At 32.6% G+C, this 144179-nt stretch overlaps 12 protein-coding genes, 1 long non-coding RNA gene and 1 pseudogene across 20 annotated transcripts in view; 7 read left to right on the forward strand and 7 right to left on the reverse strand.

The window, feature by feature from the left end:
* Nucleotides 1-8021: 8021 nt before the first annotated feature.
* LOC112793094 (uncharacterized) lies at nt 8022-11566 on the reverse strand. 2 transcript variants are annotated; one of them, XR_003197807.2, is made up of 6 exons: nt 11127-11535; nt 9823-9943; nt 9401-9477; nt 9211-9318; nt 8492-8563; nt 8022-8369 (listed from the first exon to the last, which is right to left on the reverse strand). It is a non-coding gene; the product is annotated as an uncharacterized lncRNA (long non-coding RNA). The 2 variants fall into 2 exon arrangements; XR_003197813.2 differs by lacking the exon at nt 8492-8563 and having other exon boundaries at nt 11127-11566.
* A 3520-nt stretch (nt 11567-15086) lies between these two features.
* LOC112793110 (acylamino-acid-releasing enzyme) lies at nt 15087-20520 on the reverse strand. Of its 2 annotated transcripts, none has more exons than XM_025836207.3 (17): nt 20261-20520; nt 20039-20173; nt 19631-19937; nt 19276-19506; nt 18966-19184; nt 18812-18880; nt 18513-18651; nt 18213-18364; nt 18039-18121; nt 17816-17937; nt 17666-17744; nt 17348-17516; nt 16816-16876; nt 16250-16570; nt 15914-15982; nt 15590-15666; nt 15087-15441 (listed from the first exon to the last, which is right to left on the reverse strand). In XM_025836207.3, the coding sequence occupies exons 2-17, from the start codon at nt 20169-20171 to the stop codon at nt 15357-15359; spliced, it is 2316 nt and encodes a 771-aa protein (XP_025691992.1). In that variant the 5' UTR covers nt 20172-20173; nt 20261-20520; the 3' UTR covers nt 15087-15356. The 2 variants fall into 2 exon arrangements, with proteins under 2 accessions (XP_025691992.1, XP_025691993.1); XM_025836208.3 differs by having other exon boundaries at nt 20039-20179; nt 20261-20519.
* Nucleotides 20521-21216: 696 nt separating this feature from the next.
* Nucleotides 21217-22566, forward strand: LOC112793152 (photosynthetic NDH subunit of subcomplex B 5, chloroplastic). Its single transcript, XM_025836210.3, has 4 exons — nt 21217-21753; nt 21826-21888; nt 22043-22101; nt 22171-22566. Exons 1-4 carry the CDS (start codon nt 21468-21470, stop codon nt 22396-22398), a joined length of 636 nt encoding a protein of 211 aa, XP_025691995.1. The 5' UTR covers nt 21217-21467; the 3' UTR covers nt 22399-22566.
* Nucleotides 22567-24631: 2065 nt separating this feature from the next.
* On the forward strand, nt 24632-28000 carry LOC112793136 (serine/threonine receptor-like kinase NFP). The gene is made up of 3 exons (XM_025836209.3): nt 24632-25698; nt 25954-26348; nt 27069-28000. The coding sequence occupies exons 1-3, from the start codon at nt 24939-24941 to the stop codon at nt 27816-27818; spliced, it is 1905 nt and encodes a 634-aa protein (XP_025691994.1). The 5' UTR covers nt 24632-24938; the 3' UTR covers nt 27819-28000.
* A 1855-nt stretch (nt 28001-29855) lies between these two features.
* Nucleotides 29856-32847, forward strand: LOC112793168 (cation/H(+) antiporter 24-like). The gene is made up of 2 exons (XM_072236490.1): nt 29856-30857; nt 31612-32847. The coding sequence occupies exons 1-2, from the start codon at nt 29910-29912 to the stop codon at nt 32752-32754; spliced, it is 2091 nt and encodes a 696-aa protein (XP_072092591.1). The 5' UTR covers nt 29856-29909; the 3' UTR covers nt 32755-32847.
* A 1914-nt stretch (nt 32848-34761) lies between these two features.
* On the forward strand, nt 34762-37783 carry LOC112793210 (SWR1 complex subunit 6). Of its 3 annotated transcripts, none has more exons than XM_029297211.2 (6): nt 34762-35324; nt 35907-36101; nt 36460-36651; nt 36782-36884; nt 37263-37369; nt 37485-37783. In XM_029297211.2, exons 3-6 carry the CDS (start codon nt 36556-36558, stop codon nt 37686-37688), a joined length of 510 nt encoding a protein of 169 aa, XP_029153044.1. In that variant the 5' UTR covers nt 34762-35324; nt 35907-36101; nt 36460-36555; the 3' UTR covers nt 37689-37783. The 3 variants fall into 3 exon arrangements, with proteins under 3 accessions (XP_029153044.1, XP_025691999.1, XP_072092603.1); XM_025836214.3 differs by having other exon boundaries at nt 34824-35324; nt 36465-36651; XM_072236502.1 differs by lacking the exon at nt 35907-36101 and having other exon boundaries at nt 34847-35324; nt 36465-36651.
* Nucleotides 37784-38376: 593 nt separating this feature from the next.
* Nucleotides 38377-40933, reverse strand: LOC112793184 (laccase-3). 2 transcript variants are annotated; one of them, XM_025836213.3, is made up of 6 exons: nt 40775-40933; nt 40520-40608; nt 40130-40374; nt 39886-40014; nt 38836-39780; nt 38377-38738 (listed from the first exon to the last, which is right to left on the reverse strand). In XM_025836213.3, the coding sequence occupies exons 1-6, from the start codon at nt 40886-40888 to the stop codon at nt 38608-38610; spliced, it is 1653 nt and encodes a 550-aa protein (XP_025691998.1). In that variant the 5' UTR covers nt 40889-40933; the 3' UTR covers nt 38377-38607. The 2 variants fall into 2 exon arrangements, with proteins under 2 accessions (XP_025691998.1, XP_025691997.1); XM_025836212.3 differs by having other exon boundaries at nt 40520-40671; nt 40775-40932.
* A 10748-nt stretch (nt 40934-51681) lies between these two features.
* LOC112795878 (exocyst complex component EXO70B1-like) lies at nt 51682-52911 on the reverse strand. Its single transcript, XM_025838101.1, has one exon. It carries the CDS (start codon nt 52909-52911, stop codon nt 51682-51684), a length of 1230 nt encoding a protein of 409 aa, XP_025693886.1.
* A 4447-nt stretch (nt 52912-57358) lies between these two features.
* LOC112795953 (probable ribose-5-phosphate isomerase 3, chloroplastic) lies at nt 57359-58457 on the reverse strand (annotated as a pseudogene).
* A 5189-nt stretch (nt 58458-63646) lies between these two features.
* LOC112793266 (exocyst complex component EXO70B1) lies at nt 63647-66605 on the forward strand. The gene has a single exon (XM_025836219.3). It carries the CDS (start codon nt 64570-64572, stop codon nt 66478-66480), a length of 1911 nt encoding a protein of 636 aa, XP_025692004.1. The 5' UTR covers nt 63647-64569; the 3' UTR covers nt 66481-66605.
* A 23650-nt stretch (nt 66606-90255) lies between these two features.
* LOC112796109 (uncharacterized) lies at nt 90256-90753 on the forward strand. Its single transcript, XM_025838445.1, has one exon. The coding sequence runs from the start codon at nt 90256-90258 to the stop codon at nt 90751-90753; it is 498 nt and encodes a 165-aa protein (XP_025694230.1).
* A 1761-nt stretch (nt 90754-92514) lies between these two features.
* On the reverse strand, nt 92515-92967 carry LOC140178419 (PRA1 family protein B5-like). The gene has a single exon (XM_072215491.1). It carries the CDS (start codon nt 92965-92967, stop codon nt 92515-92517), a length of 453 nt encoding a protein of 150 aa, XP_072071592.1.
* Nucleotides 92968-127000: 34033 nt separating this feature from the next.
* LOC112793282 (uncharacterized) lies at nt 127001-127904 on the forward strand. The gene has a single exon (XM_025836220.3). The coding sequence runs from the start codon at nt 127195-127197 to the stop codon at nt 127681-127683; it is 489 nt and encodes a 162-aa protein (XP_025692005.1). The 5' UTR covers nt 127001-127194; the 3' UTR covers nt 127684-127904.
* A 12222-nt stretch (nt 127905-140126) lies between these two features.
* Nucleotides 140127-144179, reverse strand: part of LOC112793299 (DNA replication complex GINS protein PSF2) — a 7781-nt gene continuing 3728 nt past the window's right edge. For all 3 annotated transcript variants that reach the window (XM_025836221.3, XM_025836223.3, XM_025836222.3), the window contains exons 5-9: nt 142614-142713; nt 142163-142193; nt 141984-142076; nt 140569-140721; nt 140127-140363 (exon numbers count right to left, since the gene is read on the reverse strand). In XM_025836221.3, coding sequence (XP_025692006.1) covers nt 140346-140363; nt 140569-140721; nt 141984-142076; nt 142163-142193; nt 142614-142713 — 395 coding nt within the window. In that variant the 3' untranslated portion in view covers nt 140127-140345. The remainder of the gene's footprint in view (nt 140364-140568; nt 140722-141983; nt 142077-142162; nt 142194-142613; nt 142714-144179) is intronic.

The raw sequence follows: 144179 nt of genomic DNA on the forward strand, positions 1-144179 counted from the left end.
GAAAAGAAGCCTGTGAAGGTGAAGAATGAGAGTATGAATGTTAGAATTATGCGAGATATGATAAAAATTTGGGAAGAACAGTGTCGTTTTCAAATAAAGGGATCAAGGATCATTTTGTCCGTTGTTAGAGTTGTCATGGACTATTTTGTCTATGTTAGAGTTGTCAGGGACTATTTTGTCCTCCGTTAGAGTTAACGGAGTAAAGGATCTAAGTGACTGACGAAATTAATTGTTAGGAACCAATCGAATAATTAATTTTAGTTGGGGACTAAAGTGTCCAGTATAAAATTCTTTAAGGACCAAAGTGGGTATATACTCAATAAAGAAATACAACAGCAATAGAAAAAAGAATAAAAAAATACAAAAAAAGAAGAGTACTAAATGCAAAAAAGAAAAAACAAAGAAAAAAGTGTGTGTAACTTACAAGTATATTGTTTGATTAGATTTTATTACTAAAAAAAGTTTGTTTGAGTAGCAAGACTCAACTGTTATTACTCTAGACAACCAAAAAAGGAAAACTATTATTACTCTTTATATCATCTCATCTTTTTTATTTTTTAGGTAGTAAGTAGTATCATCTCATCTTCTTTGTTAATGGTATAACGATATAAGTATATAATCTTTGAACATCAATATATATTGTTAATGCATACTTAAACTTTCAACTTCAGTATTTTTATAACCCATTTATCATCACTGATTTTATTAATTATAAATACTCTTTAATTATATTTTCAAAAGAACAGTGATGCATTGTCATTTTCAATGTTAAATACAATTAGTTACAAATTTATAATATATAATAGTAATACGGCATCGAGTTCAACGGTCCCACAACGTTTAGATTTTTAAATGATCTTATAATAAAATATATTTTTTATTTTTTTAATAACTGTTAAATAGTTTTTATTTAATTTTAATTACAAATTAAATTTTTATATATTATTTAATTATTAAATTTATTTTTTATTTTATAAATTATTATTTTATCATTCATCTATCAACTTTTATTAATAATTAAGAAAAAAATAACGAATTAGATCTTTTATTAATCGTAATAAATATTTTAACAATCCTAATCAACTTTATTAATAATCAAGAAAAAAATGTTAACGCTGAAGAATGTGAATAATAAATAAAAAAATAAAATTTAGATTATTAATTTATTATTTAATTTTAAATTTTAAAATTTAAAAAATTAGAATTAACATTTAAATCTATTCACAATACTTACGCTTATTCTTAATCTCACCATAATTTTCCATGCACTTATTCTTAATCTCATCTTCTCCGGTTTTCATCTTGCGCCATTGCACTCCCACCAGCCATACCGACGCCACCGCAACCTCCTACTAACACTGCTTACACCTCTGCTGGTCAGCCCGACATGCCTTGTCCTTCGGCGCTCAGTCCAACGCTGCTACGGCTGTTTTCGCGCCACTCTCCCGGCAGCCATCATCGCGGATCCGTCGCGTGTTCGTTGTGTCAGGCTCGTCTCTCTCTGGAAGCCAACTTCGGGATCGTTTTCAACGCCGCTGTCTCTCTCTTTCCATACGGTCGTACTCCTCGCTGCTGAACTCGTCGACCTCGGTGCTGCTACGCTATGCACCCCATCCGTCGTCGAGCTCTCACCAACCTCGCGGCCAGGCTTCTTCGTCCGTTGCTGGTTTGGCCATAACCCCCCTCCTGACGATGTCGCTGTTTTAGGATGATCATTTTAGCAGGTATGTGGATGGTTATTTCAATTGTTACGTGGATGATTATTTTGATTGGATTGAGTTTAGTTATATATAATTAAAATATGTTGGATGTTCAATTTATTAGGTACGTGGATGATTATTTTTATTCTTAAGTAGATGGTTATTTTCACTATGGGTGAGTGGCGCCGGTGATACCGTGTGTAGCAAGCCAAACAGCGACGGTGAAGTGGTATGATACGAAAGTCAGTTGAGAGAGAAGAAGGTATTAAAGTGAAATGTTTGATAAATTAGGGTTTGGGATAGTTATTTTTTTTAGAATAATTGAGTGTATTTTTTATTTAGATAATTTGTAGAATTTTTTTATTTTTTATATATGTATTTAAATTAAATTTATAGTCTATTTTCCCATTGTTTAGATTTCTGATCATCTTTTTAAAGGAGTTCTATTAAATAAGAGTGCTTCAAATTCAAACATCATAAATAATTTTTAAGAAAATCATAAATATTTTTACGGCGCCCCCTTTCTCATGCAATTTTACGCAAGCTATGAGATATATATGACAAATATTTTTGCTAGCTAAGAGACCTACTAACATCTCTCTTCCCTGAATCACAGTTCTCTCTATAGCTGTTTATTTGAGTTGTTTGTGAAGAGTGATTATTGTTACCTCAACCCGTTTATAAAGATGGTTTGTTACATATTTTTGGCTTATAAATACTAACAATACAATTATAAGTCAATAATTATAACTAATTTGGGTTGGTTTAGACGTCGAGCAGTCAGTTTACTTGTTCGCTCAAATAAATGTTGCGAATTTGAATACCATTTTGTATATATAGTAATTCATTAATCAACGACAAACTTTTAAATAAAAGTTTAAATTCAAAATAAATTAGTTATTAATCTGTCGTGCTAGACCATGGAGAACCAAAAACAATCAACAAATATCTTTATATAAGGTGAGTGTAAATTGAACTTCTCTCGTATTAATTGTTATTAGAATCAATAAATATTAAATAAATTAAATTTAGATGATTTTTTTTTGTCTATTTAATATTATCATTTTTATATAATATGTGGTGTAAATTGTTGAATTGGTTGTTGGTAATTGACTTGTAGTTGTATAATTAGCATTTTCGATTTCGGTTTTAATTACTGTAGTTGTTGACTTGTTTCCAACATAGTTATTTAGGTTGGTCATCAGTGTCCCCGCTTCCTTTATAAACTTTCTAATGCTATAACATTTTCATAATAAAATCCCCATCATTAAATTTCCATTACAAGTAAAGTTAGAGAACGCAATAGGTCATTACTACCCCATTTAAAATTGCCAATGATGGATGCTTAAATTGGCAAAACCAAATGTTAATTAATTCGATGTTTTAAGGAATTAGTTTAATTATTTCAGTCAATTAGCAACTAATAAAATAGTAGATGCGCAAAGATTAAGATGAAAAAAAAAACTTAAAAACAAAAAAAAGTACAGTTGGCTGAAAAAAATTAGTTCCTAATATTTTTTCTAACTCTTATTTTTTTTTTTTAAATAAGCACTACCCTTAGAATTCGAAGAGTTTAATATTTATGTTCGTGATAGGCAATATAATAAATATGAAATATTTATACAAACAAGAAGAGAAAGCTAAATTCACTTTCTAGTTAGTTAATATTATATATCCACTAATCCACAATGACCGATCATGAAAATTTTTTTTGGGTCAATATATAATTTTAACATAAAATTTATATAATTATATATTTAAGTTTTAATATAATTTTTGGTAGAATTTAAAAGATATAAATTGTGAATTTTCCATCAAATCTATACGAATCGAATGATACTAATGCTTGTAATATTTTATCTAAAAAAATTAAATTAACGAACCAATAAAACATAGATAGTACTAAATTAAATAAAATAAAAAAATCTTAATTCCAATCCCACTAATTGCAGCGTGAAAATTGTAAAATCTTATCGTTTTGTCCAACTATTTTTATTCTACCAGTGAGATTCTTACTTTTCTTTTTCATTGGAAGTAATACTTGTAAATTTTTTTTTACTACAAGTAATATATACCATGTGTAAAATACGAAGGCTTTTCTTTTTCTTTTCTCTAAGAAATTTAAAGGTTTTAACCAATTAGTAAATTAGCCAAAACCCAAAATACAAAGGTCAGTAGTCCAATTTGGACAACAAAAAAAGTTAAAAAAGAATGGAAAATGTAGGTGTTGAACCTGATATAGCTGATTTAGTTGTGTAAAATTTAATCCAATGGCTTTTTTTTTTACAAAATATTTAAGGGTCATGGCCCCATTGTCTCTTAAAAATTCCACCAGTGGTATATATTATTTTTTAAAAAATTGTGTTTCTATTTTTTTATGAATATATTATGAATTTTTAGTGTAAATTGAATTATGTTGAACTGGTTTACATTATGATTATTATTTTTATATTAATTTTTTTAAAATTTTGTTTTTTAAAAAAATTTAATTAATATTTATGGATACCGTGACAAAAATAAAGAGGGAACGGAAGGTATTTCTCTGTTGCCATTCTTATATATAGATGAGCTAATATTTTATTTTATTTTATTTTATTTTATTTTATTTTCTAGGTCTTGGATATTTTACTTAAATTTATCAATAACATGAAAATAGAAATATAGCCTTCTATTAATCTATCCTCTCTTTGGGTCACCAGAAATCTTCCCCAGTGCTTTCTTTTTATATATAGATGAGCTAATATTTTATTTTATTTTATTTTCTAGATCTTGGATATTTTACTTAAATTTATCAATAATATGAAAATAGAAAGATAGCCTTCTATTATATATATTAATTATCATTATTTCTATTATTATTTTCTTCTAAACATGCATTCATATATATTATTATTACATGCAAATAAATGAATTTAGTTGAGTGAGTGTTCCCACTTGTCATGACCATGATGCTGAGTTTGACCACCAAAATAGTATTAGGCAACATGCTAAAATCCCTGCTTTATTATTCCCCAATGCACTTCTTTTTCCACATACTTATCCGGTTCCTATTAACACATATGCATTGGAAATCATCTGGTTGGCCATTATATGCATTTGGGATAAAAGATTCAAATATTAAAATTCAGCCATTATTGTTTCAAAATTGAGAAAGTCTGAATCAACTTTAGGGTACATGATAGGTGTCTTGTAATATGGGGACAAAGCAACCAACTTCTAAAGTAATAGATCTCCAAGCTTATACTATTATTCTTGCATATCTTATGATCAACAACATTGAGATAGATATTATTTATATATTAGATCTTAATCTCTTGAATGATCTTGAATGTTTAATTATTAATGAGATTAATTGAAAGAGCACCACTCATATAAAGATGGAAAAAATAACTTTTTTTAATTTATTTAACTAATTAAAAAGTATACTCTAAAAGGCATAGATTAATAATAAAAGTATAAATTATGAATAAAATTGAATATTTAAGAAAAAAATAATTATATTAATAATTTTAACTAATATTAATTTAAAGGACATTAAATTTCTTAAATTTATATAAAATAAATTTTTTCAAAATCTCAATTACACAATAAATTTTATTTAAAGAATTCAAAAATAAATAAGAATCACTAGACTAAAAATAGAACAATTAATAATAAGAATTAGTAGATTAAAATATAGATTTTAAAAAATAAGAGAAAAAATATTTAAAAAATTATAAATATTACAAATAAAAATGTAATTCGTAAAAAATTATTAAGTTTGCAAAATAAAAAAATCAAAATAATAATAAGATGAAAGCAGAAAAATAATATTATAAAATTTATAAAAAATAATAAAAAAATAAAACAATCTTTTAGTAACTTTTTTTGTTAAAAAATTAAATTGTAAAAAAATTAAGAAATTGGTATTAGAATTAAAATAATGATTTCAAGAATATAACAATACTTTTTAATAAAAATGACACTTTTAATCTATGACACATGTTAAAAATCTAATACATGACAACCATTTAATGGACGAGATCATATATTTTTAGAAAAAGTATAGGGAACAATCTTTTTTTTGAACAAAAGGAACAATAGGTTAAAAAAGAAAAGTTAATTTTAATTTTAAAAATCAAATTTTAAAATAATTAAATATAATCCTTGTTAGTGGGTCCAAAATGCGATCCATTGTTCATATTGTTCGTATGTCTCATTATTCATATAATAGAATTGATATTTTTATTTAAAGACGCTATAAACGCCATTGTTGTCTGTCTAATTAAAAAGCAATATGAATATTATTGCTATTCGAACATTCATATTATTTGACATTCAAATTTAATACTAGACAAGGTTCGTAACTTATTTATCAACGAACTATAACTCAAATGATATAGTTTTTATTAATAAATTTAATACCAGATAAGGTTCGTAACTCACTGACACTAAAGATATTTACAAATTTGATTAATTAATATTAATAAACGGTTACTAACCATTTAGTACCATTTGACTAAAGGGACACAACCTTCTAAAAATTGTGTATATTCAAAACATTGTATCTATTGGTTAAAGAGACACAATTCTTTAAGAATTGTGTATGCTCAAAATATTGTATCTATTGACAATAGAAAAGACACAACTATTTGTGTACATAACAAATTATAATTTCTACGTGCAATATGTATAAATAAGTCTTTGTCCACTATTTCAAACATATAAGTACTAAGTGTACATTTTACTTAACAAATAAGAGATTTTCTTTGTTTAAGAGAGTTGAGAATTTCTTACTATTACTAATTAAGAAATTCTTAGATTTCATTGTATCTTGAGAAAGTATTGTCATCAATCATATAACAACTAAGTGTGGGACAAATATCTCTTTAAAAAAAGCGATCTAATTTGTGCCTTTGAAACCATCTTCATATACCCAACAATTTTAGAGAGATATTACTTGAAGATGGCACAAGATCAAAACACCATGTTTAAGGTCATGAATAAAGAGTTTGTCAAGTTAGATCGCTTTGATGGAATGAACTTCAACCGTTGGAAGGACAAGATGATGTTTCTTTTTTCAATTCTCACTCTTGCATATGTGATTGACCCAAAGACTACACCAATTGCCGATGCCGCTGAAAATTTCACACCGGAAGAGAAAGAAAAAAATTTTTCAATTGGAAAAGAAACATGATGAAGATACTTTTGCATGTCGAGGTTATATTCTCAATACTTTATCCGACCGACTCTATATATGATCTCTATGTGCCAATTCAATTACCATTGGAGATTTGAAAATCTTTGGAATAAAAGTACAATACTGAACGACAAGAAACAGATAAGTTTATTATGATGAAATATTTTAAATTTATTATGAATGATACTATGCCTGTTATGGATCAAATTCATGAATTACAAATCTTTGTAAGTAGACTTCGTGATCTACAAGTGGTGATCCCTAAATCATTACAAGTTGGAGCAATTATTTTAAAATTGCCTTCATCATGAAACGGTTATAGGAAGAAACTTTTACATCTTGGTGAGGACTTCACAATTGAGAAATTACTAAGACATATACGTATAGAGGAGGAAACTCGAAAACGTGATGTTGTGTATCTCTCTCAAAGTTCTAAAGTGAATCATATTGGTGAAGACAAAACCAATAAGAAGAAAAGAAAGTTCTCAAAAGATAAAAAACAAGGCAAGAAGAGACAAAGAGAGTGTTATCATTGTCACAAGAAATGATATTACATCAAAAAATATAAACTTCTGAAAAGAAAGTTTCACTACAAGAAAAACACCCATTCAGGTACACTTGAAAAGTGTAGCTAAAAGTGAAAAAAATGATGCCTTAGGCTACGGCTACGCTTTTTGGGCTATGGCTACGCTTTTTATGGTGATTCCTATTCGGCCGTTGCCTATTCTCAAAGGCTACACTTTTCAACACCAAGGACTACGCTTTTGGCGTTTGGGAATAGGCTACGCTTTTTAAGTGATGCTGTCCAGGACCAAAGGCTACGCTTTTCAGCTTCCATTTTTACTAGAATAGGCTACGCTTTTCAACGCTACTGCATCACTTGTAAAACGTAGCCGCATTGTATATTATAGCTACTCTATATAAGTGTAGCCCTAGGTCCTTTTTTTTAATTTTCTGTATAACCATAGCTACTTTATATAAGTGTAGCCTTAGGTCCTTCATTGTTTTTTTTAATTTTCTATATGTATATAATATTCTAATAATTTTTTATACAACATAATATTTAATAATATTATTACATATATAATTTTACATTTTTAATTAAATGAGTTAAATATTATAAAATAAAATTAAACACATAATTATACTAAATAATTTTTTTAAATAATAAAAATCATCTTTACACAATTCAAAGACATAATCTTAAGAAGAGATAATTTAAGTCACATGAAACTTGTATCACATATCAATTAAAATGCAAAGTTTGCCCTCTATATCCGAAAAGAACTTAACAAACAAAAAATTATTAATCTTCTAATCTCAGCATAATGACTAAAAGATATTCTAAAGCACCTTCAAATTCTTCTCAAACACATCTTTTTCATGCTGATCTTCATCACCATCAAGAAAACTCTTGGCCTTAACAATTGTATCAGTGTTCATTCCTTTGTTCATTCCCAGCAAGAACTAATTTCCAAGCAGTTACTGCCCTGCTTACAGCGGTAGATTATCATAATTCAAAAAGAGAACCATGTAAGGATTTTGCATACTGATTCACCACCATACGCAATCAATACAAGATTATATTGAAGAAAATGACCGGGCTACTTACAAATATTCTTTTGACCATTCTCGCGACACATGAAGAAAACAAAATCATAGAACCGAATAAATTCTGAAAAGTCTGCTTGGCAAGAGCAACAAATGAAGCACATGTTCCAATTGCAAGTATCAGATTAAAGATTAAAAATACAAGAAAACAAACTTGTTGCTTTTCTATTATTCTCATTAAAGCTGAATGCTAAATTCACAAAATCATGCCAATCATCTTAATTTCAAGTGCAAAAGGGAAAAACGGCGTTGTCTCAAAGAGTAAAGTGAGAATCATCAACCTAAATTATAAAATTAAAAATGAATTGAGACAGATATATCAATTTTGCACCAATATTCCAAATGCAAAAGGAAAAACCATAAAGTAAATAAAATTGTTCTCTTTCCACTGTTATTTAATCATGTCACTCAATCAAACACAACACAACAAAATAAAACAAAAATTATTTTTGGGGGTACCAATAATGGTAGGAAAAACCATGGAAGCTGGAAAACAACATAACTAAGGGTAAATTAAATAAACAAAGAAAGAAAAGAAAAGAACATTGCTCACAAAAGCTAAACAGAATTGAGGGTGTATTATTGAAAAGATATATGTATAGTTAACTAGTCTAGCCATTTAAAAAATAAATAAAAAACAATCTTTTTAAATGAAAGCTAAGAATCCCAATTCTAGAGTTCTAGATTGCATTGAAGCCATGTGAAAAATTGGTCAATTACCTTGATAAAGGACATCATCATCAAAATCATCATCTGCTTGAAAGTTATTAGTTTTGCACTTGATATTCAACCACTTATTGACCAATGTCTTGGGCCATGAAAGCTTCACTAAATAAAGGAGAGTAAGCAATTTATTAACCAAAGATGGAAGTTCAGAAGAAACAGAATAAAAGGGCTATAAAAAGCTCACCTTATCCAAATTATCAATGTGAATAGAACCAGGAGAACTTGTTTGATTACTTACTTTAACTGAGATAAAAGCTGAATCTGAATTATATATCAGCAGAAAAACCACAAGAGAAGGACAGGTCAAAAAAGTCTATACTTGTTAATAAGAATTTAGAAACAAGTTAATCAGATTTATATTTTGTAACTCATAAACATAGATATATCTAACTGATTTGGATATATATGTGCATTGTGTATTGTGTATTGTGTCTCTGCCAGTGCAAATATTTCCTTTACTTAGTAGCAAAATACTAGTTAGTTTTGAACTGACATACTACAAAAAGACCAGCTATTGCATAAACTAGTGCCCCAATGAATGAGGCTGCTACCATGACCTATAGGTCACAGGATAAGTTAGTTGCTTTTGATCTTTATTAATCTTACCGAATCCTTGATAATACTGTTTAGAATTTGATGCTTAATCTCTTCCTTTTACAAAAGAGGAACATGCAGAGACATCCTTAGATTTCGGCCCAGCATTCTAAAGTAGTAGGACACAGAGAACCTGAAACAATTCTAAATGTAAACTAATCTGATATATTTAGCAAATCAGTAGTAATACATCTAGATACCTGCACACTCGGGCAAATGAAGCAAGATGCAAAATCAAAAAGCAAATTCAAACGAAGCAAGCAACATAAACGCAAAAAATTAACTTTAATTCCTATCATGTACTATTCATACAGTAAAATAAAAATGTTCACTCAAACAGAATTCAGAGTAGATTCATAAGATAATAAGCCTGCTCATTAAATTAAATAAATAAGATACAATACCACAGTATCTATTTGATTGATCACTTACTTTTTCTCTTCTCAACTTGTTGGTTTTTTATTATTCTCATTAAAGCTGAATGTAAAATTCACAAAATCATGCCAATCAGCTTAATTTCAAGTGCAAAAGGGGAAAACGGCATTGCTTCAAACAGAAAAATAAGAATTATCAACCTAAATTGTAAATTAAAAATGAATTGAGACAGATATATCAATTTGCCACCAATATCACCAATGCAATTGATGGACCAAACATGAATCCCCTAGCTTAATATATTTTTGGCGAATCAGTACCCAAAAAAGAACCTATAACCCTAAAACCCCCAAATTAAATTTCTTTTCAAATAAATTTCTAGTCACTTCTAGAGTTAGCTATTTATGATTTTGGTCTATGTCAAATTTTTCTTATAGATTTGATCTAATTTCCTAAATACAAGTGAAATCAGTCCCTCTCATCATCTTAAATATAAATCAACTTCATACTTATGAGTTATGATTTGAAATATAAGTACTTATCTGTATGTGAAACTATAATAGTGACTAATTTTACTTAATTTTGATAACACTGAACTATCCTCCACACTCATCAAGCTAACCGATATTCTTAAACAAAGTTCAAAATCGAAAGAAATCTTAATTTCACAACCTCAACAATTAGATCAATCATAGCACACAAACTTCAAATCAACTAACACTAAATTTACCAGCTTGAAACAACTAGATCAACCATAAAATTTTAGCAACAACTCACAGTAAACCCTGGGGTGCAACACTAACAGAATGAAACCCCCAAATTCACTAGTTTTACTGCACCGCAACATTAGCATGCATGTTCATCAATTCACGAGTTCATAAGATTTTGTACCAAACCCCCAAATTGCAACCCTAAAATCAGAAATGAAGGTGAATACATACCTTCTTGACAATGGTGAGCGACTGATGAGAGGCTTTCAGTTGAGGCAGAGTCTTCCTGATGTGAGCGCGCAGCGAAGAGAAGCAACAATGAAGATGAGTGACGGCGTGGTGAGTGGTGAGTGATGAAGATGAGTGAGTGGTGGCGTCGGTGAGGGTTGTGCGCGACAGGGTTGGCGAAGGTGAGATGCGCAGAGATGACAATGGTGAGGGCGAATAGGAGTACGGGTTTCTTCGCGATGGTGCAGTGAGAGGGTTTCTGCACGATGGTGGGTGGTCAGTGGCGATGGTGAGTGTGGTGAGAGGGTTTCTTTACGGGTCAGTGCAAGGATGAAGGGGCTTTGGAGGGGAGTGATGACCTAGGAGGAGGGAATTGACAAAATGTTCGCTAAGTGTAGGTTTCCTTTCGCATAAAAGAGGAAAAAAGTTACCAAGTGATAAGTATTTTGCTCTGGATACATTAGGCATCACTTTTTAAGTGCACCCAAAACTTAAAAAATAGGCTACCCTTTAAAAGTATCTCCTTTGATACGAAAAGTGAACCTATAGATATCAACTAAGTGATTTCTATAATACCTAAGGCTACGCTTTTTAAATGATGCCGCATTTGTGTATTCTTTTCTCTTACAAAAAGGCAACACGGAGAAAAGCGTAGCCTATTCTATGAATAGGCTACGCTTTTCAAATGTAGCTTAAAAAAAGTGTGGCTGAATGGGTATTTTTCTTGTAGTGTTTCAAAGATCAACTTAGTGGAAGACAAGGATCTAATTGCTATGTTTATAGAAAAAGTACAAAATATGCATATTGGCATGGTTACAAAACTCAACATAGCAACACTGGAAAATCACTTGAGTGGTGGTTAGATTTTGGGGCTGCTGTTCAGGGTTGCAATGATCGTAATCAATTCAAAACATATGAAAAAGTGAACAATAGAGAAGTCTTGATGGGCAATGACAACTTAACCAATGTTTGTGGTCAAAGAATTGTGGAATTGAATTTTACATCCGGAAAGAAATTAAGTTTAATAAATGTACTTCATGTTCCAGATTTGAGAAAAAATTTAGTTTCTGCTAGTCTCTTGTGTAAGAATGGATTTAAAGTTGTAATGGAATCCGATAAAGTAATCTTGCTTAATAATAAGGGCAAATCACTGTATTAAACCAAGAGAAGAAAAAATTTACACAAATAAGCCAAATAAAAATCTACTACATGAATCTACCAATAGCCATTTTTATATATTTCGAATCTACTCAATTTGAACTCCATTTACATATAATTCGAATCATATTGATTCGAATTATACACGCACTAATTCGAATCAACCTGATTCGAATTATACACATAGAGTAATTCGAATCAGGTAAAAAAATTAATAATTTATTAAAAAAATTTATTAAAAAAATAATAATTTAAAAATTAAAAATCTATATTTTATTTCATGCATTAAAAAAAGCTAACAAAATATTTAATTATGAGACTTCTTTAAAATATTAATGAGTTATCAATTCGAATTCCATACAATATACTTTTGTCCATTTTTAATAGCTCATAAATATTTTTTAATAAATTTTTTAATAAATTTATTTAAACTATACTACAAAAAATATTTTATTCTATGCAAAACAATTTAAAAAAAAATGGCTTAAAAAATGTTAGGAGTACTATAAAAATTTGTAATATTCTAATGACTTAGGTAAATACATGCATGTACTCAAATTTTAAATAAAGTACTCTACATAGTCAATAATAATTTAGAAATTAAAAAAATATTTTATTTTATACAAAACAATTAAAAAATATATTTTATTTATTTTTCCACACATATTTTCTGTCATTATATTGCCATTGGAATCCTCATATATTTTTAATTTCTCAACCTAACCTTCACAAATTCTAACACAATCTTCATGTAATTTTACTTGAGATATGTGTCTCATTTTTTGTGATTTGTATAAGTGAGTCAATATATATAAATGGGTAATAGACGTATCAGTACAAGCTTTATTATTGACTAATGATAACTCTATTTATATTAATATAGAGAGTAAATCAAATAAATATTTAAATTATTGGTCTCTAAAATTTTAAAAAAATATTATTCTTCATTATAAATATGTTTATTATAATTTTTTTAATTTTTAAAAGCTGTTTTACCAAACACAATTATAGTACTTGTACTTATTAAAAGCTATTTTTAATGTGATTTTACCAAACGCAAGTGCTATAGCTTTTAAAAAGTCGTCTTTCATGAGTTACTCTTAAAAAGTAAAAGCTTTACCAAATCAAGCCTTATTCAAATTATACGGTGAGCAATTCGAGTTTTATACAATACTCTTCTGCCCATTCTTGATAGCTCATGAATATTTTTTAATAAATTTATTTAAATTATACCACAAAAAAATATTTTATTGTATGCAAAATAATTTAAAAAACATTTTTAAGTCATTTTTTAAAATTATTTTGCTTAGAATAAAATATTTTTTGTAGTATAATTTAAATAAATTCATTAAAAAAATTTATTAGAATTTGTTACGAAAAGGGAGTAATTCGAATCAATATGATTGGAACTTCCCTTTGTCACGTGATGCATGTAATTCGAATTGACTAAATTCGAATTATGGTTGTCTAATTCGACCCTACTTAGTTCGAACTACTTGTATGCTTGGGTTGGTCATAATTCGATCTAGATTGATTCGAATTATGAAAAAATATAATTCGAATTACATTATATTGTACTCTGGTTGATTGATGAATGAGATTCTTGTTTGGCTGATTTGCGTAATATCAATCTCCCCTTGGCATATATGTGTTTTTTACCCTAATAATAATGTATTTATAGGAAAAGAATATTGTATTGAAGACATGTTTAAACTTAGTATCAATAAAGTGAATGTTTCTTTGTATGTTATTGATTCTTGTGATTTATGACATAGTAGATTAGCACACTTAAATTACAAATCAATTGAATATATGCATAAAAATAACTATATTTATCTCAATAACACGGATTTTAATAGGAAATGTGATATTTACATACAATCTAAAATTACTAAATTTTTTTTCTAAAATTGAAAGAGATACACATTTATTAGAATTGATTCATAGTGATATTTGTAAATTAAATGGCAATATTACTAGAGAAGAAAAAAGATATTTTATAACTTTTATTGATGATTGTTCTAGATTTATTTATATGTATTTACTTAGAAATAAAGATGAAGCTTTTAAAAAGTTTAAGAAATATAACATGGAAGTAGAAAATATGCATAATAAGAAAATAAAAGTTCTTCGTAGTGATCGAGGTGGAGAATATTTTTCTAATGAATTTGATAACTTTTGTGAATTACATGGTATTGTGTATAAATCTTCCGCTCCATATACTCCGCAACAAAATGGTTTGGTAAAAAAAAAAATGGACCTTAGCAGATATAGTTAATTCAATGTTATTAAATACAAAATTGCTTTTGTTGTGCGATGAAACATTATTGACATCATGTTATATTCATAATAGGATATCATCAAGACATAGAAAGGTTTTTCCTTATGAAATTTGAAAAGGAAGAAAACCTAATTTGAACTATCTAAAAGTGTGGGATGTTTAGCCTTTTATCAAGATCCTGATCAAAAGAGAATCAAATTGAAGCCAAGAGCCATAAAAGATACTTTTATAGGATATGCTCAAAATTCTAAAGTATAATATTATACTTTCTGTCTAATATAGTTGTTGAATCAAGAGAGGTAGAATTTATTGAAAATAAATTTATCAATAATTCAACTTCTCGTTCAAAATATTCCCAAAATAATACTAACATTTACAAGAATAAATAATCAAAATAATAAACATCTAAATGACAAATAATTGATTGAACTAAGGAAGAGTTTGAAAATAAGAAAAGAAAAGGGTTTGAGTCCAAATTTTATTTTTTCTCATGCTATCACTTTTTTAGTAGAAAGAACTAGGAATTCTATGACAAATAAGATTCTTATTGTGATGAACATAGAGGGTGATCCTCAATCATTCAAAAAGCCTATGACTTCAAAAAACCTTTTAAAAAGAAGCAACAAATGATGAAATAGACTCAATATTATCAAATAATATTTGAGTCTTAGTTGATTTACTTGCAGGATCAAAACAGCCGTTCATCAAAACAGCATTACATGTGAATTGCCATCATCAAAACTAGCATTACATTTGAATTGCCATCATCAAAACAGCCGTTCTCTTCACAGTTGTCAAGTGTGATCCTTTACTTGCAATTTGCAATACTTGTTGAACCACACCGCAATGTTAAGGAAGCATTCGAACTCAGATTGTGGTCTGAAAAGAAACATAACATAAACAAGATAAGATGGTTAACCATGATAGTGATTTCATCGCATTCCAAATCAAAAGTTTATGTCATGAACCTTCTATTCCAAAATCTTAAGCTAATAAATAAACACACATGAATGATTTATCAGTGTACCTTTGGAGTCCATGGACATCGTTTGGGAACATAATGGTTTTGACGTCGACTCCTTTCTCCTTTAAAGCCCTAGCATACTATCAAAGACATTTATTTGAACATCATTATTATTAGTTAGATATTAATACCAATCATGCTAAGTGTATACCAAAATCAACTACCAGTAATATACATTTAAAAATGAGTTAAATTATATACAAATATATAATAACTAATTTGGTAACTGATTTTTTGGTATGCATATAGCATTTTTGTATTAACACATATAGTTCCAATTTGACTAAGCTCAATGATAAGGCACAACCAAATCACTTAATTAGTTACCTGCAATCCATCATAAATTGGAACACGTACATCTTTAGCACCTAATAAGAAAAGTGTTGGTGCTTTTACCTGCACTTACAATTTAATTTATCAAATTACAACCTAGAAAATATTATATCAGCTTCATGCTTCAACTTGCTTTCTTTACTAGGGGTCTACGAAAACATATACTAACACGAACACTGGACACGGTGTATATGTGCATATTCAAGATTGAGAAACATTATATAATAAATTTTGTTGGTTCGCATGTCGGACATGCGAACACCTTGGTGTGTCCATGCTCCTAGGTGGTAGTGCAATAAGAAATGTGTGTCCTGTTCAATGTGTACAAACCTTAGAGAGGTGTGAAATAGGAGACTTGTTGTAAAAGAGAGTCAAGTGTTGTGGAGAAGGTGCTTGTGTGAAGCTATGTTTGGAGTTGGTTCCAAAAGCCTCTACATAGCACCAATCAGGGATGTCAGTTGTGCCAACCATGAGTGCAAGGTTGCAAACAGGGTTGATAGCGGCTGCGGCCGCAAACTTGTCCGGTGCCTGGCCGATCAAGTGGGTTGTCAAGAAGCCACCATGTGAGATACCCATCACTGTTATCTTGGATGGACTAGCAACTCCCAACTTGATCACTTCATCTATTGCAGACAAAACATCATTCACATCCTACACTTGCACCATTCATAAAAATATATCAAGAAAAATATAACAAACTTGCCTTCCCCCATACAAGTTTAATTTTTTAAATATATAAAGGTGAATACTCACATACAATTGTCTTCATGTAAAGTTAATAAACAAGAATTGTAAGATAATTTAACAGGTTTGACTAAATTGTCATTTAACGGTTTTTAACTATCAACTTTAAACGAGGACACTGTACGTGAGTTTCTACAGTACATAACAAATACCTGACACCCAACTTTCCCTGGAAGAGATTGTAATGCTTCCTCGCCAAATCCTAATGAACCTCTGAAGAATGAAGCAACAACATATAAGAATCTTAAAATACACAAATTAGTATGCATTTCTTTGTTCCTATTTAATTTGATCAAAGACCCTTTAGTTGTGTTTCAGGAAATAGAGACATATATCTTCTGTTCTTAGTTTCAGGAATTACATGAAATTTGTGTTCCTAAGACAAAAATTGTGTCTCTATCTTTGTGAATTCTGTCTCAGAGATAGTATCCAAACCAATAGAACAGAAGCTAAATTATCACCAACTTCTAAACCATATTGCTAACGCAGAATCTTTTGACAGGTTTCCACATTCTGGCAAAGAGACTTGTATGTGTGTCTCTGTTACCAATGACAGAATCTGTTTATGATTCTTGATCAAACAGTTAGTTTGATTGGAATACCAAAGAACTCAATCAAACTCGGCACAAGTTTAGCAATATTGGCAACAAATAATGCTTAGAAATTCAGTACTTTGTTGATTACCTGTAATTTACAATCAGCAAGCTGTATCCAACTGAAGATAGAAATGCCCAAGACTTTGAAAAGCAAGACAAAGAGACATCATGTGGCCCTCCATGAAGGATAACAATTAGTGGATCATTTTTCTTGGATTTAGATGACACAAATATGGCTTCAAAAGGATTACTAGCACCTGAAATTGAAATACTACTACTAATAATAAATGGACAGATACAATAAGGTCAAATCCAAACCTTTATAAGAGCTTGAATTTGACAACATAAATTAGGACATTGAAGTAAAAAATGTATCTATGTAAGAACCAAAGTAACTTAAAAATACCTTTTGCTATGCCTTGGCAAGCCTCCTTGATTGGGATCTTCAGTATACTGCACTTGAGAGAAAACAACGACGACCTAACCTGCAGCAAATATCCGGCGAGTCATTTGACTAATTTCTAAACAGATGGAATTTATATGTCTGTGATTCGACCTTGTCGGAGCATCTGAACATGGGACTGCTTATATCTGACCAACTCCATGGAATACTTTCCTTTGATTTCTCAGTGAACGTTCCGTACTTGATTTGAGGAACATCAACCGGGCTGCTGCAAACTGCAAAAAGATTGACAAAGGAAAAAAAAAGGATATATATTACTACTTGATTCTCTACTTTAAAAGGCCAAATTATTGATAACTTGAGCATTTGTTGTTACTGGCAATGATGTTGTTCCCATCCAGTGTAAGAAGGTTCCAAGAGAAACTAGGATCTGCTGGGCTGATATGTGCAACTTCCCCACTATAACATGATGAAAATTGAAAAGAATGAATATAAGAACTACAAGAACTTGGATCATTTGAACATTATTTTAGTTTTGTCATATGCTTGCCTCAACACATTCACTGAGAGTAGAACTTCACTGCTGTGCCAGATAGATGATATGATCATAGTAGAGTTGTCAAGAAGCCAAGGATTATTATGGATAGTTGTACAATAAAGCCCGGGGAAGCAACCTTCCTCGGCGCTTGTCACAACTGGAAGCTTCAAAATTTAGAGGAAATAGCAGAGTTATTAACTGATAGTGACAACAATACAAAGACTTGAGTTATGAAGTAGCATTTCAGAAGGCTATTATTGCATCTCACTTATGGCAAGAAATTAAACTGCACACAGAAGAAGAAGAGCTTACAATATCATACATTTTGGCAGATTGGTGCAGTTTTCCATCGGTTGGCCAATCAATTCTATGTAGTGAGTTTGTAGCATTGTGCACTCCTGAATCCACAGCACTTTTTGCAGATAAAAACACAAGGAATTTTCCATTTGGGCTGGTCGAAATTCCAAAATGATCGTCACAGTTTTAGGCACCTACCTTCTCCATAATTGATATAGTTTCATAAACTAGTAAAATTTGCTCCATTCACTTTGAATGTTGAGCCTTATTCAATTATCAAAAAGAAAAAAAGAAGAAAAAACATACATACATACCTGAATCTTGGAAAGAGGGCACTGCTTATGGTTCGAGTAAGGTTCAGTATATACCATTCTTGAGTTGAGCTACATGAAAAGAAATATGTACTATGTATCTAAAAGGATTTAAAAGAGGGAGAATTTAGAAGATTATATTACTAAACTGACTTACTTGATCTCTTGTTCATTAGATTTTGAGTCATGATGGGGTGCTCTAACTGCATATAATGCACAAGGCCTGTTAGAGCAGTACTTCATACCAACCTTTCTTTTCTCACCTGACCACCCAACAAAAACAAGATATTGTTCCGAGCCATCGTGGAATGGCGCCCACACAACTTGGCCAACACTCAAAGATCTGTCAATTCCTTTAACAGCTTGTACCTCTCCACTGTCACAGCACTAATTCAACTAAGAACTACACCTTAAGCTAAAAAATCATCCGAAATCGATGTGCAAAAAAGAAAAGAACAAAACAAAACCTGCTGATGTTTATAACAAAAAGTGCAGGCCTTCTCTTTCCAGCATATGTTTCTCCCCAATCTTCCTCCAAGTCCCCTTGGCCTTTCCATGTACCACAATTCTTGTCGGCCGGCACGCAACCACCACCTTTCTTGTAGCCTGCATCCCTAAATTCCGGCTTTGAAAGAGAGGGTTCTTCTGCTACATAAGCTACAAATGTCTCATCCAAGTTCCAAGAGACTCCCTCAAACCTAAATCATAACAGAAAGGAATGATTCCTATATGAAGCGAATTGCTATCTCTAGTAAAAGTGCCTCTACATTTCTATTCTACTGCTACAAAATTGCAAAAGAGGATGAAAAATCAAAGATTTACCATCTATCATTGTAGACTGAGCCATGCAGAGATTGGGGGATATGGAAATCCTTCTCCATTCGAGACTGACTCCAAATTTCAAAGCGGCAAGGCGATTCGTCATCCTTGGGATTCCAAATTAGCAATAGTTTAGAGCCAGAAGGTGATGGAATAATCAAGGAGACTCCAGAAATCTCTATTGGAAATGGAGCCCATAAAAAGTTAACAGAACTCTCAGATTCTTTAAAGATTTGGCATGATAGCATGAGTTTCTTGGTCTTATTTGCTACAAGATCAGGTTGATTAATAGAGAACATTCCCTGCAATGCTGTTAATATTGTTGCTAATGTTAGAGAAGTGGGAGAATATGATTGTGAATGTCACAAGTTACAACAAAGAATCATAAAAAAAAGATGGTTACTGCCTTACTGGTTGAATGAGAGTTAAAAAGCCAAGCCTTGTCAATATTGGGAATAGTTGTGAATTCTTGAAGTAAGTTAGAAAGGGAAGCGTAGTTGTCTTCTTCAGTGGCAGGGGTTGGAATTTGATTCTGCATATCCATGGCTGAAACTAACAGCAAACAGAATCATGAAAATGCTTCCTGTATCTGTATGCATGAGACACAAAAGGAGAAGGAAGAGAAAGACTTACATGATTGGAGATTGAAGAAAGATTCTTAGACTAGTTAGCTCTGCTGAGTTCAGTTCAGTTAGTATTACACTGTTGACTTTCACACTTCACTTCCCTGCCTGCCTTGTTCTTTCACATGCCACCGGCTGGGGACACCTCTAATTAATTAATTAATTGATTAATTATTCTTTCACAAGATCTCCCTGCTTAGTTAACTAGTAAGCATGTATAACCGGTGTTCTTTTTGTTTTTTTGATCTACATCACAACAGTTCAAGGATTGATTCCTCGTGAATCATAACTGTATTTAAATGTTTGTTATTGACCATAAATTATTACATACAGAAGTAGATTCAAACTTTTAATACTTAGATTAAGAGCGAATAAATTAACTACTCAATTAATCAAATTGATTTTTTATTAATGATGTTAACCACTAACAAATGTCTTAGACTTACATCTATGATTAAGTTTTTATTTGCATATCATTACGATTTATTTAAAAATTACTTTATATTTTATATGTATACGTTTCATATAAGATTTTAAAATTCACGTGCGTGTCTCGTATCGTGTCCATGTATCATAGGCATCCAATAACACTGGCATATAGGCCCACTTTGAGAAAATAACTTAATTAAACTACTTTTGAAAAAATAACTTAAGAAATAAATGACTACATTAAAAATAACTTATTTATAAGTTATTTTATGTTTGGATTTTTTGTTTTAAAAGTACTTATTTTATAAAAATGTGATAAAAACTAGTAGTACTAACTACTATGAGAGAAGTCATTTTTTTTAAATTCTCTATAAATTTCTAAATAGCTTATTAAAAAATTACAATTTAATTTTAAAAATTATACCAAACATTAATACTACTAATTTTTTATAGGTCAAAAGTTTAAAAAAATTACTTTTGAACCTTCTCAAACATGCCCTTAGTCTCTTTTGACTACTAACACTTCCCCTTATAAATAAATAATACATTTTCAATTTTCATACTTTCACTATAAATAAATAAATATAATTTACCAAGCAAAGATAAGGAATAATTTAAGTTGAATTCTCATGTTTTAGTTGAAAGAATTTGGGTTAGACATAGTAAATCCAAATAAGAGAAAAGGGTTGGAGGAGAAGAGGAGAGAAGAGAAGATAAGGGATAAAAAAGCAGCATGAATTAATGAGATAAGAAGCAAGGAAGCAAGGTGACCAACGAATCACAGTGACATGATGGCCCTTTGTTCCTCACTCACACTTTCATCTCTTCCTCCATTCTCCAATCTCACTTCTTCTAAGTCCTCATCTCCCAACTTGCAAGCCATCTTCACAAAGAGCTCTTCAAGAAGAAGAAGAAGAACATTCTTGTTGAATGCCGGTTTTGCTGAGATTGAACCTGACCTCAATGAAGACCCTATAGACCAATTCCGCACTAATGGCATCAGCCCTGAAGAGTTCCAATATGGAATCTATGATGACCACCACACTTTTTATGAAGGAGAAGCAGAACTCAAAGGTATATATTTTTCTCTTTCAACATCTCAATAATCACAAACATCATCATCCATTTACATCCATCCCTTTTCAGGAGTATTTTGGAGTGCCATTGCCGAAGAGATTGCAGCAGCAGAACCCCCCACAGGATTCCAAGGTACATCATACACTATTCAATTCATGTTTGTGTAGGTTCTTTTTCATTCCATATGCATTATGCTGAAATTTCACTTGGGGAAAATAAGGCAATGATGAAATTCAAAATAATTTTAAAAAATTGGCTGATTCTTATATATTGATATTGTATGCAGGGCTTATTTCATGGCTGTTCCCACCAGCTATTGCTGCCGGATTCTTCTTCAATGTTCCGGTAACAACGAAGAAGACTTCAACTATGAATGCTAAGTTTCATTCATTGATGAATGTTTGTTTGTTTCAGGGGGAGTACTTATACATAGGAGCAGGTATATTTACAATCATATTTTGCATAATCGAGATGGATAAGCCGGATAAGCCTCACCACTTTGAACCTCAGATATATAATATGGAGAGGGGAGCTAGAGATAAGTTGATCAATGACTATAACACCATGGACATTTGGGACTTCAATGAGAAATATGGAGATCTTTGGGATTTTACTATCAAAAAGGATGATATAGGAAGATAGAGATAACAGATAATCATTCTATAATATTGAGGGTTAGGCTTGCCAACCCTTTTAATTTTGTTCTTCTCTCTTCACTATTTTATTTAATCAATAGGTTTGATTATGTATATATATTCCTTATTGTTATCTTATAAAAAATTTCGTAAAGATCACTTTGGGTCTTGTAAATTGTAATTTGTAAATAATGCTTTCAATATGCTCATCATTTTTCTGTAAGAGAATGTTTGGTTTGGGTGTGCAAAAGTGGAGTAAAACTTTACTTAAATGACTCGTTTAGGCAAAATTTATTCCTCATCTTCACTCTCCAACCAAACATACCATAACCGTAGAAGAATGGGGGAGCTTAACTCAAGTTCATATCATGGGATGACTGCTAAGTTTGCTCACTTATTCATTATTCCAATTTCTAGTTCTTCCATCAAATGAATCTTGAGTTTTATAAATGTGATATTTGAGAATAAGTTACTAAAATGTGATGAATTTGATAGATTTAATTAACATATTATTTTTAAGATTTAAGTGTTAATTAGTTGTTTGAGAATTTTGATCTCAAACTAATTAATTCCTGAAGAAAAATAAAGTACTAATTAAATTCTGTATGATAACAAAAAATTTATGGTCAAAATTCTTAAGAGACCTAACGAAACACTACATGGTAAGTGTAGTATTCTTTGTCAATTTTATTTAATATTGAACTCTACACTTTTTTTAAAAATATAATGCGTCTTTAGATATATTGCATTTTTATACTATCCATCTACGAACTCTCTGAACATCACATTCTTATAACCTTTTCTAAAATCGTTTATTGCTATAATTAAGTTTTTTTTTTTAATCTTTATAGATGTCAATCATCCTAGCCACAAACCTATTTTAGATCACTAATTCACAGCATCCAACTTAGTCAATACTAATAATGTTATTCCCATTATCATGATTCTCAAGTCTCCCACTCCCACTTATCATATAGGAGCCTTCCACTTATTTTTCATGCTAAAAAATATCTTGTGCTTGGTGATGATGCCACAAACAATTAGACCTTAGAGGAGGGGAAAATTTCAACCTTTCGGAAATTCGTAACCTTCAAATACAGGAGAGGTGATTTAACTAATAAGAATGGGCATGGAGTATTATATACAAGAATTAGGGCTCTATCTATCAAATATTGTTTGTTATGTATGTATCCATGACTATATATTTTCGGTCAAATGAATTGTCTTAGTTCAAACTTAGAAAAAGTAGTATTAGAATAACGTGTATGATCAATATAAACCTAATGAAATAACAAAACATGAATTATTTGGAGGCTGGAGTGCTCCTTGGGTTTTTTACTTTTCTAGATTCTTTTATCGAAGAAATTTTCAGGTTTCAACTTTGAAGTGACTGGTCTATAAGTGAGCAGTGTTAACAGTGACACTATTTAGGCGATAGGCACAAATTAATAATCAACTTAAAGTGTGAATTACGGAAATTATTGCTATCCAGGACATAGAAATTTCTTGCAATCAATGTTCATAGTCCAATTTTTGCAATAACTTGTGACTTTGTTAAGATAGAAATAAATAATGACCTCTCCAATACGTTTAGTTTGCATTTAGTAGTCAACTCTCAAGTCTCTATTGGGAACCAAATCTGACACGACTTTCTTGTGTAGTATATGCGTTCCTCGTACTCTCATCTTTTGTGTTTCATTTTCACACCAAAGGGCAGGACCAATAATATTTTCATAAATTTTATTGCTTTATTCTAAACTAGACCCTATAGCCAATCACCAATCGTTTTAATTTTATTTGCCCAAACCAAACGTTACAATGATGGTTGAATAAAGTAATCAATCTATTAACCAACTCAGTTGGTCGCTAATTCACTCGTTTTGCTTTGGTAAATGATAAATGATAAATTTTTAAATAAAAATTAAATTCAAATAGATTAATTTTTAACATATTAGACTAAAAGATATCTTTAAAAGCCATAAAAAAATAATCAATCCATTTGATATGATTAATTACTTAATTGTCTACAAAAAATGCTCAACAGTCATTTAGCTGTGTATTATAATTATTAGTGATCCAATAACCTTCAAAGTTTCTATGTACTATTGATATTAAATATTAGGTAATTTTTATTGTATTTAAAAAATAGTTTTAATTTGCTAAAAAAATATAAAAAATTAAATTAAAAAATTTAAATACTATTTAATAAAAACCATGGAATTAGTCTAGAAGTATACCAGTGATTGGAGTAATTGAAAACAGAAAAAGAATGGGCCCCATCTTAAGTCACTCATAGAAAATTTAATCATGTTGACTAGTATTCATAGTTGGGGGATAAATATCAAGAACGGTGAGTGGGAAACTTAGACATAAGCAAGCAGGTTTGACTTGAATGAATGCTGTCGAGTTAGATCTGAAAGGAAACTAAGTCCATTGTTTCTTTTCTTCTTTTCCTTGCCTCTAACCGCAGCCACAGCACTTGAAATTCTACACTATATATAATAAACAAACATGTCAAAATAGAAACAAACAGAGAGAGAAGCCACAATGAGAGTTTGGCCTGTACTTCTCATCTTGCTGTTGCAGCTTGTTGAACCCTCACATGGCCAGACAAAGAGCCAACAGAACAACACAGGGTTCCAGTGCAGTGGCAGAAGCTATCCATGCCAGGCCTATGCTTTCTACAGAGCTCAGAGTCAGTTTCTTGACCTAGCTTCCATTGGAGACCTCTTCCAAGTCAGCCGTCTCATGATTGCAAACCCAAGCAACATATCCTCTGATTCAGTTTCCTCTCCTCTAATTCAAAACCAGCAACTCTTTATTCCCTTAACATGTTCCTGCAACTCCGTCAACACCACCTTTGGTTCCATGTCTTATGCTAACATCTCCTATACCATCAAACCCAACGATACCTTCTTCTTAGTCTCCACCATCAAGTTTGAGAACCTCACTACCTACCCTTCTGTTGAGGTTGTTAACCCAAACCTTGTAGCAACCAACCTCCAAATTGGGGACAATGCTATATTCCCTGTCTTCTGCAAGTGCCCAGACAAGAACACAACTGTGTCCAACACAAGAGCCAATTACATGATCTCCTATGTTGTCCAACCGTCCGACAACCTATCTTCGATTGCTTCCAGGTTTGGATCTCAGCAGAAGGCCATCACTGATGTCAACGGGAACAAATTCAACGTCTATGATACCATATTCGTCCCGGTGACGAAGCTGCCGGTTCTATCACAGCCGAATACAAGTACTGCTGCTGCTCCTTCTCCTACTCCGGCCGGCAGCTCCGATGATAGGACAGGTGACAACCTCGCTAAACAATTAACTAAATATTTTTTGTTTCACTATATTGAAAATAACCACTAGAGATTTAAAATTCACCTAAAATCATGCGAAGTTGATAGTTGAGAACTGTTTAACAATTTAGTCAATGTAATTGTTCTCGGCTATCAACTTCACATGAAGATAACTGTGCGTGAGTATTTTCTAAAAACTAGAATTGCTTAGTGAATGTCATGGTTTTTGAATAATCCACTAAGCATAGTCATAAGAACAGGCACCGTGAGAGGGCTGGCAATTGGATTGGGGATTGCTGGTTTGCTGCTGATGGTGGTGTGTGCGGTGTGGTTGTATAGGGAGAGTGTGTTGAAGGGCAGGATGTGGGCGGGCAGGGACGAGGAGGAGCAGAGGCAGAAGGAAGGCAGGGTGTTTTCGGGAGGGAGAGATGGGAAAGTGAGTAAACCGATGGATGTGAAGCTGATGGCCAATGTGTCTGACTGCTTGGACAAGTACAGAGTCTTTGGAATTGAGGAACTTGTAGAAGCCACTGATGCCTTCAGTGACAGTTGCCTCATTCAAGGTTCTGTTTACAAAGGTACTATTGATGGAGAAACCTATGCAATCAAGAAGATGAAGTGGAATGCCTATGAGGAGCTCAAGATCTTACAGAAGGTAATCAATTTCACTCGTCAAATTATCTTTATTGTTTCTAACTTTCTATCATGTATGTCGTGTGTTTCCAAATCCATTATTTTATTAAGCATACTCAAGCCAAGGGAATAAACCTGGAGATGCCTAGATCTATATGCACATCATTATTTTTTTAATGTTTCCTTAAGGTATTATTAGGGGCGGAGAAAAAAACAGTGGAATCGTTACATGTGTTCGCTTATTATTCCTTCAAATATAACATAAAATAAATAAACAGACATGTATTTCTGATCCAAAACGTTATCAGATTGGGTTTCTTTTGGTCATTATTTTTCATTTGTGCTAACTAATCTATTTTGGGGAACACTTAAATAAGAATAAAACATTAGCAGTTAATGGAATAGTTCCTTTTAGTTATTTGGTGAGTGACGTTTCCATCTTTGTCTCTCATGATTGATCATTGTAATCAGCTTATTATACAGAGTTTTTAAAATTAAAGAAGCACATTATTAGGTACGCACATAAAGTCATAATAACAGACAAATCATGCTGCTGCACTCTTTTAACTTTTTAAAGAGAATATAGTAAAAGCATAAACATTTTCATACGAAGATAATATTATAAATCGTTAAATGATTTGATATGTTTGACTGAACTATTTAATGGTTTACAATATCATCTTCACATATAAGATATCTTCACACACTTTCTCTAGTAAATGATGGTTTTGTGTGGATGAAGGTAAACCATGGGAATCTGGTGAAGTTAGAAGGATTTTGCATAGACTCTGAAGAAGGGAATTGCTATCTAGTTTATGAGTACGTGGAGAATGGATCTTTGAACTGGTGGCTGCACGAAGAGGAAGGGAAGAATAAGGAGAAGCTAAACTGGAAGACAAGGGTGAGAATAGGCATAGACATAGCAAATGGTCTTCAATACATCCACGAGCACACAAGGCCAAGAGTAGTGCACAAAGACATAAAGAGCAGCAACATTCTGTTGGACTCAAACATGAGAGCCAAGATTGCCAACTTCGGCCTTGCCAAGTCAGGAATGAACGCAATTACAATGCACATTGTGGGAACTCAGGGCTACATTGCTCCTGAGTATCTGGCCGATGGCGTCGTCTCCACCAAGATGGATGTCTTCTCTTTCGGGGTGGTGCTCCTGGAGCTCATCTCTGGAAGGGAAGCCATCGACGAGGAGGGGAATCTACTGTGGATGAGTGCTATGAAGACCTTTGAAGGGGTAAGTAGTGATGAAGAGAAGGGTAGGAGGGTGAGGGAGTGGATGGACAAGGCAATGTTGAGGGACACAATCTCTATGGATAGTTTGTTGGGAGTTTTGGGGATTGCTATTGCTTGTTTGCATAAGGAGCCTTCAAAGAGGCCTAGCATAGTGGATGTTGTCTATGCTCTCTGCAAGAGTGATGATGCAGGGTTTGAAACCTCTGAGGATGGGATTGGATCCCCAAAGGTCACTGCTAGGTGAATCAAATCAAACTCTCTCCCTTCAACTACAACTGTAGCTTAACTTCAGAGGGAGTTTATGTAAATTAAGTAGGGGTGCTGTTAGTTTTACAATTCTGTTATGCAATTTATGTATTAATTTCCAAATTTTGTATCATGAAATTAGCCCCTAAATCAAAATAAAATCACAAATTATTATAGTCAGTCCGACATGTTAAGGACTAATCTGCTATGAATTTGAACATTATTTAAAGATTTGTCGGTAACCAATGAGTTGCTACATACACAATGCATAATTCAAACTTCTAATACTTATTTAAGCGAAGGATTATTGACTTATTGTTAATCATCTCATCAACCTAAATTAGTTAATTGTGTAGCTTCATTTTCATGAAGATTTATGTCAGATCAGTTGAAAACTAAAGACATTAATTTCCATCAATCTCCCATAACAAATTGGGAATACACTTAAAAGAATTCAAATAAGCCATATGTAACCATCATCAACTAACATGCTAAAATATGACATTAATTAAACTTTAGTTCTTCCAAAAGTAGCTTCGTGTCATATAATTTTACTCCCTTATTAGCTATAAGAATTTTGCTCTAACCTAGGAAAATACTTAGGCGTTCCCTTGTATACCAAATAAATAAAATAAATGTAGCTACAAAATTCCACTACTTGAATGATGTATGAAATTAAAAAAAAAAAAAAAACTAAACATGTAAAATATTTACCTCACAATAAAATAATAAAAAATAGTGATTAGTGATTAGAATGAAAGAGAAACACTAATTCTCCCACTTTGACGTATATCCACAATTATTGTATCCTATCTCAGTCTCAGCCTCTTTCACATTTCCTTCACGTTTGAATGTGATTTGGATGTGTACGGTTTTATGAGACAGAAACTTTGACGTTGTTTCACATGACTAGGGTTTTCCCAATACATGATCATCACATTCGTCATTCGCGAACATTGATACAAAGCTTGAAACATATCGATGATGATTCTATTGCAACTTCCTTGGCCCTTTCTTGCCAATCAATGCAAGAGTTTCGCGCTGGGGGACTCTTCATCAATGGCGGTGGCAACAATCACACAGCCTCTATTTTCTCACTTCTATTGTTAGATCTCATTCTTATCATCGTCGTCACTCGCATTCTTCGCATTCTTTTTAAGCCCCTCAAACAACCTGAACTGGTTTGTCAGATGATGGTAATAAGCTTCTTAATTTTTAGTATTATTAACATTCATTTCATTGCTTCATGTTCAAGAGGAATCCTACATTAGTTTATTCTTTTAATGTATTTTCCATATGTTTATATCAAATTTCTAAATGTAGCTCAAGTCGTTGATAAAAAGTTAAAGAACTTAGCCAAACTAATAGATAAGCACCAACATATATAGATTTTGCTATCATAAGCACTTTAGGCCGCATTTGTTTATGAGAAGAGGATAGGACATGATATTTTTTATATTTTATTTGGTAATAAATTAGAATAAATTATGAAAATTTAATTTATTTTTATTTTTTTATTAAAAAATTTTGAGATGAAAGATATAATAATAAAAAAATATAATTATAAAAAATTAATAAAAATAATAAAAAAAATAAAAAATAAGTTGTTTCTTTTATTAGTGTCTCGTGTCCTTGGATGAACACAAAATATACTAATTCAATGTTTCTGAACACATTATTTCTGTGCATATTTTTGTCAAACACGATTTTGTGTCTCTGTCTCAGTAAACTAAACGCAGTCTTAGGGACAAATCGAAGTTTTGAAAATTTACGAGAACAAAATTAATTTATGCATAAAAAGTAAGGTGATGTTGACAAAAAAAGACAATTATAATGAATGCTAAAATAAGATAAATTTTCGCTGTTTTTTGCACATTTCTGTAAAAAGTATTTATGTGAGTATTTTGACTACACATGAAAAAGAAATATTATTTTTAATAAAATAATAATATAATGTTTTGGTGTGGAATTAACTTTTACTAATTGGATACTGATTAATATAAATAAATTTCCATCTTATCATTTCAAGGGTGGTATTATTCTTGGACCTTCTGTTTTGGGACGCCATGGATGGTTTAAACGTAATGTAATGCCTGAAGCAGCTGAATTCTTGGTGAACAATCTTGGAATAATGGGATTCATGTTCTTTGTTTTCATCTATGGTGTAAAGTGTGACCCAAGCCTGTTGAAAAAATCAGGGAAAATGCATTTGTACACGGCATTAGTTGGTATAAGCATTCCCTCAATGCTAACTTTTCTTGTGTCACTATACATGAGAAAAAACATGGACAAAGAACTTTCTAGAATAGCTTCACTAGGTGTAATTTCAGCGTACTTTGGGATCACAACATTCCCTGTTGTCCATAATATTTTGAAAGAGCTTAACCTTATAAACTCACATGTTGGGAGAATGGCTTTGTCTATGGCTTTAATTGGTGATGCAATTGGTACATGTTCAATTGTAGTATTTGAGGCTGGGAAACATGGAGAAACAGGAACAAAGCATGCAATTTGGTACACAATTTCTCTTGTACTGGTGCTAATGTTCATTATGTTTTGTGTAAGGCCCATGATGATGTGGATTCATAAGAACACCCCAGAAGGGCACCCAGTGGAACAATCTTATGTTGTTGTCATTCTTTTGGGTGTTTTTGTGTTGGGCTTTGTGACAGATATGCTTGGGATGGCAATTGCTAATGGGCCTTTGTGGTTGGGCCTTGTGATCCCTGATGGGCCTCCTTTAGGAGCAACAATAGTGGAAAAGAGTAAGACTATTATGACTGATTTTCTACTACCATTCTCATTCCTTATGGTGGGAACTCATACTGATGTGTTTGCTATGAGTGAGATTGATTGGTCTCATTTAGAACCATTGTTTTTCATGGTTTTAACTGGCTACTTGACCAAATTCTTTTCCACTTGGGTTGCTACATTCTATTGGCAGTTGCCATTTAGAGATGGACTTGCACTTAGCCTTATGATGAGCTTGAGAGGACAAGTTGAGCTCATAATGTTTGTCCATTTCATGGATAAGAAGGTAACTAAGCTCCATTATGTATATCTTATACAAGTTAAATCTTAAAATGGCCCTTTAAATTGATTGTGTGTACTTAAAAAATTCAAGAGATTTCAATTATACTAATTAGGTATTTGAAATTGGCAAAAGTGCATCATAATAATCCGGTCATTTTCTATCAAATGACTTGTCATTAAGAACGATGTGGTACAATTAGAATTTCAAAATATAATTGGTGCAATTGAAATCTCAAGTACCATTTTGAAAAATAATTTAAAAAAATACTAAAATTATATAAAGAAAAGGAAATTTACAAAATTGTCCTTGCTAGTGATTAGATGTGTATTTTTCTAATTTGTTAACTCTATTAAATGGTTTAAAAAAAAACCTCCGGCCAACTTTTCATACAAAATTATCATCACATGTGATGGATTTCATCACAATTTCTGCACTATTTAATAACTTTGAATGATTTAATTTCACGTCATAAAGGATTTGAAGTTTAGGGAAATAAATTGTAGATTTATTTTTTAATGAATACTCCTATAGTAACATCTTTATACGGAGATGAAATTGTAAATTGTTAGATAATTACTAAATATGTTTGACTGAACCATTTAACAATTTACAATACCATCTTCGTGTGAAAATATCATCACGTAAGTATTTTCTCATTTTTTTTCCTTGTTTCAATTATATATGGACATAGCTGTTTGCATTTCAACTAAATAGCTCCTTGTATCTATCTTTGTTCTTTGTGTGCATGCAAACACAGATCATAAAGATACCAGGCTTCACATTATTAGTGCTTATGACAGCAGTTCTAACTGCAACATTCACTCCATTGATCTCCATAGTGTATGATCCAACAAGGCCATATATTGTGAACCAAAGAAGGAACATTCAGCATCACCTTCCAAACACTAAGCTTTCAATGGTTCTATGCATTCAAGATGATGAAAGCATAAATGGTCTCATCAATGTTCTTGACATATCAAATCCAAATCCAAATCGTCCCTTCATAGTTCACACTGTTCGATTATTCGAGCTTGTTGGCCGTGCTAGCCCTCTATTTATAGACCATGACAACCAAGAAATGCCTTCCAATTATCAATGGATGCACATTGTAAATGTTCTAAGGCGCTATCAAGAACTTAAAGGGAAATTTGTGGAGCTAAAGTTTTTCACAGTTGTTTCGCTGAAGCAAATGATGTTCCAAGACATTTGCTTGATTGCTTTAGAAAATGAAGCTTCTCTCATCATCTTACCTTTCAAGAAAACACATGTTTCTAACAAGGGCATGATCCATACTATAAACTCTCAAGTGTTGAATCATGCACCTTGCTCTGTTGGTATTCTTGTTGATAAAGGAAGTAATAATCTTATTGAAATGATGGCTGCAGCAAGAAATATTGCTGCTGCTCCTTCTTCCCTTCGTAGATTCGGACGGCGATATGCTATGCTATTTCTCGGAGGAGCAGACGCAAGAGAGGCTCTTGTTTATGCAGATATGATAGCTGCAAACCAAGATGCTTCTCTTACTGTGATTCGATTCTTGTCCGCAAACTATGTAGGGGACAAAGAAAGGGAGAAGAAGCTAGATGATGGAATTGTGACATGGTTTTGGGTTAAGAATGAGACAAACAACAGAGTGAGGTACAGAGAAGTGGTGGTTAAGAATGGAGAAGAAACAATTGCAAGTATTCTAGCTATGAATAATAATGATAATGATGGTGATGAAGATTATGATCTTTGGATAGTTGGAAGAAAACAAGGGATAAACCCTGTTCTTCTTACTGGGTTATCAGAATGGAGTGAGAGTGAAGAATTAGGACTCATAGGAGATTATATTGCTTCTGAAGATTTTCCAAGTTCTGGTTCTGTTTTAGTTATACATCAACAAATTGTAAGAGGATAAACAAGTTGAGGTCAAATGGTTATGAATGCAGCACTTTGTTAACTTAACATTGACATGGCTAGTTTAGTAATTTTAGATGATAATATGTAACCTGTTTTGTTGGGTTTAGTTGAATTAGTAGAGCAGAATTAACTTTTATTAAAAGTAGTATAAATAGTAGTGTTAGAGTTGTACTAAATTATGTAAAAAGTTAATGAAAGTCTCCTTTTTGGAATGTATTAGACTATTAATATCTAGGCTTACAAGCTATATAAGTTGCTCCAAGTTTAAGAAAAAAACACGTGCCCCTTTAATAATACTTTCACTCTTCGTCTTCTTCCTCAATCAAAACGCAAACCATAAAAAAAAAACACGTACCTCTTTCACAACATGTTCACTCTTCCTCTTCTTCCTCAATGAAAACGCAAACCATCAAGATTAAAGGGACATTCAAAACAAACTACTACGATTCTGTAGAAACGTTCCAACTCCTCACGAAGAGTAGAAGAAATCAATAAAAAAAGATATAAATTTTCATAAAAAATCACCAGAAAAAAGGAAGAAACATTATTCAAGGTACTATTTTACTATTCTTCTAGGTTTTTCTTCTAGATTGTCTCTGTCATGTGCCTCATCTTTAACCAGCAAAATATTAAAAGATTTCAAGAAGAAATATACTGTCTCCTCTTGTTTTGGGTGTATTTCTTGGTGTATTTCTGTAATCTTTTGGGTGTAACCGTTTGGGTGTATTTCTATAACTGTTTGGGTGTATTTATGTAAACGTTTGGATGTATTTCTAAAGTTTCATTATCTTCAAAAAGATTTCAAAGCTTGATTTCAGAAACCATGAAAATCGAAAAAAAAAAACAAAGCAAAGAGAGAACGCACTAAGGAAATCTAGCAAATTTGGCAAGAAACTGGACAAAAAAACGAAATCTTTTGAAAAATGAAAGTTATATATTTGTGCGTTAATTAATTTGAATTGATTTAAAATTCTGTTAAAAAGGCACGTAACATAAGCAGCGCGTTTAATGGGTGGATTTTGTTCAGATTTGTAAAACTTGTAAATGCAAAACACTTGTATGTAGAGATTAATCCTAATATCTATAGCTAGAAATTAGTGATAATATAAAGATTAATTTATCGTAAATTTAAATTCTATTTAAGAAGTTGTAATAGATTGATGTAAATACAAGATGAGATTTGAATTCTTAACATTTGTTTTAAGTGTACGATTAAACTAATTATTCGACCAACTTAAGTTATTAGTAGATAATTTTTTACTCTTTTGCAGTAAGTGAAGACAATATGTAGACTTTCAGAAATTTTTCTTATGTCTATACCACTTTTTTTCCTTTAAAAAAACAACTCAGTTCACTATAAAATTACAAAAAAAAAAATCACAGAAACTAACTATCGGAAATTTATTATAATAAATGTTAATTTTTTAGAATCCATACTTCAGAGATAATGCTGCATAACAACTTTTGATACACTGGAATTTATAGTTGTCAGAATTAAATTGGTGATCGAACTAATCAAGCTACTTGTTTAACCTATAAATTATTAGTTAATTTATTTAAATTATAATTAATAAATAAATTTTAAAAATTTAATTTAATTTATATATATTATATATTTAAAAAAGGGACAAATTTATCCAAAAGTAATTTGGTCTAATTACAACTAAACTATTACACATATAAAAAGATTTAAGAAAGAGTTTTTTAGTGTTAATTATTGACTTGTCCAGTTTTAATTGATTTTTTTTCTTAAACAATTAAAATGTTACATCAAACTGATTTATAATTTGGTTTATTAGTCGGTTCAATCCGATTTTAATAATTATACTAGAACCAACCTTTAAATTTACAAACTTCACGCGAGTTTTTTTTCAACTCGAGTGGTCAGACCGACAAACTTTAGGTCAGTCCGGACTAGGCATTGGGATGAAAGAATCAAAACCGGTTAGATCCGGTTTAACTTGGCCATGCTTTGTAAAAATCGATACACTGACAGTCTGATGACAGGTTTGAGAAATTCGGACCGATTAGACTTTTTTTTTCTCTGAAAAACCCCCGTCCCCATACGACGTCGTTTGACATTTTTAATTAAAAAAAAAAAACAGTTCTGAAGGCTGAAGCTACCCAGCCCAACCCCATGTCTCTCGCTCTCACAAACGGCACACCACCATACTTCTGAAACTGCCCACCCCAACCCCATCTCTCTCTCTCAGCTCACCTCGGTTCACCGCCACCGCCGCCGCGCGTCTCGCCTCTCTTTTCCGTCTGTGCTCGGCTGCTCGCGTCTCGCCGCGCCTCCCTCGGCCAGTGAGTGCTCGAGCTGTGCGTGGTTTTTGCTGCCTGCACTGCAGCGTGCGTGTTTGTCTCTGCTCGATTCTGCCTCTGCAACAACAGGTGAGCATTTCAGGGTTTATGAATATGAATTGATTCTGCCTCTCAGTCACACTCACCGTTCGTCTCGTCTCGTCGCCGGCGTCTCAACATCTCGCGGCCTTCCCTGGGCTCCTCGTCGCTCGTTGTCTTCTGGTTTCGGGTCCTCTCCTATCGCCAAGTCGCCGTGGACCGTTGGTGAGTCCCTGCATCATCGCTTCCCCTTTTCTGACTTCTCCAGATTTCCCTTCTCCCTTAATTTTTCCATGTTGCTGAATTGCTAATCAATTAATTTGCCTTGTTGCTGATGTAAATGTTGCTGTAAATCATGACTGAACTAGGATTTGTTGAATTTGTTGCTGAAATTATCACTGAGCTAATATTTTTGTTGATGAAAATCATCACTGAGTTGAATTTGATGCTGATTATCATTACTGAACCTTGAATTTGTTGCTGTGTTGCTGAAATAATCACTTAGCCAATTTTTTGTTGTTGCCATAAATCATCTTTGGAGTTAAATTTTTTGTTGGTGAAAATGATCATAGTTGAATTTGTAATTGAAAATTATCAATCAGCTGAATTTGTTGCTGTAAGAATAGATTTGGTATAATTAATTGAATTTAGTTTTTAATTAGTTTGTTAATCATTAATTTATTGATTTATTTTTGCTAGAATTTTGATACTTGATTGTTATTAATGTGTTTGTAAAGACATGCTTTTGAATCTTTAATTTTAAACTTATTTTTTTTAATTTTATATTTATATTGAATTGTGACCCAGTGACTCAGTCTCGATTACCAGTTGGGTTTTGATAACTATGGTATCCACCAAAATATAGAACAGAAAAAGACAAAAAAGACCCTGACCTAACCTCTCATCTCTTTTCTCGTCTCTTCTCCATTCGCTGCCTCTGCCACTCGGCTCTGCTCTTCTGCACTGTGTTTTTCCTCTTGCTGCCGGTCTCTGTTCTGAAAGGTACTGATCCTTCTGCCCTTTTTTTTTGGCTATTTTTTTTTAATCTAATACCAATGTGGATGCTATAATTCTGTAACTGTTACTGTTACTGCTGCCATGTTGCTATGTTCAAATGTATTTTATTAGAGTGACCTTAGATGAAAATTCTTAATGAATTTGGGAGAAACTTGTAGATGAATGTTGCTAGGTTTGGAGATGAATTTAAGTGAAAATTCTCAATCTGTGTATTTGGAGATAAATTTAGTTGTAATAGTTTCTGTTTTGGTTGAGGTATGATGAGTTCTGTGATACTCTCCAGTTTTGTTGATTTGCAAATCACACTAATTTTGCCTCTGTTTGCTTGATTGATTATTGCTAGTAAAGGAAGAAACATAGAAAGGAATAGAGACCCTTTTGCTGTGCAAGTTTCCAACCTTTTTTTGTTATCTGGTTGGATTAAAGAATAGAAAAAGAAATGGAGGATGATGGAGTTCGGCGCATGTCCAGCAGAACACGAAAGGTTGCTTCGAAAATGGTTGCGGCTCTTGCCAGCACTGATAACCGAACCCAGGTATCATCTATAATCAAATGGGTTTCCAGCTATTAGTTCTTTTTTTTTATATATTTGGGGGAATCAATTTTCAGTGGTTTTGGTTATAGCTGAAAATTTGGACATTTGGGGTTTTTGTGACATTTTTTAGGCAGCTATTGCACGACTTGATGCTTTGGAGAATGACAATGCAGGATTTGAGGTGGCAGATGCTAATAATGATGATGATGAGGCCTCTCTAGACGATGAAGAAGGTTTGGTTTATTAATTTTAGTTTTGCTGAGGCTTGTGCATAAAACCTTTTTCTGAATATTCATGATATGGTTCAAACTTCAAAGATAGTTGTTTAATTGTTTTCTACAGATCTTTGATCCTTTGAATTGTTTTTTTCTTTTGAGCTATATGTATTTTCTTTTTCATTGAATATTTTATGATGCATGAAGCTTGTTCGTTGAATTATGTATTTCGTTACACATACCATGAAAAAAGAAGATTGCTTTTTGTTTTGTTGATATATGGTATTTGTTTTGATCCCCTTATTTATGGGACCTGTTTCATGGTTCTTTTGGGTGTATTGATTTGTGAATGGGATTTATGTTAAGTACTTCCTTGTTGGACCTGTGTTGTTTCAGGGTATATGCAAAAAAAGCAATCTAAGAGCACCAAAAGGAAAACTCGGCAAGCAAAAGCACTTGAGGCTAGGAAGGCTCCAAGAACATTCCTTGAGCTTATACACGAGGTGATTATGAAGAAATTCTCAATTTATTATTATTATTATTTTATTTTATTTTGTGACTTTTTCTTCTGCCACAATTTCTTCATTGGCCTCCAATTAACTCCCTCTATGAATGCAGGCAAACTTAGAATCATTGCCTCCACATGTTCCTTCTTATTTGAGAGCAGCAGTTGGACCTCCAAGTTCAACCTCCCGTCGCCACTTCTGTACTGTTTGTGGTTTCTCAGCTAGTTACACATGCGTGAGATGTGGTATGCGCTTCTGTTCTTATAGATGTCAAAATGTGCACAATGATACTCGTTGTTTGAAGTTTGTAGCTTGATAAATGTGACTTCTTGAGCAAGATGCTATTGTAGACTGTAATTGCAATATTGTAATATATCATTATTACTATGAAGAAGCATGTCTTTGTCTCTACTTACCACCTGTTTGACATGAAAAGAAGAGAGATCTTGAAATGTTTTGGGCTATTAATTAAGTAGTATTCAGTAATTCGGTTAACCATATATCTGACCCCTCGTGTTCTGTTGATTTACTCGGCCTGTTGCTTCAATATGCTATACTTATTATTTAAATCTTAAAATATTATCTTCCTTAGTGTGAGACAGGGATAGTTCTTCCTTACTTTGCATGTATATGTATGTTGTATACATACAAACCATATAATTGACAGTTGGTGCATTCTACTGATTTAGGCATTCCCATAAAATGAGGTCCATGACAAATTAGGATAACTTCACATGCTGTTTTACAATGGCCTTCTTAACAATTATTACCCTGTACACTTGCAACGGGGTCAGTTCTTCCACTTAAGGACCAAATAGTTCCATTGTCAAAGTTTGTTAATACCATATTTTGGGGAAATACACTTTTCCTGCTAAAAGTTTTCTTGGGAAGCTTTTGCTTTGAAATTTTTTCTGGAAATTTGAACGAATAAGCTGATGAAAACACACTTAATGCCTAGTTGTGAAGTATTTTTCTGTCAACTTGATAGATTGAAACAGCTACAATAATGATAAGAAATAATTTTATATTATAATTATTTTTAAGAGAATTACAATTCAGCTAATCAACAAACCTCTAATGTGCTGCTCAATTAACCATAGTTTAGTTTGGGAGCAGCATAAATGAGAAAGTCATAATTTATTTGGTGGATATTCTTGAACAACCTGGGAAACACAGCAGAAATGCTATAACAAAAACAACACACAAAATTTATAACAAACAATACTTTCTTGATCTTAACATGGGGGCAGATCTATCGGTGGAGGTATTACTGACTGTGATGGTCCAACTCCATTCTCCACTAGAAATGCTGTTGCCAAACCCCAATTTAGATGTGAATCTATGTGACAGTGGACAAACCAAATTCCTGATTTTCAGCAGCGTAAGAAAATCATGTAATATGTCAGAAGTATGTAGATACAACAAAAACTGAGAGACAATTTTGCAGTAGCATAGTGTGTTACCTGGATTATCAGCCAGAAATCGAATGGCTACCCATCCTCCAGGAGGTGTTCCAATGGTGTTTCTCACAGGTGGATCAACAAGGTTAAAATTGGCTGGATCCATGGCTGGATTGAAGTTGCCAAAACCTGAACCAACTACAAAGAAGTGGAATCCATGAATGTGCATGGGGTGTTCTTCGGTAGTTACTATACTTGTGTCCTGCAAAACAATTTGCACCCTAGAACCATACTTCAACTTGTAGAGCTTTGTTCCTGGGGAAGGTGTCCATAGTCCCCGCGGCACACTGCCAGTATAATTAAATTGTACAGGTGGAACCGGAGGGAAATCAGTGGTGAAGACACCAGGTATTCTTTGATAGTAAGCTTGCATTAGGGAGGTGGTCCTTGGGAGTATAAAAGAAACATTGTTCATGCTTGCTGTGAAGCGAGTGCCATTAGGTCCTTGACACCTAGGACTATTAGGGTTTGTGCAGTTGATCAACCCCAAACCCACTATGAAGTATAGACTCACATCAACCTTTGTAAAGACTTGAATCCTAGAAAGACCCCTGAGCCCAGTAGTGAATGCGGTGGCAGTGGCTGTATCATTGAAGGCTGGAAGAACCGGCAATATTGGTCTGTTCTTGTTACTGCGGCTAGCAGATCTGTATTCAAGTATTGCTGTGGTAGTGGTGTTGTCAAAGGCAGCATTTTGGGCTGTTTGATAGGCACGTGCTGCCATGTAATATCGACCTGGTGGTTGGTTGGTAGTGACTAGGACGTTGATCGTCTGACCAGGTCCTATAGTTAGGACTCTTGTGGGGAAAGGCTTGGTGTAAGCAGCATCTGTGCCAACAACTGTCATCATGTGGTTGGCAATCCCAAAGAAGAGTTCTTGATTGAGTGCACTGTTGATGATCCTCAAGAGAATTGTCTCCCCGGCATCTACCAGTATGCGTGCAGTTTCTGCATTATATGCTAGTCACATGTTATCTACCATTTCTATATTCTTTTCGATCATAACACTATTTAAACCCAAACGGAAGTTATGACTCTTGTAACATTTCAAACCTTGACTCGAGCATCTGTAGAGGTCACCAGGTTGCCCGTTAATGGTATATGCTACTGATACATTTGGTGCTGCTCCTGTAAATTGTGCCTGCCTTAAGAGAAGCATTGGATCCCTGTCAAACCATTCCCCTGTGACATCATCCCAACATAATCTGTTAAGCTTTTTAAGCATTGATTAGCTGTTTTAGTTTGATCACTGTTTCTTAGACATCGTTAGTAAGTTGAGTTGAGAGCAGGATAGTACCAAGAAGGATAGGAAATTCTCGCCGAGGCGTAGGGAAGGGATAAGGCGAGCCCATTTTGGGATGGATGATCAGAGCTCCATAGACAGTGGCTCTTAGGAAGCCAGTGTGTGCATGCCACCATAGTGTCCCTTCTTGGTTTACGATCGTAAACCGGTATGTGTAACTTCCCCCTGGCTTTATGGGACACTGAGTCACATAGCTAGGTCCATCTGCCCATGGATTTCGCAGCATCCTTAATCCATGCCTGATGCACAAGACACGTGATCAAATTGCAAGGAAGACAAATTTCAGTTATGTATCACTAGCATTGTGAACTAATAGCACAGAGAATATTTAAGTTAAATACTCTGAATGATATTCATGTGAAGATAAATGATCACGTTATTTACCAGTGGATAGAGATGTTGTACTTTGCTGCATTTACTACTTTGATGACAAGAGAATCTCCGTTTCTGGCCTCCACGGTTGGCCCTGGAAACTGACCATTGACAGTGAGTATGTTTTGAACTTTGCACAGCCTCTTCACTGGCTTAGGTTGAATCTGTTTCAATCAATTATTGTAGCAATGACAATTACTAACTTCTTTGAAACATAATAGAAAAACTTTACTGATCCTTTTTAATGATTATTAGAGTAGCACTTACAACAAAATTATGGTAATGAGTTTGTGCTGCCGAAGCTAGTGAGGCGATTAGAGCAAAAAGGACAAGTAAGAACAAGGAGCAACATATCTTACTAGGGAAGTGGAAAGTCTTCATTCTAGTCTAAATCTGTGTTTAAATGGGGTTGCATGGTTATTTGAGTTTTAGAGTGCTCCTTATATAGAGTAATAAAGCTTGAAAAGTGTAGAGTAAACCCTCTTGGAAAAAAAGATATGTTTTAGTCAAGGTACTTTGATATTGAAGGATAATTAGTCTAACAAGGTGGAGGATTTGGTGCACCCACCAGCGCAATCAACTGTGTAACAAAGCTAGATTCTGTGATTAAGATGTATAGATTAGAGTTACACTATTGATATAAAGTTAATGACCTAGTTTTTACCTTGTTTGAGAACTATATATTATAGGAATGAGAATTAATGTATAGCTTTGATTGGATATTATAAATTTTGCAAGACAAGTTGATCTTTAAGGTTTCTATATGAAGTAACTACATGGCTAGATTTATTGTTATGGATCTTTCTCATGCAAAGTGAGAGTTTGTAGATTCAATAGTTTGATAAACACACTTAACACCAATCAATGAACAATATTACATTTACGTCACATACTTTACAGTTTGAATTATTGGCTTGCCTTGTGTTTAATTTTCGTAGACCAAGTAGACCTACATTTTGATTTTGATACTCATGCAGAAGACAGACCTTAAAAGTGAATAGCTTTTTAAACACTTATGTGAATGGAACTTCTGACAAGTAATTAGGATTTAATCTTATTTTGTAGTTGGATACGTAGTAACAGATATTTTACCTTTTGAGTGTTACAATAGAAAATACTTCTTGAGAAGTTGGGTTTTCGAAGGGTCTGTTTGGTTTTTAATTATTTGTTTTCAGCTTTATTTATAGTGTTTTTTGTTTTTTATTTTTTATTTTTTGAAGAAAAAAGTGACAATAATCCAAATAATAAAATTATTTTATATTTTCATTTAAAATTGAAAGTACTAAAAATGAAAATAAAAAAAAACAAACAGGCAATGCTCAGGAAGTACCAAAGATGACTTTTTAGGAAGTACCAAGTGGTATAACGAATTAAGATAACAGTTAAAATTGTGATTCTTTGACATCTAAAATGTTAAAAAAAAAATATATAGGAAAAAGTCATAGGCAGTGTAAATAAATAGGATTTAGCTCTCTTTTATTTAAAGGCACATTTTAATTGTATAATAATAGAAAATTTTTAATTGTTGATGTATTTAATACATTAAAAATATAAAAAATATATATTTTCAATAATTTTTAGTAAAATATTTTTTATAGCTTTTCTAAAATGCATTTTTAGAATAGATCAAACTCTTTTTAAGTGAAAAAGTTAGTAAGAATAAGAAAATGAAAGTCTAATTATCTTTGAATTAAGATAGTAAGATTTACACATGATAAAAATTATAAATGTAATGATTATTCATATTTTATTTTATTACTTTCTAAATCTCCAAATTTTAGACAAATTTTTTCCCTCTTAGGGAACATGTTAGCATCGGCAGATCTTTCTTTTGAGTTTTGACAATGGGTGCCCAAATGTTTTGGAAAAAAAAATTAGTAATTTTGTTACACGAAGTATTAGTTATTCAGTTGATTGATATTTTTGGTTTTTTAAATCAAATATCTTAGTTCTTAGAGTATATGGATTCAAATCTATACTCAATTGTAATAATATAAAAATATTAGATTAATAGATGAGATTGACTTAGATAATTGAGCTTCTTAAATTTTGACTAACTAAAAACATTCAATTAAATAAACAAAAAATCATAAAACTTTTTTAAATTCTTAATTTTGTAAACTCTTACTTATCTAATTAACTCAATATTAATTTATTCTTTATGAGCTTTTTATTATTAGAATTTTTTCGCTAAATAAATATATTTAAATGTTCGATAATTATTTTAATTTTTAATGTTTATCATTCTTACTATAATTTTTTAAAATATTTTATAGTTTATATATTTTAAATTTTTTATTATGAATGCTTTTTTTAAGAGAAAGACTAATATTCTAATTAATATATATATATATATATATATATATAATTTTAATAATGTCAATTCTAATTGATAGTTTTATAACTCCAATTTATAAATAAAATGGAATACAAATTTTAAATTTTAAAGAGTCAAATTTAAAAATAAATTTGATTTTAATTATTTGCAACAAGATTTCGAAAAATAACTTTAAATTTTATAAAAATGCCCTAAATGAAGTTAGATGAATTTATTTTAAGTGAAATTTAAACCAAAATTATTTAGATAAATATTCTTTATCTGATATAAATTATTATCTCTCAAAAAATTATCTTCAATTGTATGTTAGTACACCCAAATAAATATAACCGATATCAAGTCTTAGCAGAAGAAAATAATAGGGCAGTTAAGGTCAGGTGGAATTATGTTTTGGTGATGAAAAGCATCGTTTCCACGTTACAAAGTCAACCATTTTGACAAATGTCAACCTTAGCAGTTAGCACATATAATCAGACACATGAGTTACTCCATTTGCATGCAATTATTGGCGCTGTTTTTACTTACGTAATGTATTACTAGCATAACACCTTTATTTGACTGCTAATAACTGAAGCTGTCTATAAAGACGTTTTGCATAATTGCATTGATTATGATAATTGAACTTTGGTTAGTTAAAGTTTTTCTTTAAAAGAAACTAGTTCCCTCTTTATCATCGATCTAGCGATTAATTGATTTAGATATCTATATATAACTAAAGCACATCGATCTCTTTCACATTAGGTGTTGAAATATATTTCAAAAGAAGCAGGTTTGATGATATGTTTACTCACTCCCTATATATTTTCCCTACTTATGATAATTGTAGTTTTATATATTATTAGAACCGTATTATATGTCTATATAATAATATATCCACGCAAGGTTTATTTTATGTTTTTTCTTTTTTCGTGATATTATTCTTATGTTATTAGAGTTATATTATGTATATATAGTGTAAGAAATTGTTGTGAATTATATTTTATCCACCATTAGATGAAATTTAAACCCAATTTAATTGTTCAATACCTATACTATTTTTCATCAATATATGATGAACTGATGATACATTAAATTTTTTGCTGACCTTGTTTCTAAAGTATTAGGTAGAAAACCAACCAACTTCAAGAGTTAAGGATAGACATAATCAGATTTGTTAATTGCTGGCATTGTGAATTAAATACTAAATAGGTGGCAATGTGTGTAGGACACTTGTAGTTGTTGGTAGCTATATAGTATATGAATTTTGAATGCTAAACAGATAATGTCTCTTTGCCGGTGTAGTTCTTACTTCTTAGTTGAATACAAGACATGAAAGCCAATGAGACAAGTTTGGATTGCTTGAAATCTACATGGGTTTCACTCCAAAAGGGTCAAAACTAATTAAAGCTCTCAAACCAAATGTTATGACAAAGTTGAAACTTGTTACCCAAAATGCATTTAGCGACAATTCCAAAACCAGTGTTTATTTTAGCACAATGTGTACTCTCTCTCATTCTCTCTCTCTCGTTCGTGTGTCTCGTATCCTGTTGTATTCTATATTTATGTCAGTGTCCGTGCATCATAAATCACTTGTATAGTTGTATTAAACGTCGTTATTTCTGTCTCTTTTTATTGAAAAAAATTGTATCTGTTGTGATATACATGAATGGATGCCTATTTAATACATTGGGCGACTAGCTTTTCTAATAGAAAAATTCAGCTCCTCAAGAAAGACAGAGGGTGGTCTGAGACATATGATGCACATCAATAATAATAAACATTCTTTCTCTTTATTATGAATACTTCTCTCTTTATATATATACATTACAATATATAATATTAGTAAATACATATATAAATTATTGTTATTGAGCTAATTATATTAATATTAGAGTCTTCTATTTACATATCTTTATTTATATTGTCTATATACAAAATTCTCTCTCTCTTTCTTTCTTCGTACGTTAATACATACATATATATATATATATATATATATATATATATATATATATATATATATGAATCATCTCTTTTATATTGAGATAGTAATTATGGTTAATATTATTATCTAATTATATTTCTTTACTTTATATTTGTTACATCTTCCTTATTTATTTATTTATTTATTTATTTCACAACACGTTATCAGCACGAAACTCTAACGAAATTTTAGAAAGACTTTATGTAACAAATTTTCATTATGTTGAAACTCTTTCATCTTAATTTAATGCTCTAAATATATTTCGAAATAATTATTAATCATGGATATAAATGTTGAAATCCAAATTGATTCAATGGATCTTGAAGATACCATTGAGGCTGAAAATAATACATCCCAGAAGAATAAAGGCAAAGCCATGATTTTTCTTCGTCGTCATCTTGACATATGATTAAAAAAATGAATATCCCACATTAAAAGATCTTGCAGATCTGTGGAAAGACCTTGAAGAAAGGTACAATCATCAAAAGACGGTGATACTTCCTCAAGCCCAATATGTTAGAGAAAATTTTCTCGACCTTCCATGTCTCGAATGTGCTCCTGCAGCAGCAGTATCGAGAAAAAGAATTTAAAAATATTCTGAGTTAATTTCTTGCTTTCTTGTTGCTGAACGCAACAATGAGTTACTTTTGAGAAATTATGGGGCGGCACCAGCTGGGCGCGCTCCATTTTCTGAAGTAAATGCGGTAAATCATTACCCCAAAAGAGGTCAATGACAAAGTTTTAGTAGCGAGAAAAACTATGGAAGAAAAAAAAATTATGTTCACAAGAAAAGATCTCACCAGAAGTGGGATAAAGAAAGAAACAATGGGTAAAATAAATCAATTGAGGATTAATGCTTCCGTTGTGGTGGAAAGGGCCATTGGTCACGTACCTGTCGTACCCCAAGGCATCTAGTTGATCTTTATCAAGCATCCTTGAAAAGGGATGACAAAAGAAAGGAAACAAATTTTGTTTCAAATGATAAAAATTCCGCCACTCATTATGATGTATCTAATTTCTTTAAGGATTCTGAAGGGAATATTGGCTATTTGATCAATGATGGAATAGTTTGATATATGTATGTGTTTGTTAAGTATTCATGTGAATAATTTTACTGTGCATGTACTTCTACTCATTTTATTATTATTATCATTTGTCTTTGAAGAAAAATGACAAGGACATATTCTGAAGATATTTGCCTTACGGGTAGTGCAAGTTCGCACACTATTCTTAAAAGTGATATATATTTTACCCATCTTGTGCCAAAAGAATAATGTGTTAATACTATTATTGGCTCAGGCAATGTAATAGAAGGCTCCATAAGAGCTATAAGTTTGTTTCCCGGAGGAACAAAATTCATAATAAATAATGCACTATTATCTACCAAGTCTCTGAGGAACTTGTTGAGTTTTAAAGATATTCACCGAAATGGATATCATATTGAGACTATGAATGAGGAAAATCATGAGTACTTATGTATCACAACTCATGATTTAAATAAAAAGGTTATATTAGAAAAGTTACCCTCACTTTCATTTGGGTTGTATTATACCAAGATTAGTGCAATTGAATGGCTGCCATTGTAAACCAGAAGTTTACCAGCCCAAATGAATTTATAATTTGGCATGATAGATTGGGTCATCTGGAAACAACCATGATGAGGAGAATTATTGAAAACTCTCATGGACATTCACTAAAGAACCAGAAGATTCTTAAAACTAGTGAATTTTGTTGTGCTGCATGTTCTCAGGGAAAGTTAATTTTAAGGCCATCACCAGTAAAGATTGGATTTAAGTTCTCTAAATTGCTAGAAAGGATTCAAGGTGATATATGTGGACCTATTCATCCACCATGTGGATCTTTTAGATATTTTATGGTCCTAATAGACGCATCTTCGAGATGGTCACATGTGTGCTTATTATCTTCTCGCAACCTGGTGTTTGCGAGATTACTGGCTCAAATTATTCGATTAAAAGCACAATTTTCAGAAAATCCAATCAAATTAATTCGTCTTGATAATGCTGGTGAATTTATTTCCCAAGCCTTTGATGCTTATTGTATGACTAATGTAATAAGTGTTGAACATCCAGTAGCTCATGTTCACACACAAAATGGGTTAGTAGAATCACTTACTAAACGCCTCCAATTAATTGCTAGACCCTTACTTATGAGAACAAATCTCTCAACCTCGGTTTGGAGGCATGCTATTTTACATGCCGCAGCACTTATTCGTTTGAGGCCAACGAGTTACCATAAGTTCTCTCATATGCAATTAGCTTTTGGCTAGCAGCCAAATGTTTCCCATTTAAGAATATTTGGGTGTGCAATATATGTTCTCATTGCACCATCTAATCGCACTAAAATGGGACCCCAAAGAAAATTGGGGATATATGTTGGATATGATTCTCCCTCTATAGTGAGGTATCTTGAAATACAAACTAAAGATGTATTTAAAACCCGATTTGCATATTGTCATTTTGATGAATCAAAATTTTTAACATTAGGGGGAGAGAATAAACTTTATGAAAAGAAACTTAATTGAAATGCATCATCCTTGATGCATTTAGATCCTCGATCAGGGCAATGTGAACTAGAAGTTCAAAAGATTATACATTTGCAAAGAATAGCAAATGAATTGCTTGATGCATTTTTTGATACAAAGAGGGTAACCAAATTTTATATACCAGCGAAAAATGTCCCAATTCAAATTGATGTCCCAGTAGGACAAGTAGCCACTGAAGCAAATTCACGCCAGAAGCATGGCAGGCCTATCGGTTTCAAAGACAAAAATTCTTGAAAGAGAAAAGAGGTTAATACTATTCCTGTTGAAAAAGACATAGTAAAGACACATGCAGCTGTCCAAAATTCTGATATGATTTTAACGCCAGAAGACATTCAGGTACCTGAAAATTGTGAAAATGACAAGATCTCGATAAATTATGTCTTTACAGAAAAGAAATGAGACCGAAATAAGACAATTGTCAATGGAATATTTGCATATAATGTGGCATTGAATATCATGCATGAAAGTAAGGATCTTGAGTCAAGATCAGTCGAAAAATATCGACAAAGAAATGATTGGCCAAAATGGAAAGAAGCCATGAAGGATGAATTAGACTCACTTGCAAAACGTGAAGTCTTTGGACATGTAGTCTGTACACTTGAAGATGTAAAACCTATTGGATACCGATGGGTATTTGTGAGAAAACAAAATGAGAAAAATAAAGTTGTGCGCTATAAAGACCGACTTGTGGCACAAGATTTTTCACAAAGGCCCGATATAGATTATGAAGAAACGTATTCCCTATAGTGGATACGATAACATTGCGTTATTTGGTCAGTTTATTTGCATATCATAAACTGCATATGCATTTAATGGATGTGGTAACAGCTTATTAGATCAGGATATCTATATGAAAGTTCCTGAAGGACTAAAGATATCTAAACCATCCAGTGAATATTCGCAGGGATTATACTCAGTCAAATTGCAAAGATCTTTATATGGTCTGAAGCAATCTGGATGAATGTGGTATAATCGTCTTACTGAGTATCTGGCCAAAAACGGATTCAAGAATGATGATATCTGTCCATGTGTTGAAATCTGCATCTGGGTTCATTATAATTACTGTGTATGTTGATGATTTAAATATCATTGGAACTCTTGAAGAGATTCCAACGATTATAAAAACTCTAAAAGAAGAGTTTGAGATGAAAGATATTGGAAAGACTAAATTTTGTCTCGGCCTGCAAATCGAGCATACAAAAGATGGGATCTTTATTCATCAAATAACATACACAGAAAAGATCTTAAAGAGATTTTATATGGATAAGTCACATCCATTAAGTACCCCAATGATTGTATGATCTTTAGATGTGGAAAAGGATCAATTTCGTCCTAAAGAAGAGAATGAAGATATCCTTGGTCTTGAAGTACCATATCTTAGTGCCATTGGAGCGCTAATGTATCTTGCTAATAATACGCGACTTGACATATCATTCGCAGTGAATTTACTAGTAAGATATAGTTCCTATCCAACCAGAAGACATTGGAGTGGAATCAAACAAATTTTTTGATATCTTCATGGAACAGTTGATATGGGATTGTTTTATCCATATGGATCCAAGTCACAACTAGTTGGCTATGCAGATGTCGGATACTTGTCTGATCCACATAAAGGGAGATCTTAAATAGGATACCTGTTCACATATGGTGGTACAGCTATATCATGGAGGTCCACGAAATAGACGATAGCAGCAACCTCCTCTAATCATGCTGAAATACTGGCGATTCATGAAGCTAGTCGCGAGTGTTTTTGACTGAGGAGTCTGATTTAATATGTTCTGTCATCATGTAGACTGATTGATCATAAGATAGCTCCAACTGTCCTGTTTGAAGATAATACAGCATGCATTGCTCAACTTAAGGGTGGATACATCAAAGGTGATAGAACAAAACATATTTCTCCCAAATTCTTCTTCACTCATGATCTTCAAAATCAAGAGACAATTGATGTCCAACAGATCCGTTCAAGTGACAATCTGGCAGATTTATTCACAAAGTCACTCCTAAAATCCTCCTTTGAAAGATTGGTATATGAGATTGGGATGCACCGATTTCGAGACATTAAATGATGTCGACAAAAGGGGAAGACTGTACTCTTTTTTTCTTGGTCAGCTTTTTTTCCATTGTGTTTTTCTTGACAAGGTTTTTAATGAGACAGTCCCCATAAAAAAAGATATTATACTCTCTTTCCTTCACTAAGGTTTTTTTCCACTGGGTTTTTCTTTAGTAAGGTTTTAACGAGGTAATAATTCTAAATGGCCATCAAAGAGGAAGTATTGTGATATACATGAATGGATGCCTATTTAATACATTGGGCGGCTAGCTTTTCCAATAGAGAAATTCAGTTCCTCAAAAAGGACTGAACTTTATGAGGTCTTGAAAAAGAATACTTTGTACGAGTATAAATAGAAGGGGGTCTCAGACATATGATGCACATCAGTAATAATAAACATTCTCTCTCTTTATTCTGAATACTTCTCTCTTTATATATATACATTACAATATCTAATATTAGTAAATACATATATGAATTATTGTTATTGAGCTAATTATATTAATATTAGAGTCTTCTATTTACATATCTTTATTTATATTGTCTATATACAAAATTTTCTCTCTCTTTCTTTCTTCGTATGTTAATACATATATATATATATATATGAATCATCTCTTTTATATTGAGATAGTAATTGTGGTTAATATTATTATCTAATTATATTTTTTTAGTTTATGTTTGTTACCTCTTATTTATTTATTTATTTATTTATTTATTTATTTATTTATTTCACAACAGGATCCTTGGATTTTGAATTCTAGTGTCCCCTTATCAAGTTTATAGGGAAAATTAAAAAGAAGTAAAGACCTACCCTATTTTAGTATAGAATTACATAATCCCAAAAATAAAAAATTACATGCAGTTATAGATAGAAAGTGTAGTTGCACTAAAGTTTTATATGCTAGGCATTTAACTTATTACAATTTTTTTTAAATAAAAGGGACCTAATTGAAAATGAATAATATATATTTGATCAGAAATGTTTAAACTATAGAAATTTGGTTGAACATGATTACAAAATTTAAAACTGAAACAAAGACACTTAATCGAAAATTGATCGAAATTGTAATAAAAATTTATCAAGGGTCGGATTTATTGTACTTCTAGATGAACGTGTGTAAGTTGCAGGTGTGAAGGCCAGTATACCTAGTCTCATACATTGATGGATTTTCTTGTATTTGTTGCACTTGAATGGTTGCATGGCATCCTTGATTAAACTTGTGGATACACCAGTAGTATTCTCTGTCAATCAAAACAAGAACAAATATATATAAGAATATAGTTTATTTCTACATAGGATTAAATTTTTCAGCTAGAAAATTTCAACCTTTTGAAACTAGTCTTTTCTTATCAAAAGTTATTAAGATTTCTTCATGTTATATTATATAATGATCGATGATATTGAGAGTTATGTTTTGTCAGTAATTTTTTGAAGAGAAATTAAAAAAAAAAGAGTTCAATAATGATTATTACATTGGATATGAAGAACCAAGGAATGTTTTCTGGCCATGCTTCTTCCAATGTTTATGAAAATCCTTGATATTGTGCTCATGCAAGGCTGTAGTCCATGTTGGATGAATCTCTCTGCAACAAATCATGAAATACATTTCCATGGTGACAAAACAATAAGGCTACATTTATTTCAGAGAAGAGGACATAACAAGACACTGAGAACAAAGATATAAATGATATAGGCACAGAATTTAGTATTTTTGTATTCTATTTAGTGATAAAGTAGAACAAATTATGAAAATTTAATTTATTCTCTTTTTTTTCATTCAAAAAATTTGAGAAGAAAAATATAATTATAAAAAATTAACAAGAATAATAAAATAAAAAATAAAAAATAAATTGTATCCTTTGTTAGTATCTCAGTGTCCTTCCTGTCAGGATAGGGTGATAGATACAAAATACACTAATTCGGTGTCATTGTACACAATCTCTCTATCCATGTCTCATTTGTCAAATATGATTTTGTGTCTCAATGTTCAACTGTCCATGTCTCAGTGTCTTGTTTCTATAAACAAACGCAACCTAAATACTTAAAAATATACTCAACTTATAGAGTGATATTATAGAAAAATAAAAATATAATTTGTATATCAAAATCAGCCACTAAAATGAATTAACGTATAAATACATGTGCTAATTTATTTTTAATATATTTTTTATATTTCAACATATATTTTATTTTGATATCTAATTTTGGTAGTTGATTTTGGTACATAGCTAACGTAGTTGTATAAAAAATAAGTTACCTGTGATTTTTGAGCTCATCTCTTCCCTTAAACATCTTGTCTATTCCAGCCACAATATCTCTGACCCCAAACCCAAAGTCACCACAAATATTAATGTCTTCTTGTGACCCTTCCATAACACTTTTGAACCTTGCCAACAATGTTTCTTTCAAGTTATTTCTAATTTTCCTTCTTAGGTGATCATCAAAGATAATCCAACTTGATTGCACATCACATATCTCCACAAACTTCAATACAAACTCACTAATAAGCTTCCCTTTGAATACTTGATCCCATGAATTTGCTTTGTAAATTTTAAAACATTGGCGAAATTTTGCTACAATGTGATTCTTGATCCAATTTTCACCTAACAACTCTCCTAGTTTACTATGTTTCACACAGTTAACCATGTAGGTGTAATTGTTCATCAAGAAAACTAACCCTAAAGTTGAATCCTTGTACATTTCTTTTGATTTGGCCTTCAAACTCTGCTCCAACAACAACAAAATCCTAGCCAAATAAAATTCCACTCCATGATTATTGTTATTGTTCTCAAAAACCTGCTCCAATGTCATCAAAGATTTACAGGCAGCACCAAGGTAGTTCATTACATAATAAGTGATTGGATGAATCCCTCCACCGTTAACAATCCCAATTGAATTTTCGTTCTTGCATATCAGAGTCTCCAAATCGGCGAAAACACTTCTGATTGCTTCCCTCAACCTTGCCAAGATTCCAATCGCTTCGTCCCTTATTGCCACGCCGCCGCATTCATCAGAGAACAATGTTTCAATCTCAGGTAACATTTCTTTCAATGCCTCAAATACCTTGAGCAGCCTAAACAATCGCAATGGCGAGCCTGCGCTGTTCGCCACTGCGTTAGCGAAATCTAGTAGCAGAATCATTGGTGTCCTGCATAGCTCCATAAAACAGAGATCCGCATAGTTTGAACTAGAAGAACACTCCACAAAAACAGAGTTACTTAGATTCCTTTCTTCAGAGAATAGAATCCTGATAGAATATTCAAAAGACATGATCCAGCGTTGAATCTTTTTCTGCAAGTAATCTAATGGAACACCTTTGATCTCCTTTATGCAAAGCTTTTGCATATCTATCTTCCTCATTTTTTCAGCAAGGATTTGTCTCCTCCAAGTTAGGTATACATTGTAGCATTCTTCATCATACCCTGCTTTTTCGAAAATCGCCTTCCGAATCTTTACTTCCATATCAATGGGAAAAATCACCATGTCTTCTCTTTTCTCTTCTATTCCAAGAATCACATATAAATGTTCTTTTTTATTTACTGTAGTTCTCCCATCTTCAATTTCCAATGCGATTTGCACCACTGAATGGGCAACATTACTCCCATTCAGTGGTTGCTTGGTATCCAAGTAAGAGCGAAGACACGAGAAAAAATATCATATTGAAGCACCCAAAATGATGTGAGCAATGTGAATTTTCATGAGTTGAACTAAAAAGTATCCAAGGAAGAAATTGAAGAGATCTACCTCGAATCCAAAGTCAACTTGCCTTGACAAACTCAAGGACATTATAGCAAATGCAACACTTGAGACCAAACCAAACATGTCTGGTTTTCCGCTGACTTTTTTATCATACAAAAATGAGGAACAAGAAATTAGCATAAAGCCCAAAAAGCTAACCTGTGCTTTCCATAAGTGACTCAAAGAAACATGGAACTTGTATGCAAATGACATCACGGTACAGATAATGGAGCTCACACTTGCATAGATGAAAATCTTCAATAAGTTCCATTCTCCAAATACTTGTTTGAAAGAGGAACTCAAAGCAAAACAAAGTAGAGCAATTGGGGTAGAGGAAAAACCCACAAATCTCCATAATTTTTTCTGGATTAAAAAATTCTTAACTTGGTTTGTGCCCATGGTCCTTGAGTGTGAAATGTTGCTGAAATTGTATTGAGGTTAAATAGATAAAATAAAATAAACTAAAAAACAAACTATATAGTTTTCTCCATTGGTAATAAGAATAATCAGTTCATAAATGTTACCGTTTGAGAGGCCGGTCAATTTGCCTTGGATTTGGAATGCTATACTTGTTGCATAAATGATGTATGTGAGGTAAATCCTAGGCAAGTTGAAAAATATACTAAAGCAATTGTCAAAAGTATTGAATATCGGTTCAATTTTATCATTCAAATTAAAAACTTGTTTCATTTAGTTTTATAAAATTTTATAAATACGAATTTAAAAGTCAATTAAATTACATTTTATAGATTAATTTACTTAAATGATGAAATTGTTAATGAACTGATGTTATTGTTGATAATGCGTCACTTTAAATCAACCATAAGATGCCATATTCCGATATTGCCATCTGCTATTGAATGTATATATGAAATATCATATATATGATGGTAACCAATTTGGTAACATGATTTAGATTGAACCTTTTTGGTTTTCTCCATCCCTTTTATTTGTTTAGTTTCGTTATAGAAGATATCATGGAGTCATTTCATTATGTGATGATTAATTGATATCTTTAATCTGATGAATTTACATGTTAATTTCACAAATTTTGATCTTTTAAATTTTAAATTTTATTTTTCTTATCATTTATTTTATAAATAAGATCAAAAGAAAATATAAAAAATATTATTTAAAAATAAAAAATTAAATTTTATTTTTTAAAATAAAAATTTAAAATTTAAAAGATTCAAATTCTAATTTCACATTCTCTGCTAAGTCTTAGTGTTGTTACCGTAGAGATTCATAGTATTTTTGTTAAGATTAATAGAGATTCACCGACAATGTACTCTTCTTTTATGGTCAAATCCTGCCTTTAATTTTTACGACATGAGTTGAGTTGTTCTAAGTATTTTCATGTCCTTTTGTTTCTCGGTTTTGATGAAGATCCAAGTCTCACTTTGACCTAATTCAAAAAAATAAATATACTTTCCCACAGAATATTACGTACTAGGTCAGGGTGAATCTTTTAACTCTTATAAACTTGATGTTATTCTCACAAGAATTAACCTTGTTATAGGTTAATCATTGTTACATCTATGCAAAATATTTGTCATTCATCGATATCTACATCTAATTAATAATGCTCCAGCTTATAAAGAAACAAATCTCATTAATTAAATTTGGTCAAAAAATTCTCATTATTATATATTCAGAAATCGTTACTACTTATTAATAACTACCAAAACAAACTTAACACAGTCAAAGGATAATATACTCGATTATTTTTTATTTTAACATAATCATTTGTTATGTTATTAATTTCATGAATAGAATTGAATAATAAAATAAAATTTTTTTACATTGACAATTTGTCAAACAAAAATATTATATACACACAGAAAGTTATCTATTAAATAAGTTATGATATATTTATAGGGGTGCACATGACTCGCCCCATCCTAAAGTATTGTTCGAACTCGAATATTTTGAAGTTAATTTGGTGTGATTTCACCGGATTTAGAACTATGTAAGAATTTCAAAAATAGACTCGATTATTGTTTAAAGTCGGGTCGGGTCAAAACGAACTCGACTTCACTTGGCTATGTGCACTATTTTAGGAGACTAAAAGAGATATATATATATTTTTTAAATTAATTCCAATATTATGTTATATTGATTATAAGTTTATTGTTTTGTTTTTAATCACATTTATTGAATTAAAAAATAAATCAAAGAAGTATGAAATTAGAATTTATGGACAAATTCAAATTTAAATATGGTTATCAACTTCTCTGTATAACAAGTATTTTTTTTCTTTATAAATTAGTGCATCATAATTTTTTGATATAAAATTTATTAAGACTCGAAATTCACCCGATCGAACCCGATTTTAGTATGGTCCAAAAGTAGTGTGATTTCACTAGATTTAAGGTTGGATAAGACATAAGAATCTCAAAAATAGACCATTCATTATTTAAGATCAGATTTAGTTAATGCAAACCTAAATTCACCCAACTCCATGTGCACTCCTATTCCTATGTATATGTGTTCAAATATATTCGGTGTATAACTCATTTAGTCATTTTTAATAAATATTTTTATATTTTAATATGTATTGGTTGATTTGCAGACTATTTATTAATAAACACGTAATATGATTGCTTAATCACCCTGGGCCATGAACATACATTGTTAAACCAAGAACATACATTGCTATTGCTAAACAATTGTTGGGCCTACTAGAGATTTCAGTTGAAGATATGGGCCTGATATCAACAAGAAGCCAAAAAGCCCATAACCTTGTTTCTTGCTGCTCAAGGAACATATCCTCATGAGCTCGAAGGGTTCCGGAAATACAAATTATCACCACCGCCATCGTCACTGCATAAATGATCTCTAACAACACACTTGTCATCAGCAATGCCATGACGGTGGCAAACGGCCAAGGATCACTAGCTGTTGTTCTTTGCATTGCCGAAGCTAGCATAAAATTAGAAAGGGATTAAAGTTTATTTTCTAATATAAAAGAATTATAATAAAAATAGTAAATGTTTTTGTATAGTCTAGATTTTATGGAGTACAGATACTCTGTAAAGTTCCTGGGTTCGTGTGTTAGAACAAATTTTGGATACGATACTCACTAACACTCGTCTGATATGTGTATCTGCTATGTTCAATAATATTTTAATAAAAAATAAAATCATTTTTATAGATACGTTTGAACACATCTAAATACTATTACATGTCAACATATTCACTCTTATTCCTAACATATATTTTTAAAATAAATTTAAATATAGCATATATTATTATTTATTAAAACAAAAAATATTTTAAATACTTGATATAATTAAAATAAATATTAAAAATAATTAAAAATTTTAATTTATATTTAAATATTAATAAAATATCAAAATATAGTTACACTTTATCTATAAAATACTTTATATTTTATATGTATGCGTGGCAAAGAGATGGTGCTCCGGTCAGTGAGCTCCCGCCTTGGTCAGCAGTGAGCGTGGTTGTAAACGCTTGTGAGGGAAGCTTGGAGTGTTTCCATGGCTATGGTGATTGAGAGCTTATCCGAAGAAGACATGTAACTACAAGCCTACAAATGCTTAATTGTTTTTTTTTTTCCCCATTGGATCCATTATTTCGCACGTATGTGAGTTTAATATATTTGATTTGATTTGATTATAGCGTTCATGTGAAATCCATTGCTTTCAGCTGAAGATTCTCAATTCTCAAATCTTAGTTTAAATATTATTCCTTTGTTTAGCGGTAACTAGCTAGCATCTGCATGGTGTGTCGTGGAATTAATTGTATTGCGAGGAATGTGATTAATTGAATGAGAATATTATTATTTATTTTATATGATAAATATTGAAAGGAAAAATAATATTTATGTCTCATTTTTATATAAATTTTTAATCTCGTTAGATAATTAATAAAAGTCTAGTCAGTTAATTTTTTAATAGGTTGAACTTCGAAATCGATCTTAATAAAAGTAAGTTGATATGCGTGAATATTTTTTTATTAAGTATAAGAAAATTTATTTTATACTAAATAAATTTATTTTATGTATTTTTTAAATTTTTTTGTGTTGCAAATGTAGATATCTCTATTTTTTTAAGAATTGTATATTTTTTGTTTTAAATTCTATAGATATTTGATTGTTTTTACCAAAATATAGCTGGACGTTTCTTCTGTTAAGCATTAAGATGTTTTTTTATATTAAATGAGTGTTTTTTTATATATTTCTACAATTATTCAAGAACAGCCCGTGCTCCACCACTTTTTTTTCTTTAAACAACTCCTGAAATTGAACCAGATTGTACTTTTAACAAAACTGCACCACCTCCATCGGCATCGCAAGATCGCTACCGTCAAGTCTTGACATGAGCTTTGTTTCGTCGACCACCACAATGAACTTGTCAGAGGCGGCCTCCACCATCTTCTCGCAAAGAAGAGCGCCACCGCAGCCTTTTACAAGGTTGAGATCGGGTCCAACTCAACGACGCTGTCGATGGCGAGATCGAGGCAGGGACAAAGAGCGGGATTCCAAGGGAATGTGCCTGCTCCTCAGTGCGCTTGGAAGTAGGGACGCCAATGATGTTGGAGAGTTGACCGGTGGAAAGGACATGACCGAGCTTGGCGACGACAAAGGTGGTGGTGAAGCAGCTGCCGAGGCCGAGAACCATGCCGGACTTGATATACTCGACGGCCTTGTCGACGACGAGTTTCTTAAAGTCGTCTTGGGTGAGGACAGGGGTGGAAAGGGCCTGATGGTGAAGGAGAGAAGTCTATATGTGTTGTTGTTGGAGGTGTGTAGGTTAATGTGGAAGAGAAGGAAAAGGTTTTTATAATTTTTAATTAGGTTTACTTAATCAGTTTTAGTTTTTTAAATTTTGAATTTAAAAAATTTGAAGTTAATTATTAATAATTATAATTAATTGAGTTGTTCAATTTTTGTCTGATTAGACACTTAATTTTTATATTTTTTCATAAATTTTACGTGTATTGCAACAAAAAAAGTCACAATAAAAAAAATATAAGATGTATCAAAGAATTGCTATATGGTTATTGTTTTAAGGTGTTACCTAAAATCAGGATAGTGTTTTTTAGTTTAGACGTGAGGTTTAAACTTTTTGGATTATTTTCGATATTTTCACTTGGATGCTAATAAAAGTATCTATAAAAAAGATTAGTACTCAAATTAATAAGAATTTTAATAAATTAAATATGAGTTGCATGAAAAAAATACAAAAACAATGGAGGAACTTTTAACTTACTTCCCAAATCAGATCGGATACTAGATCACGAGATTTTACATGGTCGATCCGACTCATTTTGATCTGATGAAAGAGGATAAGATCTATTGTAGTTAGGTCAAATTGTGAAAGAGAAGATAAGATTTATTTATAGTTGGGTCGAATTGTGAAAAAGCAGTAAAAGGCAGAACTACTCATACATAAAGAGAAGCAATAATTCCCTCTAAATTTTAACTTTTTTTATACGTTATGGCTAAACTTTGGTTTAACCCTCTTAAAATTTTAATTTAGTCTTTTTATATTAAAGGATTAGACTTTGATTTTTTTTTTTCTAAATTTTATCCTAATTCCGACTCTAAAAGCAGCACAATCCATTAAAAAGATGTTGTTAGGTTGATTGGTTGAATATGAGCTGTGTTCCGACTAGCCTAACTGGCCCATTGTCTGAACCTGACATACCGGCCGACCCGCCGGCCTCATACGACCCGAACCAGGAGGCGGCCCGAATGTCGCCACTTTTATCGCGAGGTATTTGATAGCTGGGGAGGAAGCTTTCTGGAAGATGGGTCTACTACTCCTGTGGGACCTGTCCTAGCACAGACTATATAAGGGGAGGGCCCTACCCTTCTCCAAAGGGACGTCACGTCACTTATCCTTTATCCTAACTATCGCCTTTGTATGGATACTGATTAGAGCGTTGGAGTCCCTTTACAGGAGACATCTCCCTCTTCCCTTCACATCATCAACTCGGAAGGACCTTGAGCTTCGACCTTTTCCTCTACACATTGGTTCTAAAGGTCCAGATACATAAAGATGGTCCGAATTCAGTTTCCAATCATTCCTAAACATTTAGCACACCCAATTCATTTGATACACGAGCAATCGAACAAGTTAAATTGTCTGAGACTCAAATATAAATGATCACATAACTTTAATTAAGCAACATTGCATGTGGCATGATTTTATTGTTAGTTAAATGTGATTTTTTTTAACCTGAAATAATTAAATCGAAAATAACTAAATGAACTGAATTTATTAATTTTTAAAAATAAAAAAAGTTAATGATAAAAACATACAATTAATCAATATCAACTGTTTTATTCATTATTTGAAAAACCAATTGGTTCAGTTATTTTAATATATTTGAAATTCCATTTTACCATTCTCAATTCATAAGGGAAAAAAAGTATAGCATATCAAATTCTCATTATTTAATCATAATACTTCATCGAAAGAATTTTTATTTCATTTTATTAGAACATCATTGTAAATTGCAATGGCCTTCGAAGTTTGAAGTTTGGTTGTCTAAGTTTATAGTCTCTACTCTCTATACATGATTGAATTTTTCTAACATTTTATTTCATTGAATTTTATTAGAGGGTGCAATACAAGAATTATTAATTGGAAGAAAATCGAATTCCTGCAAATTCAAGGATTAATGATTATATACAACAGTTAGATATCAATAATTTTGTATAGTTTGATAATTAATGAAGTTTGCACGCGTATGATTCTTCTATTTTGTTTCTTGAGCACCACAAAAATGCTTTAGTTTGTTAAACGATTTCCGTACGTCAAAAGCAATAACTTAAAACATTTTTGTAATATTAGATCAAATCGTCAACTCCTGGAAAATTAAACTTTTGAAGAGATAATGCATCTACACAGATTAAAAGGCATGCCATATCGTATAGGGAAAGACATTGATGAACCTATGATATATTGATAAAGAAAATATATTGGGTCTCATACAAAATCAATATATAATCAAAATCTCTTTTAGATTCAGTTAGGCTTAGGTTGGTATATTAACAACTCTACAGATATAACACCTACCTGAGCAAAACCTATATATAACCCTATATGTTTTTTGTTTAATTTTTAGTTTACATATTCATGTGCAATCTTTCAAACGGTGTTAGGCATTACTTCTGCCTCAAGCCGCCAATTTAGAACTTCTGAGTGACCTCTCAAGTCACATATGTTATATGGGTCATTTTAATATAATTATATTATAGTGACTAAGGAGATTATGATATGGTCGAATAGGTAATTTGATGGCAATTTTATCAAAGAAAGACTGGATAGAGTATTGGTGCCAATGCGTTGGAGGACAAAATTTTTAAATGGCTATGTTAAACACCTAGATGATATGGGTTCAGATCACAAGCCACTTTTTATTGATTCGGTTAGAGAATTGAGGAGAACAAAGAGGAGATTTCGATTTTAAGAGAGATAGTGTGAGAATAAAAAGGTGGTAAAATTAATTAAACATAATTAGGTGCTAGACATGAGAGATTCATCTATGTTTAAATTAGCTAGAAAACTCAAGACAATTAAGGGAGGCAATTAAGGGCGATCAAGCTAATGGAACAGCTATCAGAGTATGGAAGGCTGAATTAGAAGAACGATATTGGAAGAAAAAATCTCGAGTCCAGTGGCTGAAATGGGGAGACCGCAATACAAAATTTTTTCACTCCAAATTTCACACTAGAAGTAGAAGAAATAAGGTACAAGAGTTAGAAGATGCACAAGAGAAGCCACCAGCACTGAAGGCATTGCATCAACCGGTCAATGATACTTTGAAGAGCTCTTTACATCAAGTAATCTAAGAGACCTAGTAACTAAAATTAAGGATATCCAAAAAAAAATCAATGTTGCTACCAACCATGCACTAACTAGACCGATCACAGAAAAAAAAGTAAAAACTGCTGTTTTTTCTATAAATGTTTTTTCGGCCCCAAAAGAAAATGGATTCACTGCTAAATTTTTTCAATTTTTCTGGGAAATGATTAAAGAAGATGTTTTTTAGGCAATTAGAAATTTTTTCTTGGGAGGTAAAATCCTAAAATCCTTTAATCACATTTATATTTGTCTTATTCCGAAGGATCCAAATGCAAAATCTATGAAATAGAGCCGGCCTATAAGCTTGAGTAGTGTTTTTTATAAAGTCTTATTAAAGATTATGGTGCACAGGCTTCAATTTGTGATGAATAGACTCATAAGTGACATACATAGTACTTTTATTAAAGGGCAGTTAATTAATGATAACGTTTTAATTGCTCATAAATTTATGCATTTTTGAAAGAATAAGAGATACGATAATTATAAATTAACTCTGAAACTAGACATGAGTTAGACGTATGACAAGGTGGAGTGGAGCTTCGTTTGAGAGATTATGAGGAAGTTGGGTTTTTGCAGGAGATGGATGGAATGGATTCAGGAACTGGTGACGACAATTTTATATTCTGTTACTGTGAATTGCCAGTCTCATGATTTTTTTAAGCCATGTAGAGAGTTGCATCAAGACGATCCTCTTTTTTCCTATCCATTTTTATTTTGCACAGAGGGATTGTCTCATCTACTCCACAGAGGAGAACATAGACTGGAGATTACAGGTTTGAGACTTAATCAAAAGTGTCCTAAAGTCAGCCATATATTTTTCGCAGATGACTCAATTTTATTCAGCAAAACTACAGAGGAAGGGTGTCAAAATCTGATTCGGATCCTATAGGTTTATGAAGATATTAGCGGTCAAGCAGTGAATCTGGATAAATCCTCAGTATTTTTCAGCAAAAATACTCCTGTGGACATTCGTGATCATCTATCTCACATCTTACATATTTCTCACATTAGCAACCAGAACAAGCAACTTAGGCTACCAGTGGTTATTTAGAGATCTAAGAGAGCTACATTTTCGTATATCAAGGATAAAGTGACACATAAACTGTAACACTAGAAAAGGGCCTTGCTATCCTCAAGCGGCCGAAAAGTACTAATAAAGGCAGTGACAACAGTAGTTTCAATCTATAATCTGAGTTGTTTTAAACTGCCAGAGACGTTGGTTGATGAAATTCAAAAGCTCATGTTCTAATATTGGTGGGACAACGAGGCTCGGAAAGAAGGATGCACTAGATAGGATGGAGAATTTTTCGTAGACCTAAATCTCAAGGGGTCTTAACTTCAAAGATTTTAAAGTCTTTAAGTTTGCAATGTTAGCAAAGTAAAGAGTGGAGACTGATAACTAAGTCACACTCTCTAATTTATAAGGTGTACAAAAGTAAATATTTTAAATTCTCAAAATTTTTTAAATGCGGAGGCCGGGAACAACCCATCTTGAATTTGGCGAAGTGTTTTGGAGGTTGAAAAGTGCTAGAAAAAAAATCCTATAGCGAATTAGCAAAGGCAGTATGATTAGGATTCAACAGGACCTATAGTTAAGAAATTTTCAAACAATTACTCCTAATCCTAATAACCCAGAGGGTCGAAGACTAGAATGGGTCTCGGATTTGATGCTACCAGATAGAACATGGAACCAGACACTAATTCGTGAGGCATTCAATCCAGTAATTACAAATGCTATTTTAAATTCAACAATTCACCAAGAAGAGAATATAATAATTGGATGAAAGAAAAATCTGGGACATTTACAATAACTTCTGATTATGGTGTGGCTTTTCAATTTTTTTACCATCCAATAGATTTTCTTTTAGAGAATTGCAGAAAAAAAAAATTATGAACAGTCATTTGAAAACTCAGATGTTAACCGAAGATTAAAAATTGTCTATGAAAAATTATGCATGAGAATTTAACTGTAAAATAGAAATTGAGACAAAAATTTTAAACAATAGTACTTATTTGTCCAAGTGCCACGGAAAATCTTGAGACCTTTACTCTTCTTATTGTAAGTTCAATTGTTTTTTAGTAGAATATTTCTAATACTATTCTTCAATTGGTCCAAATATAGATCGTAAATTTATTTCTAGTGAATAAAATGACTTTACCTTTGATAAAAAAAAAGAGATTATAATATTTTAAAAATATTATTAAAATTAAAATAATATTTTTTATTGTTAAATAATATTTTTAAAAAATATTACTTTAAAAAACACTACTAAAATATAAAAAATATTAATTTTAATAATATTTATATAATTATCGCAATCACCGTATTATAGGCATACTATACTTCACAATCTTGGACATGCACTTGAGTATTATTAATAATTAAACCACTATATTGAGTGTCTCATTATATTAAATTTACTCGAGCAATCCATTTTAAGCTGCTGCGTGTGTGTTTACTCCACATATAATAGTATCACTATATCAGGACACATTTATAAATTCGTTAATATCAAAGAGATATATATGCCAAATGTCTGTAATATTCTATGTCAAGTACACATTAATTAGTACCATTTAACAATACTAACACCGCGATATTTACTCAACTATAATTTAGTACTACTTGACAGCATGTTTTTTTTATTGATTTTCTCTACTGATACAACCACGCGCACAAGATTATTTATCAACAAGATTACAAGACAAAATGATTTAATTTCTAACGTAATACTACTTCCACCTACGTAGGTCTTGTCATTCTAACAACTGGTGATTTTTTAGTGTATATATCATAAACCAAACCATGCTAATAAAATAACTAGCAGTATAACCCTCTCTAACTTGTAGCTAGTGCATGCTTATGCCACTTTTGTTTCTGTATGTGCTCGTGAAGAATTAGAATTAGATTGGGCCGAGTATAATTTTGTATTAAGAAAACTTAGAAACTAAAGCTGCATGAAATGAAATCAAATATTATTGTCGCCGCCAATTTGTTTGCAATATTCTAAGTGTACCAAACAAGTTGAGTGTCAAATGTCAATACTCAATACACGGAAAATCAATTAGATCCACATTCAAACAAAGACAGAACCACAATATGAAGTTTCCCACAATTCCATGACACCATAAAAAAATGACCTTGAAAAGGAAAGCTGCCAATCACCCATACAAAACGACATCTTGGAGATAAAAGAAAAAGCGCTTTTCACGTTCGCTTCTCGTCCCTTCTAACTACCATATACACACACACTTGACTCCATGCACTTCCCCTCACTCTACCCTCTTTTTCCACCAGAAACCGCGTTTTCTTGGGGGCATTTCCGTCATTTCAAACTCGCCCCCCGTTTCAAAGACGACGCCACCCTTATTCTACATTCTTATCTTCTCTTGCATGGTATTAATTATCCTTCTCCATTTTCTGATATTAGTTATTTGACTAGCATTTAATGTATTATTATTATTGTTATTACTATTTCTATTTTTATTATTATTTTTGTGTTAGCGTTGCAAAGCTATAACCAAGATAAATATCTACATAGCAAGCTTTATTCCAGACACTAAAATGGCTGACAGCGGGGAAGAGAAGTTACTTGCTGTGGCGCGCCACATAGCGAAGACGCTGGGGAACGACAATCGAACCGTTGCAGAAGACATACTCAAAATATTCTCAAACTTCGATGCTCGATTCTCCAAGGAGAAGCTTTCTGATCCACTGGGCTGCGCCGCACTGGAACAGACCCTCAACTCACTCGATGAACGCATCTCGCGCCACGTGTCCTCACGCAATAACAACGACAACAGCCAGGCAATCTTTTCCGTCAACACCGCCGCGTTCCTCGCTTCGGTCGACGAGCTCACCGCCACCGTCAACAGATGGAAGCCTCTCGCCGCGGATGAGACCGTAGGCGCGTGCCTCTCACGTGCTGACGAGATGCTCCGTCGGGCTATGGTCTTAGCAGAAGACGAGTTCCGCTCACTCATGGATGAGTCAATTCGGAACACGTCGTTTGACTCGGACGACGGAGGCGAATTTGAAAGAGACGATGAGAGTTGCGGCAACGGCGTTGAGGATCATCGAATTCCAGCGGCAGAACGGGTTTCTGAGGACGATGTGGTGATTGATGTGTTGCCAGCAGGTACGGTGATCGATCTCCGGGAGATAGCGACGCGCATGGTGGCGGCGGGGTTCGGCGACTCGTGCGCGCGCGTGTACGGTGGTTGCCGGAGGGAGTTCTTAGAAGAGAGCTTCTCGAGGTTAGGGTTTCGGAATCTTTGCGCTTCGGAGATTCAGGAGATGCCATGGCAGGTTCTTGAAGACGAGATCGAGCGTTGGATCAACGCCTCCAACGTCTCACTCAGGATCCTTTTCCCCAGCGAGCGCCGGCTGTGCGATCGCGTATTCTCCGGCGGTTCCGCCGCCGATATCGCGTTCGGTGAGGTCTGCCGCGAACCTGTGACACAACTGCTGAGGTTTGCCGACGCCGTCGCGAGTCACAGCCGCTCGCCGGATCAGTTGTTCCGAATCCTCCACGTGTTCGACACAATGCGTGAACTAATTCCTGAATTCGCATCGCTCTTCTCTGATTCACAATGTGAGACGGAAGCAATTGAAGTTTGGAAGCGATTGGGGGAAGCGATCAAGGAAATTTTTGTGGAATTGGAAAACCTGATTCGCCATGATCCGGCAAAGGCGGCAGTTCACGGCGGTGGGCTTCACCCTATCACTAAATATGTAGTGAATTACCTTGTGGCCGCGTCCCAGTCACGGCGAACCTTGGAACTAGTTTTCCAAGGCGATTTTCTTCCATTGAAGGATTTCATCACTATGGTTGATGATAATAAGCATAAATCTGATTCTCATTTTTGTGTTCAATTGTGTGGGATAATGGACTTGTTAGAGAGCAATTTGGAAGCCAAGTCCAAAATCTACAAGGACCTTGCATTGTGCTCTGTTTTCATGATGAATAATTTGAGGTACATTGTTCAGAAGGCGAAAACCAGCGAATTGGGTTCCGTTTTAGGTGATGATTGGATCCGAAAGCACACTGCGAAAATTCGGAGATTTCATGTGAGCTACCAGAGGAGTTCATGGAGCAAGGTGGTGGGGTTCTTGAAGGTTGAGACAAGTGAGGTGACAATGGCAGCAGGGTCTAGTGTCGTTGTTGAGGTAAAGGCTATGAAGGAGAAGCTGAAGATGTTCAACTTGCACTTTGAGGAGATTTGTAGGGTTCAATCTCATTGGGTTGTGTTTGATGAGCAGCTTAGGGAGGAAATCAGAATTGCACTGGAGAAGATCTTGTTGCCTGCCTATGGAAGCTTCATTGGAAGGTTCCATAATGTTCCGGAACTCGGCAAGTACGTTGACAAGTATGTAAAGTATGGGGTGGATGACATTGGAGATCGGCTTAACGATTTGTTTCAGGGAGAAAACAGCGTATTAGAAGTTTCACATCGCTTTAAGATATGGCTATGAGCAAGTCCAGTTTAAATAGAGGGAGTGACCTTTTTATGTATGTATGAATCTGGTAGTGTAATTAGATATACAAAGTTTTGGATGTCACAAATTGCAGTCCTAGACTCCTAGAGTACTTGTGACCTCATCATACATGTATACTAATATACCATTGTTGGCTTTTTTGCTCAGAAATTATTGTATATACATTATATTTCTCATAAAGATTATATTATGAAATATGAAGTTGCTACAATCTTGAGTTGAAAAAAACACAGCTGTTGTTAAATTTGTGTTCTTTTTATTTTTGAAAGGAAGAGTTCAATACAACAAGTGGAGCATGACAACAAACATAAAGTACTAACGTTAAAAAAGAAAACAACTAAAGCAATCACACTATAAGATATCCTGCTGTCATTTTTGCTATTGCCATCAACAACAGAAAAGATCTATACCTAGTCATTCCTTGTAGTTCATAAAGGATCAATAGATAACGTCCTCAACTCCTTTTCTTTTATTCTAAAAGATCTTTTTATTCCTTTCCAACCAAATGTTCCAGATAATTGCACAGAAACACACTATTTATCTCTTTCGCTCCTCCTTTCAAGTTGGTAACTCGGTCCAACTTTGAAAATGTTCCTTTAGCATCCCGGGCACGACCATTGTCTACCAACAAAAGACAACCATGCACGTCAAACCTGCCAAGAAAATTCACAACCAATAAACAAGTGGTGACCATCTTCAACTCCTTTACTGCATAACGCACATACAACATCTTTCTGGTTCACCACCCCTAACCGACTTAGTCTTTCTTTCGTATTGACTTTTCCAGTCAAAGCAAACTAGACAAACAGCTTAATTCTTGGTGGAACTAGACCTTTCCAAATTGTTCTAATAAAGCTATAACTCGCTATGTCCTCTGGAATTATTTCTGCCTGCAGCACCTGCATAAAGGAGTTAGGAGAAAATAAAACTTGTTTATCAAATTTTCATACAACTCTATCCTCTCTGTCATAAGCAAGATTTTATCACTCTCAAAGTATCATGCATCTGGTTCACTAGATCCAACTCCCATTGGAATAGTTCTCGCCTCCATTGGAAGTTTCATCTCCACTCTATCCCATCCCAAAACCCACAATCCCCTATAACGGATCCTATTTGGGTTGAAACCGAAAAGAGCCTAGGATATTGATTTTTCAGAGAGCCGCCACGCAGCCATACATCCTCCCAAAACCGAGTTTCTCTATCATCACCGATCTCCATAGACAACCCAATAATCATTTTGTGTTCTAATTTGTCATTTCCTTTAACTGATATACAAGTAGCCAAGTAGGAGCATGCTTGACCACAATTCAGTGTTTTAGTTTTCTTGGATCAATTTAAAATGTTCAGACATGACTGTGACTATAATCTTTTTTATTTTGGGTCAAAAGCTGAAAGGCATGAGAAATGTTCTATTCTTTTATGTTCTAGTTAAGAGGAGGAATATCCATAAACGAAGTTGGTTAACTATATAGGGATGAGTTAAAGGTAAAGGACAAGAAAGATCGTCACAAGGAGGAAGAATGGAAGCTTGATCAAGTTTGAGTATAATTTTTTTTCCCCCTTTTCTGAACGTGTTTGTGTAAACTACAATCGCAATACGACATTGATTTGGTTAATGATTGCTTTATGGATTGCATTCATGACTTTTTCTTTTATAAAATCATCATAATTTGAGCCTTTTCTGTTATCTTCTATTGGATGCTACTTTAATAGCAAGTTGGTTTCTGTCTTTATCGAGGTATATCCAAATTCTCTTTTAACCTAGTTAGGGTAATTAAATTTTTGTAGGGCTAGATAGGTTTTCCGTTTTACTTTATTTTCCGTTTATTTACTAATAACCTAATTGGGTAAATTATTGAAAATACCTTAATATTTTAGATTTGTTTCAATATTATCTGTTAAGCTTGATTGGATTCGATTATATCTTGGATATTGAATAATGTGATGTTTCATTGTGGTTTCAATTTTACTATGAGGATGACATTCATTAACTTCTTAACAGAATTATGAGAAGTCCAAAATATTCATGATCTGTGAAATGTCCAAAATGGTAAATTCCTCACTTTATTTGCTGATTCCATCTCAACTCCATTGAATCCTAGCCACTTTTACTCCCTTATCACTAATCTCTCCTCTGCTAAGCCCTCCGTAACCTCATCACACTCCTCATTGATAGCGATGGCTTAGAGTGAATCCGCCAGTTGAGGAGGGAGGAATATTTACATATCAGATATCACTCATTAAGGTGACTCTCATTCACAAAAGTAACGCTAGAAAATTAATATTATAAATTTATAACAAACTAGTTCAATATCAGCTCAGACATGAACAGAGGGTTTAGTGGCTTACCAAACCAGTCTTCGAAGAAGAAATAAAGTGGGCAGTTTTTTCCATTAATGCCGAGACAGCCTCAGGAGAGTATAGTTTCACGGTCAAGTTTTTCCAGTTTTATTGGGAGATTATCAAAATGGTTGTGTATAGAGTAGCAAAAAGTTCTTTTGGAGGTGGCAACATCTTAAAGAGTTTTAATTATACACAAATATGTTTGACTCCAAAAGTACCAAATGTTATTACAATGCAACGAATTCGGTCTATTAGTCTCTGCATTACCTTCTATAAGATCATATCAAAAATACTGGTGCACAGACTACAACCTCTTATGAACCTACTAATTAGCAATAATCAAAGCCCGTTTATTAGAAGAAGGTTGATTAGTGATAATATCCTGATAGCTCATGAATACATGCACTTTTTGAAAAATAAAGACATGGGGGAAGAAGATTTAGCATTAAAGATAGACATGAGCAAAACGTATGACAGAGTGAAATAGTCTTTTGTCCGATTTATGATGTAAAAGCTGGGTTTTTGTCTAAATAAATTGGATGGATGAAAGCATGTGTGTTAACTATTACCTATTCTGTTATCGTGAACGGCTCATCAACTGATTTCTTTAAATTAAGTAGGGTCTCCGACAAGGAAATCCCCCCTCACCATATCTTTTCCTTTTCTATGCAAAAGAATTATCCCACCTACTCCACAAAACATACAAAATGGATTTTGTTAGGGACTTAATTGAATATCAGATGCTCATCTATCAGCTATCTGCTATTTGCTTATGATTCCCTCTTTTTTTGCAAAGCAAACCAACAAAATTATCTCAACTTATTGTAGATACTCCATCAGTACGGGAACATGAGTAAACAAGTGATTAATTTCACAAAATCCGTTGTTTTCTTCAGCAAGAATATTGAGCAGCATATAAGAAAAGCATTGTGTACTGTTCTAGGTGTACTGAATGCTGGAGCTCAGGACAAGTACCTAGGCCTACCATCGATTATTAAAAGATCTTAGAAAGAGACCTTTGGTTTTATTAAAGCTAAGGTAGCAAAAAAAATAGCACACTGAAAATGCTTCTTTCTCTTTACCAGTGACAGAGAAGTGCTGATCAAGGCGGTAGACTCAATCATTTCAGTATATACTCTCAATTGCTTTAAATTACCAGATTCTCTCTTGGATGAATTACATTTCGATGATGCAATTTTGGTGGGTCAAAAAGAAAACAAAAAAAGGATGCAGTGGATCAGCTGGAGTATATTAAACATAAACTACGCGAAAGGGGAATTGGGATTTAAAGATCTCAAACTTTCAATCTGACCATGTTGGCAAAGTAGGGATGAAGACTACTTAGCAAGCCTTACTCTTTGTTTTACAAAGATTTTCAAGCATAAATACTTTCGATATACATCTTTTATGGAAATTAAGGCAGGATTCAGACTTTCATAAGCGTGACAGAGTTTACTAGAAGGACGGAAGATATTAGAGAAAGGTATAAAATGGAATATCACTATTCAAGGTGGAGTTAAAATCAGAGATAATTCATGAGTTGGAGATCATCTCCCTTTTCACAGTAATGAAAAAATTACACAGAAGACTACCCCAAATTAGCCCTAATCGCCCCCAGATGCTCGACAGTACCAGAATCCCCAATTCACGCTGTGGTATAATGCCCAGAAACAGTAGCAGCTTGGAACCTGTCACTGTTGGCTAGTGTCAAAATTCAGCTCTGGAAGTATGAAATTGGTAGAATCAAGTGATAGAAAAACTAAAAAAGAGGGAGAACTACCAGATTCGAAGTACCAAATGACATACCTCCTATGGCAGTCCTGGCTCGCCAGAAATGAAGCTATCTTCAACAAGGAAAAGTGAACCCCCAAGAAAATTCTGATTTGGGCTATGCAAGCGGAAGAAGAGTACCGCCGATACCTCCCCAGTCGTCGAGCAACTTCGTTGTAGCCTCTAATGTTTCTTGTTTCCGCCATAGCCAGAAGACCATGGTTCTCTTGATTCCCGCTTCTTTGAGTTTTAGACTTTAGTTCCGGTTAATTTTTTTTTAATTTTCCTTATCTAATGTTTTGTTATGGTTTTGTCTATTTTAGCCTTTTCAGAATACCCTTTTTATAATGTCCTGGGTTCATAGTTGATTTTAGTTATCCTTTTGAAATAAAATAATATAACTTAGAAAAACAAAGTTCAAAACATTTTCTCTCTAGGGGAGAGTACCACTACAGGGTTACTCCAACAGGGAGAAGCTTCAGCAGGGAATAACCATAAACGCAGTTATATTAAAAATCATATAAAACTTTAACCATTTTTCACCTCCACCTTACAATCCAACATCTTTGATCACACTTTCCTTTCTTCTTTCCAAACCAGTTTATCTCGCTGACCATAAGCCAATAACCACACACATCCACCAGTGCCAATGCATAAATTTCCACAAAATGTCACAAAGCATACCCAACTTTAGAAGAAACTTATGGAAGAAAAAACAATCACTATCAAACCAAATAGTCAAAAGGAATAGAAAGTAGATAACATCAATTTAGTTGGACAAATCATATCAAACAAAGAAATTCTTTTAGAAACAGACAAAAATGTCATTCTAAGAATTTGGAGGAACCTAGAAAAAGTTTTCATCTCTGAAGTGGGACGTGACAAAATACTAATAAGCTTTAAGAATATGTGGAGAGGTCGGCAAATTTTGAAAGGGAGACCGTAGAGCATAAAAAGCCAGCTTCTAAATCTCTAACTATGGTCACATAATGAATCAATATCGGAGGCCAGCCACTAATACATAGAATTTTGGGTCCAGATACATGGACTACCTTTGGAGAACATGAACAACGAAACTGGCAGGATCATTGGAGACATGATGGGGATTGTTATAGATGTGGAAGACCCGATGAGGAACCATGTGCTCATGAGAACTTTCCTAAGGGTAAGGATAGCCGTGGATATTCTCAAGCCATTACCCACAGGTTTCTATATGGTAAGGGAGAAGCTCCCCAATGTCTGGGTTCAGTTTAAATATGAGCGCCTTTAAGATAGTTACTGTATGAGGGATCATAGGACACAGCGAAAAAGAATGCAACAAAGAGATGGTCATGGCTTCGTGGAATCTAGAGGTACCCAGATATACTCCTGAGTTAGGTGTAGACCAAGCCAAATCACTGAATACAGAAAAGGGAAGAAGATGGAAGCAAAGCAAATCACAAGAAGAGGATGAAGAGATGGAGGCGCGTGACATCCAGAACAACCATGAGAGGGTGGAAGAGCTACATGAATCTGCGGCCAACGAAGTAGGTAGAAATCTAGAAGAGGGGAGGAAGGAAAAAGAAAAGAAAGTAGCAGCAGAAAATCAGGAGCAGTTATGGCAAAAAGAAATCAGGGCTATAGAGCAGGTGAAGGAAATCCCTCGTCAGCTGGGGATGGCAAAAAATCCAAAAAATTATAATAAAAAAACTGAGAAGATACTAGAGAAAATTATGACTGATTTAAATGAGATCAGGGCCAGAAGAAAAAGGAAAATTAATGGGCCAAGCTCAATAGAAGAGGGAATAGAAGCTGTGAACTGGATGAAAAAACAACAAGGAGAAGAGCAGGGACGAATTTACTCAGCAGCTAGTGAGGGCAACTGCCCCCAGTGAATTTGAAAAAAATTAATTAGTAGTTCTTAGTGAAATGTCTAATTTTCCCTCACCATCCAATTAATTTTGACCCCATTCCCCACCCTCCAAATCCCTAACCGGCTAACCTTTCTCCTTCTCCCCATTTTTAATTTTGTTCCTTTGCTCCAGCCTCCAACCTCCGCTTCCAAACTCCAGCCCTCCAGAGTTACTGCCGTCTGCCACCACTCGCACACTCCGCCAATTTTTTTGTCGCTGTCCCGTTCAGCCTTTCTCCCGCGTCGGCTCTGTACCTCCGTCGGTTTCTCCTTGCATCATTGCATGCCCGTGTCTGCTTCTGCCACTGTGTTCCTTCAGCGTCTGGTGAGGTCTTCTTCTTCTTCTTCTTCTTCTTCTTCTTCTTCTTCTTCACAGCTTCAATCCTCGTCTGGTTCTGTCTTTCCATTCCTTTGACGTCTGGATCTGGTTCTGTCTTCAATAGTTCAGGGAGCGGGGTATCACTGGTTCTGCCGGTGGGTGCCGCTGGTTCTGCCGCTAGGTGCCTCCGTGCCTGGGTCTTGGGTGCCGCTGGTTCTGCCGTTGGGTACTACTTATGATTTGTGTGGTTCAGCTGCTGCGTACCTGCGTTCCTCTTCTGGAGTTCAATCTTATACTCTTGCCTCTTGAAGTCTTGGTACATAATTAGGAACCCAAATAAACCTATCAAGAGTGGTAAATACCAAATAATTCTCAAGTCTACCATGTAACTAAATAATTATAGCACATGTATATTATGAATAAATAAGCTTTGGGGTGGGGAATTGCCGAATGGAGATTCAGAATAAAGGAATGGTTTGTGTAACATGGCATTGGTTAGGTCTTAGCCTCTTAGGTGGTATTGTGTTGGTTTTCTTGTTAAGTTGAAACAAAAAATTATGAGCAACTAAACTAAGCAAATCCATTATGTTCATTGAGATTCAAGTTCTATTGGAGTGTTATATTTTTATGTGATTGAATAATATTCAATAGTTAGCACGTAGTTCATAATTCATATAGTTAGTTCACTTAATTGCTTCATTCAGTTTTTATTCTCATTTGCTTCATTGTTATTAATTTGATATAGTTTATTAATTCATTCAATTTGATATAGTTCATTAATTTGTTCTGATGTGATTGAATTTATTCTGATGTAATTGTGTTCTGATGGAGTTCTAATGTAACTGTTTGTTACTTTGTTAATTAACAATTGTGTTCTGATGACTGATGTGATTGTGTTCTGATGAAATTCTAATGGAGTTCTGATGTAATTGTGTTTTGATGGAGTTCTAATATAGGTTTCATTAATTTTATTAATTGATCAATTTTGTATTTATAATTTTATACTGAATTTCTCAATTTGTATAGAATTGTGAATTAATTTAGGTTTATAATTTTATTCTATTAGTAATGGAGAAATATTTTAAAAGAACTTTATCATTGGAGATTAGATCCCAAAACAATTCATCGACCTCTTCTAACAAGAGGAGGTTTTTAGAATTCGAAGTAGAGAGTCTCATAGCAGATCCAGGACAACAACCAAAGATTTCAAGTTATCATCCGAATGATAGAGACAAAGTTAGATGTGCATATTTGTAAAAAGGTCCTTGTCAACCAAGGACTACTCATGATTTTCCGCAAACTGCTTGTGGTTCTTCTTTTCGAAGATTTAATCCTAATAGGTTTGATGATTATGGCAATTGGTTAGAGTATAGTATATCAAAAGATGATGTTTTTTGTCTTTGTTGTTATCTTATAAAACTTGAGACTGAAAGTGGCGATGCTTTTGTAACCAATGGCTTTTCAAATTGGAAAAAAAAGAAAAGATTACAAACTCATGTTGGGATTCATGATAGTGCTCATAATCAAGCTTGGAAAAAATATGAAGCACTTATGAAACCAAAACAACACATTAGTGCTGCTATTGAAAAATAATCTAAACAAGCTAAAAAGAATTATCAAATTCACTTGACAGCCACAATTGATTGTATTAGATTTCTTTTGCGACAAGGATTGGCCTTTTGTAGAAATGATGAGACAGATGATTCTGTTAATCAAGGAAATTTTTTGAAACTTCTAAACTTTCTTGCGCAACATAACGAAGAGATTGATTGTGCTTTAAAACATGCTCGTGAGAATCTTAAACTAAGAGCTCCCTTAATTCAAAAGATATTGTAAGAGCTGTTGCAAGTGAAACGACAAAAGTTATTGTTAATGATCTTGGGGATGAATTGTTTGCTGTTTTGGTTGATGAAGCCCGCGACATTTCTATTAAGGAGCAAACATCAGTTTGTTTAAGGTATGTGAATAAAGAAGGGCAAGTTAGGGAGCATTTTCTTGGTCTTGTTCATAATTCTAATACTAATGCTTTATCTCTAAAATTAGCATTGGAGTCATTATTAGAAACATATCATTTAAGTTTATCAAGAGTACGTGGCCAAGGATATGATGGTGCAAGTAATATGCAAGGAGAATTTAATGGTTTGAAAACTTTGATATTGAAAGAAAATTCTTATGCTTTCTATGTACATTGCTTTGCTCACCAACTTCAGTTAGCTCTTGTAACGGTTGCAAAAAAACAAGTTAAAATTGCTTTGCTTTTTAATTTGTTAACCAATTTGTGCAATATTGTTGGAGTTTCGTGTAAACGAAGAGATATGCTTCGTGATAGTCAGATGACTAAGACAATTGAAGCATTACAAAATGGAAAAATTGCTAGTGGATGTGGTTTGAATCAAGAAATAGCTTTGAAAAGAGATGGAGATACTAGATGGGGATCACACTATGAAACTATACTTAGATTAATTTCTTTGTTTCCTTCCGTGGTCAATGTTCTTGAATATGTTGAGGAAGATGGAACAAAGAGATGAAGCATGTCATTTATTGAATGCCATTCAATCCTTTGAATTCATTTTCAACTTGCACTTGATGAAAAATATCTTGGGAATACTAATGAATTATCTCAAGCATTACAAAGGAATGATCAAGACATTGTAAATGCTATGGCATTGGTTAAAGTGTCTAAGCAACGGTTGCAAACTATAAGAGATGATGGTTGGTCTCTTTTACTTACGAAGTCTCATTATTTTGTGACAAATATAATATTACTGTTCCAAAAATGGATGATATATTTGTGTCACAAGGAAGATCAAGACGCAAAGCTCAAAAGATCTCAAATTTACATCATTTTCAAGTTGACATATTCTATCAAGTAGTTGATAGACAACTTCAAGAACTCAACAATCATTTTACAGAAGTGAATACTGAATTACTTCTTTGTATAGCTTGTCTGAATCCAAGATACTCATTTCTTGCATTTGATAAGGAGAAGTTAATCCAATTAGCTCAATTCTATCCATTAGAATTTTCTTCTACTCAACTTTTGGCACTTGATAGTCAATTTGAGAATTTCATACTAGATGTGCGTTCTGATGATCAATTCTCAAACTTAAATAGGATTGGTGCTCTTTCTCAGAAATTGGTTGAGACTCGAAAAAATATTGTTTATGCATTAGTGTTTCTTCTTTTGAAGTTAGCTTTAGTTTTGCCTGTAGCAACTGCATCAGTTGAAAGAACTTTTTCTGCTATGAACATTATAAAGAGTCGGCTTCGCAACTGTATGGGAGATGAACTTTTAAATGATTGTTTAGTAACATACATAGAAAGAGAGACATTTGATTGTATTGAATATCAAAAGAAAAAGGGCTGAGCAAGACACTCTGATGATAAAAGCTGCCGGAGATGAAGAAGAAGAAGATTTACCTCAAAACAACACCGAGACTAAGAAGACCAAGAAGGAATAGGTAACAGAGAGAGACAGGGTTGTGAGGAAAATGCAAATTGTTTTTAGTAGCACAATGGATGAGGAGGCGGGCCCATACATGCCCCAACCCAGCCATGAGTATATTAAGTTGGAACTGTCGGGGTGTGGCGGCAACCACGACAGTTTCCAAATTAAAAGATCTTTGCAAAAAAATCAAGACGGCCATAGTTTTCCTCATAGAAACAAGAGCTAAGAAATGCAAAATCAGGAAGTTAAAGAGATATCTCCATTTTGAGAAATCCTTTTGTGTAGAACTCCAGACCTTGTTCGAAGGTTTAAGTTTTTTATGGAATAAAAATATGAATCTTGATATTTACTCTTGGTGTGATAATTTTATTAAGACTTATATTATAGATAGGAAAGGAAATAAGTGGGATTACTGTTTTGTGTAGGGAGACCTAAATTTAGGCAAAGAAGGAAGCAATGGAGGGATTTGATAGCTTAAAATCAGAATCAAAATAAACCACAGCTGTTCATTGGGGATTTTAATGATATTTTGAATCAAGAAGAAAATGTGGGCCTGCATCCAAAGCCAAGAGAGCAGGTGAAAGAATTTAGCAACTTTGTGAATGGCAATAGATTGATGGATATTGATCTCAAAGAAAAAAAATTCACGTGGTTTAGCAATCCTAGGAATGGTTTCGTTATAAGAGAGAGGATAGACAGGGCTCTTGTCAACTGGGAGTGGAGGAGATTATATCAAAACGCGACCTTCGCAACCCTCCCGGGAATAGGATCTGATCATTGCCCTTTGGTTTTAAGGCTAGAACCGAGAGAAAAATTTGAGCGACATTTCAAGTTTGAGGCATACTGGGAGGATCATGAAGATTGTGAGAAGATCATTAAACAGAGATGGGAGAAGCATGGGAAGACAGTAATTGTTCCGAGGGTCACTTGAAACTATAGGTCGATCTCGGAAGAGATCTTCTGTACTGGTCGGAGTTGCTGGGTCCGACTTGTTGGACTTGGTAGTGGTGCTGATCCTTCGTCCCCGGAGGGTGGGGATACCTGCAAGGGACTCCGATGCTTAAGTTAGCAAGGGTATTAAGCAGGTATTGAGTAGAATCAGAATATGAGTTATACCTGGGTGCTCCAGCGTATTTATAATGGTGTGGAGTGACCTTTTTAGATAAGATAAGTTAGTTATCTTATCTTATCTTTGACTGAGGTCCTCGTATCTTCAAGGGAACCGCCCTTATCTCTATAGGCTTGGGCTGCCTTTGGATTTGGGATGTGTTCCTCTGTTTGGGCCCTTTATTGGGCTTTCCTGTGTCTTGGCCGAGTTCTTTGAGAAGAGGTCAGATTGTCCTGACCTGTGTCGGTAGAACATCCCGGGCCGGACAGCCCGACCCAGGGTATGAACAGTGCCTCTGCTCGAGCTCGGTCTTCCTTTTGAGTCTTTAGTTTTAATACTTTGATCCTTCTCGGGTGAGGCCGAACTCGAGCATTTCGTCGATTTTATCTTTGTAGGGTTCCCTTTTTTGAATGCAGAACGTTTTGCTTCCTTTGAAAACGCGCGCTTTTGGATTAGCGTCCTGTCCTTCGGAACGTGCGAGGGTTTTTAATGCCCCATTAATTGGTTTTTGATGCTCCGTTTCTCTTGGATTTTATTTTGAAATTTACTCTCAAAAAACGTTTTTCTCTTCTCTTGCTTTTGCTATGACTTCCCTTTTTCTCCTCTCCTTTTGTTTTCTTCTGAAAACTTACGTTTCTTGGTGTTTCTTCTTGCGATGTTCCCTTTTTCTTGGAAAGGGTTTCTCTTTGTTCTTGCTACGGGTTTCTATTGGGACATTAGTCTTGTAGATTTTTCTGAATCTTTATTCCCTGATTGCCTCCAAAGGATGCCCCTAGACCTTCTTGGTGTGGATCCTAGGGTTTCCTTTTGCTGTTTGTGCCGTGTTTGGACTGTGCTAGCTGAGTTGCTTTGATTTCGTCCGAGATGTTTTTAGTAATCCACTCTCCTTTTCTTTGTTTGTAGGACTAGTTGGCTATGTCTTCTCGCAAAAATATTGTAGAGACGTCTTCTAAGGTTCCTGAGGGTATGTCCGATTGGTTGGACTCCCTTGTTTTGATGTGTGTTTCTGTGGTTAATGCTGAATTCTGTGTGGAGCTTAGGAAGCATCACCGTCTCTGTAAGAGTAGGGATCAAGAGAAGAATTATGAGTTGGTGGCATTTGACTCCGAGGAGAGGGTTTGCTTCCCTGTCCTGACCCAAGGGGAGCGCCTTTTCTTTTATGCCTATGAGTATTTCTTCAGCCAGTTGGATATCACTTTTCCTTTTACCTCGTTTGAGACTGTTTTGTTGTGATCGTGTAATATAGCTTCGTCCCAGCTTCATCCAAACTCTTGGGGCTTTATTAAGATTTTTCAACTTCTTTGTCAAGAATTGAATGTTACCCCTTCTCAAACTCTTTTCCTTTACTTGTTTGTTTCAACTAAGCCCGGAATCTCTTCAAAAAAGAAAGCCTCGTGGGTTTCTTTTAGTCTGCACAAGGAAATAAGGTTTTTACCATGTACGATGAGTCTTTTAGGGATTTCAAGAATTATTTTTTCAAGGTTCAAGCTGTTGAGGGAGCTCGTCCCTTTTTTCTGGAAGCGAATGGGGAGCCATCCTTCCCTTTACATTAGCAGCAGAATGTAGTAGTGTCCCATTATACGTGGAAGATGCTTGATGAGGTCGAACAGACCTTTGTGACGGTTTTGGAGGATCTTTGGGGGGAACCTCCTCATTTAGATACCAAAAAATGTTTAGGAGACCCCTCCCTTGTCCGAGATATATTGGGTATTACTCGATGTATACTATTTCTTGTTTTTTGTTTTTTCCCTTTCTTCCCAGTATGATGAATTGTTGTTTTCCATTTTTCAGAGATTGCCAAGAATAATGATGTAATGAAGGCCTTCAAGAAGGTGAGGAAAGCTACTGCAGCTCAAAACACCTCGGCCCGTGTAGATGGGGAAGGGTCCTCTCAGGTCCCATTGAAGCCGTCTGTGCCGAGTTCTCCTGGCCCGAGGAGAATGATCCCTACTCCTCGGGTTCGTTTAGTGGATCCCCCACAATCTTCTACTGCTGCCGTGGTTTCTTCTTCGGCCGTTCCTCCTCCTAAAAGACCTCACATCGTCGAACCTTTCAATCTGAATGCCCCGGATTTTGACCCTATTGGCTTTGTCGACCAGCAGATCGCCCCTTATGGTGCCCTCTCTATGGATGATGTTTCTCTGCTTCATCACTTGGATTTTATAACTCGAAGCAGTGTTAAGGTGGCTCATATGGGGGCTGCTCTGTATCAGACTGCTCAAAATCTTTCTTTGCATGCTACCAAAGCCTTTATGGAGGAAGCTAAGTGAGAGTTCAATCAGATGAAGGGTTTGAAGGAGGAGCTTGAAGCGGAGGTGACTAAATTGAAGAAGGAGCTAGAAGGAGAGAAGGCCAGCTCTGTTGCCCTGGCGGCCTCTGTGCGGTTGGCTGAGGATGTGGCATTAAAGCACAAAGACAGCTATGTCACGACTTACCAAGAAGTGATGCGTCTTAGAGGGGAGTTAGAGTCGGTCCAGATTGATTATTCGGAGCTCCAGGGTCACCTTGTGGGCCGTGTAACTGCTGCTTATGAGAACCTGAAGGAGCAGGTTCGGGTTATTGCCCCAGAGGCCGACCTTGCTTTATTTAGCTTGGATAATGTCGTGAAGGATGGCAAGATCGTTCCTGATGATCCTGATGATGATGATGTTGAGCTTCCCTTTGAGCCTGTTGCCAAAGCTTCTGTTGTGTTGGCTTCTTCAACTCTTGCTTGTTCCGTAGCAGATCCTGATTACCAGATATTGAATCGGGATTACGGAATAGTGGACGCAGTGCCTCTCCAACCTTGCCCTCCTTCACCCCGTGCTGATGATGTTGAGAAGCCTTCGGGTGTTTAATCGATTTCTGTAACTTTTTTGTGTAAATAACCCGACTTGTGGGCTTTTGAACTCTTTATTTTGTTGACTTTTGAGACCTTTTTAGTTGATGGTTTTAGCAACTTTATTTTGATAAACAAAATAGTTTCCCGGCTTTGTAGGCTGAATTTGTTGGCCTCTGAAGCTGACTATTATTATGACTTTCAGTTTTTATATCATATCTGTTTGCGCTTGTCTTGGTATCTTCGTAGTCTTTGAGAGTATTGGGATGATCAACTTGATTCCTTTGCCTGACGCTGCTTTCAACAATTTTAAACTTTTGTTCAGATCTTTGTTAGGAATTATAATACTGAGATTGCCAATTTCTTCAACTTGGCTTTTGCCCGAGTTGTTTGTTTGTAACCCTCCTTTTTGGACTTTTACTTAGGTCTCTTCCGGGGGTAGCTTTATCATGTCGGATCCTATCAAGTTACTTGGTAATCCTCTTTCTTGGACCTTGTTCAGGTCTCTTTCAGGGATTACCTTTTGTAACTTTATATCTTGGGCCGACTTCATCATGTCGGGTCTTGTCGAGTTACTTGGTAATCCTCTTTTTTGGACCTTGTTCAGGTCTCTTTCAAGGATTATCTTTTGTAACTTTATATCTTGAGCCGACTTCATCATGTCGGGCCCTGTCGAGTTACTTGGTAATCCTCTTTCTTGGACTTTGTTCAGGTCTCTTTCAGGGATTACCTTTTGTAACTTTATATCTTGGGCCGACTTCATCATGTCGGGCCTTGTCGAGTTACTTGGTAATCCTCTTTCTTGGACCTTGTTCAGGTCTCTTTCAGGGATTACCTTTTGTAACTTTATATCTTGGGCCGACTTAATCATGTCGGGCCCTGTCAAGTTACTTGGTAATCCTCTTTCTTGGACTTTGTTCAAGTCTCTTTCAGGGATTACCTTTTGTAACTTTATATCCTGGGCCGACTTCATCATTTCGGGCCTTGTCGAGTTACTTGGTAATCCTCTTTCTTGGACCTTGTTCAGTTCTATTTCAGGGATTACCTTTTGTAACTTTTTGTAGGAGTCCGACTTCGTCATGTCGGGCTCTTCTAAGTTATAGTAATCCTCTTTTATAGGGTTGGCCAGACCTCTTTCCAGGGCTTTACTTATAACTTGGGTTGTTGTGGCTGGTCCGACTTCTTTGTGCCGGCCAGTCTTCAAGTTATTTTATAGCAATCCATTTTATTAGGACCTCGTCAGGTCCTTTCTATGGATCACTTTCTATAACTTCTTGCATTATTCTATTTTCATCTTTGCCGATTTCATAGAGTTCGGGTTTTAACCCTCGTTTGGTCGACCTTTTAATGAATTTGGTTTTCATTTTTTGTCTTTATCGTGATCGCGCAGTGAATTTGGTTTTCACTTTCTATCGATCTGTAGCTTTATAATCGGGCGATGAATGTTTCAGAATAATACGGCTTCAGCGTTTGTAGAAAATCTGAACAGATTTTATTAAAAGAAAATGCAAATATATACATGCGGGGGTTAATTTCCTAAGTCGGGTGATTTTTAGGTCTTGGTCTTGGCGCCTCGTTAAAAAACCTTTTCAGGAAAAAGAGTATGCCTTGTCCCAAGGTCCTTTATCATCCCTAACTATAGTACCTTCTTAGGTTGCAGTCGTGCCATGACCTAGGAAGCTCTCTCCCGTCGAGTTCGGAAAGCCTGTAGTAGCCCTTTCCCATCACTTCTATGACTCGGTAGGGTCCTTTCCAGTTTGCTGTCAGCTTTCCTTCTCCAGGTCGAGTTGTTCCAATGTCGTTTCAGATTAGAATGAGGTCGTCCTCAGCAAAGGCTTGCTGTATTACCTTTTGATTGTATCTGGAAGCCATTCGTCATTTTAATGTCTCTTCCCTTATCCGAGCTCTTTCTCGGACTTCCAGAAGTAGGTCGAGCTCTTCCCTTTGAAGTTGGGAGTTGGCTTCTTCGCTATAGTGGATCACTCTAGGTGACCTTTCTTCAATCTCTACTGGGATCATTGCCTCTATTCCATATTATAATCGGAAGGGTGATTCCTTTGTGGTAGAATGTGGCGTTGTTTGATATGCCCATAAAACCTGTGAGAGCTCCTCGGCCCAGGCTCCCTTTGCATCCTGTAACCTCTGTTTCAGCCCAGCAAGTATGACTTTGTTGGCAGCTTCAGCTTGTCCATTGGCTTGGGGATGTTCAACAGAGGTGAATTGTTGTTTTATATTCTAGTCGGCCGCTAGTTTTCTGAAGCCTGCATCTGTGAACTGAGTACCATTATCTGTGGTGATGAAGTATGGAACCCCAAACCTTGTGACGATGTTTCTATATAGGAACTTTCGACTTCTTTGAGCAGTGGCGTTAGCTAGGGGTTTTGCCTCAATTCACTTTGTGAAGTAGTATATTCCCACTATGAGGAATTTGACTTGTCCCAATCCTTGAGGAAAGGGTCCGAGAAGATCGAGTCCCATTTTGTGAACGGCCAAGGTGAGGTCACGCTGATGAGTTTCTCTGGTGGGGCGATGTGGAAGTTAGCATGTTTCTGACATGATGAACATGTCTTTACAAATTCTACAGCTTCTTTTTGTAGAGTTGGCCAATAGAATCTTGCCCGAAGTACCTTTTTGGCGAGTGCCTGCGCTTCGAGGTGATTGCCACAAATGCCACTGTGTACTTCTTCTAGGACGTCTTTTGTGTTGGAAGTTGGCATGCATTTTAACAGTGGTATTGAAATACCTCTTTTGTATAGAGTATTATTTATGATAGTATAATATTGTGCCTCCCGCTTCAACCTCTTTGCCTCTTTTTCCTCTGCGGGGAGTGCTTCTATTTTGAGGTAGTTTATTATGGGGGTCATCCATCCTTGATCCTGACATGTTATAGTCATGACTTTTTCTTCTTATGAGATTGATGGATTCTGTAGAATTTCTTGGATGAGGCTTCTATTGTTGCCCCCTGGTTTGGTGCTGGCTAGTTTTAAGAGTGCATCGGCTTGGGTATTCTGTTCTCGGGGTATGTGACGAATCTCATGTTCTCCAAATTGTCCGAGTTGTTTGCTGGCTTTTTCCAAGTACTTTTTCATGATGGGGTCTTTGGATTGATAGGTTCCTCCTATTTGTGAAGTAACTACCTGCGAGTCGCTGAAGATGATAAGCTTTTGAGCTCTAATTTCCCTGGCCAGCTTCAAACCAGCTAGTAGTTCCTCATATTCTGCTTGATTGTTTGAGGTAGGAAACCCAAATTTGAGGGAGAGTTCAATTTGGGTTCCCTGGTTGCTTTCAATTATCACGCCTGCACCGCTTCCAGTTTTATTTGAGGAACCGTCCACGTAGAGATTCCATTTTGTGGGGATTTCCGGTGTGTCTGTAAATTCTGCAATAAAGTCGGCTAGGTGTTGTGAATTGATAGCCGTCCGAGCTTCGTATTGAAGATCGAATTCGGACAACTCGACTGCCCATTGCAAGATTCTACCCGCCAGGTCTATTTTCTGTAAGATCCCTTTTATGGGCTGGTTGGTCTGAACTCTAATGGTGTGGGCCTGGAAGTATGGGCGAAGTCGTCGTGATGTTAGTATGAGAGCGTAAGTAAATTTTTCTATTTTCTAGTACTTCTACTTAGATCCTTGTAATGCTTTGCTGATAAAGTATATGGGCTGTTGCCCGCTGTCGTCTTCCCGGACCAGTGCTGAGGCTACTGCCCGATTTCCTACCGGGAAGTATAATATAAGTGGTTCTCCTTCCCGTGGCTGTCCCAGGAATCTTTTGAAGTCTTGAAAGGCTTGCTCGCATTCTGCTGTCCATTCAAACTCCTTTCCCTTCCTTAGAGTGGCGTAGAAGGGGAGAGATCTTATTGCTGATCTGGCCAGGAATCTGGACAAGGCTACCAACCTCCCGTTGAGTTGTTGTACCTCTTTGACACAAGTCGGACTTTTCTTGTCGAGTATGGCCCGGCATTTATCCGGGTTTGCCTCGATTCCTCTCTGTGTGATCATAAAACCCAAGAATTTACCAGCTTCTATTGCGAAAGTGCATTTTGTGGGATTGAGTCGCATGCCATGTCGTCTTATAGTGTCGAATACTTGGGTCAAGTCGGATAATAACATCTCTTCGTTTTGTGTCTTTACTAGCATGTTGTCCACGTAAACTTCCATGATTTTTCCGATTTGATCCAAAAAAACCTTGTTCATTAATCTTTCATAAGTGGCTCCCGCATTTTTAAGACCGAAGGGCATGACAATGTAGCAGTAATTGGCTTTTGGGGTTAAAAATGAGATTTTTTCTTGGTCGGGTGGGTACATTGGGAATTGGTTATATCCCGAGTATGCGTCCATAAAGGAGAGGTATTTATATCTAGAGGAGGCATCTACCAGTGCGTCGATATTTAGGAGTGGATAAGGATCTTTTGGGCAGGCTTTGTTGAGATCGGTATAGTCAGTGCACATTCGCCATTTTTCGTTTGACTTTTTTACCAATACGACGTTAGCAAGCCATAGCGGGTATTTGACTTCTCTTATGAAACCTGCCTCCAGTAGAGCTCGTACCTGTTCTTCCACAGCTTGAGAGTGTTCTGGTCCTAGCTTTCTACGCTTCTGTTGTACCGGCCGAGATCATGGGTAGACTGCTAGTTTGTGGCACATTAGCTTGGGATCTATGCCTGGCATATCTGCAGCCTTCCACGCAAAGAGGTCGACGTTGTCTTGTAGAAACTGTATGAGTGATTCTTTTATGTCTCCTTTCAGGAGTGTGCCGATATTGGTCGTTTGGTTCGGGGTATCCCCGATCTGGATTGTCTCTATTTCACCTTCAGGTTGTGGGCGGAGCTCTTCCCGCCTCTGAACTCCACCGAGCTCAATTGTGTGGAATTCTTCTCCTCTGCCTCTGAGGTTCAGACTTTCGTTGTAACAGCGGCGCACCATCTTCTGATATGCTTTTATTGTAGCTATCCCTCCTGCAGTTGGGAACATCATGCATAGATGCGGAGTCGAGACTATTGCGCCGAGCTGATTTAACATTGTCCGACCTATTAGGGCATTGTAGGCTGAACTTACGTCAACTACGATGTAATCTATCTTGAGTGTTATTGACTAACATTCTTTTTCGAAAGTTGTGTGTAGTGAGATGTATCCTATCGGTTGAACCGGGGTATCTCCTAGTCCGAACAGGCTGTCCGGATATGCTCTGAGTTCTTTTTCTTCCAAGCCAAGTTTGTTGAAGGCATTTTTGAATAAGATATCGGCGGAGCTCCCCTGGTCTATCAACGTGTGGTGGAGATTTGAGTTTTCCAGTATAATAGTGATGACCATGGGATCATCATGTCCTGATGTGACGCCAGATGCATCTTCCTTGGTGAAAGTAATCGCCGGGATGTTGGGTGCTTCCTCTTTTCCTGCGACGTGATATACATCTTTGAGATGTCTTTTGCGACATGATTTGGAGATTCCTCCCCTGGCAAATCTTCCGTGTATCATGTGGACATGTCTTTCGGGTGTACGTGATGATCGCACAGTTTGTCTGACATCTTCTGCTCTTCTTCTTTTTCTTTACTCATCGTCATGGGTGGCCAGATATCGATCTAGCTTTCCTTCTCTTACAAGTTTTTCTATGACATTTTTTAAGTCGAAACACTCATTGGTGGAGTGCCCGCGGATCCGATGGTACTCACAATATTCGGCCCGATTTCCTCCTCCTTTTTTGTCTTTGAGTGGCCGAGCTGGTGGTATTTTTTTCGTGTTGCAAACCTCTCTGTATACATCCACAAGAGATACCCGAAGAGGGGTGTAATTGTGGTATTTTTTATTTTCTCTCCATGTCGATCTTTCTTCTTTCTGGAATCTTTGTCTTTATCCCGGGGGGTGAATCCGGCCTTCGAGGTCTCTCCTAATCGGGAGTTTTCCTTCATGTTGATGTACTTTTCTGCTCATTCCTGCACCTCGTTTAGAGATGTGGGGTATTTCTTTGATACAGATTGACTAAAGGGCCCTTCTCGCAAGCCATTAATGAGGCCCATAATAATGGCTTCTGTTGGTAGCTTCTGTATGTCCATGCATGTCTTGTTGAATCTTTCTATGTAGTTGCGAAGGGTTTTCCGTTCTCCTTGTCTGATTCCTAGTAAGCTCGGAGCATGTTTAGCTTTGTCTTTTTGGATGGAAAATCTGGTCAGGAATTTTTTAGCCATGTCGTCGAAACTTGAAATGGACCTAGGAGGGAGGTTGTCGAACCATCTAATTGCTGTTTTTGTCAAAGTAGTTGGAGAGGCTTTGCAACGAACTGCATCTGAGGCGTCGGTGAGGTACATTCTGCTTCTGAAATTACTGAAATGTTGACCAGGATCTGTAATGCCGTCGTATAAGGTCATGTCTGGGAGTTTAAAGTCCTTTGGGATTTTCGTCTTCATGATCTCCTTGGTGAATGGGTCTTGTTCCTTGCGGAAGCTATTTTCGGGAGTGGATCTGCTGGCTTTAGTCTTGACATCGGCTTCAAGTTTTAGGAGTTTGTTCTCCAATTCCCAACGTCGCCTTATTTCCCTTTGTAGGTCTTTCTCGGCCTCTCGTTGACGTAGGGCTTCTTCTTTGAGTTGTTTTAACCGGTCTTGAAATGCATCCATGGCTTCCTCGTTTGGGGAGTTCTTCTTGTTGTTGATTTGGGAAGTATCTTTTAGGGTGGTGTCTGTGTTTTTATGCGGCGTTCTTTCCTCTAGATCTGAAGTGTGGCCGTTGTCATGGTCATCCGCCATGGTGATGGGATGACTTCCAGGTCCCCAACAACGGCGCCAATGTTTCGAGGGTCACCTGAAACTGTAGGTCGATCTCGGAAGAGATCTTCTATACTGGTCGGAGTTGCTGTGCCTGACTTGTTGGACTTGGCAGTGGTGCTGATCCTTCGTCCCCGGAGGGTGGGGGGTACCTGTGAGGGACTCCGATGCTTAAGTTAGCAAGGGTATTAAGCAGGTATTGAGTAGAATCAGAATATGAGTTATACCTGAGTGCTCAAGCGTATTTATAATGGTGTGGAGTGATCTTTTTAGATAAGATAAGTTAGTTATCTTATTTTATCTTATCTTATCTTTGACTGAGGTCATCGTATCTTCAAGGGAACCACCCTTATCTCTATAGGCTTGGGCTGCCTTTGGATTCAGGACGTGTTCCTCTGTTTGGGCCCTTCATTGGGCTTTCTTGTGTCTTGGCCGAGCTCTTTGAGAAGAGGTCGGATTGTCCTGACCTGAAGAGGTCGGTCGCTTTGTCGGTAGAACATCTCGGGTCAGACAGCTCAACCCAGGGTATGAACAGTAATAAATGGGAAAAACTACAAGGAAAATTCAAGAGTTGCAAGAAAGAATTGGAGCAATAGAGTAGAAGAACCTTTTCTAGACCAGACAAGAGAATTAACCAACTGAAGAAAAAAATCTGAAAAGTACAGAATCCGGAATTTTCAGAACAACAGCAAGAAAAGATCAAGGTTTTAAAGTTAGAAATATCACAGTTATGGAAGAAAGAAGAAAAGTACTGGGGCCAAAGAGCAAGATTAAAATGGTTGAGTTTTGGGGACAAAAATACCTCCTTTTTTCATGCAACAACAATTCAAAGGAGAGATTTGAACAAGATTGAGAGATTAAAGGACACAGAGGGTAATTGGATCACAGGGAGCAAGGACATCATGGAATTGGTGGAGAGACATTTCACTAATCTATTTGCTACAACCACTAGGAGCAATGTAGAGGAATGTACCCGAATTATCCCCAAAAAGGTCACAACGTAAATGAACAGGGAGCTTCTCAAGGAAGTGTCGGATAAGGAAATAAGGGATGCAACTTTTAGAATGGGAAGCCTGAAAGTGCCTGGACCAGATAGTCTAAACGGTTTATTCTTTCAAAAGTACTGGAATATCATAAGTAGAGAGGTCTGTGATGTGATTAAGGAAGTTTTTGCTAGTAGGAGAATACCAGAGGACATGGGAGAGACTACGGTGGTCCTGAACCCCAAAGTTAAACAGTCAGAACGCCAAAACCAACTAAGACCCATTAGTTGCTGTAATTACATTTACAAGATTGTGACAAAAATTGTTGTCCTCCGATAAAAAAGTTTTTGGATAGATTAATCTCTCCTACCCAAAGCGCTTTTGTGGAAGGAAGACTCATACAAGATAACATTGTTATCATTTAGGAGGCCTTCCACAACTTAAACAAAAAGGGCAGGTTTGGTTCTCAAAACTTAGCTGTAAAATTGGACATGAACAAGGCTTATGATAGGTTAAAGTGGGATTTTTTGAAAAATGTTTTGCGTGCTTTTGGTTTTGAACAGTGCTGGATACAATTAGTTATGGAGTGTGTCAAAAGTGCAAGTTATAAATTTAAAATAAATGGTAAACTCTCTAAAAGGATAAAGCCTCAAAGAGGTCTAAGGCAAGGTGATCCATTATCACCATACCTTTTCATAATGGCAGCAGAGGTTTTCACAGCACTCATGGAGGAAGCACAAAGGGAAGGACGTATTTCAGGCGTCAAACTTGCCCCAACGGCACCAGTCATCACCCATCTTCTGTTTGCAGACAATTGCATTCTCTTTGCAGAAGCCAAAGAAGAGGATTTATATCAAAATATCTTAATTCTGAATAGATACACGAATGCATCGGGACGAAAGATAAATTTCGAAAAATCGGGTATAGTGTTTGGACAGCAGGTACCAATTCAGACAAGGGTAAACATAGAAGAGATAATGGGCATGCAATCTTGGGAAAATTTGGGAAAATATTTGGGATTACCGGCACATTGGAAAAGATCAAAGAACAAAGCGTTGGCATGGCTAGAAGAAAGGATAGACAACAAAATTGAAGGGTGGAAAGAACGACTGCTTAATTAGGCAAGGAAAGAAACCTTGATTAAAGCAGTAATTCAAGCCATACCCAACTATGCAAGGTGCTACCCAAAAACTTTTTTCCAAAGAATAGGATCAAAGATTGCTAGATTTTGGTGAGCGAATCCCGAAAGAGAGAAAGGGATACACTGGAAGAGCTGGAGCAAAGTTTGCAAAAGCAAAAGGGATGGCGGTTTAGGTTTCAAGGACTTACAGTATCAGAATCTAGCCTATCTGGCCAAGCAAGCATGGAGAATGGTTGAGAATCCAAATGCAATATGGGTAAAAATCTTAAAAGCTATAATTTTGAGAATAGTGATTTTTGGGATGCAAATGTTGGAAGTGAGGCATCATGGGCTTGGAGGAGTCTTATTCAGGGCAAGGATTTCTTGAGAAGGAATGGGAGATGGAGTATTGGAAAGGGCTCAAAAGTAAAGGTATGGGAAGACAACTGAATTATGGATATGGGTAAGATCCTTATGAGCAGAAATCATTCAGTGGATAGAGTAAAGAAGTTAATCATCGAGGGAGATGGGTGGAAACAAGAAAAGGTAACAGACTTATTTCATAGGGATATTAGCAACAAAATTCTGCAAATGCCCATAAGTTTACTGAGGAGCGAAAACAGATTAATATGGCCATTCAGATGGGATGGGGGCTACACTGTTAAAACATGATATCATGTGGCAAAGAAGGAAAGACAAGATAGTGAGGAAGCGGCGCCTTCAACAAGCACAGATATGGCGGATCTTTGGAAAGAGATATGGGGAATGCACATTCCGTCGAAGATAAGAATATTTTTATGGAAAGCTGCACATAATATAATACCAGTATATAATAACCTATTTAAAAAGAAAATAAATAATACTCCTATCTGTCGAATCTGCAGGAAAGAAATAGAGACTATGGAACACGCAATTCTCTTATGTCTGTGGACCAGAGCAGCGTGGTTTGGAGCACAGAGTCAGTGTTTACCAACACCTGAGACAGTCAAGTCATTTGCAAAATGGTTGCTTGAAATGTGCAGAAAAATTAGAGGACAAGAGAAGGAAGAGGCAGATGATCTAATTGGAAGAATCGGAGTGCTAAGTTGGGAGATTTGGAAAACAAGAAACCATACTATATTTTAAAACACTATTCCCAATCCTAGTGCTACCATTATCAGAGCTAAAATCCTAGATTCAGAAATCAGGGAAGCAATGCAAAGAAAAGAGCAGCTCGAACAAAACCAGAACAAGAGTATAAGCAGAAGGAGCATTACTTGGAGACCTCCACCGGAAAACTGGCTAAAGGCCGACGTAGATGCTGCGTATAGAAGAGCGACAGTGGAGGGAGCAACTGCAGTTGTAATTTGGGATAACTCAGGGCGGTTATTAACAGGAGAATCAATGAGAATCATAACTCACTCCAGCCTAGTTGCAGAAGCAGAAGCAGAAGCAATGAGAAGGGTGCTGATTTTAGCTACAAATTTTAATTTGGAGAAAATCATAATAAAGTCGGATATTTTACCTCTCGTGCAAGCAGTGAAATCAAAAACTTATATAGCAGAGGTGGAACCGATTCTTCGAGATATTCTTCTTCTGGCCGAGAGTCTTTCTAATTGTGGCTTCACATGGGTTCCTAGACAGGGAAACAAAATTACAGATGGAGTGGCGAAATGTTCCCTGGCAGGTCAATTGGAAGAAAACTGGAGATGAAATCCCCCACGAGAGATAGCAGAGCAACTGAGGAGGGAAGCTACTAACTAGAAGAGATGTTCCAATCGAATCCATTTACTGGGCGAGGCTCAAAACACAATGAATTCCAAGTTTCAGAGGCAAGGGAATATGAATTTTGCGGAATCACTGCGGCGAAGAGACCTAATGCCAAATTCGGGAACTCTACATCCCCTCTCAGTCATCAACGGTGCTCGTGTGGCATCGCTGGAGAGGAGAAACGACAATGTAAACATCACCAACACACCCAGGCAAGGCAGCCAAGCAGGGAAAGAGAAACTCGACATAGACGAGGAGCCAACGGAAACTGTGCTGGCGACAAAGAGTATCGGCGGGGATGCGGTGGACGGCGGCTTCAGGTGCGGACATGGGCATCAGACGACGGCGGAGGAAGTCGGTTGTAACGGTAACAGAGACAGAATAGGACAAAGAAGAACCGATGTTTTGAGGCATAGGGGTGGGGTGGAAGGGTGTCAACGCAGCTTCCGAGATCAACGGCGAACAGGCGGTGGTGATGGCCGCGCAACTGCCGGATGCCATGAGATTGAAAGTGAGAAAGACAAAGAGATGATGCAGGTGTGTTAGAGGATTAGGGTAGGGTTCTGTTTTTCTGACTTGACCTAGGTTTTCTAGTTTGTATGGCATTGAGCCAAGACAAAAAAAAAAAACAAAGTTCAATAGAAAATCTATTAAAAATAATGAGTTTTTGTTAAATATAAATTTTGAATTTTTTTAATTAAATTTTAGATATTTTTGTTTTTAGAATTTTAAATTCTTTTTTATATTGAATATTGATTGTAATGTTGACCGTGTAGTGTTAATTTTCAAGACTTTTTCTATTAATAATAATTTATATTGAACTCGGTTTATCTTAAAATTTGAAGACATCCTTTACTAATTAATTAACTAACCAATTTTCGACTTTCATTACTCTATATATATTTTATTATTTGTGTTTTGGTGTATCTTAGTCTTTTTAATTTTTAGATTTGGTTTTTACAACATGGTCTAGGCCTTGTTCCTCTCTTTTATTAAGTGCCTTCCTTTATATCCATTGGGCTTGGGCTTTATCATACATGTTACATTATGTCAACAGTGAGAGGCTCCGGTTCATGCATACGTGAATACTCATGCATTTTTATGCATTAACTTTCACGTAAAATTAATAATTAAAAATTATTAGATAAATATTTAATCAAATTAATTAAATTATTTAACAATTTTTAACTATTAATTTCATATGAAGTTGACTGCGTATGAATTTTCATATATTTAGATAGGTCCTTAAAAAATTTTATATCAAATATTTTCATCCAAAAAAAATTTTACTACATTAAAATTCTTAAACTTTATAAAAATAAAATATATAAATTTTTTGGTTATATTTTTAGAGATTTATTTATTCAAATAAAAATAACTAATTTAATTAAAATAAAAATTTATGTCTTATTTTTATAAAATTTAAAAATTTTAATATAATAAAAATTTTTAGGAATAAAAATATTCGACATAAAATTTTTTAGGAACCTATATATTTAATATCAATGATATTAGAAAGACAAAAAAAATAACCAAAATTTATCTTATTTAATATTTATTAATTGTTATAATAATTAATAAAATATTAAATAAAATAAATTCTTATTGTTTTTGCCTAATTTATTTTTGTTATTAAAATATTTTGGTTTAAGTATATATTCTAATAACTTATAGCATCTCATAGAAAAGGTACACCATGCAAGTTCATGGCCTCCTATTTGGTGCAGCACCCGGATCCAGAATAGCACCGTGAACACAAACCACCAACACAGCCACCACCACAGCACCGAATACTGCTAACAAGTTGTTCAGCACAATCACGGCGATGATAATGGGGCAAAGCCACGTGAGAGACTCGGCGCGGATGAACGCGCGCCCAATCAGTTGAACTTGCTGCCCTGGCTGCAACTGGAGGACGTGGTGCCATGCGCCGGCGAGCAAAGCCAGCAGGATGGAGAGCATGAAATGGTTCATGACGAGGTACACTGCCACCATCCCGGCCATGACGATGGTGTATTGGGCGCGGAAGCGTTTGCCGTTGTTCCAGATTCGATAGGTCGCAACGCTAAGGTCTGTGGGAGCCGTCATGGCTCCTTCATTGTTGTTGATGAGTTCTGACCAGTCTTGGTTCTGTACGTCGCGACGGAGGTGCTCCATGGTGTTTTTTTCCCTTCCGAAGTGATCTTGTGATATTTTGAGTGAGTGGTGTTAGGGGGTTTATATATTTGAATTTGAGATTAAATAATTTTAAGTGAAAACTCAAGTGAAGTCGATTTGAAGTTGATATTTGAGAGTTATTAAATAAAAATTTAGTCAAATCAGTCAAATTATCTAACGACTCTCAAATATCAACTTCATATGAAGTCGACTTGTACCTGAATTTCTACCATAATTTTAATCATAATAATATTATACGTAGACTTTTAATACTTCAACTATTCATTCTCGAACTTAATATTTAGTTTCCGCGTGAGGAAAGTGACTTAGGAGGGTTAGTTAGTTGGTTATGTATTAAGAGTATTTATATTAAGAGTTTAACTAATATATATCTTAAAAAATAAGGTTCTGTTCTATATTTTTAAAAATTTTATTAACTAAGTTTAATTAAATTGGTTCAAATTCAATAAAAATTATTTACATAATATATGTGTGAATCACTTTTATTTTTGCACATTTTTTTTATCAATGTTCTTTTGTTGTTACTGTTATTGTTACATTTTTTTTCTCTTCTTTTTAGTTGTTGTAATATTTTTTTATTTTTATTCTTATTATTAACAGGTGAAACAAAAAGAATTATGAGTAAGTAAACAAAAAGTAGAAGATGAAAAAGAAAAACAAAAAGAAGACAATGAAGAAAAAAAGAGAATCGAGAGTTTTGAATTATATAAAATTTATACAGAAAAATAATATCGAAATTTTTTAGCCATAGCACAAAAAAAATTTTAAAAATTTTTATATATGTATATATAATTAATGAATAATAGTATAAAAGAAATGAGATATTAAACATTTTTAAATCAATCAAATAAATTATTATTGGGGTGAATAAAATTTTGAATAATAAATTAAAAGAGTATCTCTATATAAATTGTTATGTAAATCATTTTTTTCAAAAATATTATTTATATAAATTTTTTTTTATCAAATTAATTATCATATATTTATTTAAATTAAATATATTATTATTTTAGATATTTTTATGTGTATTTTATATTGATACTTATATTATATAAATGACTTATTTTTTTACTAAATTTTAGTACTAGTGCTTTAGAACCTTGTATTTGGCAATTCGATATGCAAATGAGATAAGAAATTTTAACCACTCTTTTAAACGAGTAAAAACTATATATAATTTTAACCTGATAAAAAAAATGATTTTAACTATATTTTAAACAGCATAAATTTCTATTTTAAACGAATAAAAATTATTATTTTAATTGAATAAAAATAAATTAATTATTTTAAACAGCATAAAACATTATTTTAATAAAATAAAAATGACAGTTTTAATTATCACTTTAAACGATAAAAAACTGTTATTTTTTTTACTTGGTAAAAGTAGATGTTAAATATCTATTTCAAATGATTAAAATACTGTTAGTAAAAACTCGTCATTTTAACGATAAAAATTACGATAGTTTCGTAAAAATCTTTGTAATATCTCAAATAGCGCTTAAGATTATGATGTTTTTTGAAAATGCTGTTCTTATATATATATATATATATATATATATATATATATATATATATATATATATATGATAAATTCTATTCAATCCCTTTTAAAATAATATGTAAATTATCATTCATGATGTGTTCTAATTGGTCGTTATCTTAATCATAGTTGAATTATTTTGTAATTATTATTTGATATGGGTAATGATATAATTTCTTAAAATATCAAAAACTATATTCCCGTTGAAGCACATTTCCAATTCTTCCATTCTTTCTTTATCACGTAGCTTGGAATTCTTCCAAGCATGTCGTCGACGTTTGTGACAAGAATCGACAATCGTCATCATCTACTGCTCTATCAGGCTATTTCTCTTTCTTCAGGGCATTATCCTTAACGACGTCGTTGAATTTTCTTCGTCCATAACTTTGTCGTCCTTCCCAACAAAACCAGCGCCAACGTCATCTCCTATCCTCTCACTCAATTCCTCCTTAAAAAAATTTTATCATTAAAAAATATATCTTTATTTAATTACATGATAGAACATATATTCATATGTAAAATATAATATAATATAATAAATCTACTCAAAGTACTTAAAAATATAATTAAAATCAAGAATATACATATATAATAATAAAATTTGTACTCAAAATAAGTAAACATATCTTTTATCATACATAAATTATTTAAAAAATAAATAAATTATTAAAATTAATAACACAAGTTTAAAATGATAAAATTTGACTTTCTTACCAATATTTTTATAGTATTTTATTCTTTTAATTTTTAATTTATTAGTACTTTATTATTTAATTAATAATTAAATAAATTATTTTCATGAGAAATCATTTTTCGTATTATATTAAAAAAAAGATCAGTATAACAGTTTAAAAAATAACGTACATTTTAAATAAAAAATAGTTAATATTAAAAATTTTAAATACAAAAGTAACTTGTATAGATATTTAAGATATAAATATGAAATACATGTCTAAAATAAATAAAACAAATAAAAATAATTCTTTATTTCTCGTGAGTATGTCTAAAATAAATAAAATAGATAAAAATAATTTTTTTATTTTTTGTGAGTACTCCCATTTTATCTGTTTTGTTTATTTTATGCACGTATTTTATATCTATCTCTTAAATATTTATACAATTTATTTTTGTATTTAAAAATTTTAATATTAAATACTTTTTATTTAAAATATCATTTTTAGGTTTTTTTTAAATGATTATATTGATCTCTTCTCTAAAATAATACAAAAAATAATTTCTCATAAAAATAATTTTTTTAATCATTAATTAAATAATAAAGTACTAATAAATTAAAAATTAAAAGAATAAAAATACTATATAAAGAATACGGTAAGAAAATTGGATTTTATCATTTTAAATTTGTATTATTAATTTTAATAATTTATTTATTTTTAAATAATTTATGTATGATAAAAAAGTGTTTACTTGTTTAGAGTACAAATTTATTATTATATTTATATGTTCATGATTTTAATTATATTTTTAAGTATTCTAAATAAATTTATTTTATTATATTATATTTTATCTATGAATATATATTTTATCATGTAATTAAATAAAAATATGTTTTTTAATAAAAAAAATTAATAACTAAACTAACCATTAATGTGTTGGTAAAAAGTGATCAACGACAAAAAGAGGGATAGAGTGAGACAGGAGATAACGATCACGAAAAAGAACGGGTGATGTAAATTCAACAACGTCGTTAAGGAATGATGCATTTAAGAGAGATTGCGTGAGAGGGCAGTAGATGGCAACAATGTCGGCGCTGCTTCTTATCACACCGCGACAGCGATGCTTGGAATGATCGAAGTTACATGATGAAAAAAAGAATGGAAGAGTGAAGATATGCTTCAATTAACCGGAGTGAAGTTTTAATATTTTAAGAAATTATATCATTACCCATCTCAAACCATAAATTAAAAAATAACTCAACTATGATTAAGATAATGTTCAATTAAAGTGTGACACATTATGAAGGATAACTTACATGTTATTTTAAAGGGAGTTGAGTAGAATTCACCTCTCTCTCTCTCTCTATATATATATATATATATATATATATATATATATATATATATATATATATATATATATATATATATATATATATATATAATGACAATTATACAACTATTTTAATTACTTGAAGAAATCACCGTAAAAACCAATTTTTTCAATGTAATATATCATAAAATTAAAGATAATTTATCTTTTAATTTTCTTCAGAACAATTTTTTGATGCATTTTACTTGATGTCGAATTTTTATCGAACTTACTCTTTAAACCAAAATTTAAATATTTAAAATTGATTAATTTTTATACTTTTAAATTAAATAATTATTTAATTTTTTTATAATCAAACACCAAACTTTTAGATAACATAGTAAATCAATTTTTTTTAGTGTACCAAATTGCTCAAAAGTTTCTAGTAATGTAGTAGTAGACATTTTTTCTTATTGGTTATTTGAATTGTTGAAAAGCTTATTCAAATTGTGATGAAATGAAAATGAGAGAAAAAAAATTGTAAGAAATCTTTTATATGCAAATCAGTAACTAATTTAAATATATGTGGTTTCTAATTAGGATAGGTAAGTTAATAGATAAAAGAGGTGTTATTTTGACCGATTTTTATCTAGAACTAGAGAAAATAGTGCACTTGTTTGTTTATATACTTTAAAAACAGTGTAATTAGGTATTTTTAAAAATTTTCATTATTCTGTTTTTAGAAAAAAGATAAATTAAAAAATAAATAACTTTTCATAAAAAATAAATAATTTTCTATAAAAGTAGATATTAAATTAATTAAATAATATTATTTAAATTAAAAAGCTAACTAAAAATTAAAAATTTAAAAAATAAATAGCATTTCTCTTTTAAAAATTTGGTTGTTGAGCGTTCTCTACGCTGAGTGAGAACATGAATTTAGAGTGAGCATATATATATATATATATATATATATATATATATATATATATATATATATATATATATATATATATACGTTACATAAATATTATATATTGAAATGATAGTATATTAATTATTTAAATTTAATTTGTCACTTAAAAGACACGAACAAGAGCTTTTTTTATTTGAATTTGTGTAAATTTTCTTTTTCATAAATATTTTTTATTGGTCCTATACTAATTTTTTTTTGGAATATAACAAAAATCGAATTTTAAACGATTAAGTCATAAAAATTTTAATATCATATCATAATATTACTTTTACTAAAATTTAAATTGATAAAAAAAACGCATAAATAATTATATCCCGATCTACTTCTCTTTTCTTGTATAAGACTCTACTCCTATAACAAATTCATCCTTCAATAACTATTAACTTAGATTTACTCAACTCCTACAAATGGGTTGAAATTGTAAACAATTATCAAACAAAATTTACTCTATATTTGAGTCGAAAGTTTCTCTCATCAATAATATTATGTGTTCAGTGATGGTTCCAGAAAATTTATATTGGAAAAAAAGATAATATATATTACTATCAAAAGATATATTAATCTAAATTCAAAAACATAAAAATGCACATTAATTATTCAAATAAAAAAATAAAAAATTACATATAATAAAATTGAACAAAAGATATTTTTTAAAATATTTTTTATTATTATTTTTATAATAAAAAATATATATTCTAAATTAGTAAATTGATCAATTGACTTTAAAAATTTATATGCAACATAATTACATATAATAAAATAGAACGAAAGATAAATAAATAAATAATAAGATCACTAAATTGAGAATAAAATAAAATATATAATTTTATAAAGATAATAAAAAATAAAATTAATATTTAAATTATAATTGCTTGAATTATATTTTGCAGTTGAAAATATCAAAAAGAGAAACAACGAAATTGAAAGATATATAGAATTATAAAGAGTTATATTAAAAAAATAGAGTTAAAATTTATCTTTTGATAAAGAAAAAATGACCACTAAAAAAAATAGAAAACGAAAGTTGAAATTAAGAAGAGGATTTAAGAAAATAAAAAAGTGATGACGACTGAAATTTAAAAATGAGAGAAGACTAAATTTAATTAAATTAACTAATAGTCAAAATGATAAAAAGATAAAATAAATTTGAGATTTTAAATAATTAGAATAAATTTATTTATAATAAGATCATTTAAATTTAAAATAGGACATATTATATATATATATATATATATATATATATATATATTTTAAAAAAAAGAATGGGGCAAATGCCCTAATGCACCATCAATAATCATGACTCAAATCTAAACATGCATTTTAGTTTAAGAAATTTATTAAATATCATAAAAGTATAAAACAATGGAACAATAATCAAGACGTTTAGGAACATTTTACTTTTTGCCTTTATTTATTACCTTATAGAAGTTAGTGAAGCCACAAATACCAGTAAAACAATACATAGAAGTAGTATTTTAGCAGACAATCAAGTAGTTTAAGGAATAGCTGCAGGAGAGAAAAAAATAAGGTAATAGTGAAATATCTTCTATTATAAGATAATTGAATGTGATAATAAAAAGATAGTTAGTATAAAATTATTGTTAATATAATATTTATACAACACTGAATGATGTTCAAATGAGTGATGATCATGTAACATTTTCTTTTGCCTCGAAAAGCTCAGAAGCCATTGCCACAAGTGATATTTAGAAACAAAACATATAAATTTTATTCATAATGATATCAAAATCTAATACTTAAATACTCAAACTAGGAAACAACAATTCGATACGAAAGCCAACATAATTTGTAACAAATTTTCTTATTGTTACAAAATATTCTTATTTTGTAACAATAACTAATTATTGTTACAAAAAAACTATAATTTGTAACAATTTTAAATTTGATACAAATTTTTTTGTTACAAATGTTCCATTTTCTTGTAGTGTCTCTAAAACCACTCAAGTCCCGAAATATCGGGCTACCAGCAAATACTGCAGTTAAATCAGTAACAAACAATATAATAACGGCCTCCAATAACTCCATTATATACGAGTGACTCACTTAGTCACAGGTACGCAATTCATTCTAATTATACTCTGAACTCTCTCATACTCATACTTACTTGAGCGTTGGAGTCCCCTTGCAGGTATCCAATGCCGCCTCCCCGCAAAAAGACGACGTTCCACTCCCTTTACTCCAAGGAAAGCCGGTTCAAAGATCAACAGAACGAGCTATACCTTGGAGTTCACTTTCACACAGGAACATTTGGCGCCCATCGTGGGGCCGAAGACTTTTCTGACCCCACAACCCTTTATTCTACATATTTTTCAACTCTTTTTTGCAGGCCACAATGGCGGACGAGCACAACCACGCTCCTTCGAGCACCAATCAAGCCGAAATCCTAGCGATCAATGAGGCCCTCAGAGCCGAAAACCAGAGAATGGCTGAACTCCTGCGTCAGATGGAACATGACCGTAGCAAAGAAGGAGAACGCAAGATTACTGAAAACAAGGACAATAACGATGAGCATACCTCAGAAACCAAACACACTATCCCCAAAGCCACAAAAACAACCGAAAAGAGAACCAACTCCTTCACAAAGGAAGTCATGAGCTTCGAAATGTCCAAAAATTTCACCCTACCATCGACCCAAAAACCCTACCAAGGAATAGGAGACCCAAACGTCCATGTCACCAAATTTCATGCCATGATGTTTATAAACAAAGGATTTGACCCGATCTTGTGTCGTACCTTCCCGACCTTCCTAGATGGAGCCGCCCTGATTTGGTTCTCCAACTTCCCTGAAGGTTCCATCTCAAACTTTGACGAGCTGGATGACCAGTTTGTTAACCACTTCGCCACATCAAAAATATACGTTTACAATTCTGACTACCTAAGCACCATCAACAAGGGCCGAACAAAAGCTTAAAAGATTACATGACCAGGTTTGTCGAAGCAACCAATGAGATACCTAACCTAAACCCCGAAGTCCACTTCCATGCCTTAAAGAGCGGCTTTCGGCCGGGAAAATTCCAAGAGTCCATAGTCATTGCAAAACCAAAAATCCTCGCCGAGTTCTGCGAAAAAGCAACGAGCCAGATCGAAGTCGAAGAGTTCCGAGCACTACGAAGAGCGGAAAGACAAACCTCAAACAGGGAGGAGGACAGGAGAAACAAACAACCGAGCAGTAGGATGGACTAGAGACCATTCCGACTGACACGAAAATTCGACAATTACACCCCCTCAACAGAAAAAGGGAGGACATTATAAAAGATATCCTGCACTCAAAGCTTATCAAACCTCCAAACAGAGCTGGTACATATCAAGACCAACGATATGTGGACAAATCCAAGTACTGTGCTTTCCACCAAAAATACGACCACACCACAGATGATTGCATAATAGCTAAAGATGTCGTCGAAAAAATGGCCCGCCAAGGACTAGGACAAATATATCGACAGCTGCGGACGAAAGCGGAACACAGAGGACCTCGGCCAGCCATCCAAAACAACTGACAATTCCCGAGATAAAGGGAAAAAGGTAGAAAACGATATCAAACCACCTCGTAGTATAATAAACTACATTTCTGGTGGCTTTGCAGGTGGCGGATGCACAAACTCGGCAAGAAAAAGAACATACCAAGCAATGATGACAATGACAGAGTCAGCCCCATCCCAACCCATCAACAAAGACAAACCAGAAATCTCATTCCTCCCCAAAAACTATAACGCGACCGATCGAAACCTGGATGACCCCATCGTCATTACAGCACAGGTCGGTGAGCCACTAGTAAAGAAGATCCTGATGGACCCAGGGAGTAGCACGGACGTACTGTTCTACTCAACATTCTAAAAGATGAAACTCAGCGACAAGATTCTCCAACCCTCATCTGGAGAACTGGTAGGTTTCTCAGTTGAGCGAGTATCCATCCGAAGTTACATTTGGTTACAAACTACTTTCGGAGACTATCCTAACAACAAAACCTTAGAAATACAATAGCTCGTCGTGGATTGCAAAAGTCCCTATAACATCATCTTAGGTAGACCCTCTTTAAATGCATTCAACGCTATTATTTCTACTGTATATTTGTGTGTCAAGTTTCTCTCATAAGACAACAAAGTTGTAACTATCCACAGAGATCAGAAAGAGGCAAGGCAGTGCTATAATGCCAGCTTGAAAAATGACCAAGCAAAAAAACCTGAACAATAACATGTCCAAGCAGTATATAACTCGGAACAATCACCTCCTCTGGCTGATCTGGATCCTAGAACCAACCATCAAGAACGACCAATGCCAACAGATGACCTCACCAAAATTCAGTTAGCACCCAAGGAAGGAAAATACACATACCTCGGCAACGCACTAAAAAATCATGAACAAGATCAGGTGGTCGAGCTATTAAGACAAAACAACGACCTGTTCACATAGACTCCAGCAGATATGCTAGGGATAGACCCCAACGTCTTTTGTCACAAGTTAGCTATGAACCCATCAGTCCGACCTATAGCCCAGAAAAAGAGACACCTCAGCACAGACAAAAGGACGGCCTCCCTGGAGGAGACCCAAAAACTACTCAACGCCGGCTTCATTAAGAAGCTTAGATACTCCACCTGACTAGTCAACGTGGTAATGGTAAAAAAGAACAACGGTAAGTGGAGGATGTGTGTGGACTATACAGGCCTTAACAGAGCCTGTCCAAAGGACGCATACCTCCTCCCATGTATTGATAAACTTGTTGATAGTTCCTCTGGTTTTCAATGTTTAAGCTTCATGGATGCATATTCTGGCTATAACCAGATACAAATGCATGAGGCTGATCAAGATAAAAATGCTTTTATCACTGACAGTGGTAACTTTTGCTATAAGATTATGCCATTTGGACTAAAAAAATGAAGGTGCTACTTACAAAAGACTCATGGACAGAATTTTCAAAAACCAAATCGGGCGAAACATCGAGGTCTATGTTGACGAAATAGTAGCAAAATCCAAACAAACAACAAAACACGTCAATGACTTGATGGAAATATTCAAACAACTCCAAAGATATAACATGAAGCTCAATCCATAAAAATGTGCTTTCGGAGTCCAAAGCAGCAAATTCCTCAGATTCATGCTCACTTGCCAAGGTATAGAAACCAACCCCGAGAAAGGCCAGGCAATCCTAAACATGAGAAGCCTAGAAACAATTCGAGAAGTTCAACAAATGAGTGGCCGACTTGGAGCGTTGGCCAGGTTCCTGCCTTGTATAGTGCACCGATCACGCTATTTTTTCAAAAGCCTCAAAAAACAAGAACAGTTCTACTGGACAGAAGAATGCGAAGCAGCTTTCACCGAGCTCAAAACCATACTATCAGCACCCCCAATCTCCTCCGAACTCCAGAAGTCGGTAAACCACTTTATCTTTATTTATCTATCACTAATCTTGCTATCCACTCTGTCTTGGTAACAGAAATAGGAAAGCAACAACATCCGGTATATTTTGTGAGCAAATCTCTCCAAAATACCGAGGTCAGATACCCAAAGCTAGAAAAACTAGCTCTGGCCCTTGTAACAACCGCCAGGCGTTTGAGGCACTTTTTCCAAAGCTACACAATTGTGGTCAGAACCGAACAACCCCTAAGACAAATATTAACGAAAGCTGAACTGGTAGGAAGATTAATCAAATGGTCAATCGAGCTGTCGGAATACGACATCCAATACCAGTCCAGAAAGGCCATCAAATCGCAAGCACTGGCCGACTTCATTGCGGAGCTCACTTCGGACAAAAAAGAACCCGGGAATAACATATGGACACTATATGTCGACGGAGCCTATAACAGTAAGGGTTCCGGAGCGGGAATACTACTTGAGAATGAACAAGGAACATCATTAGAACAATCCTTGCAATTTACTTTCCACGCAAGCAATAACTAGGCAGAATATAAAGCCCTAATAGCGGGACTGCGATTGGCCAACACGATGGGCATAACACAGTTAAATGTCAAATGCGACTCCTTCCTTGTGGTGCAGCAAGTAATAGGTAATTTCCAGGTAAAAGACCCATTATTAGAAAAATACAATACTATCGTCAATAACCTCATCAACAATTTTCAAAAATTTAGTATATCCCATATACCTCGAGAACAAAATAATAGGGCAGATATTCTTTCAAAATTAGCAACAACAAGAAGTCAAACTATGACACCTACATTATCTCAACTAACACTCGAAGAACCTAGTGTTATGCTAACATCAGTTTCGAGCATTTCGCAGGAAGATGACTGGAGATCACCCTTCATAACTTACTTGCAAACAGGTAACATACCCACAACATCCAAAATCAACAAAAATTCAAACGAAGAGCAAGTTTCTACACAATGCTCGGAACCAAATTATACGAAAGAGGATTCACAAGACCTCTCCTAAGATGTCTAAACACAGCAGAATCCCAAATGGCAATAGATGAAGTCCATGAAGGAGTCCGTGGCACACACATCGGCAGTCGAAGTCTAGCCGCCAAAATCCTCTGAGCTGGTTACTACTGGCTGACGTTACAACAAGACTACATGAATAAAGTTAAACATTGCGTTCAATGCCAACATCATGCACCAATCATTCATAACCCAGCTGAGCAGTTACATACATCTGAGATATCCTGGCTGTTCAACAAATGGGGGCTAGATATCCTCGGACCGTTTTCACCCGCTCCAGGACAGGTTAAATTTTTAATTATCGCCATACATTACTTTACAAAATGGATAGAGGCTACACTATTAGCAAAAATCACTTCCAAAAAAATGATCTCTTTTGTATGGAAAAACATAATATGCCGCTTTGGTATTCCTCAATTCATTATCACCGATAACGATAGACAATTTATAGATCAAAAGTTCACAAATTTCTTACAAAATTTCAAAATAGTTCAACAGTTCTCTTCCATCGAACATCCACAAACTAATGGTTTAGCCGAAGTTGCCAATAAGATCATTTTGCAGGGCCTTAAAAAGAAACTAGAAGACTCAAAAGGAGAATGGGCCAAGCTTATTCCTGAAGTACTATGGAGCTATAACACAACTGAGCAATCATCCACCAAGGAAACCCCTCTTCAGGTTGGTATATGGATGCGATGCCATGATACCAATTGAGGTATCCCTACAAAACACCAGAACCACAAACGTCAGCGAAAGCGACAACATCGAAAATAGAAGAACCGAGCTTGACCTAATTGTAGAAAGCTGAAACAAATCAGTAATACAACAACTAGCAATTAAACGAGCTATAGCTAGGAAATACAACAAGAAACTCAAACCAAGGGCACTATCAGAAGGGGACCTCGTCCTCAGAAAAATAAAAGACGTACGACGACCACCAGGACACGGTAAGCTCAGCGCAAACTGGGATGGACCTTTCCGAATACATAAAGCTATCGGCAAAGGAGCCTACAAACTACAAAAGCTTGATGGAACTATCTTACCAAATACTTGGAATATATCCTCTTTACGAATGTATTTTAGTTAGTCTATACGTCGGACATGGTGATGCGCTCTTTTTTCTACTACCAAATTTTATCCCTAAGGAGGGTTTTGCTGGAAAGGTTTTAATGAAGCACACCACCCCGCATTTTTTTCAATTCATTATACCACAATCTAAACAATAAACAACTATCTATGACCTATCTCATATTCCACCCGCACGACTATTTCGAAAAAACAACAACTCGTTGATGTACTCAAACATGACATATGATCTTGAAACCAAGTTCTAACTCCTTAGGCTAAAAGCCAACAGTTCAAAATAAACAAAGCCAAACGACTATAAGTCAAAACAGTCCTAATAGTATACATCCCATCTTACAACTCTCCCAACATTGCGAAAAACGCAAGGAAGTATTCAATCAGATTCCACCAAAGCCCTAACATATCATACAAATATGAACAAACCTTCGCAAGCTTATACCTGTAACACCCTACCACCCAAAAATTTACGCTTAAGTCGTAAAATAGAGGTGGCGAGATATTACGACTTCTAAAAATTAAAACACATACTTATAATAGTAGAAAGAATATAATAGATTAGGAGTCTTGAAAAATGGGTAAAACAAAATCGCAAAATGAAAAGCGCCACGCTCCGAAAATGGAACAACTTGCGTGTGAGTAAAACTATAACTATCAAACGTAAGATAATAAAAGTAGGAATAGAAAGCCAAAGGTACAAAATAACAAGCTCCTAACTCAGTCCGCGAAGTCAAGGATGGCCGGAGTATATATATATATATAAACAAAATCCTGCCTCTCCATAAACCTCTAAGAGGATCAAAAAGAATAAGTTATGTGGAGAGAAAGCTAAGTACATGTATATACATCACTGCATAACAAAATAACCCAGTAACCACTTCACTTAGGTGTCCAGACGCCTAATGAGATATCTCTCGACCTGCATCTAAAAAATAACAACATATTATGGAATGAGAACCGGAGGTTCTCAGTATGGTAAAGGAGCCCGCATAGTTAATATAAAAGGTCCTGGGAAAGCCAGAGGCATTCCTAGAACTCCGACACTCAGAATCATTCTTAAGGAAAATAAACTAAACCAAAAGTTAGGTAAGTTATCTAAGGTATTCTAGTTCTGAATCTAACTTTAACTTAATACTTCACGTTCTGTCTCCTCCAATCCTCCGAATCACTCGTGGAACAACCCTCTCCCCTCACACCTTCGTCAAGAGGGATTTCTCAAAAAACATACACATACAGTTCAAGCAAGAAAAACACAGACAGAGAAGCATTTACAGCAAGTAGAACAAGTAGCGGATAAGCAGAATTAAACAGTTAAGCAAACCAAAACAATGCACACTCAAGCAAACAAACAAATGCATATGATGCGTGCCTGTCCTATGGCTGATGAGTCTCATCTGTCGGTTATATAGCCAACTCGACATGTCCTGGTAGTTAATTATTGGACAGTCCCTCTGTGCGCATATCCCCAAGCTCAATAATATTCCATAGAGTCAAACTCTAAGCTCAAATATAATATTCCATGGAGTCACACTCCGAGCTCAATAATATAGTATTCCATGGAGTTGAACTCCAAGCTCAATAATATTCCATGGAGTCAAACTCCAAGCTCAAATATAATATTCAATATTCATATATATATGCATGCCCATAGGGGAATCCGGGGAGTTAAAGTGCCCGATCACATCTTGTGACAGAGGGTCAACAAATAGTCTCAAATACACAAGCCACATAATAATCTCTTTCTTTTTTAAAATAACACCTCAAACCAAACCTCCAATTCTTATAGAAACTTTGGCAGTATCTCCTCTAAAACTCGAATTTCTGCTATCCTTCAAGGGTCCCAACTATCAAATCAAACTCCTCTCAATCCTTTAAATCATTTCCAGTAACAAATTATTTTAAAATCAAACAAATACCAATATTAAATCTTTTTCCAAAACCAACCAACTTCAGCAGCAAATTATTAACAACAGCTAAACCACACATTCCATTCCATATACACAATCCATCAATTATACATTCAGTTCATTCCTATCTTAAGGTCTTCTAGCCTAAGTTTTCACGTGACATTAAACATTAACTACGAAAAACCAAAACCATACCTTCGTACGGAATCAAAATATTCGAAGCTCCGATGAAGCTTTCTGACCGAACTATCGAAGAAGAAAACATCCAGAATCGTCTTTGTCTCCTAAAACTCCAGTTGGCCGAACTTAAAGGGTAGAAGAGCTACGTCACCGTCAATCTTCACTGATCAGAAATGGTGCCAACATGTAGAGAAGGAAGATACGAATACTTTTACCAAATTAGATTTTTTTATTAGAGTTACGAATTGTAAAAAATCGAAGTCGGAAGTTTGTTGAATTTACGTCGATCATGCTCTTCTCTCTCGCCGTTTATGTAACTTATATACGCCGAACTTAATGCATAATGATATTACTAATATATATGTAACTTAATGTAACATCAAAATCGCCTTTTATTTCCGTGCTTTATGAATAATAATAATAATAATAATAATAATAATAATAATAATAATAATAATAATAAACAACGTAATAATAGTAATAATATAGTAACTTAGTGAATATATTAATAACAATCAATATATAATACTAGGAAGTAAAATTATATAAACTTATAATAGATATAATACTCACGATAATTATACCCAATGTTAATAATAATAATAATAATAATAATAATAATAATAATAATAATAATAATAATAATAATAATAATAATAATAATAATAATTTATATATAAAATTAATAATATATGAGTTATTAATCTAAATAATATTAGTAACTTAAAGGTAAAAGATATTTGGTGAAACATTAGCAAAGCTAAACTCAACAAAAAGTACCGATATTTACTCATATCGGCAGATATCGAATTCGATAATAATATTATTAACTAAACTCTATTTTTAAATTAAAATATCAATTACTCAAATTAAAATATACATATAAGTTTCATTTCTTATAAATTACTAGAATTATAGTTTTAATTATATAAAATATTTCATCATAAAGTATACATATATTTAAGAATATGAATTTGATTGAATTCAAATAGTTATAAAATTAGTTCAATTACTGATAATAAAATAATTTTTAAAAATAGAAAATTTTAATTTATAAAATAAATTATAACTTATTTATATTTATTTTTTTAAAATTGAAAGTCACTACAATACCAAAATACCTCATACGAGGAAATATAATGCTAACATTTTTTCAAAAGTAGTCAAACAAGCGTTGAAACTACACAGATCCAAAATGCAAATTGTTCAAAATACAAAAACATACAAACTACGAAATCCAACTAATTTATTACAAACTAGGCACCAGGATTCTCACCTTCACCCTCAACACCATCATCATCCTCCACCAACTCGTCCCCTACAACCACCTTGCAGGGATCCATCATCGACAAATCGGTAGCAAGCGCCAGAAACTTTGCTTGCTCAACTGCTCTCTCGAAACTAGAAGCAAACATTTCAATCCCATGATCCTCTTTCTCAGTCTCAAGCTGCTTTTTCTCAACACCAAGAACAATCAGCCTAGCCTCCAAAACTGTTTTGTCCTCACCGATCTTCTTCCCAGCATCCTCAGCAGCTGTCAACTTCTCCTGTAAAGAATCAACCATATCCAAAGTAGTACGAAGCTTGTTTCCCTTCTCCAAGTTATCTTGCATTAGCTGATCAATAGCAGCCCTATCAAAGAATCCCTTGCATGCTTCAACTCTTATGTTTGGCCAATAGATATTAGCCGAATTCCCATCACCTACAATAAACCAAGATGACAAGTAAAAACCTACACAAACAAACACTACTAGGGAAAAGTCATGTAAACATATCATACCTGCAGAAACTGACAAACACCAATATCACCAACCTCCTGAACGAGCTTGACATCGGCCGGATTCTGACAATGCTTATCCGCCACCATACTCAAAGGGAAGTGCTCACTCTAGAGTGATGTCAAGTCCTCATCACCGCGGTAACCGTGAAGCGCCTTTTGGTTCTCGGTGAAACGCTTAACCGTTTCCAGATCAACATCCTTTCCGCCAAGCTTATTCTCGGCCACACCCACAGGCTTATCCCTCTTTACCTCACCCCTTTTTCTTTTAAAGTTAACCTTCTTAAGAGACGGCTGATTAACTTCAGCACCTTTCTCCGCCATTATATGACTAGTAGAGCCCTGCTTTTCGACGTTTTTTGTTCGGAAATAAGCTCGCAAACTAGATGAGGTCACCTTCGGAGCCTTCTCAACTGTACACAAACACAGAAAAGTAAATCAATATTTATAACCAACCACACATAAACAAACCAAATAGAGCAATTACCTATATATCTAGCCAATGCATCCCCATCAATTTCCAACTCAAGAAGCCAACAACCGATAACAAACCTGAAGATGAAATATGATTAACCAAAAACTTTACAATCATTTCATTCCTATACTCCATTCCATCCATCCCCAGTATCTGCCTAGGACTCGAAAACCCAGTATAAAGGAAACCTCTCTAACAAGCATTCATCAACAAACCAGGGATACTCACTCTCAGCAACACCAATTTTCAAGAACATAGATTTGAAACCTTTATAAGAAGACCTATACAAACTGAAAATAGCTCGGCCCAGATCACTGGAAAGATTCAACCAACAACCCCGTCTAACCCCCTTACATTGAAACAACGCAAAAAATACTTCCAGGGAAGGCTCAACTTCTAAATAATCCATTAGAATCTGAAACGCCCTAACAAATGCCCAGGAATTGAGATGCAGCTGTGACGGTGCGCACTTAAGCTGCATCAACACGCCACACTCAAATTCAGAGAAAGGGAACTTCACGCCCAAGTCAACAAAGACACAGCTATACATAAAAAATAATTCAAACCCCTCCCCGCGATGAAACACACGATCACCAGCACCGCATGGCACAAACATAAGCTTCACATCACTACCTTCTCTAACCCACGAAGAAGCCAACCCTAACTGTGACACACTCTGCTCATCGTTGAAAATAGAGACATACTCCTTCACTGACTCTGCCACCCAGGAAAATGGATTAACAGGGTCCCAAACCCACACATCCTCCACAAGTTTAACCTCTGTCTTAACAACTGTCCCTATCTCAATCATTTTCCCTTTCTCCATTCCGAAAGAAACAATGCACACAGAAAACAAGAGACAAAAAGAGAGAAAAATAACTAACCTTTACTCATCTTTCGCAAACACAGGTGAAAGAAAAACAAAATTGCACAAAAACTGGATACACAAAGAGTCCAAAACCACCCACCAGCCCACTACCTTTCCTGTAAATGTTACATCTTCCAGAACAATTCCCAGCCGTTCAAAACGAAAACCAAAAAAATAAATCAATGGCCGGATCTCAACAATCGTTTCAATCCCCAACGCGCATTAAAAGCAAATGTCTTTTCCAACATTTCTCTTTCCTCCCTAGGAGACACACGAAAGATACTAGCGCGAAAATTCAAAAGAATAACCTCCTCCCACTTTTCGAGGTCGACAATAAACAAGTTAACCTTGGGGGCTCCGAGCTATAACTCGGCACACTTAAATTACCATACTCCAAAGCCGCCCACTTCAGATCCTGGTTCCGAGTTATAACACTTGAAAAAGGTTAACCTGTTTATATCTCGACTCCCGAAACAGGTCAACCTTGGGGGCTATGATCCGTTAGCCTCAAACCGAGTCATAACAAGAATCTCGGAACCAGGATCAGCACACAACTCCCCTGCAAATCTCTCTCCAAAACCACTCATGTCCCGAATATATCGGGCTACCAGCAAATACTGTAGTTAAATCAGTAACAAACAATGTAGATAACGGTCCTCCAATAACTTCATTATATACGAGTGACTCACTCAGTCACAGGTACGCAATTCATTCTAATTCTACTATGAACTCTCTCATACTCATACTTACTTGAGCGTTTGAGTCCCTTTGCAGGTATCCAACACCGCCTCCCCACAAGAAGACGACATTCCACTCCCTTTACTCCAAGAAAAGCTGGTTCAAACATCAACAGAACGAGCTATACCTCGGAGTTCACTTTCACACAGGAACAGATTTAATATTTAAATCGCCAAAAAATGATTTAATATTTAAATAATAAAACTTACGAAATCTATAAATTAAAGTCTATCTATAGCTGAGTCCTTCTTAGCGAATATTATTATTATTATTATTATTATTATTATTATTATTATTATTATTTCTTTAGAAAAATTAAATATTGTAAAACAATTTATATTTGTATAAAATAATATTAGTTTAAGTAAGACATATTTATAATTTATTATTATTAAAGGAGTTACAATCATTTGTATATCGTTTCCAACTAACGGGGTCTCATGATTTGCACTGCGTGAAGCAATAGGGGCTCGTCTACATCTAATTAATCAACTTAACTTATTCTATTATTTCCCTTTTCTTGGTGGGAAGCATTTTAATTACCATATAAATTAGGGGAGTACACATATCAAATTGGTTTAAATTTATTGGAGCAGAAAAAGAATGGAACCAATAAAATTTAATCGGTTTAATTTGGATTAAGTAATAGTTTTTTTTTTTTTTTTGAAGATGAGTGTCCTCAAACTAATTCGAACAGATTGAATTCAGATTGAATCTATTCGGATAATTGAGTATTTACTTAAAAATTAAATTAAAAAAAAAGAATAAAATGAAAAAAAATTCGATAAATTATAATAGTGAAAAAAAAAGAAAATAAATCATTACAAATTATAATACATCATCAAATTCGTACTTAAATAAATATCATTTAAGATTCACAATTTGACATACCTTAATGTATATTATATTATATTATACAATCTAATCTAATCGGGTGGATTTAGATTTGTAACTATGAATCTAATACTTAAGCCGATTAAAGTTAGATTTTACTGAGTTTTATCCGAGTATCCAATAAATACTAGATTAATTAACTTGGATCGAGTCAATCAGTTGTATTCTGATTATATGATTATCCGTATCTGTGTATACTATAAATCGAGACAAAATTCAACAAACATAAAATAAGTAAATAAATAAATCAATCAATAAAAATTAACTAGAACTATCTGAGGAGAGTTCCCACGAAAAGGACCAAATTTTTGCATTATCCTATTTCCAGAGAGCAATAAACTATTTAATTAAGTAGAATTCAAAGTCAACTAACGTAAAATATTCAACATTGATATAGAACTGTTAAGCTAGCTTCCATGAAACAGAAGTATACCATAAAAAATAACCTGAAATTTTAACAAAATAATTTCTAAAATAAGATGCTGTTTCAGAATAATCTACCAATTTAGCATTATATCAGCATCAAACTTAAAGACAAGTCTCATCAGTAGAGAAGCTACTAATTAGCTCCATAATCATGTGAAGGGATCCTTTTTTATTTTTTTTTGGATTTTTCAAACTCTCACCTTTATTTAAACAGATTAATGAACTAACCACTAAACTAATTTAATTTAATTATGTGAAGGAACCGATTAAAGACTAATAATTATAAATGAAATTCGAACTCTTAATATGTGAAGGGTTTTTTTTTCACAATATCTCTAGTTCACTCGAGTAACCTGACCACTCGAGTAACCAAGTTGATTTGTGAAGGAAAATTAATAGTGGCTTTGCTAACTCCTTATTCATTCAATATCCATTGGGTCGCAGGCTTCTGCTTCATTCTGTGATCTAGCACTATCTCTTGGGCCTAACGAAAAACTTGACTAAGGTCCAAAACATACGACAAATATTCACCTATAACAGAAAAATATTATCCAAGTCCAAAAAAAATATATTATAAAATAGATCTCATTAGATGAAACACAAAAGACCGACCAAAAACTATATATTACACAAGGAAAAAAAAAAAACTTTTATCCAAAAACTTCATTGTAGCATTAAATAAATGAAACGCTTTGTGGTGTTTCCTAGAATATTTATTTTCATACTACTGTTTTTTAATACCTAATTGATTAAATACTCCAAGGTCAGTCATGGATGTTAAGGTGATTAAATACTCCAAGGTCAGTCATGGATGTTAAGGTGATTAAATACTCCAATTAGGATGGTGTTTTGGAGTAAATTAAGGTGATTAATCACGTAGAAAAATTTTATATAAGATAATAATTAAAAATTATTAGATAATTTGATATACTTAATTAAATTATTTAATATAATACATCACTACAATAAAAATTATTTTTATTGATAAAATTTTAATGGCAATAACATAACGATCACTATATATCTTATTTAACTTATGTTTTTTCAACAATTATATATCTGCCGTTATTTTTATATGTTATAATGGTAATTATATATACTCTTTGCAACAATTAGAAATATTTTTACTGAAAATAGTATAATTGCCATTAAAACCTTTTAACAACAAAGTATAAGATAACTAATATCTAATTACCAAAAAATATAATACCGACTATTTTTATTTCTGTTAAAAGTAAAATAAATGACTATAAAATAAAAAAAAGAGACTTCCAATGCTTTTTTTCCACTTTGTTGACTCAGCACTTATTGTATGAAAGTGAATTTTTTTAATTTTTTTTCTTCATTTATTTTGTTAAATATGATTTTATACCATTTAATATATTTTTTCATATATTTCTTTTGTTCAACTTAAAAAATATACAATAAAAATTCACACTTAACCAATAATTAAAAAAATGAGAAAATCCGTCCATTATTCCTATGTAACCTCCCTAAGCCATGACCCTTCAAGACCTTCCTACTCCTAAGCATCTAACATAAAGAAGTTAGGCACTTATTATTCTTTTTCGAGGCCTCTTTAATTTCGACCACTTCATAAATTAAACCTATGAATGGTCGAATATACAAGAGAAATGAATTTGACTGACTTTTTATATATATATTCTTTATATAAAAAATTCAATTTTTTTTATATTTTTTATCTATTACTTTCAATGTAGAAAGAATACGCACACAAAAATATTGTATATATATTTTTTCAATATATTCTATACATCCATTAGGTCACATTTTTCATCATGACATATATAGAAGATACCATTCAACATGTACAAGCTAGTTAAGTAATTTATTATATTATAATTAATACTAACCCCAATCAATATCTTCAATCAACTTGATTTATTAGAGCCACTTGAACCCGTGCATGCACCATTCCCATATTATGGATGGCTATCTGCCAATTTATCTAGGACCAAGAGCTTAGGTTTTTATATTAGATTAGATTTGATTTGATATGATACTTACCCACTCGTGGAAATATATCATTATTATCATGTATATCATATGCAAAAATAATTCTTATAAGTCTTTGCCAGTTAATACCAATGCTTTAAATTGATCTCTCTATTCTTTCAAGATCTCATTTGCTGTTCCAAAACAAGAAGCAGTAGTGCATGCTAAGAAAAAAAATATATTTAGATTTGGTTGTTATTACGACAATGTGAGAGAGTTGGAAAATGATTAGGTAAATATTTAATCTACGTGCACAATTGTCAGATCGAAAATGTTTAATAATAATAAAAATTAGTCAAAATTAGCTAAAATTTATTATTTTATTTAATATTTATTAATTATTATAATAATTAATAAATATTAAATAAAACAATATTTAACTATTCTTTTTATCTGTTTAGCATTATTGTTGTCAGATATATAATAGTATGGAAGACAATGTAGTAATCAATCTCCCTATTATTAATTACCAACTACGACATGCATATATTCAACTAAAAAATGTGTCCAATATATACTTAGAGATGCATTCGTACATTATATTACATTGCAGACTTCTTCGATATTTTCTCCTCTGTTTTTCTATCAACTATGTTTAAAATAAGATTATTCAATTCAAAATATCATGGATACACACAAAAATTAATCATAAATTGATTATTATATATTTATATATATAAATACATATATTATTTCAGTATATATTTTTTATTCTAACATATATATTATTAAAATAATTAATTTAGTGAACACTTTTTTGAATAAAGTATAAATATAACATGAAACTATTATTTAAAAGAAAATATTACCAACCAAAACATGTATTTAATGCATTTTATTTATTATATCGAACATGCAACTAATGCATTTCATGAAATGGTTTTGTTAGAGAATTAATTAGGGGTGAAGTTAATTTTAGTCAATTAGTTAAAAAATAAATCTGTTATAAAAAAAACTTTTTTGTTATTCTAATTGTTTAATTTCAAAATAAAAATAAAAAAATCAACTTAGTTGACTTGTATTATAATTAATTTTCTAATTTTTTTTTCATGAAAATTGAGACTCAAATTGCTATCATCATCTTTTTATTTAGCGGTGGTTTCAAAATCCGCTGTTAAATTTTCGCCGCCATCTATTGGTTTTGCTGTAGTGCATATATACAAAAAAATGACGTTAATAAATGTTTTAATCCTTTTAGTTTATATATTCCGAAATCCAAACTATAAAAATTCATAACTAAAAATAAAAAAGCCTGGAAAATTAAGTTATAGTCTGTGGTGGAAATTCCTAGAAGACTTTTATTATTATCTCTATAATATCGATCCAGTGATTGCTCTAGCATTATTGAATGCATAATACCAAACGAAATCATGATGATAAGTCTATTTCAACGTATATATTGATAATAACTCATCTCCAATAATCCAGATCACTCTGTTTGGAGTTATTTGGAGTACCATATAGTGAGAGATACCAATAAGATCTTAGTAAAGTAGCTTCTGTTAGACCACAAACAAAAAGAACTATAGCTAGCAAATGATGCAATTTGTGGAATATCAAAATCAAAGAGAAAACCGTAGGCACACGGCCACATTTGCATTACAAATCAATATAAAAAAAATAAATAAAAAATTTTTTTTGAAGTCAACAATTTTTAATATTTTTTATCATTATTTGGCCAATATAAATATTAAATTATTTTTAATAAATAAATTTTATTAATTTATATATATAAATTTTAAAAAATATAAATATAAATTGTATTAATTTATATGTATAAAATTTTGATAAATACATGTATAAATTATATAATTTTTTATGTATAAAATTTTGATAAATACATGTATAAATTATTATTAGTCAAAAGAAAAGTATAAGGAGACAATGAAAATACTAAACAACGTAGATAATTATGTTAATTTTTAGTTGGATGATTATTCCTTTTGATTCGATTTACTCATACACAGTTAATATGACTAGATGTTCAATTTACTAGTTGTGCGGATGGTTATCTTAATGTTAGAGTTTAAAAAATAATTTGGGTTAGAGTAATTTTTTTACTTTATTGGATCAATTCTAAAACTCATTATTCATATTATTTACAAAAATTTATTGTTTACCTAGCAAAATTCTTAGTCAAATACTGATAAAAAATAATATTATTTATCGATCATGTAATAAATAAATAACCATAGGGCGTAATGCTCTCATATGAAGGGTCCATTCAGTGATATTCAGTCTTACTCGTACCAACCATTTTAAGATTGAGAAGGTGCCGGAAATCAAGCCTTGCTGTAATTTCACCAATTTTCTTTTTATCTTTTTATCTTCTTCCAAAAAAAAAAAAAATTGGATTAGACCGTCACTTTAATTAGTTTCCAATGAACTAATATATACTGCAATTGTAATGTGATATTTATTTGTATAATTTCATCATAGATTATCGTATCAAAATTGTAGTGGACTTAAACAGTTTGCAACTCCCGAAGTTATTTTAGTGTGCATCAGCATCACAAAGATGCAATTAGAATAATATAAGGTTACGTAGCTAGCCTTACTTAAATAGAGAGTTACACAACAGAAGAATATGCGATGTTATTTTTAAAATAGAGATTAATTTTTCTATTTTAGTTTTGAAATTATTAAAAAAACTGATTTGTTTATTTCATTTTTAAAATATTTATAGAAATTAATTTGTCTATCTTATTACACATAAATACTTAACAGTGATATATATTAGTTAACTTATTACATCAGTAGTTAATACTTAATAATAAATAACAGAAAAATTTAATAAAAAATTATTAACTGACGAAAATAAACATTAAAAATTATATTATATATTAAATTTTTTTAAAAATTAAAATATTTATTTTTAAAAATTTCAAAAACAAATTTAAATAATTACTCTAACAATAAAATTCTCACTATTTTATTTTATTAGGCCAATTTTAAAATTTATTATTTACATTATTCACAAAAACTATTATCTACTTAACAAAATTCATAAATAAATATTAATATAGCATCATCTCTCTTATAATCTCTCTCCATATATATATATATATATAGAGAGAGAGAGAGAGCTTCTCTTATTTACTTAAAAAACAAAACTATTAATTGTACAAATTAACCTGTCACAATAAAAAAAAAAATTGTCAACTTTGGCTTTTAGAGTAGAGTACCAACTGCTACTAACTCAAAGATCACTCTCTTTCTGGTATATTCAAATTCAATGGTAGACTTGGAATCTTGTATAAAATACTAAATAGCATCAGCATGGCTCGTGCACTATATTTAAGTAATAAAGATTGAAGTTCATAATTTTTTATTATAAAAATTAAATTTTGAAACTACGTACTATATTATAAATTTTTTTGTACCAAAAAATTAAACAAATAAAAAAATATAAATTATTATGTCTCTATCACTTCTAACCATTACAAATGGTTTTAATTTATAAAAAAAAAAAAGGAAAATATTTTGCTTGAGGTTTATTTTAGGTGTTGTGGTCGGTGCCGGAAACCTTAGTTCCACGAAGCTTCGTCTCTCTAATGTGGTCCCCAACACTTAGCTGCCAAAAATTGCAATGGATGATGGATAATTGGATATATTCTTCTCATCAACTCTTCAATCAAATAAAATATATAGGTAAAGAAAACCAAAGAGAAGAGGTACTTGTACGTTTGTTAATCATGACGGTTTGAAGACTAATTAATGCTAATAATTTATCATAATCTCAACATAACGGAAATATAGTATATATAGTTAATATACACACACAGAGATCCAACGTGTTTGTCGAAACTCAATGGTAATGTGGTTAGAGATTAGAATTTCAATTTAATCATCCAAGGAACTGTAAAATATAAAATACATTTGAGTTGGTCTTCAAAATGTGATTCAAGATATTAACTTAACCTTTTGAAAAATGTTATTTAACTAATAATTCTTCTGTTGTCTTTAAATTCAAAAGATCAATATATTAATTTTTTATATATTTGTTTTTAATGTTTTTAGAAAACTAACACCCAACTCAAATTAAACTTGATTTTTCTTCCTAAAATTTTTCTCACTCACAAAATCTCCTAAAAGTAATGATATAAATAATATTATTGATTAACATTCTATATTATTATTATTATTATTATTATTATTCAACCACACACTATTAAAAGTAAATGTTAGAATAAAAAATATATAATTTAAGGTTTAAAAATTATGATTTGTGGCTTAATATTTAAGCTAAGATTTAAAGATTTAGGATTTAGGATTTAGAACTTAAGGTTTAGCTCTTTTATTTAGATTGAGTTTTCTTTCAAATTTAAATGTGCTGTTTTTAGGAAGACTAATTTTGTATTTTAAATATGAGATATTAAATTTTAATGGATTTTAATTTTCATGGATTGACTGAAGAAATGAATTTTACTAGTTATCTGGTTGTATTATTGTAATGTATGTTTATAGATTAATTTTCATTTCATATTTTTCCGAGTTCTAGTTTCTACAAAAAAATCACCAACTTATATATGACATATATCAAAACAAAAATTAATATTAATGTTCTTTTATTCTAATATGTTATTTATTTAGAAATTTTTTTGTCTATTAGATTTTGTGAGCTCGATATATATAATCATACATTAACTATTTTGTATTTAATATATATATATATATATATGATGATGATGATGATGATCTCACTACTATTTTAAATAATAAAAAAAGTCAAAATTATTTATTGGTTTGGGCCTTAATGAAATCAATATTTTTTATTTTAGTTAAATCTTCAAATTAAAATTTAATAAACCTAATAACAAAATATAAATAAAATTCAAGATTTTAGTCTTCAATACACTTAAATTACCTACTTAATTATAACTTGTTTATCAAAAAATTGTTATTCAATTTGATAGGAATATTCAGCAGATTTTGGTGATGTAACATATAATTACATCACATAATGTAATATATTAGACATCAGTTAATTTCTTCTTCACGGAGGCTATTGTTTGAACTAACAAAAATTAAAGCTAATAACATTTGATAACGAAGTTATTAATTATTGCAATTATATAATCTCATGTTTGGATTTTTTTGAACTCTAAGAATATAATAAAGACAAAACAATCGCCAGCTACATTATTTAAAATAAAATATAACAATATAATTCGCACACAATTGAAAACATAAAAGCCAGCGGCGCAACAGTTAGATATACGTAGAATGTTCATCAGTACAATTACGTACATACATATATATATAAGAAACAATATATAATGTACCTTTGATCTCATCACCGAATTTGTATACATGAATGCCCGTCTTATTTTTCACGCGGCAAATTTTGTGATCCATTCATTCTAGGGTTACAACTGGATTATTGGTTGGGGGTTTAATTAGATTTGAATTCGATCCTAATTTATTATGAAGTGACTATTTAAAATTTGAATTTGACGTAAATTAGTTAATATAAGATTTTTTGTTTTTAGTTATTCACAGTATCTTTTAATTCGACAGGTTAAAAATTAATCTGTTACAAATTTAAATTTTATTTAGAATCTAGTTGCTAATCAATAGATTGCTATATATATAAAGCGAAATTCAAATTTCTAATACTTGTTTAAACGGACAAGTAAATTGATCATTCGACTAATCTAAAATAGTTAATATAAAATGGGTTTAAATTAGATAATTTTGACCTCTAGTAAACATATATAATTTTGGAAATTATACCTAACAAAGTATTAAATCTGATCTTAGAAATAAAGATTTTATTAAATGGATGTATAATATATACATTAAATAATAATGTATATAATAAAGAAAACGAATTTTACTAAAAAAAATGTATTTTAAATGAATGCATAACTTGAGGATGAGCTGGTCTATCCTAACATAGAGTGGAAAGCGACACCCATATATATCAAATAAAATAAAATATGTTTTGAGATCCAACCGAATTTTGGAATGCCGAAATTCAAGCACCCCTATAATAATAATATGATCTGATCCATTCCCTGGCTGATTTGTTTTCTTATATAAAAGTATATGGTCCTTATTAATTTTATGAATAATGAGTTGGACATATTATCGTTGCCTAATTTAATTTCTTTCATAAAAGAGGGGGCCTCAAATATCTTTCATCAAAGAAAATAACGACCTCGTCCCCATTTCCTTCAATAATAATAGTAGTAATAATAGTAACTCTGTTCAAAGTCTCTTATTCTTGGAAGCATGCTTCGCTATCTTCATCTTCGCTAAAATTTTAGAATATGTATATGAAATTAATTTTTAATTAGTTAATAGCAGTTTATTTTTTATATAAAACTAGTTTTTTAAATTAATGATATTAATTAAAAAAAGTAATTAAAACTATTTTTTTAGAATAAGAAACTATTTTTTATATAGCAGTTTGCTTTATTTATCTCCTTTTTATTACAATTTTTACTACAGTTTAATATTATTGAGTATTTTGTATATTTTCAATACAAATATTAAGTAATTTTTGGATCGAATTGAACTTATTCTTTTTTAAAAGAGTCGTATCTACTACTCGAATTGAGATTTTGATACAAACTTAATTTAACATCTTATTACCAAAAATTAAATAAAACAGTAACAAATTTCATTCTGTTGAATTTTTTTTTCCAAAAAAAAGAAAGAAAGAAAAGTTTAGGTTGGTTCACATTTTAGTAAAAAAGCAAAAATTGATTCATGAATTATAGGTAGCTGGAGACTGCATCAATAATTAAGCTGAATCATTGGCCAGGCTGGTGGAGTAATATTTTGTGCCGTCAATAATTTATTTTAGAGTAACATTTAAAGTGTACTTAAATAAATTAAAATTTAAATCATCGACAATTTTTATTATTCTAACAATATTTTAGACTACTAATTGGTAATATAATTCATAATTAGAACTAAATTATCTTATAATCATATTTTTTGAAATTTAATTATTTTATAATAAAAATTAAGAATTTATTTATATAATAATACACATATTAAAATTTTTTATTAAAAGATGAAAGTATCAATGTGACTTACTAGAATAAATCTTGAAGAATTTTAAAGTAATAAGAATTTGTATGTTTTCCACCTACAAAATCTTATAATGCTTATAAAAAAAGACTTTAGATTGCAAAGATGCAATTTTTCTTGCCTATGCACCTCGCTCAAACCAAAGATTTCAAATGCATGACTTCAAAAGAAAAAGGTTTATATTACTAGAAAATATATTTTTAAAACATTTTTGTTTACGTATAAATATTTTTAATAATTATATTTAATTAAATTGACTTAAGCCTAATAAATATTACTCATATAACATTTATATGAACTATGTGTTTCTTTTTTTGGTATATATTTTTTTTCTCTTCTTCTTCCTTCTTTTTGTATTGCTGCGTTGTTACTGTTATTACGTTCTTTTTTTTGTTAATTTTTTTCTTTTTTTTCTTTTTTTTGTTTGATATTTTTTATTTTTTTAAATAAAATAAGAAAAAAATAATGAAGCAAAAGCACATAGTTTCTTGTTAAAAAACCCAAAAATTTATCGATATAGTACATGAATATTTGTATATATATATATAAAAAAATAAAAAATAAATAAATTTCGCCCCCTTCTTACTAAATAGCTAAAGTAATAAAAAAAATGATTCAAATCTCCTCCAAAAAAAATTCAAAATTAATAAAATTTAATAGTGATTCCGAGACATAAAAGTTGATAGAAAATAAAATTCTGAAATTGATATATAAAATTTTCTGTGTTTGGTCACTAATAATTTTATGCCGTATACTAAATTTTTTATGCTTAATAGTTTTGTTGCACATCTTAAGAATTATTTCTATTGTTATTTTTTTTGTCTTTTTTTATACTAACTATTTGTTTTTTATCTAATAGTTTTATGTTAAATTTTAATAATACTTGATACCTTAAATAATACATTTTATTAGTTGAGTGAATTAATGTTCTGAATTTATGGTCTTTTAAAAATGTTGGTGTTGGTCACTATAAATTTTTTGTAATATATACTAAAATTTTTATATTTAATAATTTTGCTAAACATATAAAAAAATGATGATAATAAAAGAGAAAGAAAAAGGACAAAAAGATGAACAAATAAATTAAGAAAAAAGTTAGAAAATGAAAAAATAGAAGAAATTAAAGAAAAAGAGGAAGTGATGATGTGATGATGATGACCAAAAAAGAGAAAAAAAAATTTAAATTAGAGAAAAAAATACGTGTATATAAATTAAACATATAATAACTTAGCTAGTTAGACTTAATTAAAAGAATATTATTCGCCTAACATTTCTGATTTTAATGAATATATTTTCCCTATATATTCTAGTATGTTTAATGAATATAACCTACTAGTTCTTTCTCGTGGTAATTCCTCTTTTCTTCCTTATCTCTATGGCAATGCAAGCAAAAATTTTGGTAATTCTCCTCTTAACTCTAACTCAGACATTGTTGCACCATTTATTAATAGAGGTAATTGTTCAGTTTGATGCTTAAAATTTTTACTGTGTACTAAAATAGATTTTAATTTTAAAAGTGATTAAATTAATTCTTAAATTTACAAATTATAAATTTTTATTATTCTTATAATTTAACTGATATTAATACAATACTAATATAAAATATTAAAATGCCAGTATGACATTTTTAACAGTAAAATAACATAATTAAAATTTTAATATAATTAAAAAATATCCTAAATGAATTAATTAAACTTATTTTAATTAAAAAAATTTATATTAATATAGAAATTAAAATAAATTAATTTAAGATATCTATTTGATTATATCAAAGTCTTAGTTACATTATTTTGTTTGATTATAACCTTCGCAGTTCACACTACTTCCCGTGCCAGCTTCATGATCTTAATCGTTGATCAATCCAGGTCTCAGTTTATGGGAAATGATGTTTTGTTTCTTCTGTTATATATATTCAACAATGATTTTTTTAACGATTATTTAACAATGATTTGCTGTTACTAACAGCAATTAATGTAGCAAATTCTGGATCAACAATGAGTAAATAAATATATTTTTATTTAATATTATATAAGACAAACTGCTATAGCGCAGGTAGATGAATCTTACTTATGCATTCCCAGTTTCCCACCGTTTACATTTTTATTTTGACGTTTTACATATTATATATATAGGTGAATTCTACCCGATCCCTTTAAAATAACATGTAAGTTACTTTTCATGATGTGTTACACTTTAATTGGTCATTATCTTAACCATGGTTAAATTATTTTATAATTACTATTTGAGATGAGTAATAGTATAATTATCAAAAACTCCATTCCCGTTGAAATACCCTTCCAACTCCTCCGCTCTTTTTTTATCACGTAGCTTCAAATTCTTCCAAGCATGTTGATGTTTGTGACAAAAAGCGACGGTCGTCATCTACTGTTCTATTACGCAATTTCTTCTCTTTCTTCAGTGCTCTATTACGCAAATTCTTCTCTTTTTTCAGTGTATCATCCTTAACGACGTCGTTGAATTTCTTTCTTTCGTAACTTTACCGTCCTTCCCAACATGGCCAGCGCGAACGTCATCTCCTGGTCCTCTCACTCAATCCCTCTTTTTGTCCTAAAATGATTAGTTTGGTTATTAAATTTTGTCATTAAAAAATATATCTTTATTTAATTACATGATGGAACATATATTCATATGTAAAACATAATATAATAAAATAAATCTATTTAGAGTATTTAAAAATATAATTAAAATCAGGAATATATAAATATAATAATAAAATTTGTACTCTAAACAAGTAAACATTTCTTTTATCATACATGAATTATTTAAAAAAATAAATAAACTGTTAAAATTAATAACACAAGTTTAAAATGATAAAATTCGACTTTCTCACAAATATTTTTTTATAGTATTTTATTCTTTTAATTTTTAATTTATTAGTATTTTATTATTTAATTAATAATTAAACAAATTATTTTCATGAGAAATCATTTTTTGTATTATCTTAAAGAAGAGACCAATATAACAGTTTAAAAAATAATGTAAAAATGACATTTTAAATAAAAAATAATTAATATTAAAAATTTTAAATACAAAAGTAAATTGTATAGATATTTAAGATATAAATATGAAATACATGTCTAAAATAAATAAAACAGATAAAAATAATTCTTTATTTCCCGTGAGTATGTTTAAAATAAATAAAACAGACAAAAATAATTCATTATTTCTTATGAGTACTCCCACTTTATCTGTTTTATTTATTTTAGGCATGTATTTTTTCTCTATCTCTTAAATATTTATATAATTTATTTTTATATTTAAAAATTTTAATATTAAATACTTTTTATTTAAAATATCATTTTTAGGTTTTTTTTAACTGTTGTATTGGTCTCTTCTTTAAGATAATACAAAAAATAATTTCTCATAAAAATATTTTTTTAATTATTAATTAAATAATAAAATACTAATAAATTAAAAATTAAAAGAATAAAAATACTATAAAAAGAATACGGTAAAAAATTGGATTTTATCATTTTAAATTTGTATTATTAATTTTAATAATATATTTATTTTTAAATAATTTATGTATGATAAATAAATATGTTTATTTGTTTAGAATACAAATTTATTATTATATTTATATGTTCACGATTTTAATTATACTTTTAAGTATTCTAAATAGATTTATTTTATTATATTATATTTTACCTATCAATATATATTTCATCATGTAATTAAATAAAAATATATTTTTTAATGAAAAAATTTAATAACTAAACTAACCATTTATGTTGGTAAGGATAGAGTGAAGACGACTGGAGATAGCGATGACGGGGAAAAACAGGCAATGGAAATTCAACAACGTCGTTAAGGAATGATCCATTGAAGAAAGAGATTGCGTGAGAAGGCGGTAGATCGCAACGACGTCGGTGCTGCTTCTTGTCACCACCGCGGCAACGACGATGCTTGGAAGGACCGAAGTTACATGATAAAAAAAGAATGGAGGAGTGAAGATATGCTTCAATTAATGGGAGTGAAGTTTTAATATTTTAAGAAATTATATCATTACCCATTTCAAACCATAAATTACAAAATAATCTAACTATGGTTAAGATACTGACTTAATTAGAGTGTAACACATCACGAAGGGTAACTTACATGTTGTTTTAGAGAGGGTTGGGTAGAATTCACCTTATATATATAGTACATAACTAAAGTACAAAGTTTAAATAAAAAAGCTAAAACTTCGCACATATTTATATCATAATTATAATAAGACTATATGCTACGTGTAAATTAAAATTAATTATCAAAATCAGTCATAAGTATAAAATATATATTTTAAAATATAATATATATTAAAAATAAATTAAATCATATATATTTATATATAAATATATTAGTAACTATAGAGGTGGTGTTAGAAATTTTTTTGAGAAGGACCAACATAAAAAATATAAGTTAAGAAAAAAAGAAAATTAAAAATTAAAAAAGAACTAAACTAAAAAATTAAAACTTATACATACATATTATTTATTTTGGGGGCCAATGCCCTCCTTTTCTATAACGTGGTTCTGTGTCACTGAGTAACTGATTTTAGTGTACAAATAATATTTTTATTAAAATAAACTACTATTCCACCTTTATCAATTAATACTCTGCAAAAATTGAATTGAAAAGAGAATATTTTAGTTTGGCCAATTCTATGATGTTTATGAATTGGTGTCTAAATTTTACCTAATTTACTTTTTATAGTAAATTTTGATTTTTTAAAAATTATTTATTGTTATATTTTTAAATTAAATATTATTGTTTAACCTTTTTTAATAAATAGACACTACTTTTTAGGCACCATAACATTCACCTTTTAGTATTAAAATATTGTCAAAATTATAATAATAGAACTAGAGATTGTTGGACACAATGAATAAGTATAAATTATGAATTTATTTATCAGTAAATACATATTATTTTGACGGATTTTTTTTAAATAAATAAAAAATTCATATTTACATTTTTATTTATTTTTTTAAAATTTTTTTGAACATTCTGTATGTTACTATGTCACATACAACATACCACTTGAAATAAGTAAAACGTATGATTTCCTATTTCCCCCGATTTTGAGACTGAACTATACATGCATAATCAAGGATCATTAATCATAAGAGTAAATTGACAATTAAATAAACATAAATAAAAAAGAAATAATTAATTAATTAATAATATTAAAAAGACAAAAAAAATCGTCAAAATTTATCTTATTTAACATTAATTAATTATTAAACTAAATAAGATAAATTTTAACTGTTTTTAACTAATTTATTTTTGTTATCAAATATTTCTGTTAATTAGTTATCAAAGTTTATTACTATACCAGTCAATAGTTCTTATTATTTATTAAATCTACACATGGCGGACAAAACCCTACAAACTAGTTAACTACACAGCAAGAAGGTGAGGAAGCCCCACCTCACCGCATGTGTTCATCCAAACTCCAAAAAATTGCAAAAACAATAATACACACTAACACACATATATACATATATATATGGAGGGCAATTTGGTAAATTGAATCCACTCAGTTCCATTATTATTAACTTCAAACGTCATCATCACAATTATTAATTTATTTATAATTTATAAATTTTGTTAAATCCACCCATTGCATTATGAGTACGGTTGTTACTATATATACACCACTCATCCTCCAACCACTTCCCTTGTTCTCAAAGCTTTAGTAACTCAAACACAACAAAAAAAAGTTTTCTTCTTTTGTTCTCTCTTTTTTCTTTTTCTTTTTTTTTTTCTGATCCGGGTTCAAATCCTAGATCAGTTTTAATTTTCTCTATTTTTTTCCCTTTTTGGGTGCTATTATTCTCTTGATCATATTATTATTCTAAACCAAAATACACTATAATTATGGGTAATAGCTTAAGGTGTTGTTTGGCTTGTGTTATTCCTTGTGGTGCTCTTGATTTGATAAGAATAGTGCATTTGAATGGTTATGTGGAAGAGATTACACGTCCAATAACTGCCGGAGAGATTCTCAGGGAAAACCCTAATCATGTTCTAAGCAAACCTAGCTCTCAAGGCGTCGTTCGCCGGATTTTGATCCTTGCTCCGGAGACAGAGCTCAAGAGAGGAAGCATATACTTCTTGATCCCGGCATCATCGTTGCCAGAAAAGAAGCGTTTTGCCGCTGCGAAGAGCGGAAGCATATGTGATAGTGATATTAATAAAAAAGTTTTGTCAAAAAAGAGTAAGAAGTGTGAGGACGATGACTCGTCGTCACACTTTCATGCACTCACTCAGATAGCTTCTAAAAATAAAAAATCTTTACGAAAAGATCGCCGCAAAGGTCGTGTTGGCGTATGGCGACCTCATTTAGAGAGTATCTCCAAAGACTAGTTAAAAGTTTTTTTTTTCTTTTTTTTTTCTTTTTCCCTTGTTTTGCCGGTGATGTCAAATTTAAAATGCTGGCAAGGAGGAGAGTGAACCAAAAAAAATGGTTCATTTATTGAAACATAGCAAAAGATCCTCCTTCCTTTTTTTTTTCTTTTTTCCCCATGTTTTATAATGTATGCGGGTATTGATCTTTGTGGATAAAATCTTCATCTTGCTTTGGTAAATTTGGTTTTTCCTACATTTATTATTGTTATTATTATTTTGGTTTTCTGGGATGCTGTCATCATCATCAATATGGGTGAATTGAATTATTTTAAATTTTTAATTGATTTTTTTAATCAAATCTAATAATTTATGTGCTGAAATACAAGAAAAAATAATGGATAGAAAGCAAAATTGGAAATTGATTAAGAGTGAAAAAATTATTGAAGTTTATACACTGATGAGGGTCGATTTTCATCCTCAAGTTTCCATGCAAATATCTTAAAGAAAAAAGAGCCTTTCACGTTATCTCGTGCCCCACAATTTGAATCGCAAGTTAAGGCTATCTAATTTGTCTTCAATGGCCATTTACAATTGAAAATTTAAGGACAAATTTTACTTTCTTCATTTTCTAATGGATGCATTATTGAAAATTATTTTAAGTTTTTATTATTAGGTTTTTTTTTACTTAGGAATTTTTATAAGATAACACTTCATTTAATGTATAAAAAAGTTAATGGTTTCCCTAATAACATAGGTTAGGGTTACTAAGTTAAATTTGATTAATTTTAGCAATCATAGAAAATCTCAAGTAATTATCAAAAAGTTCATATTTAATTTGATTCTGAACTTGCATACGTATTTTAATTTAGTTTTTGAGATTTCAATTATTTTTATTTAGTCTCCAAATTTTATAAATATATTTTACATTAGTCCCTGAAATGATTTTAGTACAAAAACGTTAATGAAGTGCTTATATAAATAGTTAGATGCCACACTAAAATCTGTAATTAAATGATGCAGTTTTAGTTTTTGACATTCAAATAGTCAAAAAATAGTGTCGCGTCACTTGTTTTGTTAGGTAAAATTTTGATAAACATCACTTTTGATGTTTTTGGATTATTTGATTACTAAAATTAAAATGACATTATTTTACAAAGTCTAGCGTGGTATTCGACTATCAATGACAGTGTTTTATTAATTAACGTTTGTGCATTAAAAATTATTTTAAAGATTAACATATAAGTCATGTTTGTAAAATTTAGAAATTAAATAAAGGCAATTAAAATTTTAAAGACTAAAATAAAACTCATATACAAATTGAAGACTAAATTGAGTATTATCCCAATTTTCAAGTGAGCTTTTTATTTTCTATGGTTATATTTCTATTTTTATATTTTCTATGTATATTTTTGCAAGTTTAATCTTTAGAATACTCATGATTAATTAGATGTAATTTCTTAATTAGGTATAAACTTTATTAGTTGTGGCTCCAATTTAGAATGATCGAAATGATTAAATAGTTTTGAATATAGGGCCCATTTTTCTATGTATTAAGCTGTATATTTTACTAGTACTACTATTTTAGATAGGAGTATTTAATTGGAACATGCATGTTAGGCACATATGTCTACTCAAAGAATCTATCTGTTTCAAAAAAGAAAAAAGAAAGACTTAAGAAGACCTAATAGAAGTTGACATTATTATTATGATTATCCGTACTAACCAATTTGTTTGTTGGCCTGGATTGTTATTATGTGCCACATTATGGCATTAATTAAGTAGATGAACATTTGTAATTAATAATTAACCAATCTAAGTACCAATAATTAGAAAGATGGTATAATTATATTTTTAATTCATTTGAAAAAAACCTGGTAAAAAAAACTTAAGCTTATATATATAAATGGGGTTATTTCTTTTTAGGTCATAAAAAAGAAAATTTCGGGTAACAATTTTATTAAATTATGATCTTAAACAAATTAACTTAAGTTGGTTAAATGGTTAATTTATTTATCCACTTAAATACGTGTTAAAAATTTGGTTTTATCTTATATCTGCAACAAATTCATTAATAAACAATAATTTTTTAATAAAATTTAAATTTATAACAGATTAATTATTGACATATTGGATAAGAAATACTGTAAAAAATAAAATTAAAAATTATGATCTTAAGCTTAAGTATAGATCAAGTTCCAATTAAGGATGATGATTGTCAGCCTACGCTTTCTCCATACTTTTGATTACCCTTTAATTAATTTATGAGTCAAATAATCGTTCTATAATTAATTGCTAGTGTAGTGGAACTAGTTGGTTATTAATTATCTCCTAGTCTCCTACTTCTTAATGTGAGTTATTATAATCATATTTTATGTCAAAGCTCCTAGGATCGGAGTATATAACAACAAATGCTTATTACGAAAAAAGTAATTTAACATTTACTATTCCAAACACCACAACAATGAATAGAAATGCTGAATTTTGATCCAATTATCGTTATAAAAACGAAAATGTTTGGTAACCAAAGAAAATCAGCCAAAAACAGTCGTAATTTGTCTTATTTAACATTTATTAATTATTGCGATAATTAATAAATGCTAAATAAGGTAAGTTCTGTCTGTTTTTTTTGTTTACCTAGTATTATTCTATAAAAATATCTAAAAGTGACGCTTAATTATGACGATTAAATCAAGAAGCAAAATTAAACAAGTTTGGTTAAACGTTTTTTAAAAGGAAAATTATGTCAAGAAAAAGATATATAAATATATAGTAGAAGAAATAGAAAGAAAAGAAGAAAAATTATCATGAAATTACTCATCTTAAAAATTTAAATTGATAAAAAAAGTAATATAAATTATTATATCTCTAACACTTTCTTTCGAACAAAAATTTCTTTTGATTTATTTGATTTTTGCAGAATTTTTTTTATTTATTTTATGTCATCTTTTTATTCACCAAAGATTGAATTATAAACTTTTTAAATATAAAAACTCTAATTATATTATAAAATTACTCATCAAAATATTTAAACTGATAAAATAAAATAATATAAACGATCTCTATTCTCTAACAAAAGTGAGCCTTGGTTTGTTAAGGAACAAAATAAATTAATGAGCCAGATTTATAACAATTTTTTTAAAAATTAAAAAATAAAAATGTGGGTAGCATACCTTGTTGTCCTTTAAACCGAAATATAAATTAGTAGGCAAATAGCGACATCTCCACGCTACATTCAAAAAGAAACAAAAGAAAACAAGCTGGCATATACATATCTTCCTCCTTAATTTATTCTCTATTTAATTACTCAGTTCTTCACATGGATTCTCATCTCCCATCTCTCAAATATTAATATTACACAATTCTTTAGATTAGTTTGCACATCCCTTTGTCAGAATCCAACTCATCCATATATTAATTTTCTAATTACTTTGGACCGTATAACCTACCTTGGCTTCATCATCCGTCTCTATTTGAGTATCATATTCACATATCGATGCACATTTGTTTTGGTGAACCTGAAACCTAAATTAACTGATTACCGCAGTTTGTTCCCGTTTTTCGAAATATATCAAATGGTTAATATATAATATAACTTTTCATTTTTAAATTAAACCATGGAGACTTAGAATATACAAAATACACGTTAAAAAATTATAAACTAATAATATTATACTTATAGAATTTAATTTTAATGTATAGTATAAAATATTTTATATAATCATTTAATTATATTTTTTTAGATGATTATATATTTATTATGCAGTCAATAAAAAAGATAATTATTTTTGTTGACATGATATTATATAATTAAATATCTCATATAAAATTATTTTATATTAATAATGTACCAAAATTAAATATATAACAAAAATATTATGTACACATAAAAAATAAGTTAACAAACCAGTTATCATATATTTAAACATAAGAGTATAGAGAGATGATGACTTTAATAAATAATAAAATTAAAAAATTAAAATAAAATAATAATTAATTTAATTAATTTTTAATAATTTTAAATTTTGAATTAAAATAAATAAAAATTTACAAATGGTACAATTATGTATACGATAACCTCTTTTTTTTGCGTGTAATTTTCGTTCTGCAGAGCTTTCTTCTCGCACATTCTCTTCCACTCTCTCCGCTCCAATGCCTCTAAAAACACCAGCCGCCGCTGTCCAAAACACCAGCCAACGCCGCCCAACTCTCCGCAAACGTTCGAAAAGGAACCCCTTCAAGAAGTTATCGAGTATTGAACAAATGCCACTACTAACATTACATCTGATTATCGAGAAGTTTTATTTTGAACTATTTAGAAGTTTAACAGAAAATAATCCATATGTTTATTTCACTATGATGATGGATGGTTATTCTTATTTCTACAAGGATGGTTATTTAATTACTTTACAATTAAAACATCTTGTTTGTTTCAATAATTATAGATGCAAATGGTCGTTTTAGTGAGTTATTGGATGATTATTTTTAATCACAGATGTCGGATGTTCAGGATGCTAGGACGGCGGTGGCAGGACGCGACCTCCAGGGTGGGTACCGGCGCGGAAGAGAGAGGCGAGCCGGGCACTAGGGACGCACGACGGGAACGACGAAGGCGTGCCTCGACGCGGGCTGCCGACGGATGACACAAAGACCCGCGACGGAAAGGTGGCATCCGTCCAAGCTGTTGGCTACCGGTAAGAGAGGGGGTTGAATTGGGGTCGAAGCTAACGGACGGTGTGGGTGTCTTCGATGCCGCTGAGGTAGGATGGTTAGTGAAGAACGTCGGGGATGGCTGCCGGCTGGGGAGAAAGAGGGATTTCGGGTGAAAACTGTTTGTAATTAGGGTTTGGATGGTTGTTTTTATAAAATAACTAAATGAGGGTTTTTTTATTTAGGGTAATTTGTAGAGTAGTTTTCATTTTTTTATCTCTGCTGGACTAAATAGACAACTCATTATTCACATTGTTAAGGTTTTTCATTGTCTCTCTAACAGAGTTATAAACATAAATACATGTGTAGTTTAATTTATTTTTAATATGTATTTATTTTGTATTTGATTGTGTAACTTGCTGATGACTAATTTTGATATACACATATATCAATTTAGTTAATATGTGCTATAATGGTATAAGATAAGATTATTATTAGTAAAATATTTTAAAATATTTTCTTTTAGTAAATATAAAATAAATATATTAAAATTTTAAATTTTTTATATTTTTAATATTTTTTTTAATTTGTAGTGTAGAACTAGCTGAATTGGAGAAGGCAAAAATTAATTTTATAACAAATAAAATTAAAATACAAATTTTAGAGATAAAAAACAAAAATTTAATTTGTATATATAATTTATACGAAACAAATTTAAAATTTAGGAGCCATTGTCTTGCCCCCTTCTTACTATGAGGCTCCGCCTCTTTACACAATAATTTTGTTTCATCAAAAGAGATGACATAGGCAATGAATTTGTATACTTATAAGGAATAATGATCTTATGGTCAAAAGAGAATTTTTAATATCTATACTATTTGTTTATAGAAAGAAACGACTATAAATTTAGATAACATTGGAATCTAAATTTTCAAATTTTTATTTTAATTATTAAAGATTTATCTAATCGGTATTATATATTTTCTGTTAGAATATTTTATGACTATTGATTGTTAGTTTTTACTTTACGAAACGGGTTGAATATTTAGGTCTGAAAGTCTATAAAGTGATTAAGTTATTTATTTAAAATTTTAAATGTTACTATGTATTATTGGATCTTAAAATTTAATGATTAGTGTAATAAGATAAAATAAAATAACGGTATAAGATCTTTTATGATTTAAGTCTTTAATAATTAAACCTAATCATTATATATACTTGCCAATGAGTAATAGTTCAAATGACATAGTCTTCTCATACTCAATTAAGAGATTGCGGATTCGAGTCTCCTATCTTTTGGTAAAAAAAAAAAAAATCATTATATATACTTATTATAAGCGAAAGATCCATAAACTCCGAAGCTATGCTTTAAAAACCTTAATACGCGTGTTTGGTATATATGGTACACATAATGAAGAAATACTTGATCAGAATAAAGGTGTTTATAAAATCAAATTGTAGTTAATTAGTTAAAAAATTATAATTATATTTTAGTTAATTAATTTAATAAAATAAATTTAAAAATTATATTTATATTATTAAAAAATGGTTAATTAAAATTAAATTTTAAAAATTATTTTTAATCGATTAACTAAAATTAAAAACCAAATTTTATGTAATTCTTGTGTTTAAATTGATTTTTTGTAAAACTGATTTTTAATCGGTTAAAATTGATTTTTAACGGATTAAAAATCAATTTTTAATTTTTTTTTTTAAAATCCAATGTTTTTATGTAAAAAACCAATTATTTTTTAAAATTAATTTTTTTATAATCGATTAATAACTAATTTTATCACATAAAACTTATTTAATTAATTAACCAAATTATATTTTTAGTTAATCCAAAACTAAATTTAGTTTTTAAATTAACCAAATCATAAACATCCTAAATCAAAATACTAATAGCTAGAGAAATTACAAAAGTAGAGTGAGGGAGTCAGTGGTACTGAGCCTCACGCGGCATGTGGTTAGAACAAAGAATATCAATTTGCTAAGTTCACGGCTTCATTTTCAGTCATAGAAACATCATTTTCATTTTGGTTCATTCATCTGTATTTTTTTTTTTTCAATTCCCTATCATTATTTGTCATTATGAGTATACACTTCTAAGATATATCGAGAGGTTTTTATGTATAAATTTATTTAGGGTCTATTTAATAACTATTTTTTTCAAATAGAACGAAAATATTTTGAATAAAAGTTAGTTTCTTTGTGTAAATAAAAAAAATAGTTGAACTTATAAGTACGACTAGCACTAGAAATATTAATTATGTATAAGTTTTCAAACACAATTATTAGTTCATATATATACTATAATGAGGATATAAAAATTAACTGATATACATAAATTTTCTTTCTCATAATATCTTCTATTAAATGCATATTTTATTAGGTGAATATTATGATGTCTAAAAAGTGGTGTCTATTTATTAAAAAAAGTTAAAAAATAATATTTAATTTAAAAAATATAATAATAAATAATTTTTAAAATATCAAAATTTACTAAAAAAATAAATTAGACAAAATTTAAAAACTAACCTATAAACACTATAGAATTACCCATTTTATTAACTCTAGGAGTTGAACCAGGACTTCTTTTTTATTGGGACGACTCACATTCAAATGATAAAAATGTCTTTTTGTCAGGACGATGCTTAATAAAATAGCATGTATCCTATTTATTTGAGTTAAATATATTAATTGAGCCAAAATTAATGCATAATATATATATATATATATATATATATATATATATATATATATATATATATATATATATATAATCGATTTTTGGAATTTAATTTTGATGTATAGTTAGTGTAAAATCATTTTATACGTGTATTTAAGCGCACAATACTATATTAATAAAAATAATTATTTTTTATATTAAATATATGAATGATCATCTAAAAAATTATTGTAATTACACGATTTTATAAAACATTTTATACTATTAGTAAATCAAAATTAAACTTATAAAATAATGAGTTAATTTATACTTTAAGCCAATATTTTGGACTAGTTATACAGGGTAGTTCAACTGAGTTTTTCTTTTTAGAATTGGATAATTTTTTAGTTAGATTATTTTAATTCAAATTGTTAAAATATGATAATACGCCTTAAATTATTTTAAGAGTACAAGAATTAGGACAAAAAAGGAAGAAATAATAAAATTAAAAAATAAAAAATTTGAAAAATAATATAACAAATTAATTACTATAGTACCTAAAAATAATACTTAACTTATTAAAATAGATTAAAAATTAATATTTAATTTTAAAAAATTAAAACTAAATTATTTTAAAATATTTAAAATTTATTATAAAAAATAAATTAGATAAAAATTAACAATTTCAATTCCTATTTTTATTCTTCTAGTTAGATAAATTTATTATTTTTCTCTCTTTTAGTTTCCTTTATCCTATTCTTCTTTTTAATTTTTATTCATTTGTTATTTAGCGTTTTCAGTTTTTATTTTTTTTCTCTATACAACAACAACAACAAAACATTGTCTTACTAGGTGGAGTCGACTACATAGATCAAATGATGTCATCGATTTCTATAATGTATCATGTCTATAAATAGATCGTTTATATGTAGATCTCGTTTGATCACTTTATGGATGGTCTTCTTAGGTCTTCTTCTGCCTTTCAACCTTTATCCATCTTCCATCTCATCCACCTTCCTGATTGGGTGCTCTGTCGGTCTTCTTCTCATATGTCCAAACCACCTGAGATGCGATTCTACCATCTTTTTTTATAATAAGTGCTACTCCAACTAACTCTCTCTTATATCTTTATTCCTTATTCTATCCAATCGCATATGACCACTCATCAATCTCAACATCTTCATCTTTGTCACAGTTAACTTATGTTCATGTTCTCCTTTGGCCGCTCAACACTCTGTACCATAAAGCATAGCCGATTTGATAGTAGTGCGAAGAATTCACCTTTAAATTTTAAAGACACTTTTTTGTCACATATAAAACCAGACGCACTCTTCCATTTTGACCAATCTGCTTAATCTTATGATTTACATCCTATTCAATCTCTCCATTATCTTATATGATTCACCCAAGATATTTAAAATTTTTAACTTTTCGTAGGATGTTTTCTCCAATCTTTACCTATGTATTAGGATTTTTTCTTCTGCGGCTGAACTTACATTCTATATATTTCGTCTTGTTACGGCTTATGCGCAGACCATACATTTCTAGAGCTTCTCTCTATAAATCTAACTTCTTATTTAGGTCTTCCCTTGACTCTTCCAAAAGGAAGATATGCTCTATGAGTATTTCCAAGACTAATGTGAAAATGTATGGACTTCAGAATGATCCCTAGTGTAATCCTATACCAATAGAAAAATCTCTGTCACAACACCTTAAGTCTTCACACTAGTTGTAACCCCATCATATATTTCTTTAATTGCAAGAATATATGCGATATTATACATACTCTCTTCCTTTCTAAAACCTTCCATAAGACCTCTCTTGGTACTCTATCGTATGCTTTTTCCAAATCAATAAACACCATATGTAGATTCCTTTTATTACTACGATACCTCTCTATCATCCTTCTTAACAAGTATGTAGCTTTAATGGTGGATCTGCTTGGCATAAAATCAAATTAGTTCTTTATTACCTGTGTCTCTTGTCTCAGCATTCATTCTATCACTCTTTTCCAAAACTTTATGCTGTGGCTTATGAGCTTGATCCCTCTATAGTTTCTGCAACTTTGTATATCCCCCTTATTCTTGTAGATAGGTATCAATGTACTCTTTCTCCATACATTAAGTCATTCAAAATTAGCATACTTTGGAATTGCCTGAGACATTTTTTGTGAATGTAAAGGAGAATCTTCAATTTGAGTGTCATGACTCATGAGAGGGAGGATTGGAATTTTGCAAGCTACCAAGTTCAGATATATCAGCCTGTATTTTCGATGAAACCAAAAAAGAACAATGAATATATTTGAGGTTAATGTCACCAATTATAGGTAGATAGGTCCCCAAACATTAGGTTATCAGACAAATAGGTCCCTATAGAAGCATAATCATTAGGCAGATAGGGCCCCTCGAACAGGCAGATAGGTCCCATTCAAAACGTTTCCGTTTTGCAACTCTACCTTCCATGGTGGGGACGAATTTGTCCTCCACGAAACGAAATCGTTCGCCTCATGATCCAATACAACGTCATTTTGTTCAGTTTTGATAGGGACTAAATTTTCCTGGAGGTGACACATGGCAGTTAACCTGACACGTCAGTGCGTTAACCTCTACATAGGACGTCCTAACCGGGTCAAACTGTCATGGGGACGTATCTGATGCATAATTAAAAATGTTAGGGTCAAAATTTTAGTTAAATTTTGTTGGGGTCAAATCTATCCGACCGTAAATTCTTTGGTGACCTATTTGGGATATTACTCTTTTGCTATTTTAACTTTAATTCAAACTGTGTCGTTTTATACAAACCAGTCGGGTTTCAGTTTGATCCGACCAGCCGATTGGTTATTTTTGAAATAGTGTTTTTTTTAAGAACTGAACCGCAAATGCTTCCCATTTTTGGTTGGACTAGTCTAATTGATCGATTTGGTCCGATTTTTAGAATTATAGTTCTAGGGTGTCTTGTTTCTTAATTCTTACTATGAGATATTGAGAGATACTAAGGTCATTAGAACTTATTGTTTTGACTTTTGAGTCATCATTTAGTCATTAATTCAATTTCTTTAATTTAATAATTTAACAATATATTTTATCTCATACTTTAAATATTAATGACTAATTAATAGCTCAAAATAAGAATAAATGACTATTTGTACCCATGAGAAATGAAAACGCTGACATTTGTACCCATGAAAGCTCGAAACTAATCTTGTACCCATAATAGATGTTGTCCGTGTGACAAAAGTGCCCTGGTTTGGATCTGAGCTTGGTTCGTGGGTTTCCGAACCTACGTGGCACTCCCAAACCCCTCCCCTAAATCTGAGCCAACCATTCACCATCATCATCTTCATCTTCTTCACCATCACCATCACCTAACCTCCATAACCTCCATCACCATCACCTCAGCACTGCCACAGCCACCTCCCTTCACCACAACCTCCGGCGACAACCCACACCGCCACGCCCCTTTCTCTTCTTCTTCCCCTCTTCTCACCTCCGCTGAGCCCAGAAACCACAGCGGCAGCTCCTCCTCTCCACCAAAGCCCAGAGCGGCAGCGGCCATCTTCTCCATTCCTGGGTCTCCTCTCGTCTGCCACCAAACAGCCGCGACACCCAACCTTCTCCGCAGCATCCTTACGACGTTCCAACCCGTCACCACTCCCCTGTCCAAACTCTAGCTCTGCCAACCATCACCGTCGGCCTCTACGAGCCACCGCAACCCTCTTCCCTTTTCTCCCCTTTGCATGTTCTCTGTCTTCCTCAGTCACACCAACGAACCGGCCACCTTCTCCTCCCTCTCTCTAACTGGCCGAACCGCCGTGCCGTCGACGAGCCACAGCGACACCGACGATGAGCCCCTTTCCCCCTTTCTTCTTCCTTCTCTGTCATCCCGTCTCACCATCGGAAACCAGCCTAGCACCGTCGCGATTCCAGAACAGGGTGCAGTCCCTGTGTCTTCCATCCCCTCCGTTTTCCCCTGTGTCTTCCATCCCTTGCGTTTTTTCCTGAGTTCTGTTTCTTTCAATGTATTGCTTTTAGTTCATTTTGCTTAATTTGGTTAGTTAGAAATGTACATTAGTGGATTTAGGTTTGTTTTGATTCATGCTGGTGTTTGAAAATTTTGCTGTTTTGATTCATGCTGCTGTTTGAAAATTTTGGCTTGTTTGAAAATTTTGGCTTGTCTGATGCTGCTGGGAGCTTTGGGGGAGGTAGGGTTCGGACAGGGGAGTGGTGACGGGTTGGAACGCCGTAAGGACCCTGCGGAGAAGGTTGGGTGTCGCGGCTGTTTGGTGGAGAGGAGGAGATGGCGCTGTGGTTTCTGGGCTCAGCGGAGGTGAGAAGAGGGGAAGAAGAAGAGAAAGGGGCGCGGCGGTGTGGGTTGTTGCCGGAGGTTATGGTAAAGGGAGGTGGCTGTGGCGGTGCTGAGGTGATGGTGATGGAGGTTATGGTGGCTAGGAAGAGACAGTGATGGATGGGGATGATGGTGAAGAAGATGAAGATGATGATGGTGAATGGTTGGCTCAGATATGGGTTGGGGGGAGGGGGGTGGGAGTGCCACGTAGATTCGGAAACGCACGAACCAAGCTCAGATCCAAGTCAGGGTATTTTTGTCACACGGACAGCATCTATCATGGGTACAAGATTAGTTTCGAGCTTTCATAGGTACAAATATCAGCGTTTTCATCTCTCATAGGTACAAATGGTCATTTATTCCTCAAAATAATAAATTTTAATGATCCTTTAATATAATTCTATTTTTTGTTGACTTTTTTATTATGGAATTTTCTCTTGTAATAAGGTTTTGGTGTAAATATTTTACTGGTTCTTCTTACATTATAAACAACTGTTATCTATCTATTTGTTATTATCTATTACATTAGGGTAATGTCATAGTGAATAGTTAAAATTGTTTCTTTTGATAATAAAAAGTAAAAAAAAATATCATTACACGTTTTTTTATAAATTTAGTTATTTTTTTTAGAAATTGTTCTTCATCCAATTTTTTTTAGTAATTTTATGGGGCAAAGCGTTGCTTGCTTCTCTTTCTTTACGTACAAGTTGGTTTTATATTTTTGTTCGCCATAGAAAAATGGTTTGTCGATATGATTTCCTGGAGGTTATCACCCCATCTAGAGAGTGTTGAAAAATCCACGTCAGCATAATTCCATCAACATGATAGGAAATTCATAAATGCATAGCATGGGTTAAGGTGATTATCGTGCTAGCTAATTGCACAAAACTACATGCAAACGTGTGTAATTTATGAGAAATAAGGAAACGTCGTATCTTCCTGATTATTGAGAACTCAGGTCTCAACTCGCAAGCTATCCTAGTACAAAGAATTCAGCAGCACAGATCCAGCTGCAAGTACTTTATCTTCGCAGTTGCCTCTGCAAAAGCAAATATCAGTAGCATTAAAACCCATTACCCATCAATGCATATGATAGTCCGAAACGTATTTTTCTGCTTTTGTCATGTTGAATTTCCATCAATGATTTAAAAAATGAATTAGGGAATTAAAAGGTATCTGCAGCATTACAGGACTTTTGATGTAATGAAAATGTACATTGCTAAGTACAGAGATAACAAACATACCCTTGGGGCATTTTGGACTACTTGCGGTCGCCTATCAGGAACTCTCTCCGGATCCGGTATCAACTCCGGACTATCGTGCTTATAGAATGCCTGTAAAGCTCTTCCGATGAATGGGCGAACGATATTCACTTCCATGGCAGACAAATTTTTTATCTACATTAAATGAAGAATTATGTTGTTCATTGCCAGCAAGAAATAAAAAGACCTATTATGCGAGGGTCAACGTCCAAAATAGTCCCTTAGATTTTAGGGGCGGAGCAAGCATAAAATTTTGGGAGGAGCCAAAGTTTAATTTTCGAATATAAAGAGATAAAAATAAAAATTTTAAGGGAGGCTAAACCAAAATTTACACAGTTTATAAAGAAAAATTGAAGTTTAGGGGGCCATTGCCCATTGCCCCCCTTGAGACATGAGAGGCTCCGCCCCCTGCTTAGATTGGTTGTGTGCACTATAAAATAGTCCTCGAGATCCTAATCGCTCCAATTTATGTTTCTAAGATTGGCAAAAGTACACCATGTTAGTCCTTCAACCCTTTTCCATCAACAGATTCATCACGCCATTAGAGACTAACGTGGTACACTTTTATCAATCTCAAGGATATAATTGGCGCAATTGGAATCTTGGAGACTATTTTAGTGCATGCGGTGAATCTCAAGGACTACTTTGGGATTTAACTCGGTATGAGAACAAACAAGTGTAGGAATGCATGCAATTCTCAATGCAACAATTGTAATTTAAGTGTAGGAAAGTGAGAACCCAATCTCTCTATATTCTACTATATCATTATCTTTTACCTGCAGAGTCAATTAAACGGCTCTACTAGAAGGCAACAAATTGTCTTGCTTGTATGCTTGCAGTTGCTTTACAAGCATATTAGACTATTAGTATGAATACTATGGAATAGACACAGCACAAGAAAATTTAAGATTCTTTATCTCCCAGCCTTTGTTATCTAAAATTCAAGGGAGGCAACTTTATTCAAAACAATCTAGAAGTGGAAAAAGTGTGATGAGACCAAAATAACCACGCAAAAACTTGATCTGTTATAGATAATGGTCATGTACATATCATTTTCCAAGATGGCCAAGATTTAAGTTTATTGAAATATGTCGACAAAAGAGTTTAGTTTGGGTATCGGAAATTTTATATCTATATACTTTGGCAACTTGCCTACGCATTTGAGGCCCTCAAAATTTATTTGCGAAGATTATTCTTTGTAATTTTTTTTTCTTGTGAACAGAACTCTACTTTCATGAAAGAAATTATTAAAAAAGAACTTTTAAGTTAGTACAAAATTCTATATGTAATCAACAAGAAAGAACCACTTGATTACATATGGCAGGAACACTGGTATTGTAAACAACTATCAGTGAATCAAATTTACCCAATGCAAAAAAGAAATAAATTTTTTTTACCTTAACAGCAATTGTGCGACCATTGAATGCCTCCAGGTCAGTTTCAACCTTATGAAATCGTACATCTCTGATGTCCTCAATTAGAGATCTCACCTGTATAGAAAATAATAAGGTAAAGCATCCGAGAAAAAAAACCCAGGGTATATTTCCACAAGGGAGAGGACCATTTTTATACTCACCATATATGCATCCGAAATGTCATCATTTGCACTAAAATTTGAAAAGATGTTAGTCAATGTAGTAATAGTTTGTTTGGAATGCTAGGAATAAGAATTCACTCAAGAGTTAAATTCTTTTTCTTGTTTTGGAACTAAAAATGAATGATTTGAATTCTTTTGAGAATTTCAATTCTCATTTTTCTTTCATTTGTCAATCAGACCAAAAGGGATCTGATTTCCAAATCCACTCACACACTCTTCAAACTTGAATTCTATTCTATAATATGTTAATAGTTATTCAAAATCATGGGATTGAGTTTCAAATAGAAATGAATTCTTTTTTTAAAGGAAATAGAATTCTTTTTTCATGTTAAATGGTTTCCAAACAAGCTTTAAGAGAAAAATGGTATACAACAGAATAATGTCTCTTTTTCTTATGAGAAGAGCAATGTCTCTTAAACTCTGGACTTACTGGTCAAACAGAAGTCTAGAAATTTCTACATAGTGAAATGGCAGTTGTTCTGACATCTCTTGCGAGTTTCGCTCGGCTTCCAAAACTTGAGTCAACTTCTCTAGTTACAGAAAAAGAAAAAGGAATTGGAATAATATTAGGCCTTGTATATTTGTTAATTTCACTTCAATGTAAACCATAAACCAAGAACCTTTAAACTAAGAATAGATCAAGACGAAAGCAGTAATATTGTACAAAACTATAGAACACATCACCATCAACAATACAAAGGAAAAAAATTGTTACATTTTACGACCTGAGACGAGATTCTACCACCTTTTTTACAATAGGCACTACTCCAACTTTCTCTCTTGTATCTTCATTGCTTATTTTGTCCATACGTGCCTAACCATTCATTCATCTCAACATTCTCATCTCTGTCGCACTTAACTTATGTTCATACTCATCCTTTGCGGCCCAACACTCTATTTCATATAATATAGCCGGTCTAATGGCAGTGCGATAAAATTTTCCTTTAAGTTTTAAAGGTACTTTTTTGTCGCATATAAAACTAGACACACTCCGCCATTTTGATCAGCCAACTTGTATCCAATGTTTTACACCCTCCTCAATTTCTCTATTATCCTGTATCATACATCCAAGATACTTAAAACATTTTACTTGCAGTAGAATGGTTTCTCTAATTTTCACTTCTATATTATTATTTCCTCCTCGCTTGCTAAACTTACATTCATATATACCATGTTACTGTGGCTTATGCTCAAACCGTATCCTTCCAAAGCTCCTCTCCACAACTCTAACTTCTAATTTAAATCTTCCATTGTTTCTCCTATAAGGACGATGTCATCGGCAAAAAGCGTACACCATGGTATTGGTTCCTGGATATGCTTACTAAGCACATCCAAAACCAATGTTAAGAGATATGGGCTTAGAAATGATCCTTGCTGCAATCCTACACCAATAGGAAATTCCTCTATCACACCACCTGGAGTCTTTACATTAGTAGTAACCCCATCATACACATCCTTAAGGTAGCGTTCTGTTTGGTGCAAAGTGAGAGACAGAAATTGAAACAAGAATGAAACACTAATTTAATTTGTACAAAGGGTAAAATTGAAATTAATTAATTGAAATGAGGATATTTTAAGTATAAAATGTTATTAAAGTTTCAGTCTCCATCTCTAAAAATTTTAGTCTGCTGTCTCCCTACTTTTTAGAAGTACTGAAATATTGAAATTTTAGGAACAGAGACAGAAATTTTAGTACCAGTCTCTGAACCAACAAACATAATACTGAATCTCAGTCTTCCAGTCTCTGTCTCAGTACCTCAAAACAAACGCTACCTAATTGCATAAATATATGTAATCCTTACCCTCTTCTTTTCCAAGACTTTCCATAGAACCTTTCTTGGTACCTATCATATACTTTTTCCAAATAAATAAACAATCATGTGTAGATCTTTTTCGTTATTCCGATATCTCTAAAAAGGCAAAAAGAAAATTTTCCTAAGGCAAATCAAAAAGGAGGTTTTCTACTATTAATGACAACAAAGTTTTGATTTCAAAT

Source organism: Arachis hypogaea, chromosome 1 (genome assembly GCF_003086295.3).
Source record: "Arachis hypogaea cultivar Tifrunner chromosome 1, arahy.Tifrunner.gnm2.J5K5, whole genome shotgun sequence".
In the NCBI taxonomy this organism is placed as follows: Eukaryota; Viridiplantae; Streptophyta; class Magnoliopsida; order Fabales; family Fabaceae; genus Arachis; species Arachis hypogaea.

Bases quoted from the DNA above. Each gene is read 5' to 3' on its own strand.
- LOC112793110 (XM_025836207.3), bottom strand. From the start codon at position 20,171: ATGGATATGCAGAATCAAATTCCAACCCCTGCCACTGAAGAAGACAAC. The intron at 18,652-18,811 runs GTATGTATGTAT...AATTTCGACCAG, and splicing joins GCCCTCTTTCCAAGATTCAG to CCCAAATGGAAAATTCCTTG. The intron at 18,365-18,512 runs GTAAGCTCTTCT...TAAATTTTGAAG, and splicing joins CTGCCAAAATGTATGATATT to CTTCCAGTTGTGACAAGCGC.
- LOC112793152 (XM_025836210.3), top strand. From the start codon at position 21,468: ATGATGGCCCTTTGTTCCTCACTCACACTTTCATCTCTTCCTCCATTC. The intron at 21,754-21,825 runs GTATATATTTTT...ATCCCTTTTCAG, and splicing joins AGGAGAAGCAGAACTCAAAG to GAGTATTTTGGAGTGCCATT. The intron at 21,889-22,042 runs GTACATCATACA...TATTGTATGCAG, and splicing joins ACCCCCCACAGGATTCCAAG to GGCTTATTTCATGGCTGTTC.
- LOC112793136 (XM_025836209.3), top strand. From the start codon at position 24,939: ATGAGAGTTTGGCCTGTACTTCTCATCTTGCTGTTGCAGCTTGTTGAA. The intron at 25,699-25,953 runs GTGACAACCTCG...TCATAAGAACAG, and splicing joins CAGCTCCGATGATAGGACAG to GCACCGTGAGAGGGCTGGCA. The intron at 26,349-27,068 runs GTAATCAATTTC...GTGTGGATGAAG, and splicing joins AGCTCAAGATCTTACAGAAG to GTAAACCATGGGAATCTGGT.
- LOC112793168 (XM_072236490.1), top strand. From the start codon at position 29,910: ATGCCTGAAGCAGCTGAATTCTTGGTGAACAATCTTGGAATAATGGGA. The intron at 30,858-31,611 runs GTAACTAAGCTC...ATGCAAACACAG, and splicing joins TCCATTTCATGGATAAGAAG to ATCATAAAGATACCAGGCTT.
- LOC112793210 (XM_029297211.2), top strand. From the start codon at position 36,556: ATGGAGGATGATGGAGTTCGGCGCATGTCCAGCAGAACACGAAAGGTT. The intron at 36,652-36,781 runs GTATCATCTATA...GACATTTTTTAG, and splicing joins GCACTGATAACCGAACCCAG to GCAGCTATTGCACGACTTGA. The intron at 37,370-37,484 runs GTGATTATGAAG...CTATGAATGCAG, and splicing joins TCCTTGAGCTTATACACGAG to GCAAACTTAGAATCATTGCC.
- LOC112793184 (XM_025836212.3), bottom strand. From the start codon at position 40,888: ATGAAGACTTTCCACTTCCCTAGTAAGATATGTTGCTCCTTGTTCTTA. The intron at 40,375-40,519 runs GTAAATAACGTG...CTTGTGCATCAG, and splicing joins TACAACATCTCTATCCACTG to GCATGGATTAAGGATGCTGC. The intron at 38,739-38,835 runs GTAACACACTAT...GCTGAAAATCAG, and splicing joins ATTTCTGGCTGATAATCCAG to GAATTTGGTTTGTCCACTGT.
- LOC112795878 (XM_025838101.1), bottom strand. From the start codon at position 52,911: ATGGTGATTTTTCCCATTGATATGGAAGTAAAGATTCGGAAGGCGATT.
- LOC112793266 (XM_025836219.3), top strand. From the start codon at position 64,570: ATGGCTGACAGCGGGGAAGAGAAGTTACTTGCTGTGGCGCGCCACATA.
- LOC112796109 (XM_025838445.1), top strand. From the start codon at position 90,256: ATGCAAAGAAAAGAGCAGCTCGAACAAAACCAGAACAAGAGTATAAGC.
- LOC140178419 (XM_072215491.1), bottom strand. From the start codon at position 92,967: ATGGAGCACCTCCGTCGCGACGTACAGAACCAAGACTGGTCAGAACTC.
- LOC112793282 (XM_025836220.3), top strand. From the start codon at position 127,195: ATGGGTAATAGCTTAAGGTGTTGTTTGGCTTGTGTTATTCCTTGTGGT.